Source organism: Eurosta solidaginis, chromosome 3, assembly GCF_040869045.1.
Source record: "Eurosta solidaginis isolate ZX-2024a chromosome 3, ASM4086904v1, whole genome shotgun sequence".
NCBI lineage: Eukaryota > Metazoa > Arthropoda > Insecta > Diptera > Tephritidae > Eurosta > Eurosta solidaginis.
Genome location: NC_090321.1, coordinates 90,725,524 through 90,828,513, shown reverse-complemented (window position 1 = coordinate 90,828,513; position 102,990 = coordinate 90,725,524). Strand labels below are relative to the sequence as shown.

General features: G+C 38.3%; 1 protein-coding gene across 1 annotated transcript; it reads left to right on the top strand.

Moving 5' to 3' along the window:
- The first annotated feature begins 16,676 nt into the window (after positions 1 to 16,676).
- Positions 16,677 to 69,586, top strand: LOC137245929 (lipase 3). The gene is given in 7 exon segments (XM_067777111.1): positions 16,677 to 16,864; positions 16,866 to 17,056; positions 17,059 to 17,349; positions 31,866 to 32,023; positions 44,822 to 44,906; positions 69,175 to 69,320; positions 69,391 to 69,586. Coding segments are annotated over 7 exon segments (1,212 nt in total). The 3' UTR covers positions 69,544 to 69,586.
- Positions 69,587 to 102,990: the final 33,404 nt, after the last annotated feature.

The window sequence follows — 102,990 nt, the reverse complement described above, 5'->3', positions numbered from 1 at the left end:
AGATTTAATGTTATTAAGTCTGATAAGTTGCCTTGAAAACCAAGGGGGCTTATTCGAACATAGGGTATAGCGAGTAGGAATGCAGGTATAAAAGAAGCCATCAAGCGTACTGTAAAATATAGAGATAGACGAATCGACATCAGTGCAAGCATAGAGATCCGACCAATCATGGGAAGCCAACAGATCATTGAGCATAATGAAATTCGTTTTGTAGAAGCATCTAGATCAGGGACGAGACTGTACTTGAATCCTACGGAGTAGGCTGATATCAAGTGATATCTCTAGCGTAGGGTGAAGAGGGTCTTCTGGAAGGGATAAAGGTGGGATTTGCGTAAGGGCAGTACCCACCGAGCCATCCACAAATACTAAATCCAGCATTTTATTTCCACTATTTGGAACATTGTTAATATGTAAAAGAGATGAGTCTAACAAGCAATTGAGAAACTCATGTTGAGCAGTGGGAGTTAAAAAGTTTGAATCACTTATATTAACCCAACTAACTGTTGGCAAGTTAAAGTTACCAACAACAACAAGTCGATCGTTATCTCCCAACTGCGAATGCAAATCGCAGATGGCCGAGCTATGACTAGCATAAACATCCATATCCGAACGAGGTGGTATATAACAGCAAACAATTACGCTATAGCTACCGAATGAAAGCCTAACTGCTATGAATTCGATATGAGAGATATTGTCCAGCGAAATCAACTCAGATGATAGGTTAGATTCAACAGCAATAAGGACACCTCCCGCTCTAGAGATACGATCACGCCGACAAACAGCATATTTATTTGAAAAAACCTCAGAATTGTAATTATCAGGCTTTAGCCAGGTCTCCGTAAAGGCTACAACTTGTGCAGAAAAGTTGAAAGAATTAAGGAAGAATGGAACAAGTTTTTATCGTAAACCACGAACATTTTGGTAATTAATGAGAAGACGGGACAGATCAGCAGTTACCTTTGTGTTATTATTACTGTGTTCGTCATACCGTTTTTTGGCTATATAAAACAGGTTCGGCCCTCGCCTTTCTTGTGAACAAGTGAACCACAGTATGCTTAGGCCAAAAAGAGGAATCAAGTACCTTATCGAAATATTCATCTGAAAGGGATATTTTAAATGAGGAGATGTCTCTCTCATATTTAAAGTTAAATTTATACACAATGATGTTACTAGTGGGTGCAACACCAAGTTTAGAGCAAACGTAATGAGCAATATCATTTTCGGTAAGCGAGGCGTGTAATCGGGACACAAATACAGCCCTACGAGGTTGCACGTCAGTCACCTGCAAAGGAGTAGCGGATAGCGCCCCAGAGAGCTGGGAAGGTGCGGCCGTTATAGAACAGTTGACAGAAAACGCATTGCTTGACCTAGCGTTGGTTATCGAGCCAGTCAAAGAAGTACTATTTTTTTCAGGTACACTTGTATCTCTAGCAACAACCCCAGTATCGGTAACTGTTATTGTTGGAGCTAAAGATACCGGTGGAGGTGTTTGTATTGCAAATTGTAGAAATTGAAGTTTCGAAAATCGAAAAAATTTGGACAAGGCATTAACAAAGACTGTTGATGTAATTAAACTGGGAGAGTGAACTAATTTTACAATGCAAAATAGAAATAATTTAAAATATGGGCATGGTACCCTCATATTTAGTAGAAACATATATAAAATTTTGCAAGTCTAAATCAGAAGCTCCTACATTCTACAGAACTATGGTTCTTAATTTTATATATAGATGTGAGGAAAATACGTAAACAACCACACGCACTTTTTTAAGTTGCTTTAAAACATGCATAGCTAGATAAGTAAGAAAATTAAAAAAAATTAAATGGCTCCGGCCATGGTGGAATGACCAGGTGAAGTAAGCTGAAAAAGACAGATGATGTATGCTATCTGAAACGGTACGGGTGTATTTTCGACGGTCAAAAGAGGGTAAGAATTGTTCCCGCTTTGTAAAAATAGGAGTAGAATAATAAAAAGCTTTCTACTGAAGCCATTACAGAAACTGCTTTTTGCAGCATAACAGTGCTACCTAACGCCAATGCAAACGGGGATACTAAGGGCCAGTGACCAGTGTGAATTTACATAACTGTCAGCATTGAATAAAAATAAAAAAATTTAATATGGCCACTTAAACTGTAAAGCGCAGTAAAATTCAATGGATACGGTCAAAGTAAACTGACCTAACATGAAACTTTCAGTGAAAAACAAACCGGACATAATAGGGATAGATGTTATCCATATATAGTACATATTTACATAGGTTATTTAGTTGGAGTTTGCTGACTTTTGAGTCACTTAAATGGGTTTTGGATTCGACTACTGGGGCCACAATGATGAAAAGTTTTAAGACCCACCTGGAATTAATCGTAATACTCTCAAATGTGTTCCCATCCCCAAAAACCGTACAAAGTTTCAGCTGCTTTGTTGACTTGTCGTTGGAAGTCGGAAGTAAAACATATGCCCTCCTAACATGTTATACAAACTTGATCAAAAGATACCCGAAAAACTCCTGGCAGTTGATATCATGATGTATTATTTATGTAACCAGCTAATATTTACCAAGTATATCTGGTGATAGACGGGCTCCGTGGCAGTCCTTCTAGTACCAGAAGATGCTGATCAGAAGCGAGCCGAATACAAATATTGCAAATGGCAAATCTTAATTGTTACATTTCTCTAAATCTTAGGCAATGCAGTTACTGTTGTTATAATTTTGGTGTTATTGTTGTAGGAATGACAAAAACATTCCTCGAAAGTTTTCGTTAGTGCTGCACAGGGGAAAGTCCTTGATTGGATGTATTGTGAGCGCAAATGAGTTTTTTTTACAAAGGCCTTTTTTTTTTGCGAAGAAATTAAACATACATTATAATGGAAAGGTCAATAATATCGTAGTAGTTCGGCATGGCCTTACTTATGGAAGCCAACACCATATGTTGACTCTTCCTTATTAAATCCAATAAGAGTCCTTCGATATCCACCTAATAATTTATGTGAAAAAAGAAGGTACTAAAGAAAGCATATTTTACTCCTGAAAAAATGCAAAAAAACAACACTTTTTCGGGGACAACATTGGCCAAAATTTTGCAGATAGCCAAATGACAAAACAAAGAAGAATTTAGAGCAAGACAATTGACGGCTTACTTCACCTGGTTATTCCACCATGATTGCGTCCGTTCCTTTTAGTAAAGCTCTTCACAAAACCTTAAATACTGTATTTGAAAAAAGCGACCAACTTTAACAAGATATTTTAAGGAAAAACTTGCATAAAAGTAGTATATTTTAGCTTTCATATCATTTATTGTTCGAGACATTGCTCATTAAATGTATAATTTTACACGTAAACATATGAGAGTACACAGCTGGTTATATTTCTAATCAACCATACGAACGTTAGTTAGTCCCGTCGTGTATGAATACTTTTTTTCAAACACGACCGCAGCTTTCTGTTACTGCGTACAAACTTATATTTTGCTGGGCGACAACTCAACTCAATTTAAAAAGTTTCGCTTCTCTTCATTACGTCCATTTCTCTCCTCAATATATCCTCAAAATCAAAATACTTTACTTTCATTCTTAGGTTAAATGACTGTTTGCTTTGCTGACAATGAAGAATTATAAAAACCAGCAGAGAAGCTTTTCAAACACCGAACGCTTTCCTTTCACTTAACCGTTTCATAATAGAGATGACCGCATATGCGGAAGCAAAATGAAAGATGAGTAAACAAATGAGAATGAAAATTATATGAAGCATTTTGATAGGCAAATATCCTGCGGGATTGTTTGTTTAAAAATTCATTAAACTTGTTTGAACTAGATAAAAAGTTTCGCTGATTTTTCAGAATTTTGTTGTCAAGGGTGTTGGGTAATTTTTTCATACAACTCATGAACAAAATTAAATTTTAAATGGCTAAATTTCCTATAGTGAAATTACCTGATTTTTATTATTGGTTCGGTTTAGCTTTTGGAAACGTTAATTGTTGGTCAGAGAAAATTCATCGTAATTTTTGAAAATAGTTGGTATAAACAGTACTAGAAAATTCAGAGAAAATTCATCGTAATTTTTGAAAATAGTTGTTATAAACAGTACTCGAAAATAGTTGTTGTTACATTATTGCATTATTGCCACAAATTCTGAATCTAAATATAACAAATAATGCATTTCTAAAATTAATGGGAAAACTTGAATTGTATATAACATAATCTTACCCATGAAGGTCTTTGTTGAAATTTATTCTACGTGATCCTGAAATGGTACTGCACCATTGTTATTGAAATAATTTTTCAGATGCTCCCGCAGCTCATAAGCACTGGTTGGACCTCTACGTCTGAAGGTTTGTACGTTGCGCAATGGACCTCCACAATTAGCTAGTTCGTTTCGCCATTTTCCATTAGTGAAATTCTGTGCGCAATACCACCGTTGCGTATCGTGCATCATTATAAAGTTGTGTAGGAACAAACATGCTAGAACAATTTTTTCGGCGTTTTCCGGGTAAAAATCCATGGTTGTTTTGAGCACTCTCCACCTTGCAGTCAAAATTCCAAATGCGTTTTCAATTGCACGCCGAGCTCGCGACAATCTGTAATTAAAAATTCGTTGCTCTCTGGTGGTGTTTGAACCTTGATATGGCTTCATTAGATTGTTTTTTAAAGGGAAAGCACAATCTCCAACAAAATAATGGGGAAAAGGCTGCGATGTTGAGGGTAGAGGAACGTCAGGAGGCAGTGGCAATCGGCTCTCTAAAAGATCTTCGCCAAACTTTGTTGCATGAAATATACCTCCATCGCTTTGGCTGCCATAGGCTCCTACACTTACAGCTGTAAATGTATATTTTGCGTCACATGCCGCTAGCAACACGATGCTGAAAAACTTTTTGTAGTGAAAAACATTGATTCCGATCTTGCAGGGCATTTTATTGCAACATGTTGTCCATCTATAGCACCTACACAATTCGGCATATCCCACATCTGCGCGAAATCAGTTGTAATCAGCCCTATTCTGCATTTCGACTTGGATTGGAATTTTTTCGATTTGGCGATTTTGGTATTCTGTGTTCCAATCTCTTTCGATCCAACTTCGAATCGTTCGATTTTGTGTATTCTGCATTTCGATCGTAGTTCCGTTTTTCTAAGTTGAAAATTGGTTGGCGGAAAAATATTTTCTTTTTATTTTTTTATTAATTTATAACAGAATTTTAGCAAAAATATAAGTAAAACTTGTTGAGAAACGTAAAAGGTTTGATTATGAATTTTTTTTATATGTTTCCAGGTCAAAAACAACATGTCGATGTCGAAGTCCTTGGACGTATTTGCCCCGCAAAAGTATTTAACACATACTTGAAAGCATCCTTATTGAGTCGAAAGTTTTTTTGAACCTAAATAAGAAAATAAGTCATTAAACTTTACCACTTTTAAGTTAAATATCTTACAATTCACTCCTCTCAAATGGATTACACAAATCTCGCAATATTTGCCTTTCCATTCTCGCTTGGCCATTTTCGTATGCGTTGCTTTCCAACTCCACAAATAATGCCGAGGCTATTGCTTCCATTATAATAGACAGCTATAATTTGTCTGTTTGTTGGGTCCAGTTATATGCCAAAGCATGCTGCCGGAGTAGAGGAAGTTGAAGCGAAAACGTAAACAATCCTTGCGGAAAGAATAAATAAATCTTCATAAAGTATTTTAGGCCACTGCAATGAAATTAGCATCCATAAAATTCAGAAAATGTCAACTATATTCGTGCAGGAATCCGTTTTAACAAAACTTGGTGGCCACGGCAGGGAATTGGACAAAAGAACAACAAAGACACATTTACAATTATGAAAGCTCTTCACTCAAAAAAATATAACTCGGCGGCAATATATTCTATTCCTTTTCTTTGTACAAAATGGCTTGGATAATAAAATATTAACGTTTTTCAGTGTTTTTTACAAATTTTCTTTAATTTATTTTGTTCCATTGTTCACACATTCCGTACTAACAGCTGATTTCGAAAAATCATTTGCTCTTCCTCTTCTCGTTACGATTCCGTCGTAATGCAGAATACCGAACTTCGATTTAAGCGGAGCGTAGAACGGGAACGTAATCGAAATGCAGAATAGGGGTGAATGTCTTTATATTGGTGTTGCGTAGGTTCACTCAAATATATTGGTGACAGCGTTTGCCATATTGCTTCGCATGTTTCCAACACAATTTATCTCACTGTGATCCTACCAATTTTGTGGCTCCAAGCTAATTTCTTGAGAGGAATGCCATGTGCTAAGTACCTAAAAATAAAATTAATATAACATACATATGTGGTAAAGAGTAAATAAATAGGCTAAGAGTCTAGTTGAGGGGTCTACTGCTAATACGCTACCAAAAATATCGAGAGAGGTGTCAAATGGCGCGTCTCGACATCAGTATTAATAATCCAAAGGCGGAAAATAAAAATTTTAACGCGTTCAAAAGATATTAACGAAAAACCGAAAAAAGACCCGCGGGTACTTGCGAAACCGGGGGTCGGATCCATAGTATTTTTGCGCAGAACACCTTTCTGCATTGGCGGCCTTCGGCCGCGCTTATAAAAAATAACCCTGGGCTACGCCATGCCAAGTCCGGGTGTGTGGTATAACCGGAGCTACCGCCACGGTGATGCACAATTTTTTTGTTGGTACAAACACAACAACAGCCACATGGAAATCGCCAAGTTCAACCGAAAATATCTCCGGACAGTGACAAAATTTGTCTTTTCCGCCTTCGGATTAATGTTGTCGAGGTCATTCTGGTGTGCGCAAAAAATTGGTCTTCATCCATTTTCTTTATTTTAAGGAAGGATTTTCGGTGATAACCGCTTTCATTACGGCTGTTATTGATGGGATTATATCGCCACCGCCTTTTGTGCACTATTTTCCTTCTTTGAGCGTACAAACCCATAATTGAAAGGAATAAAGAGTATATTTATTCCTCACTGGATATTTTTGATTACGCGCCTTGATTTTATGTAAACTATAATAAAAAGTACATACACAAACTTTATAAATGATATACATATATAAGTAACTCACATTCGCCAACAATATAGAGGGAATAAACAATATTTAAAATTTCGCACCACAATTACTAATTTCCTCAAAATGTATTGTTTACAATTTTTTGCAGTCAGTCAGCTGTTTACGGTTACCGCACCAATAATCGATCACAATGTATCGTATAGGGTTACGTTAAGCGCCAAATACATGACGCGAACATTTCCGCGAACATTCCGCAATCTTGTTCGCAGCTTTGGCCATACACCATACGAACTTTTGGCCGAACATTAGTTCTCTTTCAGACAGCGATGAATACGGACAACAATTGTGCTGCAGCAATATTGCTCGCTGTGGCAATTAAGCGTAAAAAAAAGAGAGAAGATCGCAAAAAAAGAATTTGGTGCAAAGAATGGTTTAAAAAACGAGCAGTTCTTGGACAAAGTGAGCTTATTAAAGAACTGGAATTCACGTCACAAAATGATTTTAAAAATTACGTTCGTATGAGCAAGGCAACATGTGACCAACTTTTACAAAAAAATTTGCAACTCATAACGAAACGGGATACAATAATGAGATACTACTTATTTTTTTTATAACTGAATCCTTTGTGGCATCTGGATCTACTTCTTTTAATTTTTCGATTAAAGTCGCATAATCATTATTCTTTTTAATTCTATTACAATAATCTTTGCTTTTTACTTGCCACAATGATGGCAAAGATTTATACATTTCAATAAATTCACTCAGAAATTTTTTATTGTCCATTTTACTTTTCCGCGCACGTCTGTTCCGTTCAGAAATTACTACGATTATGAGCTATTTCGCCATACACGCACGAACAGTTCGCGCAAATGTTCGCCAAAAATTAAAATATTGTCACGGATATTAGCATCCCTAAGCTATACCATCACTAAGGCGATGCTAAGCGATGTTCACGTCAATAATCAAATCATGTATACACATATATAAGGCAGCCGAGAGATGTCACACACAGATGCATTTACTTATACGCCTATGTGCGAGAGACTGTAAACTACAAACTCACATACATCTGAGAGACGCTGAAAAGTAGAAAATTGTAAACAAGTAGAAACTATATGAGAACTATAAACACTCGAAATAGTTGGTAAGTTCTGGAAATAGAAGAGCCTAGATGTATGCAGCGTAAACTATAAAAGCGGCACAAGCGTGTAAGATGTAATTCAGTTTGAGTTGAGCAATCAATCAGTTATTGATTAAGCACGCGATCTGGCGGCCAATAGTAGAGTTTAATTTGAGTTATCAATCAGTTTGGTTATTAAGCCAGCGAGTAGCAAAGTATAAGTGTTATTGTGAAGTACTTCAATAAAGGCCATTTTTCCATTATTCAATATTGGAGTTATTTATTCAACAGTTTAGCGATACGAACTTAGCAGAGGATTGCAAATAAGAGGATTTGCAAGCAAATTCGTTACAATTGGTGTCAGAAGAGGAATTGTTGAATAAATTCCAGAGGACAACAAGGACATGGCAAAGTTCAGTGAATTGAAGATCCAGCAACTAAAGAAGGAGTTGGAGAGTCGTGGATTGAATACAAGCGGCGTTAAACTTGAACTCCAGGCACGGCTACGAGAGGCAATGGAAGGAGAAGGAATTGATGTGGAAGAGTATGACTTTCATCTTGATGGCGAGGAAATAACAAAAATCGAAGAAACACCGCAGACAATGGCGAACACAGACTTGAACATGATTTTGGCTGCAATATCTGCTCAAACATCGACGGTGGCTTCTCAACTGGAATCGCAAAGGACAGATATAACATCTCAACTGGCATCTCAACTAGAAGAACAGAAAACGTATATGTCATTTCAACTAGAAGAACAGAAGACGTATATGGTATCCCAGATGGAAGCACAAGAAACGCGTATATCCGAAATGTCATCGCAAATGTCATCTCAGCTGGAATCGCAGGAGAACCGTATAACAGCGAAGATTGAAGCACAAGAGGCACGGATATCCGAAATGTCGGCTCAAATTTCAGCACAGATATCATCGCAGATCTCTGCTCAACTGGAAGAGCAAGAAGGACGTATTTCCTCGAAGTTGGAGGCGCAAGATACAAAAATTTTACAGTTTGAAGAAAAAATCGAGGCCGAGGTGGATGCTTTGAGAGGACGTATCGAGCAGTTGCAACTGAATCGCCCAGCAGTTTCAATTAGTAATTCAAAGGTAAAAACACCATCCTTTGACGGTTCTGTTCCTTTCCAGGTATTTAAGCTCCAATTTGAGAAGACGTCGACAGCGAACAACTGGAATGATGAAGATAAAGTTGCAGCACTCTTCGTAGCATTGAAAGGACCAGCTGCCGAAATCTTACAGACTATTCCAGAGTACGAACGGAACAGTTATGACGCATTGATGGCTGCTGTAGAACGGCGATACGGAAGCGAACACAGGAAACAGATATTTCAAATAGAATTGCAAAACCGCTACCAAAAAGCTAACGAGACTTTGCAGGAGTTTGCTTCGGACATTGAAAGATTGGCTCATCTTGCAAATGCGGATGCACCCGTGGAATACACGGAAAGAGTGAAGATTCAGAGCTTTATAAATGGCATAAGGAACGTCGAAACGAAGCGAGCCACATACGCGAACCCAAAGCCAACATTCGCACAAACGGTGTCACAAGCTCTGATTCAGGAAACGGCGTCGCTTCTGTGTAAGCCAGTTTTCAAAGCACGCCGTGTGGAAGTAGAAAGGCCAGAGTGGGTAGACGCAATATTGGAGGCACTGAAAGGATCGCAAAAGCGAAGTGAAAAAGTTATCAAATGCTTCAAATGCGGGAAGTCCGGTCACATAGCACGTCATTGCGATCTTGGTCTTAATAGTGCCAACAATGTGGGTGGCCGTAAACGCAAAGCTGGAGGAGATGAGCAAGAGCGAGTAAGAGGTAGAGAGCTAGATCCAGCTATTGAATGCCCTGTGATATCTGTGTCGCAAATTGGAAGGAAATCAAGCAGTCTTACCGTCAGAGGGAATGTGGATGGCAAAGAACGAGTACTGACTGTAGATACGGGCGCATCTCATTCCTTGATCCGATCTGACTTGGTCAACAGGAGAGTAAAACCGTTACCTGGAGCAAAGTTGCGTACGGTCACTGGCGAGTATAACCAAGTTCAGGGAGAAGTGATATGTGAAGTATTGATTGGGAAGGTCATGGTTCTACACAAATTTGTTGTGGCGGAGATTGGTGATGAAGTTATATTGGGAGTGGATTTCTTGGTTGACCATGACATCAAGATCGATATGCAGAGAAGGGTGATGTGTTATGAGAACCAAGATGTGCCACTTAACTTTAGTTTGGAAAAAGGGTTCAGCAGTAATCGAGTACTGGTGGAGAAGACTCGACGAAGGCCACGAAATTCAAAGGTAAAGGTTGATGGAACAAATGGGCCAAACAAATCAAAACCGAAGGTACCTGTGAGAGAAACACTGGCATTGAAAAGCCCTAACGGACGTACTGAAACGAAGAAAGAATGCAAGGGTGGTTTCAAGCCAAGGCACACTACTGTTGTGAAGCGTCGGAACGATACTGATTATGCAAAGGAAATCCGTCCAGCGCAAGCTCTGCGAAGTAGTTCTTCATTGGTCAAGCAACAGAGTGCGAGGGAACGATCCAGGATAATGAGTAGTAAGATGAAACACAGGTACGACAAGGAAAATAATTCGAAAGGTTTCTTGGCGGGAGATTTGGTACTGTTATACAACCCTCACCGGCGGAAAGGTGTTCCATCCAAATTTCGGTGCAGTTGGGAAGGCCCGTACAAGGTTGTGAAGAAGATCAGTGATACCATCTACCGCATACAAAGCATTGAGAAACCACGGAGTAGAAGAGTGGTACATTTGGCGATGCTAGCAGCGTTTAGATCGAGAGATTTGTCTGATCGGGACGATCAGACTTAGGTGGAGGGCAGTGTCACGGATATTAGCATCCCTAAGCTATACCATCACTAAGGCGATGCTAAGCGATGTTCACGTCAATAATCAAATCATGTATACACATATATAAGGCAGCCGAGAGATGTCACACACAGATACATTTACTTATACGCCTATGTGTGTGCGAGAGACTGTAAACTACAAACTCACATACATCTGAGAGACGCTGAAAAGTAGAAAATTGTAAACAAGTAGAAACTATATGAGAACTATAAACCCTCGAAATAGTTGGTAAGTTCTGGAAATAGAAGAGCCTAGATGTATGCAGCGTAAACTATAAAAGCGGCACAAGCGAGTAAAATGTAATTCAGTTTGAGTTGAGCAATCAATCAGTTATTGATTAAGCACGCGATCTGGCGGCCAATAGTAGAGTTTAATTTGAGTTATCAATCAGTTTGGTTATTAAGCCAGCGAGTAGCAAAGTATAAGTGGTATTGTGAAGTACTTCAATAAAGGCCATTTTTCCATTATTCAATATTGGAGTTATTTATTCAACAGTTTAGCGATACGAACTTAGCAGAGGATTGCAAATAAGAGGATTTGCAAGCAAATTCGTTACAATATTTTGATTTTTGGCGAACATTTGCGCGAACTGGCAAACACCACCATACACGACAGAAAAGGTCGCAGAAACATGACATAACGGGAATGTTCGCGGAAATGTTCGTGTCGTTTATTTGGCGCTTTAGGGATACGACTACAGCGATACGACAAACGGCACCAATGACTCCAGCTTAAATGGTAAAGCTTTAATAGAGTTACTCCTACCCCAGAAAATTTTCAACATTTATAGTGCATACAAAGAACATTTCAACTCACCATATTCACTCATATTAACAGAGTATATGTGGAACTTAGGAATTGAGAGTTTCACAGAGTTGCACTGCCACACCGCCATTTTATTCAAGGTAAAAGTGTAACACTTATGCGTTGCGAGCAGGCAACACTTTTCACAAAAGAAAGAAATACCCCGTAAAGGCGTTGCCTGTTTTTTAGAATAGAACAACAACCCTTGCGCGGCGTACAAAAAGCGTAACACTTTAGCCAGAAAAGAAAAATGACGCTTGCCACTAAATGATACTTCGGACTGAGTCGGCAGTAAACTTCTCTCTCAGCAAACGAAAATCATGCTCTAGAAATCACTTATAGTATCCGTCCTGCTATATGGTACATAAGCCTCGACCACAACATCGGATGCGGCTCCTGTGGCAGTGCTCGGGAGAAAATTTCTTTGAAAGATTTACGGACTTCTACGCGTTGGCGACGGCGATTACTTATGAAGGAATGTGGTTTTCTACATTCTTACTGAAACTGGCATATTGAACTTAACTTGTTTGTAACTTTCCCACATATGCTTTTTATACTCAGTTGAGCAGAGCTCACAGAGTATATTAAGTTTGATTGGATAACGGTTGGTTGTACATATATAAAGGAATCGAGATAGATATAGACTTCCATATATCAAAATAATCAGGATCGAAAAAAAAATTTGATTGAGCCATGTCCGTCCGTCCGTTAACACGATAACTTGAGTAAATTTTGAGGTATCTTGATGAAATTTGGTATGTAGGTTCCTGAGCACTCATCTCAGATCGCTATTTAAAATGAACGATATCGGACTATAACCACGCCCACTTTTTCGATATCGAAAATTTCGAAAAACAGAAAAAGTGCGATAATTCATTACAAAAGACCGATAAAGCGACGAAACTTGGTAGATGAGTTGAACTTATGACGCAAAATAGAAAATTAGTCAAATTTTGGACAACGGGCGTGGCACCGCCCACTTTTAAAAGAAGGTAATTTAAAACTTTTGCAAGCTGTAATTTGGCAGTCGTTGAAGATATCATGATGGAATTTGGCAGGAACGTTACTCTTATTACTATATGTACGCTTAATAAAAATTAGCAAAATCGGAGAAGGACCACGCCCACTTTTAAAAAAAAATTTTTTTTAAAGTAAAATTTTAACAAAAAATTTAATATCTTTACAGTATATAAGTAAATTATGTCAAGATTCAACTCCAGTAATGATATGGTGCAACAAAATACAAAAATAAAAGAAAATTTAAAAATGGGCGTGGCTCCGCCCTTTTTCATTTAATTTGTCTAGGATACTTTTAACGCCATAAGTCGAACAAAAATTAACCAATCCTTTTCAAATTTGGTAGGGGCATAGATTTTATGGCGTTAACTGTTTTCTGTGAAAATGGGCGAAATCGGTTGATGTCACGCCCAGTTTTTATACACAGTCGTCCGTCTGTCCTTCCGCATGGCCGTTAACACGATAACTTGAGCAAAAATCGATATATCTTTACTAAACTCAGTTCACGTACTTATGTGAACTCACTTTATCTTGGTATGAAAAATGAACGAAATCCGACTATGACCACGCATACTTTTTCGATATCGAAAGTTACGAAAAATGAAAAAAATGCCATAATTCTATACCAAATACGAAAAAAGGGATGGAATATGGTAAGGTAATTGGATTTGTTTTATTGACGCGAAATATAACTTTAGAAAAAACTTTATAAAATGGTTGTGACACCTACCATATTAAGTAGAAGAAAATGAAAAAGTTCTGCAGGGCGAAATAAAAAACCCTTAAAATCTTTGCAGGTATTACATATATAAATAAATTAGCGGTATCCAACAGATGATGTTCTGGGTCACCCTGGTCCACATTTTGGTCGATATCTGGAAAACGCCTTCACATATACAACTACCACCACTCCCTTTTAAAACTCTCATTAATACCTTTAATTTGATACCCATATCGTACAAACTTATTCTAGAGTTACCCCTGGTCCATACCCATATCGTACAAACGCATTCTAGAGTCAACCCTGATCCACCTTTATGGCTATATCCCTAAATGGCGTCCACCTATAGAACTATGGCCCACTCCCTCATAAAATACTCTTTAATGCCTTTCATTTGATACACATGTCATACAAACACATTCCAGGGTTTCCCTCGGTTCATTTTCCTACATGGTTATTTTCCCTTATGTTGTCACCATAGCTCTCAACTGAGTATGTAATGTTCGGTTACACCCGAACTTAACCTTCCTTACTTGTTGTTATTGAAAACAAGTATTTTGGACTAATTTGAGTGTTTCGTTATGCAAGAAAAAGATCAAATTTGAGTTCTTTATACGCGAATTTGCAGCCTTTGTAAATGACAAATCTTCGAAAAAAATGCAGATACTTACATTATTGTTATGCGAACGAAAGATGATGATCGGGCTGAGAAAGTGTTTTTATCGGAACCCGCATATGGAAGCAGAGAAAGAGAGCGGCGGCCACTCCACTGGAAGAATCAGGTGGAAACGATAAATTCGCTTGGTATGACCAATTGGTGCCAGTTAATCCAACGAAGGAGCGACTGACGCGCCTTGTAGGACGGCCATAACCGTTTTAATGCGCCTATGCGAATAAGAATCACCTATTTGAGCAACTTTTATTAATTTTGAGCACTCGTGTGAAAAAACAAAACCAGTCAATGTAGCGGAAGTAAATAAAATAAAATAAGTTTATGCGTGTAGCTACTCGACGGCAGTGTGAATTTAGATTGAGTTGTTTTTGTTCAATGAATAAGCAATTAATATATTATCTTGGCCTTTATTGCGATATCGGTTTCAACAATGAACTCGACTTTTATGGAATTCAATTAAATAATATCTTCTTAGGTGTGATACACTTTTTAAAAGTTAAATAGTGTCAGTTGGTCAGCAAGCTTGTTAAGAAAAGGTGCTGGAACGTATGAAAAAAATAAGTTCATAAATTACTGATAACAACAAACCAAACTTATTATTGCGATGAAAAATATTGTTGACAAAATCCAAATCTAGTGAAATAGTAAAATAGTTTAATAATATTATTTATTACTCGAATCGTGTTCATCTCCAGCTCATCTCTCTTAGCAGTGTTGATAGAAAAAAAATCACTCATACGCCTCGTCTATACACCAACTTAACCCTTTCGACCCTCCAGGGACACTATTGTCCCACAAAAAGTTTGTAAGTTCCTAAATCTCTAATAAGTTATTTAAATTGGCGCAAAAAAGTCCCAAACATTAGTTTATGGGGTAATTTATATTTTACCATTATAAACATGCACGTTATTATGCGATTTTTTTATTTTTCTCATTAATTTGTCGACAGTTCTCAAAGAAACTCGTGCTAATTGTGTTCTTGTGCTTAAAATAATTGTTCAAAATCGTTAATTCGTTACTGTTTTATAATCGGAACCGGCATTTTATTGCGGGAAGTTATAAAATATATATTTATGTTGTTTATTTTCAAAGATTTTGGATATTTATTTACTTTGGGACGCTTATGTCCCTGCAGTATTTTTTGATGGGACATTAGTGTCCCAGTAGGCAGTTTTCGACCCTATATATGTTTAATGTTAATTTCTTTTAGGAACTTTAAATGGTAACAAAACTAAGTGAAAATGAAATCGTAACTATTCTGGAAGACAACCAGAACGATTTTAATAGTACATTTTAGTAGTAATCAGGTACTGATTTTAGTAGTGGAAGCGATAGCCTTTACGATCCCTTAGAAGGTAATAGTGACATTGAATTTTATTCAGGTGACTCAGAACAAGGCTACTCGGATGAGGATGTTAACCGTAATTATCAACATGAGACAGCAGTTGTACCTAATGTCACTAGTCCCGAATTTATTATTTTGAGCTCTCCTAGTGCCTCTTTCCTACCAAGAAAATTGGTCACCAATACCCGTAATTGCAAACTCGCAGATAGCTTGTCATGCCTCGCAACACCATCTAATATATATCGTAAAATCTTTCCAAAAAGTTTGTCACAATATATTGCACAGTGCACAAATGAAAGGATAGATATAATGCGTAAATCAAAGGCTAAGCGGCAAAGAATACCTTGTACAGATGCTGGTGAAGTTGATATAGTGATTGGATGCGTTTTTGAAATCGCATTTATATTGATCGCAGGTCAACCAAATGATGGAAGAAAGTTGTTTATCGCGTTGTAATGATTGGTGCTGAGAAAGCGTGGGTTATTCACTCGGAGGTGCATCCACAAAAACTTCCTTTATAGACTTTATAGTACAACTTGCTGAGTCCTTTATTGCAAATGGTAGAAAGGCCACCGCCCGCAAAGATCTCGTCGGCAGGGAAGGCGATCAAACAGCTTGAGGAATAAGAAAACGTTGGCGAACATTTGCCGATCTAAGGAACTACGAGACGTCGATGTGCCTCATGTGCCCAGAGGAAATTTGAGAAAAGTACGAAAACTATTTGCAAAACTTTTAATTTGGTTTTTTGTAAAAACTGTTTCGCTTCTGCTCATTCATAAATTATTTTCTGCTCTTTGCATATAATTTTGAAATGCTATGTATGAACTTATGTACAAAATGAAATATTTTACCTTTTTATACTAAATTTAATAAAAAACTACATAAATAGTACTTTTATTGTTTAAAAAAATGTTATGCATACATGCGTAATAAATACGTATGGGACATATATGTCCCATTATAAAACCCTAATGGGACTCATAAGCCCCGCCCTTAAATATCATTGTAGACAAAAAATAGGATGATCATCATGCTACCACATATTTAGTGACCTATTTCAACTTTAAATATTCAAAAATTATGTTCCCATATACACTCTACAAAAGTAGGATCGAAAGGGTTAAACGATGACAATGCATTCGAGTGCACACATCATGCCACATCCATCATGGCCACTTAAACCTCTGTTAACAGTCACATTAATCAATTGTGTTTGGGGTTTTACACCAATTGTGTCCAAAGATTTGGTTTGTCAGATTATTTCCACAAATAGATATTATTGTGAACGTCATATTGTGCGCACAGCCGATGGCTACGGCTCGCATAACACCTCGCAACAATACACAAGGCAGCTATAAGCGTAGACCTTTCATTCTAATGCATGGTCTTATAGGGTCTGCTTCAGATTTTGTATTGCCTGCAAGAGAGCGTTCTCTTGCTTGTATTCTGCATGAACAGGGCTATGATATTTGGCTGCCGAATGCTCGTGGTACAACATATTCAAAAAAAATCTATACATGGATTCGTCTTGGATAAACTTTTGGAACTTTACTTGGCACGAGATTGGTTATTATGATTTACCTGGTATTGTGGATTATGTTCTCGCAACAACTGGCCATCGCAAAGTTCAGTTTGTGGCACATTCTCAAGGTTCAACCACATTATTCGTACTACTTTCGGAAAGGCCGGAATACAATGAAAAAATCGATTCAGCATCTCTACTGGCACCGGTCGCGTTTTTGCATAATATCCGAAGTCCGTTGCTTAGGATAATGGCAGCACAAATTGACAAAATTGAGGTGAGTTCTGTTGAAAGTAAAAATATGTGTTGGTGACATTTCCTGCACTTTTTTTAGGGTCGTTCCAGGAATCTCACTGGATTATTTAGGAAATATCTCAGGTTTGTTATTCTTCCTTTTTTGGGTATATTTTCATGGCGAAGGCTGAGAAAGCCTCTTATTACTGGTCAAAGGACCTCACACCGATCGGTTTTTCGTCCTTCGAACTCAAAACCATTTAAAGGATAATTATCAACTTCCTCACTATCATTATTGATAGTAACCTCAACCCTGGCTATTAAAATGCGTACATCAAAGAAATTTAGTAAAACTGCGCTTCACAGCCTTGTTTCCATAACTGAAGCATTCTTGGTCGAAAAGCATTATTTGCTCGTGGTCTTCCTAGATATTGACGAGGCGTTCAATAATATAAGCACATACGCCGTTAACAACGCCCCAAAGAATCTGTGTGTTAATAGGCCCCTAGTAAGACTGGTTGTTCAACTTCTCATGGGAAGGAAAATACTTGCAACGTTCCGGAAGTCTGATATACCACGCTATGCCAGAAGGGGCACACCTCTGAGTAGTGTTCTTTTTCCGATTTTAAGAAACCTAACGGACTATTTTTGGATTTTTTTTAAGAACGCATCGCGACTATTTGGGGACAATTTCGACATGGTTGTCGAGATTATTTCAAGATTATTATGTTCGGAATAGTTGAAGAATATCTCCCAATTTGGTTATTTTTTTTTTTTTTTTTTGTGTTTTTGTTTATTAAAAAAGTAAAGTCTTTGAATTTATAAATTATTATTATATATGTAATTAATCGTTAAGAAAAATAAGATCTTAGGAGGGTAAATGGGGCAACATATTAGCAAGTGATATCAGAAACTGAGGAGACGAAAGAAAAATTCAGAGCAGCACAGAGATATGAGCAGTAAAACCATAACTTAATCTGGAAAACCCAATTTCAAAGGTTTCAAACTGTCGGAGGTTTCTGCATGGGACGTTAAATTGCACTTTACTCAGAAGCGATGAGCAGCCAACATTAGAGTTTGGAGAATAAATATTAAAAACTTTTCCTGAACTCGCTCAAGCCGATTAGAAACGGCCTCCATATTACAGCTGCATACTTTAGGTTGGGAAAAGCACAATATATTGATTTTAAGTTGTATGGGTTAGTGAATGCAGAAGAATTTGGACAATTGAACGCCAGCATTTCCATAAGCTTCCTTGACTTTATCTACAGCCTGCAAGATGCACACAGCAATACTATAGGAAGTACGGAGGGTATTTACTGCTTTTGAATAAATTACATGAAAACATTTATCATTGTTGAACGAAAGACGATTTAAGAAACACCAGTTTTCAACATTATGGAGGCCCGATTACTGCCATGCAGAGCTACGGTACTTTTAACAACAGCCAAAAATTTTAGATCATCAGAAAGTAGTAAATAATCTGCAAACGAGAAATGTCATTTATGAAAATAATGAAAACTAGAGGTCTTAGAATGCTACTTCGCAGCACTCCTGAGCATTGTTTACTATATAGTTTGGCAACTTAAATTGAGGTTATGTTGCGAATAGAGTGGAAGGCAGTAAAATAAGGCAGTGGAATGGGGTGGAATGAAGAACAACAGGAAGAGCAGAGTTCCATTGCATCAATATACCTTCAATCCTTGTATCAATATTGAAGATTAATGTTGAAAAAATAACTAAATACCTGAATATAATCAAATATTTTCTCTTAATTACTGCAAATAATAATAAATAAGGTATACTAATTTCTCCGAAACTATCACAGTTTATGTCTGTTTAAAAATTTAACTTGAATTTCTTTAAAGATTTTCGTAATATGGCCATTAGTGATGTTTATGTGTGTGTGGTAATTTTGGGCGATCAGCTGTTAGCTGCACTACTTGGTAAGGTTTACAATGTTCCTGAGGATGAAAAGAAGGCCCAGGATCTGGACAAGTAAGATTTGATCTACTCCAAAAATTAAGAGTACAAACCTATAGCAGCCAGATTCAGCAAACGACACCTTGTCGAATGCCTTCGAGAAGTCTGTAAGAATTTTGTCTATTTGAAGCCTATTTTGAAGAGCGGTAATACAGTGTCCTTTGTAAATGTTTGAAACGAACCCGTGCTGGTTAATGGAAACTATGCTTTTTATCTCAAATACATTTTAACATAGACAATTATTTAGAAAAGGTTGGACACCGACAATAGGTTTAAAGTCACACGATAGTTAATTGGGGACTGAACAGTCAGTTTCCAGTTATCCACAAAAACATCAGTTACCAGGGAACTATTAGAAATGGATGCAAGAGATTCGGCAAATGATAAACAGTTTTGTATCAAAAGGACAGAGCTATTTATGACGTCCGTAACCGATACACGATACATCCTTAATTTAAACTAGAATTCCCCATGGAAGGGAAACTGGCAATAAAGTGGGAGTCAGTTTCTAAATTAAATTAAATTAAAAGAAATCAGCAAATTAATTAGCAGAATCTGGTAGTTGCGACGCACACTCTCACAGGCTGTTCAATTTTCTAAATAGCTAAGATCAGCTGGAAGGATTTTAGCACAAGAGCAGCTTCGATTAATTGGAATCGACCATTTTGCCCCTAGCTAAAGGGAACTTCAATAGTACATTGAAAACAAAACAAGATTTTCGCTCTCACTCTTAAAATTTTAGCAAAATAATAATAAGCTATAATGCGAGCACGTAAAAAAGCACATCCGAACAGTATACTTTGTTTTTTTTTTCGGATTGCTCTCGACACCTTTTTGTTATTATTTCGGAAATATATCGTGTTCACTTTGGTATTGTATTTGGAATCATTTCTAGACTATCCAGATAGCATTCCGAACGACTGTTTTAAGGATCATGTCGTGATAATTTCAGGATCCTTTCGAGACTATCTTCAGAGCTATCACGGATACTTTACGATTATTTAGTGGCTACTTTGTGTTTGTTTCGTAACTCTTCCGTGATAATTTCTCGATTGTTTTTGTAAGCTTCGGGACTGTTTTGGCATTGTTTTCCATTAAACTTCGGAATTGTTTTATAGGTCATATCTGCTCAATTTCGGGGATATTTCTGAACTGTGTTTGGAATTATTACAGTAATATTCGGATTATGTGTCCTATGTATATATGTGTCATGTGTACATATATGCGAGGCTAGATACTACTTGTTTTTGAAAAAGGGGCAAGTTAAAGTGAAATTTTTCTCTTACAATTTACTGCTCGATCTTTTCGGTAAAATTACATTTTTGGTTTGAGAAGGAGAGTGGTAAGGAGAGAGGGTGAAGAGTGAGCAGGAGAAAGGAGGTACAGAAAGATTGAGTTGAAGGTGGGGATGGAAGGCGTCAAACCGAGAGCAGAAAAGGTCGGTAGAAAGCACGGGAAATGGAGAGCGATTAGATGTGGGTAAAAAGAGAGAGAAGAGAAAGGTGGATTCGGTATGGAAACAATTTTGATCATAAGTTTTTATCTTTGAAAATTTTTATTCAAATTCACATACGCTATATCGATAATCCCTAAAAGTTTAGATGTAAAACACTTATCATATTTTAGACTGACATTTCAACTAAGTTTCAAATTTAAGCTGAATAAAATGGGAGGCTTCATACAAAAATGCTTGAGAAATTTCTTAAACCGATGAGTGTTTTAAAACACCCTAAAAGTTTATTCATTCATTTATCTTCAGGTTTCTACTCACGTAATTCATGGTTAACATTCATAGCGATACAAGTACACAGACCGTTATTCACAGATATATCGCTTTAAATATTGGATTACAAAACAAAGAACAAACCAGACATAAATTTAACTAAAAATTTGCTTCCACTTTCACTCGAACATAAATATGGGTTATTAAACTACGATTTCCGCCGGTTTTCACTTCGTTACTACAACGTAATATTTCTTAAAGGAGCGGTCCAAGTGAAACGCCATTAAATATAGAATTGAACTTTATGCTCCCCTCACGTTAGGTTAGCTTGGATCTTTATATATAGTATGCATTTATTCTCTAAAGCCTGGAGGGCGATAAAGCTCATAGCCGCCCTGCAACGAGGAATATGCACGCAGTCTTGCAAGGGAAGTATGCCGATGAAAACATGTTCACGCAGTAGACAGGCTTCCCTAAATCCAGCTCATTGTGAACAATCTTTGATATAATTATTAGTGGGTGCATCTTTCAGCGTAAGCCCGCTGAGGGCACAATATTGAGTCAAGAAGAGCAAGATGCTACGTTGCATATGAATTCAATACCACCGTCATTTTAATGCAGTTGCAAAGAGAATTGGAACTTTCAAATAGTCATCAAAGTCCTCTAACGGGAGTTAAAGGAAACTTGCTGTTTCAAGAGGATTGAACCATAGAGATGTTGTTATTAGATGGTTGATGCCATGTGGGGATACACAGGACATCACTACGCATGTCGGCTTTGACTCTGTACTCGCACAGTAAGCTAGGTAATATTACACTGCTTCCGCTCCGGCCCGATTTGCTGGATCACCTTTCATATGAGTCCGGTAGAGCACACTCACGTTCCAGTTATTGTACAAGTGAGATCAAATCTTGCGTAAGTGTGGTTGCAACCACTCCACCAACTCTGCTCCTTCACTGCGGATAACCCGTTATTTTGCCCTGGATTTATGATATCCTCCCCTACTGCCTGTGTAACGTTCAAAAAACTTTGAAGAATAAAAATATGTTCCTAAGATTGACTAAACGTTTTCGTGAAAATGATTGCGTACAAACTTGGTTTCAATTTTACACCAGAGAAGCCTACACGAGGAACTCAAAAAATATAAAAGTTGTTCTGTCCGATAGAATATTGTTGTGAACATTGTGGATAAAAGAAGTGTGATATCTTACCGGTTAACTGCCTGACAGAATGTTCAATATGGCTACTTTTTAGCGTTTTGGCAGCGTTTTGACAGCGTGTTCAATATGGCGGCGCATAGGGTCGGCTATTTTCAACGGGTGATAGAAAGAGATACAGAATGAGAAAGCGATAGTCAATTTAAAATCAGGTGATCCATTCTATATGTAATTTTGACGTCTATGTAGAAGCAAAGAGGATAAATACAATAAGAGCCGTCACTCGTTATTTTTTTGGCATTTACTCGATGTATACTGAGAGGTAGTCGCTACTTTTTTTTTGGGCGAGATGGTTATAAATGTCTTCTATACATTTTCGTGGGGTATTTGTGTTTATTTATCGACTGTATTTAATTAATTTATTTAATTCTCTTTCCAAAAATCACAGTTGCACAAGGGGCCTACACGGCATGGATAAATGCGAGCCAATTAAAAATGTTCCTCTCAGAAAACATTCGGCATCAATTTTTTCAATTTCCAGCGAGGTACTCGCCACAAAATAACGAGTGACGGCTCTTATTGTATTTATCCTCTTTGGTAGAAGTTATCACACTTGTCTTATCAACAATGGTTGTGAATTTGGGACTTGCAGTTATTTTGACAATTTAAATGTTTCATTTTTACATTTTCAACAGTCAGTTTTAACTTTCTATTTTGTAAACTTTTTTGGTTTTATCCGATTTTAGACTAATATTTCAACTAAGTTTTAAATTTTAACCGAATAAAGTGGGAGGCTTCATACAAAAATGCTTGAACAATTTCTTAAGACGATAAATGTTTTAAAACTTGCGGCGGAAGCGGGAGTTTAATTGAGAGTGGGAGCTGGAGTCGGAGTGAAAGTGAGAGTGGGAGTCATAGTGAGTGTGGGAGTGGGAGAGGTAGTGATAGTGTGAGTAGGAGTATGAGTGGGAGGGAGAGTTAGAAACGGAGTGGGAGTGGAAGGAATATAAATGTAATAAGATAAAAAAATGGAGGATAAAGTAGACGAGTAGGCGAAGAAGGGAAGCGAGGCTCCCTTTTTTAATGTAGGCCAACCAATTTTCGGGCAGGACAAATTCTGCCGAGTACACTAGCACTAGCAACACTACGGACTTATTCAGTCTATGTGAGGTCCTCATGGACCGGCCAGTTCAACATTAGCATAGATAAAACGTTTCTGAACCTGAATAGTAAATTTCAGAATTTTTGTTGTAATTTTCTAAGCTTGTAGTGCATTAAAATGAAGCCTTAAAAAATTTTAGTATAAGTTCGAAACTTTTAAGGCAAACATGGGGATAACTCTGATTATGTTATCCCCATTTCCAAACAGCTTTTCGTATCAGAAAGCACTAAATTATGAGAACAATTTTTGAAATGTAAGCATTTATACGAAAAATTGAATAGTAAAAAAAATGAGATAACAAAAAAATTATCTCCAGTGCCATCTAGCGAAGAGAACGCTATGTTGATAAATCTCAGAAACAAATTCCGGTTATCAAGAAACCTTTTTAGAGCATTGTTAAAATTTAGGTTTAAAGTTTCGAGAACTTACTTAATTGGCGCTTAACCGTTTAAACGGTTATGGCCGTACAACAAGGCGCGCCAGTCGCTTCTTCGCTATGCCAACTGGCGCAAATTGGTGACATCAAGGGGTTTAACTCGTTTTCCACCTGGTCCTTCTAGCAGAGTTGGGGCCGCCCTTTTCCTCTGTTTCCATAGGCGGGTTCCGATAGAAACACTTTCTTAGCCGGAACGTCATCTTTCATTCGCATAACATAGCCTAGCCAGCTGAGCCGCTGCGTTTTAATTCGCTGGACTATGTTGATGTCTGCGTAGAGCTCGTAAAGCTTATCATTAAATCTTCTTCGGTACTCGCCAATGCGAAGAGATCTATAAATCTTTCCAAGAACTTCTCTCGAACACTCTCAGAGCCGCTTCATCTGATGTTGTCATGGTCCATGCTTCTGCACCATATAGCAGGGCGGGTACGATAAGTGACTTGGAGAGCATGATTTTATTTTGCCGATACAGGACTTTAGTTTTCAAATGCCTACCTAGTTCAAAGTAGCATTTATTGGCAATAGTGATTCTTCGCTAGATTTCAGAGTTGATGTTTTTGTTAGTGTTAATGCTGGTTCCCAAATAAACGAAGTCGCTTACTATTTCGAAATTATGGCTGCCTACAGTAGCGTGGTTGCCAAGACGCATATGCGCTGACTCTTTGCTCGATGACAGAAGGTACTTCGTTTTATCCCCATTCACCGACAAACCCATCTTTACCGCTTCTTTTTCCAGTTTAGGGTAAGCAAAACTTACGACGCGGTTGTGCAGGCCGATGGTATTTTGACGAATATTAGCATCACTAAGCTGTTAGTAAATAACACAACTCAACAAATTTTGATCAACTTTAGTCTCCAAGAATAAAATAGGCCTTTCCTAAAGTGAAATTTTCTCCTGATTCCCAATATGACTTCCATTTTCCTGTGGCAGATCCAGTTTCCGAGATATCGGCGAAAATATGGAAATTCCCATTTTTGCAGAACACTACTTCATATAGGTACGGCAAAAATTTGTATTTTTCATTTTTTCGTTTTCAATTATACATTATACTGATTCCCATAAAAATTTCTTGCCTTCGCCTCCCTTAAGTGTCTTCAGTAGTTTGGCCACTATGCCAAAAAACGTTCAAAAAATGTTGAAAAAAAACGAAATTTTTTACAAAATTTCAGATTTAACCACTTTAAAATCAGAAAAATTCTATTGACGAAAAAAAAGTTAGCCCTTCCATGTTGTAGGTAAATTAATTACGAAAATTTTAAGCATACCAGTACAACAATCAGACGTGCCGTTGAGACTATACCCCCTTTAACTTGCAAGCGTCTATCCTACAATTTTTTATAGACACAATTTTTATTCAAACTACGTTTTTATTTTTTATAACGTTTTATTATAGACATATGTTTGCACGTTAAACTGTATTCAATTGAGTAATATGAGTATAAATCAGCAATTTAGTAAAAAGCAACAACGACAACAACATTAAATACATACATATCTACATCTAAAAAAAGTCAAATTGAGCGATTTACCGTGGCGGTCAATAGTGAGGGACGTGGGTACTTTTAACAACCCGTTTATCATTTTCTGGGTTTGTCTCCCGTATTATTGTCCAGCAATAATCTCCCATCATTTCTTCATTCCAAAAACCTTCGTAACGCTTTTCAAAAATCATGAGGTCTTGGTGAAACCTTTCACCCTGTTCATAACTTTCAGCACCTAGGTTTGCGGGAAAATTATCCAAATGTGAATGCAAAAAATGCATTTTGAGGGACATGTTGCATTTCATAGCACTGTAGTTTTTCAACAAGGCTTTCACCATATCTCTATAGTGGGGATCTTTGTTGTTGCCAATAAATCCACTAGCGACTTGCTTAAAGCTGTCCCAAGCCGCTGCTTCTACTGATGATAAATGATTCGCAAAATTTTCGTCTTTCAGCAACTTTCTAATTTGCGGACCAACAAATATACCTTCTTTTAATTTGGCTTGAGTTATTTTAGGGAAAAATTTCGTTAGGTACTGGAAGGATGGCGCGTCCTTATTTAAAGCCTTTACAAAATTTTTCATTAATCCTAATTTGATGTGAAGTGCTGGCAAAATAACTCGTTCGGGATTTACTGAAGTCGGGTTTGCGATATTGAAGGCACCTGGTTCGTACTCAGCTCTTGGTGGCCAGTTTTCCTGAATATAATGGGTTTCTCTAGCACGGCTGTCCCAAAGACAGAGAAAACAGCAATATTTAGTGAAACCTCCTTGAAGTCCGAGAATTATAGCTACTATTCATTTTAAATTGTACCAACGAAGCTGATTACCTTTAAGTCCGCACAAATTTTCCAATTAAATTGTTTATATTGAATGAGCTCAAGTAAATTGGATATGCTTAGTATTATCAGAATGTGCCTCTCGTATTGACGGTAACGAATTTCCTTTATGGAGTAATGCTGCTTTTAAACTATGCTTTGAACTGTCTATAAACAAGCGCCAATCATCCACTTTATTTTCTAATTTTAGTGCTTCAAACATCATTGCAGTAGCAAATATTTTCACTTTTAGTAAAAACTTGGAAGTACTTGTCGAAGGGCCCAGGCGGCCCCATTGCTGCAAACGAGATCCTAGAATTTCGCTATCAAATTTCGATAATTGCAAATCTCTGGCCAAGTCATTAAGTTCAGCTTGTGAGACTCGATGTGGGACCTCTCCTTCTTGTCCACTGTCTGAATTATATGCTTCGGAGTCACTTTCGCTTGAGGCTTCAAAACTTATAGGCGGCCTAGGTATGGGTAAGGTATGGTCATGTAGTTTTGGTTTTTTAGCTTATGCCACATTTGGATAACTTATTAATTTCCTCTTTTTTCTCGTTTTACCTTTAAGTTCTATCACGCAAAAATAGCACTGGTCATGGTTAAAGGGTTCAGTCCACATCATTGGAAAACCAAACTTCATGTTATGATCTTTATCCGATACCCATCTCATTAAAGTTAATCTACAGGAGGCGCAAATAAAGGGAGGTGTCCAAGATTTATCGAAGTTTTTTTACACGGTAACCGAAATAATGAAAGTATGCATCTTTGACAGAATTAGTTATTTTCCGAGCTGAGTTTCTGAAAATATAATGTCCGCAAATAAAGCAAACATCATCCGGATTATTTTTACATTTAAAATCTCTTGCAACAAGCCATTTCGTAAACACATCTACCGATATAGTATGTATAAATTTGCACTACAATTTGCAAAACAAAATTTGCAACAAACAGTAGTGACAATTAAATACTTGATGTCTTTTTAAATTTATTAGACCCTAAGGTAGTGTGACCAAATGAAATGTCTCGCCAATTTTATCAAAGTAATACTAAAATTTTAGAATAGACGCTTGCAAGTTAACGGGGCTATAGTCTCAACGGCACGTCCGATTGTTGTACTGGTATGCTTAAAATTTTCGTAGTTAAATTACCTACAACATAGGAGGGCTAACTTTTTTCCTCCATAGAATTTTTCCGATTTTAAAGTGGTTAAATCTGAAATTTTGTAAAAAATTTCTTTTTTTTTCTCAAGATTTTGTCAACGTTTTTTGGCATAATGGCCAAACTACTGAAGATACTGATAGGAGGTGAAGGTAAGAAATGTTTATGGGAATTAGTATAATGTATAATTCAACAGTTTAAAACGAAAAAATGAAAACTACAAATTTTTGTCCTATGAAGTAGTGTTCTGCAAAAATGGGAATTTTCGTATTTTCGCCGATATCTCGGAAACTAGATCTGCCATTCGGAATTAGGAGAAAATTTTACTTTAGGAAAGGCCTATTTTATTTTTGGAGATTTTTTTGTCGAGTAGTGTAATCACGCAACAAAAAAATGAAGCAGCCACTCTTATGTACATGTACACATTAAAGCTAGCAACATTTCTGTAGAAGGCGACGAAGAGATATCTCACACACACAAATATGTAGTCATCAGCCGAAGTAGTTACTCACACATACACACGCACATGGCTATGGGGGAGGCGTGGACTTCAGATATACATTTATATAGTTGGTAACTAACCAAGCCACACAACAACTGAAATGGATGAACGAGGAAACCGAGAGTATAAAAGCAGCGCAAGCTGAGTAATAACTATTCAGTAGTCAGTTTTGATATAAAGGCGCTCAACAGTTTAGCGATTCGACCATTAGCAGAAGGTTTCAAATATTCGGAATTTCCCAAAATTCGTTACAGGTTCGATACCATCAGCATTTGCACGCTTTTGTAGAATATTGTTCCTGCAACGAGCATAATTTTCTCCAGCATCAAATTAAGAAATCGCACGATAGAGGGTCACCCTGTCTGAAAACTCGTTTAGTTTCGAACGGCTCGGAGAGGTCCTTCACAATTCTGACTGATCTGATGCTGTTGCTCAACGTCATTTTGCACAACCGTATAATTTATGCGGGGAAACCAAATTCAGACATGGCGGCATATACATACACAGGTAGCTCCTTTTCGTGCTGTCGAAGGCGGCTTTAAAATCGATGAAGAAGTGATGTGTGTCGATTCTTTTTTCGCGAGTTTTTTCAAGATTTGGCGCATTGTGAAAATCTGGTCGATGGTAGATTTACCAGGTCTAGCCGCACTAATAATGTCCAATCAGCCGATTCATGGTGGGCTTCAATCTTTCGCACAATACACTTGAGAGGACCTTATATGCGATATTAAGAAGGACACTTAGATTCGAATCGTCGGGAGAAGTTAATTTTTTCAAATAATGTGTGCAAGGACTCAGTCAAGGATACCTAACTACCTCAACTAAACCTGAAAATACGATTGCCTACAACGTCAAAAGCCACTTAAACGACCGCTTACATTGCAATCACTAAATTCTGTCCTGCTCTGTTCTGTTCATATCAAACCGTATTTGAATTAAATGAAGCAATTCGCAGAGTTTAGACAGCAAAATCGGAGAACCCAAAAATCCCAATTCGTGTGGAAACGTAAATGACAAGGCTTAAAATAACAATTTACTGTAGTTTCATAATTGTTTGCAAATATGTTTGACTTAATTTAAGAAGACCACTCTAATTTAAGAAGGACTCTACTACTCCTTTGCGTCGAACAATGAAACTTTAGTGACGCTGAATTTGGTATTAAGCTCATGAATTCCTAATTAATTGGAAACCTTATTATTACAAATAAAAAGTGGTTTTATATTTATGTTTAGATTTTTAACATATAAATTTTTCAACTGCAACTTTCTGAATTTAAACTGAATAAGTAAGGAAGGCTAAGTTCGGGTGTAACCGAACATTACATACTCAGTTGAGAGCTGTGGAGACAAAGTAAGGGAAATCACCATGTTGTAAAAGGAACCTAGGGTAACCCTGGAATGTGTTTGTATGACATGTGTATCAAATGGAAGGTATTAAAGAGTATTTTAAGAGGAAGTGGGCCATTTAGGGATATCGCCATAAAGGTGGACCAGGCCTGACTCGAGAATTTGTTTGTACGATATGGGTATCAAATGAAATGTGTTAATGATAATTTTAAAAGGGAGTGGGCCTAAGTTCTATAGGTGGACGCCTTTTCGCGATATCGCCATAAACGTGGACCAGGGGTGACTCTAGAATGCGTTTGTACAATATGGGTATCAAATGAAAGGTGCTAATGAGTATTTTAAAAGGGTGTGGGCCTTAGTTCTATAGGTGGACGCCTTTTCGAGATATCGCCATAAAGGTGGACCAGGGGTGACACTAGAATTTGTTTGTACGATATGGGTATCAAACGAAAGGTGTTAATGAGTATTTTAAAAGGGCGTGGGTCTTAGTTCTATAGGTCAACGCCTTTTCGAGATATCTCCATAAAGGTAGACCAGGGGTGACTCTAGAATTTGTTTCTACGATATGGGTATCAAATGAAAGGTGTTAATGAGTATTTTAAAAGGGCGTGGGCCTTAGTTCTATAGGTGGACCCCTTTTCGAGATATAGACATAAAGGTGGACCAGGGGTGACTCTAGAATTTGTTTATACGATATGGGTATCAAATGAAAGGTGTTAATGAGTATTTTTAAAAGGGAGTGGGCCTTAGTTCTATAGGTGGATGCCTTTTCGAGATATCGCCATAAAGGTGGACCAGGGGTGATTCTAGAATTTTTTTGTACGATATGGGTATCAAATGAAAGGTGTTAATGAGTATTTTAAAAAGGCGTGGGCCTTAGTTCTATAGGTGGACGCCTTTTAGAGATATCGACATGAAAGTGGACCTGGGGTGTCTCTAGAATTTGTTTGTACGATATGGGTATCAAATGAAAGGTGTTAATGAGTATTTTAAAAAGGAGTGGGCCTTAGTTCTATATGTGGACGCCTTTTCGAGATATCTACCAAAATGTGGACCAGGGTGATCCAGAACATCATCTGTCGGGTACCGCTAATTTATTTATATATGTAATACCACGTACAGTATTCCTTCCAAGATTCCAAGGGCTTTTGATTTCGCCCTGCAAAACTTTTTCATTTTCTTCTACTTAATATGGTAGGTGTCACACCCATTTTACCAAGTTTTTTTCTAAAGTTATATTTTGCGTCAATAGACCAATACAATTACCATGTTTCATTCCTTTTTTCGTATTTGGTATATAATTATGGCATTTTTTTCAATTTTCGTAATTTTCGATATCGAAAAAGTGGGCGTGGTCATAGTCCGATTTCGGCCATTTTTTACACCAATACAAAGTGAGTTCAGATAAGTACGTGAACTGAGTTTAGTAAAGATATATCGATTTTTGCTCAAGTTATCGTGTTAACGGCCGAGCGGAAGGACAGACGGTCGACTGTGTATAAAAACTGGGCGTGGCTTCAACCGATTTGGCCCTTTTTCACAGAAAACAGTTATCGTCCTAGGAGCTAAGCCTCTACCAAATTTCACAAGGATTGGTTAGTTTTTGTTCGACTTATGGCATTAAAAGCGTCCTAGACAAATTAAATGAAAAAGGGCGGGGCCACGCCCATTTTGAAATTTTCTTTTATTTTTGTATTTTGTTGCACCATATAATTACTGGATTTGAATGTTGGCATAATTTACTTATATGCTGTAAAGATATTAACTTTTCTTTTAAAATTTGAATTTAAAAAAAAAAAATTTAAAAAGTGGGCGTGGTCGTTCTCCGATTTTGCTAATTTTTATTAAGCAGACATAAAATAATAAGAGTAACGTTCCTGCCAAATTTCATCATGATATCTTCAACGACTGCCAAATTACAGCTTGCAAAACTTCTAAATTACCTTCATTTAAAAGTGGGCGGTGCCACGCCCATTGTCCAAGATTTTACTAGTTTTCTATTCTGCGTCATAAGCTCAACTCACCTACCAAGTTTCATCGCTTAATGCGTATTTGGTAATGAATTATCGCACTTTTTCGATTTTTCGAAATTTTCGATATGGAAAAGTGGGCGTGGTTATTGTCCGATATCGTTCATTTTAAATAGCGATCTGAGGTGAGTGCCCAGGAACCTACACACATACCAAATTTCATCAAGATACCTCAAAATTTACTCAAGTTATCGTGCTAACGGACAGACGGACGGACGGACGGACATGGCTCAATCGAATTTTTTTTCGATACTGGTGATTTTGATATATGGAAGTCTATATCTATCTCGATTCCTTTATACCTGTACAACCAACCGTTATGCAATCAAAGTTAATATACTCTGTGAGCTCTGCTCAACTGAGTATAAAAAGTGTAGAATTGTACCAGTGATTTGAAAGGGAATACATCTTTCGGTTTATATAATCTTATTCATGTTCACATGCACACATTCAGCATGTTTATGTATAGGTGAATATTGCGTGAATATTGAATTTCTTTTTATACGTCTGTACAATTTCCGGTCTGTCGCCCCAACATCCGTACAACTTCTACACCCGCTGAATTGCACTCACCAATTCATATGGAAATCTCAATTTGGACATTAAAACTTCTGTTGGATGTAAAAATTAACTCATATGAAACAATTACACAAAAATACTTACAATTACTTTTATGCTATCGGTGGTTACCATTGCCACAATCAAATAACCACGAATGCCTTCGACTATGAAACAAACTGAACAATTGTGCCCCCACTTACACTTCTAAATCATTTGAGATTATACGAACTTTTTCCATAGACCGCGCTAAATCAACTGGGCGGACATTTGGTTTGCGGACAAGGTGTGCCCACACAAAATCTCTGTTTGCTGCTCACCTTTCTTACGGTGGGTTTTAGTGACTACGAAATGGATCGCGTGAGTATGAATTCAAACTTTATCCTAATTTTACAGATATTTTATTTTGGAATTAAAACAAAAATTGCACACAATGCTGCAGAAGATTCATATTACACACACCTACAAACATATTGTAACGATTTTACTTGCAAATCCTCTTATTTGCAATCCTCTGCTAAGTTCGAATCACTAAACTGTTGAATAAATAACTCCAATATTGAATAATGGAAAAATGGCCTTTATTAAAGTACTTCACAATAACACTTATACTTTGCTACTCGCTGGCTTAATAACCAAACTGATTGATAACTCAAATTAAACTCTACTATTGGCCACCAGATCGCGTGCTTTATCAATAACTGATGGATAGCTCAACTCAAACTGAATTCTTCTTACTCGCCTGCCCCGCTTTTATAGTTTACGCTGCATACTTCTAGGCTCTTCGATTTCCAGAACTTACTAGCATTGTCCATGAGCTCTCAAACTTCTCAGCTATATGCATGTGTTTGCGCATTGACTCTCCGCTGCTCGTATTCGTACATGGTACATATGTGTAGACGCAATTATTTATTCGTTTATGGAGATACATAAAGATTGAATTATTGATGTGAATGTTTGTAGTTTACAGTCTCTCGCGCGCACATCTTTCGGCTGCCTTATATATGTGTATACATGATTTGATTATTGACGTAAATACTGCTTATCGTGGCCTTGGCATCGCCTTAGTGATGGTATAACTTAGTGATGTTAATATCCGTGACAATATGTACATATCCACACTTACAAAATTGGAATATAAAAACGATATGTTAAAAGTTTTTATTGCCCACTTTGAAAATAAGAGTATTTGAGTTTTGATCTCTTACGCGCAAGTTTATTAGATTTGCATTATTATGGGTTAAACTTTGAATGTTTGGCAATAAATGGTTAAATTTATTTTAGATCGACGAAGGATAAAACAATTGACTCGAATTTTCTTCGCCATCCTAAGCCTAGTGGATAGGAATTTTGATTTTAAAGCAGTTGCATCAATTCTTCAATAACGAGGACATAGTCGCGTAGTACACGATTAACAGTTTGAACCTAAATCTGAAACTTTTTTGTACTACTAAAAACGATAGCACAAAACATGGTTTCTATTTTAAACCAGAAAAGTCTACACAGTCGGGCACTCTTGCTACTGAGCTATCGCAAAACTTATCATAACACTTCATATGTTCTATGAAAAATTTGTTTAAAAAATTAATCTATGACTCGCAGCACTTTTTATGAATGAAAATTTAGATTTTTAGATTTTCAGCAATAAGTTTAAACCTATTGGTTTTGTTTTAAACCATTAAATTTATATTTTTTAACTTTTTGAGCGTTTTGGTTTTGCTTTTAATTTAAAACAGGAAGTGTTTACAAATTTCCATAGTTAGGAGTAGTGCACTAAATTTTGATTGCATTACACTTTCATTAGCTTGCACTATAGGAAAAATTTTAATACATATTTTTTTTTTAGCTTTCTGACAGTGCTGCCTTTCTCGACTACGACAAAAAAAATTTGTTGCAGTCATTTTATTTTTTCACTACCACTCAGCTTAGTGAAAAACGAAAAATATCATTATTGGAAATTTTCTATGCGCCACACAAATGAGTTAATAAATATTTGTGCACTCAGCTGAAGTTGAAAATATTTCCACTACCAGCTTTAAGTTTTAGTGAAAAATGTTTCAGCTTCACTGCTGTGTGAGGCTCATATAATTTGCATTACCACTCAACTTTGGTGGTGCATTAATGCGATACTCCCAACTCTGCAAATTTGTATTTAAAGATTTCCTAAACTTTTTGATTTTGTTTAAGAAAAATTTTCATATTTTAGACATAGCTTTAAATTTACCTAAGAATTTAAGTTTAAGTTCAAATTGAAAGGTTTATTACAAAAATAGTTTGAAAAATTGCTTAAGCCGATGAATGGTTTAAAATTAAGGTTCAGAGGTAGTGTTCCCTTTTGGCCTCATTGAACTTTGAGATGAGTTTTCCATCGAGAAAGTACCGTGTGGGAGTTTGCAAGGTCCCATCCTCCAGCTGTCTGTCATACTTAGCCAGTATTTGCGAACTTTTGTTGTTCCATGAATATTGACGACACCAGAAAAGGTTGTGACCACGGTTGCAACACCATGTCTTCATTTGGGACCAAAAGTCATAAAAAAGGACCAAATCTCAGAAAAAGGAACAAATTTTAGGTTAATTTGATTGTGATACAAGCAATGCGGCAATTCACAAAAGTGTCGTAGGCGTTGCTAAATATAAAATTTGAGGATGTTTCCATGGTTTTCTATGCAACATTTTAATAAACATAGTGAATACGAGACTTAATTCAAGCTGCACAAACAAAAACAAAGTGTACTTTTAGGTAGTATATTTTCAAATTTCAAGGATAGGTCTATGCCTTCACTAACTATACGTTTTGAACATAGTTTTGCTGACAAAGCTCTTAGTTCCAGCATTATGTTGTCAATTGCAGAGAAATAAAATGTATAGCGCAGTTAGGGCTTAGTAAGAAACGGCTCAAAAATTTTGCGTTTTGGTGTAGCCGAACTATGTAGCAAACTCAGTAAAGCTGGAGTCATTGGTGCTTTATCGGTAACCGTATCGGTAACCTTATAACAGCTGATTCGACCAACCTTATGGGAATCAATGCAATCGATTATTGGTGCCGCTAAGGTCGTAGCCGTATCGTAGCCAACCAATTGGTTTTTGGTTTACCGTCGTAACGATAAACAGCTGATTACGTTAGGGATACGACTACAGCGATACGACAAACAGCACCAATGACTCCCGCTTAAATCATAAATGAAATCAAGCAATTCTTCGAAGCAGTTTTGTTAACGCTATATTTATGCTTATTTTTTCCCTTTGAACGTTGAAATTTCATACCAGAGCCTATATTCAATATGTGTGTTTTTTGAAAAACTCACATTTCGTATGCCAAGTACTTAGTTTTCAAGTATTATGCGTGCCTTAACACCACAATGCTGGAATTTCTTGAACTCATTGAGCTACTTTGAACTATGTGAGCAAGTTTTAAATATCGACGTGCAATTTCTACATAGGATTTCTTTGTAAAAAATTTTGAAAGTGTGACTTTTTGTTCCTTCACGAAATCTCATAATCTCTCGGTACGCTTGAACATAAATTAAGTGAGTGGCAAGTAAACCAAACGTTAAACTAATTAGTTTGATTATTTTACTTAGTTTTAATGCAAATTTTAACTCGACGGCCATCGTAACGGCTCCCGCCAAATTTCTTAGAGGCACACCTACGTTTGAAAAAAATTTTCTTAGCTCAACTAGTAAAAAAAATCTATCACGAAAAGAATTTTTTCTGATAATGCCATGTAATGTGTTTGCCCTTAGATCCATAATTTTTTTTAGTAATGCCTCGCCTAAAATATCTCCTAGGTGAAATGTCATTGTTATGTTATATTTTATTGACTGAGCAATTTTTGTGGTAAGAATTCTATGGAAGTAAATTGAAAATTATATGTGGGTTAATGAAAGTGTGCCAAATGTTCTGGGCAGATTTGTGAATTTTAACGTCAGTAAAAAAGAAAGAAAAGTACCAAAATCGTGGCTACTGCCTAAAAAGGACCAAAATTGAAAAAAGGGGCCAGCGGACCAAATGGGCTTGGAAGGGACCATTTTTGGTCCAAATGGACCAAAGTGCCAACCGTGGTTGTGACCGCACTACATTTTACTAAAATGATAACGGTGCATTCTGCACTTAAGGCCGCGGTACAATGACATTTTTCATATAGATGCGTTTAACACAAGCTTATGCATTCCAATAACATCGTCACAATCAACCAAGATGTTGCGTTTGTAAATATGAAGGAACTTCAGACTTGGCAATTGAAGTTTATTACGCCTTGCCCATTCACATACAAAATTTCGCGAAGCACTGTTATAAACATTCTCCCTATATAACAAAAATACTTGCGAACATATTTTGTGTGGTATTCGATTGTTATATTGCAGTTTATAATTGTGAAAAATGTTAGAAAATTTACCAACCAGTGTGAAAAATAATTTCACTTCCAAAGTGTGCCAACACCCTTAGCCAAAGCAAATGTCATATTCTTCTTCTTATGATTTGCTTGGAACAAAATTGGGGAGTTGGCTACTTTTTAATATCAGATGGCGCCAGTGTCGCTCATTCTACCATTCTCCATAAAAATACGTGCAATCTACTCATAATGCATAAGCTTGTGTTACACTCATCTATATGAAAAACTGCTTATATTTCGAAGCTATTACAGCAGCTAAGATACAAATCTACTACTAATTAGAATTATATTAGTATCTGTGAGATCATCGAATAAATATAGCCAGTGGCTTCGGTAGGAACAGAACAGGAAGTTTGTAAAGCAGTATAAGGAAAAAATGCATCAGAAGCACAGCCACAGGACACGGATAGTAAAGATATCTCCTTCAACAAAATACTTCTTTGATTTTTAGTGGCAAAAGCACACTTTGAGGATTTGTGAGAATCACTACAGGTGTGACTTTATCAGCTACTGAAAAACTGGGCGTTAGAAGCACAATGTCAAAGAATAAAGTAAGAGCATTGCATGGGAAATCGTAAGGTTTTCGAATTGGTCGCCTTATTAATTTTCAGTGCCAATATATTTCAAATATACCACGACTCAACGTTCCAAGGAAGAAGAATTTAAAATTAGTATCAGCATGAGAAAAAAAGTTTAAAAAAAACTTTGGTATAGAAAAAATATTTAAAAGTTCCCAAGCAACAGGTCCTCATGGACCGGCCAGTTCAACCTACCTACCTCCCAAGCAACAATTTCTATTATTCCTGCATATTGTAACGATTTTTATGAATACTGATTATTTTACACCTTCTTCTATCGTTCTAATCGCCGAACTGTTGAATAACCCTGCAAAAATTGTTGGATCATGTGGTCCACTTATGTCATACTGGAATGGTAAGTACCCATTCTACTCCACTGTAATGCAGCAATGGACTAACTCATGTTTCGACACGAACATATTGTAAGCCGATCATTGCTCCTTTTTAACGATTACCCTGCAAAAATCGTTGGATCATGTGGTCCACTAGAGTACTTACCATTATACTCCACTGTAATGCAGCGATGGACCAGCTCATGTTTCTACACGAACATGTTGTAAGCCGATCATTGCTCGTTTTTAACGATTGTAATCACTACACGATGTTTATTGGACTGTGGGTACTCCATGGATTACTCTGATGTAATGCGGAGCTGGAGTATATGGTCCGGTCCTAGGACATTGCAATGTTAATTGGACCATATTTTTTCTATGAAGTGTGGTTAATTTTGGAGTACTCGGTTGGTCCATAGCGAGTACTCCATACATGCATGCATGGAGTACTCGCGATTTTTGCAGGGTATCATCACTACACGATGTTTATTGGAATGTGGGTACTCCATGGATTACTCTGATGTAATGCGGAGCTGGAGTATATGGTCCAGTCCTAGGACATCGCAATGTTAATTGGACCATATTTTTTTTATGAATTGTGGTTAATTTTGGAGCACTCGGTTGGTCCATAGCGAGTACTCCATACATGCAAGCATGGAGTACTCGCGATTTTGCAGGGACTCCAGTGGACCACATGATCCAACGATTTTTTCAGGGTAGTAGCTACCGAAAAAATTGTTTTTTATTTTCATACTTCTAGTAGCCTCATTTCCTGCTAGCTAAATATTTATTGAAAATAATTTCAGAAAAGAAAGAACGAAATTTTGAAACTCTGTATCATCGCAACACGTACAATATTCGGTCCCTTTTTATACCTGCTGTACTTGTACACAGGGTATTATAACTTCGTTTGGATAACTGTTGGTTGCACAAATATAAAGGAATCGAGATAGATAAAGACTTCCATATATCAAAATCATCAGTATCGAAAAAAATTTGATTAAGCCATGCCCTTTCGTCCGTCCGTCCGTTAACCCCATAACTTGAACAAATATTGATATATATCTTCACTTAATTCGGTGTACGGGCTTATCTGGACCCAGAATAGGTTGGTATTGAAAATGAAAATTAGGTAATTCAATACCCCAAAGCTAATGAAATTTGGTAGGTGGATTGGTTTTATGACGCAACGGCGATATTTATATCGTTTCAAATCGTCTTAAAATTAATAATACCCGACATTCTTACACCGAGTAAAAGAGCAACGGAAATAGTAGGGAAAACTCAAGTGGAAAGGGAAACGGATATGAGAACAAAAAATTCACGTTCACACCTTTGAATATAAACAGAGAATTTAAACACAATGAGAAGGCAGAGAATTTAAACACAATGAGAAGGCGTTTTTGCTAGATTCCAACTTTTTTGCATGTGAACACGTCTTGCACTTCACCACACACAATCCAATTTCAATGTTCACCAGTTAACAGCAGAAAATTCTCTGTCAACAGTTTCAGCTGGTGTATAAATTCTCTGGATTTTCTCTTAATATGATTTCTTTGTGGGAATATAGGTATTTAGTAGGATTAATTAAATTTAAATTTTATTACTTGTAGCAATATATTTGCTTGTTTTATGATTTAATATGAATTTGAACTTAATTAATATAATAATAGCAATATATTTGCTTGTTTTATGTTGATGCAAATTGCAGACATTTTGCTTATTTCTTTACAAACAAAAACCTATTCATATACCCAAAATATGCCCTTTCATAAAATGTATGTACATAAATTAATCATACATTTATGAATTATCCCATCCCTTCTTGTTAATAAATTAAAATGTTAGGAAAATGTATGCAAATTGAAATATGCATGCAAATAGTGTTAACAATACTTACATTTTTAACCTAATAATTGAAGTGTATCCTAGTGCCCTAGAAATGTGCCGCAGAATAACTTACTTACTTAATTGGCGCCTAACCATTTTAACGGTTATGACCGTCCAACAAGGCGCGCCATAGGCGGGTTCCGATGGGCATAACATGGCCCCGCCAGCGTAGCCGCTGCGTTTTAATTCGCTAGACTACATATGTTGATTTCTGCGTAAAGCTCCTAAAGCTCATCATTAAATCTTCTTCGATACTCGCCATCGCCAATGCTTACAGGTCCGTAAATCTTTCGAAGAACTTTTCTCTCGAACACTCCCAGAGCCGCGTCATCTGATGTTGTCATGGTCCATGCTTCAGCCGCAGAATTAAACTATCTAAAATGACAAAGCTTTTAGTTGCGTTTTCCCAAAAAACTAAATTTTTTTGTTACATTTCCTTACAATGAGACTGCGATGTTATGCATTGACAAATTTTTTTTAGATATAGTGTTATATGCGAGAGGCTTATTGGTAGCATGAACAAAGCCAAAAAATTAATTAATGAAACTAGTAAGCGATATTCAACATAAAATTGTTTTAGAAAATCTTGCCAACATGAAAAATTTTGAAAAAGTTTTTTCAATTAGGAAAAAGTTTTTCTCAGCGGGGTCGTCCCTCGGCAGTGGCTTGGCAAACACTCCGAGTGTATTTCGTGGAGAAAATTTCCGTCCCGTCAATTTGTAGTTGGAAATTAAATAAAATAATTAAAAAACAAGTAAGGAAGGTTAAGTTCGGGTGTAACCGAACATTACATACTCAGTTGAGAGCTATGGTGGCAACATAAGGGAAAATAACCATGTAGGAAAATGAACCGAGGGTAACCCTGGAATGTGTTTGTATGAAATGTGTATTAAATGAAAGGTGTTAATGAGTATTTTAAAAGGGAGTGATCCTTATTTCAATAGGTGGACGGGTGGGCCAGGGGTGACTCTAGAATTTTTTTGTACGATATGGGTATCAGCTGAAAGGTGTTAATGAGTATTTTAAAAAGGAGTGGGCCTTAGTTCTATGTGTGGACGCCTTTTCGAGATATCGCCATAAACGTGGACCAGGGGTAAGTTTAGAATGTGTTTGTATGATATGGGTATCAAATTAAAGGTATTAATGAGGGTTTTAAAAGGGAGTGGCCTTCAGTTGTATATGTGAAGGCGTTTTCGAGATATCGACCAAAATGTGGACCAGGGTGATCCAGAACTTCAACTGTCGGGTACCCCTAATTTATTTATATATGTAATACCACGAACAGTATTCCTTCCAAGATTCCAAGGGCTTTTGATTTCGCCCTGCAAAACTTTTTCATTTTCTTCTACTTAATATGGTAGGTGTCACACCCATTTTACCAAGTCTTTTTCTAAAGTTATATTTTGCGTCCATATTGGCGGCCACCGTGGTCTGATGGTAGCGTGCTCCGCCTACCACACCGTATGCCCTGGGTTCGAACCCCGGGCAAAGCAACATCAAAATTTTAGAAATAAGGTTTTTAAATTAGAAGACAATTTTTCTAAGCGGGGTCGCCCCTCGGCAGTGTTTGGCAAGCGCTCCGGGTGTATTTCTGCCATGGAAAGCTCTCAGTGAAAACTCATCTGCCTTGCAGATGCCGTTCGGAGTCGGCATAAAACATGTAGGTCCCGCGAGCACGACGCAACTTGGAAGAGAAGCTCGGCCTTAGATCTCTTCGGAGGTTATCGCGCCTTACATTTATTTTTTTTTTTTATATTTTGCGTCAATAGACCAATACAATTCCATGTTTCCTCCCTTTTTTCGTATTTGGTATATAATTATAGCACTTTTTTCAATTTTCGTGATTTTCGATATCGAAAAAGTGGGCGTGGTCATAGTCGGATTTTAGCCATTTTTTACACCAATACAAAGTGAGTTCAGATAAGTACGTGAACTGACTTTAGTAAAGATATATCGATTTTTGCCCAAGTTATCGTGTTAAAGGCCGAGCGGAAGGACAGACGGTCGACTGTGTATAAAAACTGGGCGCGGCTTCAACCGATTTCGCCCTTTTTCACAGAAAACAGTTATCGTCCTAGAATCTTAGCCTCTACCAAATTTCACAAGGATTGGTAAATTTTTGTTCGACTTATGGCATTAAAAGTATCCTAGACAAATTAAATGAAAAAGGCGTAGTCACGCCCATTTTGAAATTTTCTTTTATTTTTGTATTTTGTTACACCATATCATTACTGGAGTTGAATGTTGGCATAATTTACTTATATACTCTAAAGATATTAACTTTTCTTTTAAAATTCGAATTTAAAATTTTTTTTTTTTTAAAGTGGGCGTGGTCGTTCTTCGATTTTGCTAATTTTTATTAAGCACACATAAAGTAATAAGAGTAACGTTCCTGCCAAATTTCATCATGATATCTTCAACGATTGCCAAATAACAGCTTGCAAAACTTCTAAATTACCTTCTTTTAAAAGTGGGCGGTGCCACGCCCATTGTCCAAAATTTTACCATTTTTCTATTCTGCGTCATAAGTTCAACTAACTTACCAAGTTTCATCGCTTAATCCGTATTTGGTAATGAATTATCGCACTTTTTCGATTTTTCGAAATTTTCGATATCGAAAAAGTGGGCGTGGTTATTGTCCCATATCGTTCATTTTAAATAGCGATCTGAGATGAGTGCCCAGGAACCTACGTACCAAATTTCATCAAGATACCTCAAAATTTACTCAAGTTATCGTGTTAACGGACAGACGGACGGACATGGCTCAATCGAATTTTTTTTCGATACTGATGATTTTAATATATGGAAGTCTATATCTATTTCGATTCCTTCATACCTGTACAACCAACCGTTATCCAATCAAAGTTAATATACTCTGTGAGCTCTGCTCAACTGAGTATAAAAAAATTTTAGTTAAACGGTTATTTGAAAACAATACTTACATGAAGTAATGATAATACTAAAAGCTATAAAATAATTAGGTAGGTCCTAGGTACTAGTCATCACACTCCTCATCAATCTAGGGTGTTGATCAGACAATTAAATAAAAGCGTTGGGCGCGTGAAATTTCTAAAAATGTGAGGCGTAGCATAACCTGATTAGGGTTCAGTTGGTCTTATATATGAAGAAGATGTAGAAATTTTACGCGTCCAAGTTTATTTTATTTTCAAGTTTTTAGTCTTTATTTTATTGCTTATTATTTCTCATTCTATTTAGTTCATTTAGTGAGTCATTATTACAAGGACTCTTTCCTGACAATTTGTTAAAATCTAGGTCGTCAATACATAATCCTTCCAATGATTTTACTCGACTCTGCGCCACGTATGCTTGTCCCTCCTCGAACTCCAAAATATTTTGATGTCACTTCTACGGGACTGTATGTAATATTTGTTCCAAATATTAGTAGAATGTGTTCCAAATATGAACCAAATCAGACAACAAATACGATTTTTTTTTTAAATCTCGATCCTTGCGCCACCTAGTGGCGATTTTTTTCATAGGTCTCTTTCTATTCTTGTATGTATTATGTTTCCTTCCAAATATGATCCAAATGGGACCACAAATATGATTTTTTTTAATATCTCAAACCTTGCGCCACTTATCGGCGATTTTTTTCATAGGTCGCTTTCTATTCATGTATGTGTTATGTGTTCCAAATATGAACCGAGTCGAACCACAAATACGATTTTTTGAAATATTTTGATCCATGAGCCACCTATCGGAGTTTTTTTCTTATTATTGCATTGTCATCGGGTTCTGAACTATATTCCAAGCTTATCGGGAAGTTAGTTAAATTTCAATTACAAAATTCGTGCCAGCCAGCCAGCCAGCCTGTCAAGTCAAGCTAAATAAAACCGTTTAAAAATAGGAGCTCGGTCTAAATATCTTCGGAGTTAAATCGTGCCTTTTTTAACCTTGATACAAATCAAGTCTTTTGTATTGTTCTTGGCTTTCTAGGTTTGTCAAAAAATAACCCATGCGCAATTCTTCACTGACAGCATTTGCACTGACTATCAACAGAAACGATATAATAGAGAGACATTGTATAGACGAAAAATAGTGTGAGGCAAGCTTCACAAAATTCTAGTAGGTCACATTCACCACTTACCACAGCAGAATTTGTTAAACTACCACTGTCTGTATTTGTTATTTAATAATTATTTGTACACTTTTTATTCAGCTAATGTGTTCAGAATTTTAACTTTTACTCACTAAAACTACAATCAGTGTATTTCTGTGCTTAAATTATGTTAAAAATTGTGTTAAAGTTTTTGGTGTGGTGAAAGTGACCTACTAGAATTTTGTTACGCTCCGCTGCTTTCCACCGAAGTTCGCGCATGCAATATCTTTATATTCCAAAATTTTTGCTATCAACACGAAGATCGCTTACTAACTTCACGGCTGACCTCACTGACTCAACGTACTTCATTTCTATATAAAACTTCAATAAGTGCTGTATGTTGAATTTTGGCAGACTTTACAGATCGCGTCCGGACACATATTTTGTTTACATTTCACTCCTACTATCATTCCGTACGAAAAAAGTACAAAAACTGTCAGTAAATGTGAACAATGTCTTAAGACACGAGCTATGAATTCGAGTCATCTAATCGTTACATGTAAACAATCAGCTTTTCATACGTATGCTATGAAAACTTCAACCAAAAGATATGAAATAGTAATACTATTAGGAGGTAAGAGCGGAACAAAATACTCCGATTGGAATAAAGTCTGAACACTGCGTCACCAATGAAACATGTTGTCAAAGCGTGACGTCACGCCGTGAAAATTTATTTCCCAGCCAACTATGATTTTTTGCTTTCTCATTTTTTAATGCGGGATCTGTTCATTGGTTCATAGGAGAAACTTAAATAATTTAAACATACTGGCTGATATTATAGCCTGCCAAACATCTCTTCAGAGAGGCCTGCGGTGTTAGAAACTTGACGACTCGAGTTGGCATCTCACTATGGGAGAATATAATTTCTAATTTAAAAATACAAAGATATATGAAGAGATCTTTGGCAGGGTCGAAATAGCTATAATATCAACCAGTAGGTTTATTTCCTATCAGTTTTTCCATCATATAATTTAATAATAGAAATTATTATATGAACACGCCTCAAACTCATTAAATTCACTGCGTACAAAAACAAGTGTGATATCTTCGGCGTCAACTGCCTGATAGGATGTTCAAGAAGGCTACTCTCAAGCGTTTTGACAGGATTTTCAATATGGAGGCGAAAAGGGGTGCTCTATCTTCAGCGGGTGTTAGAAAGTGATGCAGGATGTGACCACGATAGTAACTTTAAAAATCGGGTAATACAATCTTATTGTTATTTTGATGTCTATGCTGAAATTTACGAATCATATATTTTCAGTAAATTGTAAAATTTCAACGTTTTCATTTAACTGAGTTTTTCGTTCTACTGTAAAATTTCGTTGACGGCAAAAAAGACCCAATGGTGGATATTTCTGCAGCTCAAGCTGAAATTATTTGTTTGAAAATCTGTTATTTTCAGGTTTGATTATTATTTTCCAGGGAAAAAACGTAAGTGTACCTTTATTCCAAGACGAGTGAGGAATCGCCAGTTTTGGTAACTTTAATAAGTTTTTCAATGAGAAGTATATCATCAATGTCGAATAGTTGGTAGTCGCGTGATTTTAAGAGAACCATTTTTGGGTCGAAACTTCAAAAAGTTGGAAGGCCTCTGCTTTATATGTGACACATCTTACGGGTGTATTTAAATACGATAAACTATTTCAAAAATCACATAAGCCAATAAAAGACCTTGTGAATTGCCTAAATGAATGTAAATGTTTTATAAGAAAAATGCGTTCTTAAGTTAGGTGCAGCTTTTTTAATATGCAGCTCTTTGGAATTATATCAAAAGGGGCAACTAACTTAAGAACCTTACAAAGGATTGCAAAATATCGTTAAATTAACATAATTTTTTATCGACAGGCTCTTTTTCCTCGCATTTTTGAGATGACTCCTGCTGGAATATCACGAAATCAATTAAAACATTTCGGCCAACTTATAAACTCAGGTAATATCCAATTTGTAGGGAAAATCAAGAGGAGCACGACGCAAATTGGAAGAGAAGCTCGGCCTTAGATCTCCTCGGAGGTTATCGCGCCTTACATTTATTTATTTTTTTTTTTTTTAATATCCAAATACAAACGTACGTTTTGTCAACTTTATATGGACTGCTGTTATGTGGGCTGCCGCTGCGAATACGCCCTATCTTAGAAAACTTTGAAAAACGTCGGGTAGCAAAAAATGCAACCAAAGGTTGAGTATAGTTTTTAATAAATTAAGTTTTTACGTTCTACTAAAAATTTTGTTGAATCGAAACGCGGTAAGTCCTTGACTGCCTTGCTTGACTGACGCTTTGCCCGCTGTTTAACTTTTCGTGGCAGAAGTACAGTGACGTACGAAGGCCTACCTGGAAGACAATGCCAGTTTAATAAAATTATAAATTGAAACAATCTTTCATACATTTAAATTAACATTTTTATAAAAAAGGGAAATATAGTCCAGGGACTAAAAGAAAGACAACGAGGAATGGTCCCGTAGTAGTGAAGAGTCCCTTGGAGCGCTCCTCGACGCACATTTTCCATCGGAAGAGGATGCAGAAGAGCAAGTAGACAACAATTACACTTACACTGGAAAGTGCCGGACTTGCTGACTAATACCAATATCGAATGGCCGGTGAAGACTTTTTTCTGTGTTTTTAAATTAGCCGGGCCTAGAAGGTGCTACAAGTTTCGCGTAGAGCGATCGTGGAATGCCTTAAAACAGTACTCGATGGGTGCATAAGGCTGAATCATATACCTCTTGAAGAACTTCCTAAGTCGTTTTCCTACCAAAGGCGGGAAAGGTCAGCCATATGTATCTTAATGACTGTTGGGAACTGATTGAACTTATTTGTGACATTCGATTTTGGTAGCCCGAACAATGGAATAAATGTATACGATGTATTTTACTAAGTTGTTTAATAAATTAATTACTTGTTACAATTATAATTTGATTATATTTCGTTTAGATAATGTGATTTATGGCGATGATGGTAGTTTTATGATGGAACCTTTGATCGGTGATGATGTTGTTGTAATTTGATTGCCCTTTTGGTTTCAAATGTTGTCGATTTATTGTAATTTATTATGCAATCTTTAATTGTTGAATGCTTGAAATATTGTTCACATTTTGTCTCAGAGTATTGTCGCAAAATATTGTCGTTTTACACTTGTATTTTACGTGCACTCGCATCTGCTCTCAAATCGCTAGTAAAAAACGCGCGCTGATGACCAGTCGTACTTTTGAAAATAGGAAATTTATGATGTATGTATATGAGTGATGTTGCCCAAGGCGGAACGGCATAGGGTGATCAACACCCCGCCCCCGGGTATCCCCCTGGGATTCACCATTGACCATTAGTCTGGCAAGACGCGATGCTGGTCGTCGTAAAACTCCGTTGCTAGTTCGTACTTCTGCGACTCGTACTTGGCCATCGTTGGCTGGGAAGACCTTCGTAATGCGGCCTCGTTGCCATTGCCTACGGGGCAACAATGGATCACATATGATTACCAGATCATCAACTTGTAGCGGAGTCGCCTTCTCTTGCCACTTAGGACGGCATACCAACTGCGACAAATACTCTACCACCCACCGTTTCCATAAACGATCCTAAATATCTGTGCTATTCTCCACTGCTTTCGGAGGCATATCTTTTCGTCCACCGGATGTGGTGTTTGGGTCGAATTCACACAGGCGAGCAAGAAGTGGTTTGGTGTGAGTGGCTCGTCGTTGTCATGTGCTACGGGCAAATCGGTTAGTGGGCGCGAATTTATTATATTTTCCGCCTCTATTAATACACTTTGCAACGTATCCACCCTAGGTGCAACCTCCCTTAGCGTTTTACTCAAAAGCGATTTGACTACTCTTATTAGCCGCTCCCAGCAGCTGCCCGAACTTGGATTCGATGGGCAATTAAACACCTACTCGTTATTGTATTTACTCGCTTCGGATCGTATGCTATCGGTGTCGAGCAGCTGTTCTGCTGCCTTTAACTCCTTCTGTGCACCTATAAAATTGGTTCCGTTATCACTTCTGATCCTCACTGGCACACCACGGCGGTTTATAAAATTGCGTATACATAGAATGCATCACTGGACAAGTTCTCCGCTAATTCAATGTGGACAGCCCGGACTGTGAGGCACGTGAAAATAACACCCCATCGCTTCTCTCTCCGCCTTCCAATTGCCACATTGAAAGGACCAAATAAATGCATCACTCGGCAAGTTCTCCGCTAATTCAATGTGGGCAGCCTGGACTGTGAGGCACGTGAAAATAACACCCCATCGCTTCTCTCTCCGCCTTCCAATTGCCACATTGAATGGACCAAATAAATCGACGCCTGGGCGTACGAACGGTGTCACACGGTCGGCCGGTAGCTGACCCATTAATGGTGGTTGTGGTTTGGCATTGTCAAGCATACATGTAATGCACTTTCTTTGTACCGCCTTGAGAAGTGCCTTCAAATTTGGGACCCAATACTTCTGTCTCACTGTGCTGATGGTTATGGTGAAATTCTGATGGTAATTTCGTTCGTGAATATGTTTGACAATTAAGAACGAAACGGCGTGCTTTGGTGGTAACAGTATCGGTCGTCTAGCTTGCATTGGTAAATGTGTGGCCTCATCTATGAGAGTAGGTACTATTGGACTGAACAAATAAAATAATTTCATTCTTAAATTCTTCTGGTAGGCTAGTTTCTGTCTCTAATCTCATGATAGGCCAATGTGTCTCGCCGTGTTTCAGGAAGTCTGAACCTTTTATCCAATGATTGTTTACCTCAAATTTTGGTGGGCATGATGGGCGTGTGCCAGCATCTGCAGGATTTTGAGCCGTCGGTACCCAACGCCACTGATTTTGCGAAGTGGATGTAAGGATTTCGGCTATTCGGTGACCCACGAAAGCTTTATACCTCATATGCGATTAGTGAAGCCATTGCAGAACCGTTTGTGAATCGGGCCAGAGAATCGTACGGACAATGTTGACCTCTAAATAATCGCTTATCACTTTGAACAACCGCGTACCCAGAACTGCCGCCTGCAGTTCTAACCTTGGAATTGACATAAGTTTTGTTGGAGCTGTACGTGTTTTGTCCATTATGAAGCTAACGTCAGTATCAAATTCGTGTAATACCCCCATGTAACCAACCGCCGCAAAGGCTGTCTGACTGGCATCTACGAACATGTGCACCTCGAACTTACCCACACTTGCCACGTGCGGTGAGTAACATCGAGCAATCTTGAATTGTTTTATGTTAGGGAACCCCTGCCACCATATAAACCATTTCTTCCCCAATTCAACTGGTAGAACCTCGTCCCATCCGATTTCTCGCTTCCACGTTTCCTGCATTAGAATTTAGTGAATATTAAGACATTAGCTAACATACCATAGGGGTAAAACACCGCTATCACAATTCGTAGTAGCTCGCGTTTTGTTGGCGCACACCTTCCCTCCACGACTTATTGAGGGACCCGATGGAACTTAGTATGGAATTCGAAGCTGCCTTCACCTGTATTCCAGTACAGGCCAAGTACCTTGTCTGTTGTTGCATTGTGTTCCATATTGACTGTTTTCTGGTCGAGTGACGAATTCTGATTTAGTTTGTTTTGTTCTTCGCTACTGTTCGATGTAAAGTTCGCAGCTCAAACCCTGCTTGTCGGTTGATATTGACTATTTGTTGACAGAACCTTATTGCTTGGTCTACATTTTCGAAACTGGCTACTAAGTCATCGACATAATGTTTTTTGCGTATTATTGCCACATCATTCGGATATTTTGCTCGGAAATCATCTGCGTTTTTGTTCTTTATATATTCGGCTATGCACGGCAAACAAACAGCGCCGAGGATTAAAGATGTCGTGGCATATTCTTGTATTGAACGGCTCGGATCACCATCACACCATAAGAAGCGTTGGGCATGTTGGTCAACAAGGCGCACTTTAATTTACGAAAACATTTCGCGAATATCAGCTGATACTCCAATTTGCCCCTGACGAAATTGTAATAAAATTCGTATCAGTGACTGTGCTTGTTCTGGGCCTCTTAAAAGTGCTGAATTCAGTGAAACGTTGCCTATGCTGGCGGCGGCATCAAAAACGATTCGCATTTTTTCAGGTTTATACGGATTGATTACCGCAAAGTGGGGCAAATACCAGATATGTGGATATGGTGCGTTGATTTCGGATTCGCTTAGTTTCCTGGCGTATTCTTTATTTAAGTACTTATTTATTTCTTGCTTATACCGCATGCCAAACTCGACGTCGTCTCTCATTTTTCGCTCTACTGCCATCAAACGCTTTTCGGCCATCGGACGGCTGTTAGGTAATTTTGGTAGACACAATTTCCACAGGAGGCCAACTTCATACTGTTCATTGAGTCGCTTAACTGTTTTCTCCAATATCTGGTGTGATTGCTTCTCCTCGTCTGCCTCTAATTGTGTTACTGACGGATTTGTACCAAAAGTGTCTGCTGTTAGGTACTCACTTACCAGGTCATGGAGTTGTCGATATTCCTTCAGATGCAGGAGACGAGGATTAGAAGCAGACTGCACGTTTGTCGGACCATATGCTACCCAACCTAGCGGAGTTTTTGCAGCCAACGGACTATCATTTCCGATGTAAGCATGCTTAAGGCCAATTAGCATTGCTGGCTTTGCAAAATTATAACTTGAGATTGGTAAAGCTTTCATATGCACAAAATTCTCTCTATTGAACGATTGCTCAGGCAAATTCAAATTCTTCACCGTGTATACATCTTTCACCGCAAATTTGTGTTTATTTGTACAGTTCTCAATCTCGATATTTATTTTGCATGCCTGTTCGGTTACAGGTCACCTTTTGCGCCAATCATGTCTGCAATTTCCGCTTCCATGATTGATATCGACGAACCTTGGTCAAACATTGCAACTATTTCCCATTTGCCATGGGGACCATAAACATTAATTGGCAACATCTTAAATAATAATTGTTCGGTGTGTTGCTTTACACGGCAATTTAACACTGGCTGTACATTAGCATTTTCTGGCGTGCCTTGATGTGCTGTGTTGGTAGCTATATCCTTATTGTGGAGTAATGGGTGATGGTACCGTCGGCATCCGTTGACTTCACACTTTTGTTTTGAACGGCATTTGGATGTGCCATGACCCTGGCGCAAGCATGAGAAGCAAAGCTGTTGAGATTTTACTAATTCCCATCGACTGTTAACGTCCATTTCTTCAAAAGATCCGCACTGTGACATTGTAGGTTTACCATTGCATTTATAGCACGAACTATTTTCTTTAGCTTGGTCAGTATGCATTAAACGGCATGGATTATTCGGTTGCGTTTGCTGTCTACTATTTGTGTTTATTGTCGGCATTAAGCTAATTACTCTAGCCAGTTCGCTGAGCCACTCCGAAAAATGTTCAATTGTCGGAAAAGGCCGTATCGTCGCTGCGTGTTTCGCCCGAATTGTCTGGCTAGTGGCAATTTAGAAACCATTTGCTCAAGTAAAGTTATGTTCGCTAAATGTTGTTGGCACTTTGCTGACTTCAAAAATGCAACAACGCTTCGCACCTTACATGAAACCGTATACTTTTCTCGATTTTGTTGTCTAATATTGGTGGCATGTCGGGCCGACCGAACCTAAACTCAAGTTCACTTAAAACGTTCGGCACATCATTCGGGTAAATCAACATGGACGCCACTGCCTATTTTGCCGGTCCGGTTAAGCACTTTTGCAGTCGCATTAAATTTTGGCGATGACTATAAAGGAATGTCTCTGTGGTGTCTTTGAAATTGGCGAAGAATAATGGCCACTCGTTAATATTTCCGCTAAACATTGGTAAGTCATATAATTTTATGCGAGAGTCAGTATCAGCCACAACTACCACTTGACTGTCGTTTTGAGCTGGCTGCCCATTCTCTATGTTGGCGGCTTGTGACTGCATACCTTCTCGCAATCTGATTATGTCCCTTTGGCTTTCAGCGGTGCTCTGTCTAAGCTTCTCAACCGACGTTCGTAAAGCATTTAACGTGGCAACAATTGTACTTACATTATCACCGCCTGTACCTTCCATATTCGGCTGTTCGTTGTTGTTCGCAGTTCCGCTATTTCTGCCTTCTACCTTTCGATTACGTAGCGAATAACTATTGCTTTCTGACATGCACTCGCGTGAATTATCTGTAGTTATTAACGGCTTGCAATTTCCCGTTAGACGGAGCGCCCAAATTTATATCAAGCTGTACTTTGGCGAGGTGCGCAAACTACAAAATTAATGCTTACCCTCTTTAAACGCGGCACAAGATTTGTAAAATATCTATTTGCAAAGCGTGCGAACATATAAACTTTCCTTAGACGGAGCGCACAAAAGTGTAAAAACTGTTGAGAACTGATTGAAATTATTTGTGACTTGCGATTTTGGTAGCCCGAACAATGGAATAAATGTATACGATGTCTTTTAATAAAATATTTAATAAATTAATTACTTGTTACAATTATAATTTGATTGACTTTCGTTTTGATAACGTGATTTATGGCGATGATGCTAGTTTTTGATGGAACCTTTGATCGGTGATGATGTTGTTGTAATTTGATTGTCCTTTTGGTTTCAAATATTGTCGATTTATTGTAATTTATGCAATCTTTAATTGTTGAATGTTTGAAATGTTGTTCACATATTGTTTCAAAGTATTGTCGCAAAATATTGTCGTTTTACACTTGTATTTTACGTGCACTCGCGTCTGCTCTCAAATCGCTAGTAAAAAATGCGCGCTGATGACCAGTCGTAGTTTTGACAATTGGAAGTTTATGATGTATGTATATGAGTGCTGTTACCCAAGGCGGAATGGCACAGGGTGATCAACAATGACTACAGACCCATTAGCTTAACAACATTATGCTTAAAACCTTTTATAGGCTGATAGATGTGTACATAAAGTTCAAATGGATGAAAAACTGTTTTCCAAAACACAACATGCGTACACCAAAGGCAAGTCGGTACATAGAACCGGCTACCTTGGGAAGCGCTCAGGCGGTTCGATGTGGCACCCGTCAAACGTACGCAGACGACGTTGCAGTTATTCTAAGTGGAAAGTACCTTCCAACAATGAGCTCTTTGATGGATCGAGCGCTTTGGAATATACATACCTGGGTATCTGCGCAGCTAGCATCGGCATATACATACATACACTGACGTCTGCAGATAAGCTGAGCACGGGTGAGAACACCAAAAATTGTCAAATCACCTTCTTCTTGCTACGCTTTCGCTGATAATTTCCCTCTCTATTTTGTGTTTTTTGCTTTTTCTCTATCATTAACACAGCGCAAGATATTAGCACCGGCAAATATTTATTTATTGATATTAGCGAATGATAGAAGAATCAAAGCGAAAGGCACACAAAGAAAGAGTGGAAGAATTGAGATAAAGTAATTACGTAGCAGTGCTGCCACCACGGTAGAATACGTTTTTATATTTATTAACGCACAAAACTGCTATGCAAAGTTATAAGTATCAGTTTTACTATTCTAGTTAGTTTAGTAATATAACATTGTTGCATAATTTTGCCATATATTGAAAAGATATACCAGGCATGCTTAACCAACGAACCGATATCATTTCGTTACGATAATTAACGTTAATAAACGAAACAAAGTCATTTCGTTTCGTTTATTAACGTTAAAAACGTCAAATTAACGAAATGACTATTAATTGACTATTAATTTCAAACTATGCTGGCAAAGCTGATTGATGGCGGAGTCATTAAAGGTGAAAGCATTAGCCAAGCTGATTGCAACTTTTCTCATGAATTTTGACAGTACGAACATTTCTCAGAGTATTTTTGACATTACCACCAACGAATTACACAAACAAATTACATGGAGTTTGTGTGTGTATGTGCGCTCGTTGTTACCACCTTACGGCTTCACCATGGCTATAGCATTGAAAGCACAATTCAAACATAAAGTATCACGTTTTTGTTAACGTTTTTAACGTTAACGAAAGCTTTTCGTTTCGGTTAAAAACGAAATAAATTTATCTTGATAATTTCTTTATCGATAATATTTCGAAGTGTTTCAACGGAAACGGTGGACATTTTTTGATAAACGATTAGCTTAACGTTAAGGTGCATCCCTGAGATATACATTAATAATGCCAGCAGAGTGCAAAGATTGTACTGCAAAGCTGCTTCAAGTAGATGAGATGATAGATTGGTCTGGTGGGTGTGGCTATTGCTTCTACTTTAAGTGCAGTAACATCAAAAGAAACGAAATCAGAATAATAACCGATAATATTAGTTTGGTTCTGTAACCAATGTGCGTTATCAGATACAAATACAAAATTTGTGGAAATTAAACATTTGATTACCAGGTGTGAAGAAGGAAAAATGAAATCAAGTGATATTAAGCAAATAGTTGAGCAGATATTTAGTAATAAATGCCCTCAAATAAAAAGTATTATCACGGACTTCAACTCCCTCTTGGAACACAATATTGAAGTAAAAATGAATGCAATGAAAAATGAAATCCTAAGGGAGTTGTCGAATGAACTTAAGAAGAACAATGAGTTGTTAGACAACTTACGTGTAACAAATGAGCAGCCAATTTCCAAACAATCTTATGCTCAGGTCGTCGCCGCAAATGAGAATAAAATTGTTATGAAGCTAAGGAAGCTCTCAAAAAAGTTGTTGAGCCTACTGATGGCCTAGTAAAAAATGTTAAAGAAATAAATAGTGGAGCCAAAATAGTAGAATGTAGAAATAAAGATGCTTGTGAGAAAATTCAATCAAAAGTAAGGGAAGCGATTGGAAATGATTATGATACAGAGAGGACTAAAAATAAGAATGAAATAAAAAAACAGGACGTGTGGCACTCGGAGACTGCCGCGGTAAAGCTTTTGAATATTATCAACTTATGCAATTATAATATTTATGCAAAATTTTGTTTTCTTTGATATTAATTCAAGTTTTGTCTTTGATATTAATTCAAGTTAACCTTTTTAAGCGTGGTGACCGATAAGAAAACAAATTTTTTACTTTTATTGAATAAATGAGAAGTTAATATTTAACATTAACTTTAACTATCTTCTGATTATTTTCGGCTTTAGATTTATAAATTTTAAATATTTAACGAGCTCGAGGCCATATACATATATATTCAGATTAAAACCCGGATAGATTTTATATATATGTATATATTTTAAATTTTATTTAGTCGACATTTAGACCTTAATCTGAGGTCATTCTCAAGACTGTAAAAAACAAACATGAAACATTAAAATCATAAATAATATAAAAATCTATTTATAAACTTACACTCTTGGGTGTAGCTTGTCGACTAATTTTACAATATTAAACATAAGTACAAGAAGCCAATAGAAACGAAAAGGTAAACATCCAAAAAATATACAGTAATGGTAAACAAATTTTTACACAAACAGCAATATATTAAACTAACTAAATAATAGGCGAAACTCTCATAGTGCTCTCCTCTTGCTCCTGTTGATGAGTTGGTGGTATGCCGACGCGCATTTTTCCGTATCTGCTTTGTAGTTCATTCGTTTCTCTCTCGGTTCGTTAATAATAAACAACATCTCAAGTGTGTATCTTTTGTTGTAATGCTTCTCCTGTTGCATTATTGCTACGTTCTCAAAATCTGGAGCATTGTTTACTATATAGTTTGGCAACTTAAACAGAGGTTATGTTGCGAATAGAGTGGAAGGCAGTGGACTAGGCAGTCGAATGTCATAAAATGAAGGAATGGTGTTCGGAGTTTTTTCAAAATTAAAAAAAAAAAATTGATAAAAGCTTTAATAAAAATAAAACTACTGTTTTAATAACAAGAAAAACGCCTTATATATTCTATGTACATAAATTTGTAAAGATTATCTCACTTTAAAATTTGAGTTAAATAATCTAAAGTTTTGTTTTGAAACTGAGTCGAGAACTGTTCGTGTGAATGTGCGAATTTTCACCGATCAGCTGTTAGTTGCGCTACTTGGTAAAATTTACAATGATCTGGAGTGTGCCCGGTTTGTCTGCAATGCTGACTTAAAGCTGTTTTATTTTCATTAGGGTGGTCGCGATTTTTTAAATTTGATTTATGCGCGGAAATCCTTGTTTTTAGTCTGGACTTAGTTGTACCAACAATACCTTAGGGCATACGTAGGACCCGTCATTTTTGCAAGGAATCCGGTATATAACGTCCGATTTGTCATATTTTTTATTTTGTTTTTTGTATTACTGAATATTTTCTGGACGGTATTATTATAAGTAAATGCTATTTTAAATCTCTCACGGTCATACATTTTGGAATATTTCATTCTATTTGATAGCCCCGGAACATGCGTGGATGTCTTATATATTTTATTAGTTTTAACATTAAAGGTTTGATTGGTGTTAGCTTTTGTAAAATAGTCGTGAATATAGCCTCTTATTAGACCTAAAGGAAAATCGTTGGCTTTCAGATTTTCGTAATGATTTCTATATTTTTGCCATGGTATATCGTATCACTGATTGATAAAACTCTCTTGATAAAGTTTTTCGCTGTGTTTAACTTTAACTTTATTTTTAATTTTAACTTTAACTTTAACATTCACTTTTACTTTAACTGTAACTTTAACTGTAGCTTTAACTTTAAATTTGACTTTAACTTTAACCTTAACTTTAACTTTAACTTTAACTTTGACTTTAACTTTAACTTTAACTTTAACTTTAACCTTAACTTTAACTTTCACTTTAACTTTAACTTTCACTTTAACTTTAACTATATTTTTAACTTTAACTTTCGCTTTAACTTTAACATTCACTTTAACTTTAACTTTAATTTTAACTTTAACTTTAACTTTATGTTTAACTTTAACTTTAACCTTAACTTAACTTTAACTTTAACCTTAACTTTAACTTTAACTTTGACTTTAACCTTAACCTTAACTTTAACTTTAACATTCACTTTAACTTTAACTTTATTTTTAACTTTAACTTTAACTTTCGCTTTCGCTTTAACTTTAACTTCAAATTTAACTTTCACTTTAACTTTATTTTTAACTTTAACTTTCGCTTTAACTTTAACATTCACTTTAACTTTAACTTTATGATCCGGGATGGGCGTGAGCTTAGCACCTGCTAACAAGCCAACCTAATATAAACGCACGCAAGTCATTTTCTGTCAAAAATGTCTCATGCACATACAACTTGTATGAGAGCAACTCAAATTGAATTTGCTGCGTGAAAACCTAACTCGATTTCCAATTTTTGTTCTGCGTGACATTTAGATTTGACGTTCGCACACATGCTTTACATTGTCGCAACGCATGCTTATTTGGGTTAGGGCAAAAAACGCCGGTGGTTTGCGTGCGCTAAAAAAACGCAGTGTGGTTTTATTGGGTTGGATTGTAAGCGACCATATATGTATACGATAAGCGATAGCACAATGGCTACTTCGTGAAAATCAACGACAGCTGTTTTAGTTTGATTTCGATGGTCGTACGGTGAGGAAGTGTCGCACGCGCGCTTAAAACAGAGTACCAAAGAGTGCGTGTGACACGTGTTCACCGTTCAAGCATTGAAATCAAACTAAATAAATAATTGATTTTGCTTTCGTGCTTGCTACGGGTTCGTGTTTACTCCCGCATTTTCAATTTGGTAACCGTGTAAATGTAGTGGTGCCCACCGCTCTTTATGATAGAGATCCAATTTTATGTATTTGGCCTGTTGCTAACACCGAACCTTTACGAACCTTTTCGAGCCTTTTCGGATCTTTTTTGACAAATATCCGTTATGGTTTTTTTTTTTGATTTAGTCGCCAAGCCCGCGATAAAATCTATGCAATAGCTTAAAAATATTAAATTAGTTGGGATCACAGACAAAATTAGCAATGAACGTTTGTTAGAATGTTTAGTTAAGCAGAACCAAAAATTTTTGAATATAAAGATGTTGCATGCGCGAACTTCAGTGGAAAGCAGCGGAGCGTAACAAAATTCTAGTAGGTCACTTTCACCACACCAAAAACTTTAACACAATTTGTAACATAATTTAAGCACAGAAATACACTGATTGGAGTTTTAGTGAGTAAAAGTTAAAATTCTGAACACATTAGCTGAATAAAAACTGTACAAATAATTATTAAATAACAACAAGTAAGGAAGGCTAAGTTCGGGTGTAACCGAACATTACATACTCAGTTGAGAGCTATGGAGACAAAATAAGGAAAATCATGGATGTCTTATATATTTTATTAAAAAAAAAAAAAATAAATGTAAGGCGCGATAACCTCCGAAGAGATCTAAGGCCGAGCTTCTCTTCCAATTTTGCGTCGTGCTCCTCTTGATTTTCCCTACAAATTGGCCGGACGGGACCTACATGTTTTATGCCGACTCCGAACGGCATCTGCAAAGCAGATGAGTTTTCACTGAGAGCTTTTCATGGCAGAAATACACCCGGAGTGCTTGCCAAACACTGCCGAGGGGCGACCCCGCTTAGAAAAATTTTCTTCTAATTGAAAAATCTTATTTCTAAAATTTTGATGTTGCTTTGCCCGGGAGTTGAACCCAGGGCATACGGTGTGATAGGCGGAGCACGCTACCATCACACCACGGTGGCCGCCATATATTTTATTAGTTTTATCATTAAAGGTTTGATTGGTGTTAGCTTTTGTAAAATAGTCGAGAATATAGCCTCTTATTAGACCTAAAGGAAAATCGTTGGCTTTCAGATTTTCGTAATGATTTCTATATTTTTGTCATGGTATATCGTATCACTGATTGATAAAACTCTCTTGATACAGTTTTTCGCTGTGTTTAACTTTAACTTTATTTTTAATTTTAACTTTAACTTTAACATTCACTTTAACTTTAACTTTAACTGTAACTTTAACTGTAACATTAACTTTAAATTTGACTTTAACTTTAACCTTAACTTCAACTTTAACTTTGACTTTAACTTTAACCTTAACTTTAACTTTCACTTTCACTTTAACTTTAACTTTATTTTTAACTTTAACTTTCGCTTTAACTTTAACATTGACTTTAACTTTAACTTTAATTTTAACTTTAACTTTATGTTTAACTTTAACTTTAACTTTAACCTTAACTTTAACTTTAACCTTAACTTTAACTTTAACTTTAACTTTAACTTTAACCTTGACTTTAACTTTAACTTTAACTTTGACTTTAACTTTAACTTTAACCTTAACTTTAACTTTCACTTTAACTTTAACTTTATTTTTAACTTTAACTTTAACTTTCGCTTTAACTTTAACTTCAACTTTAACTTTATTTTTAACTTTAACTTTCGCTTTAACTTTAAAATTCACTTTAACTTTATGATCCGGGGTGGGCGTGAGCTTAGCACCTGCTAACAAGCCAACCTAATATAAACGCACGCAAGTCATTTCCTGTCAAAAATGTCTCATGCACACACAACTTGTATGAGAGCAACTCAAATTGAATTTGCTGCGTGAAAAGCTAACTCGTTTTCCAATTTTTGTTCTGCGTGACATTTAGATTTGACGTTCGCACACATGCTTTACATTGTCGCAACGCATGCTTATTTGGGTTAGGGCAAAAAACGCCGGTTGTTTGCGTGCGCTAAAAAAACGCAGTGTGGTTTTTTGGGTTGGATTGTAAGCGACCATATATGTATACGATAAGCGATAGCACAATGGCTACTTCGTGAAAATCAACGACAGCTGTTTTAGTTTGATTTCGATGGTCGTACGGTGAGGAAGTGTCGCACGCGCGCTTAAAACAGAGTACCAAAGAGTGCGTGTGATACGTGTTCACCGTTCAAGCATTGAAATCAAACTAAATAAATAATTGATTTTGCTACGAAAGGTGTTACTGAGCATTTTAAGAGGGAGTGGGCATTAGGTCCATAGGTGGACGCCTTTTCGAGATATCGCCATTAGGGTGGGCCAGTGGTGACTCTAGAATGTGTTTGTACGAAATGGGTATCAAATGAAAGGTGGTAATGAGTATTTTAAAAGGGAGTAATTCTTAGTTCTATAGGTGAACGCCTTTTCGAGATATCGTCATAAAGGTGGACCAAGGGTGACTCTAGAATGTTTGTACGATATGGGTATCAAACAAAACGTGTTACTGAGCATTTTAAGAGGGAGTGGGCATTAGGTCTATAGGTGGACGCCTTTTCGAGATATCGCCATTAGGGTGGGCCAGGGTGACTCTAGAATGTGTTTGTACGATATGGGTATCAAATGAAAGGTGGTAATGAGTATTTTAAAAGGGAGTAATCCTTAGTTCTATAGGTGGACGCCTTTTCGAGATATCGCCATAAAGGTGGACCAAGGGTGACTCTAGAATGCTTGTACGATATGGGTATCAAACGAAAGGTGTTACTGAGCATTTTAAGAGGGAGTGGGCATTAGGTCTATAGGAGGACGCCTTTTCGAGATATCGCCATTAGGGTGGGCCAGGGGTGACTCTAGAATGTTTGTACGATATGGGTATCAAACGAAAGGTGTTACTGAGCATTTTAAGAGGGAGTGGGCATTAGGTCTATAGGTGGACGCCTTTTCGAGATATCGCCATTAGGGTTGGCCAGGGGTGACTCTAGAATGTTTGTACGATATGGGTATCAAACGAAAGGTGTTACTGAGCATTTTAAGAGGGAGTAGGCATTAGGTCTATAGGTGGACGTCTTTTCGAGATATCGCCATTAGGGTGGGCCAGGGGTGACTCTAGAATGTTTGTACGATATGGGTATCAAACGAAAGGTGTTACTGAGCATTTTAAGAGGGAGTGGGCATTAGGTCTATAGGTGGACGCCTTTTCCAGATATCGCCATTAGGGTGGGCCAGGGGTGACTCTAGAATGTTTGTACGATATGGGTATCAAACGAAAGGTGTTACTGAGCATTTTAAGAGGGAGTGGGCATTAGGTCTATAGGTGGACGCCTTTTCGAGATATCGCCATTAGGGTGGGCCAGGGGTGACTCTAGAATGTTTGTACGATATGGGTATCAAACGAAAGGTGTTACTGAGCATTTTAAGAGGCAGTAGGCATTAGGTCTATAGGTGGACGCCTTTTCGAGATATCGTCATTAGGGTGGGCCAGGGTGACTCTAGAATGTGTTTGTACGATATGGGTATCAAAAGAAAGGTGTTACTGAGCATTTTAAGAGGGAGTGGGCATTAGGTCTATAGGTGGACGCCTTTTCGAGATATCGCCATTAGGGTGGGCCAGGGGTGACTCTAGAATGTTTGTACGATATGGGTATCAAACGAAAGGTGTTACTGAGCATTTTAAGAGGGAATGGGCATTAGGTCTATAGGTGGACGCCTTTTCGAGATATCGCCATTAGGGTTGGCCAGGGGTGACTCTAGAATGTTTGTACGATATGGGTATCAAACGAAAGGTGTTACTGAGCATTTTAAGAGGGAGTGGGCATTAGGTCTATAGGTGGACGCCTTTTCGAGATATCGCCATTAGGGCGGGCCAGGGGTGACTCTAGAATGTTTGTACGATATGGGTATCAAACGAAAGGTGTTACTGAGCATTTTAAGAGGGAGTGGGCATTAGGTATATAGGTGGACGCCTTTTCGAGATATCGCCATTAGGGTTGGCCAGGGGTGACTCTAGAATGTTTGTACGATATGGGTATCAAACGAAAGGTGTTACTGAGCATCTTAAGAGGGAGTGGGCATTAGGTCTATAGGTGGACGCCTTTTCGAGATATCGCCATTAGGGTGGGCCAGGGGTGACTCTAGAATGTTTGTACGATATGGGTATCAAACGAAAGGTGTTACTGAGCATTTTAAGAGGGAGTGGGCATTAGGTCTATAGGTGGACGCCTTTTCGAGATATCGCCATTAGGGTTGGCTAGGGGTGATTCTAGAATATTTGTACGATATGGGTATCAAACGAAAGGTGTTACTGAGCATTTTAAGAGGGAGTAGGCATTAGGTCTATAGGTGGACGCCTTTTCGAGATATCGTCATTAGGGTGGGCCAGGGTGACTCTAGAATGTGTTTGTACGATATGGGTATCAAACGAAAGGTGTTGCTGAGCATTTTAAGAGGGAGTGGGCATTAGGTCTATAGGTGGACGCCTTTTCGAGATATCGCCATTAGGGTGGGCCAGGGGTGACTCTAGAATGTTTGTACGATATGGGTATCAAACGAAATGTGTTACTGAGCATTTTAAGAGGGAGTGGGCATTAGGTCTATAGGTGGACGCCTTTTCGAGATATCGCCATTAGGGTTGGCCAGGGGTGACTCTAGAATGTTTGTACGATATGGGTATCAAACGAAAGGTGTTACCGAGCATTTTAAGAGGGAGTGGGCATTAGGTCTATAGGTGGACGCCTTTTCGAGATATCGCCATTAGGGTGGGCCAGGGGTGACTCTAGAATGTTTGTACGATATGGGTATCAAACGAAAGGTGTTACTGAGCATTTTAAGAGGGAGTGGGAGTTAGGTCTATAGGTGGACGCCTTTTCGAGATATCGCCATTAGGGTTGGCCAGGGGTGACTCTAGAATGTTTGTACGATATGGGTATCAAACGAAAGGTGTTACTGAGCATTTTAAGAGGGAGTGGGCATTAGGTCTATAGGTGGACGCCTTTTCGAGATATCGCCATTAGGGTGGGCCAGGGGTGACTCTAGAATGTTTGTACGATATGGGTATCAAACGAAAGGTGTTACTGAGCATTTTAAGAGGGAGTGGGCATTAGGTCTATAGGTGGACGCCTTTTCGAGATATCGCCATTAGGGTGGGCCAGGGGCGACTCTAGAATGTTTGTACGATATGGGTATCAAACGAAAGGTGTTACTGAGCATTTTAAGAGGGAGTGGGCATTAGGTCTATAGGTGGACGCCTTTTCGAGATATCGCCATTAGGGTTGGCCAGGGGTGACTCTAGAATGTTTGTACGATATGGGTATCAAACGAAAGGTGTTACTGAGCATTTTAAGAGGGAGTAGGCATTAGGTCTATAGGTGGACGCCTTTTCGAGATATCGTCATTAGGGTGGGCCAGGGTGACTCTAGAATGTGTTTGTACGATATGGGTATCAAACGAAAGGTGTTACTGAGCATTTTAAGAGGGAGTGGGCATTAGGTCTATAGGTGGACGCCTTTTCGAGATATCGCCATTAGGGTGGGCCAGGGGTGACTCTAGAATGTTTGTACGATATGGGTATCAAACGAAAGGTGTTACTGAGCATTTTAAGAGGGAGTGGGCATTAGGTCTATAGGTGGACGCCTTTTCGAGATATCGCCATTAGGGTGGGCCAGGGGTGACTCTAGAATGTTTGTACGATATGGGTATCAAACGAAAGGTGTTACTGAGCATTTTAAGAGGGAGTAGGCATTAGGTCTATAGGTGGACGCCTTTTCGAGATATCGACATTAGGGTGGGCCAGGGGTGACTCTAGAATGTGTTTGTACGATATGGATATCAAATGAAAGGTATTAATAAGGGTTTTAAAAGCGAGTGGCCCTTAGATGTATATGTGAAGGCCTTCTCGCGATATCGACCAAAATGTGGACCAGGTGATCCAGAAAATCATCTGTCGGGTACTGCTAATTTATTTATATATGCAATACCACTAACAGTATTCCTGCCAAGATTCCAAAGGCTGTTGATTTCGCCTTGTAGAACTTTTTCATTTTCTTCTACTTAATATGGTAGGTGTCACACCCATTTTACAAAGTTTTTTCCAAAGTTATATTTTGCGTCAATAAACCAATCCAGTTACCATGTTTCATCCCTTTTTTCGTATTTGGTATAGAATTATGACATTTTTTTCATTTTTCGTAATTTTCGATATCGATAAAGTGGGCGTGGTTATGGTCGGATTTCGGCCATTTTTTATACCAAGATAAAGTGAGTTCAGGTAAGTACGTTGGCTAAGTTTAGTAAAGATATATCGGTTTTTGCTCAAGTTATTGTGTTAACGGTCGAGCGGAAGGACAGACGGCGCTTAGGAACTCTGAATTCTTCAATGTTCGTCTTTTCAAAGCTCTTTATGCAATCAATGCTCCAATTACTAGAACCTTGATTGAGTTTAATAGAATTTTAAATTATTTGGAAATAGATTTTTCTTGCTCAAAAGAGCGCTTTTTAAATACAATAAACCCTTTTTATAAGTAAGCCATTTATTTATACTAGTAATTTGCCTACTGTTACCACATATTTCTACTTAGCCTGTAAGGTTTTGTATTCTAATTGGCTTAATAAATAAATACTAAATACTAAATAAAAAAATCCTACAAACTGCCAGATCACTGTAGCGTTTTTCAGGCGGAAGTAGTAGCCTTGGTTAAAGCAGTAGAAACACGGGAGAAAATAACTTAAACTGCAGCCGCGATAATTTGTACATTCGAAGCCAAGCAGCAATTAAGGCTATAGTCTCTCATAGCACAACATCTAAAAGTGTGTTAGAGTGTGAGCAATCTCTGGAAATAATCGAGATAGGGAGAAAAAACGGATGAGCTAGCCAAACAGGGCGCATCGCTCGAAGCTTGTAACGTAGACATTCCAATCGAATTCGGCGAGATTAAAAGAAGGCGCGGGTTATTGAACCAGAAGGAAAGGCGTGGAACAAAGCACGGGGCTGCAAAGTGTCGAAGATCATGAAGGACGGGACTGTAGGCTTATGATGAGTATTCTGAGTAAGCACTGCCTTCTAGCGCCACATGCCAGTGATAGCAGATGTGGAAGTACGAGTTAGAGAAGGAAACGAACGAGGACGGCGTGTGCTCGTGCCCTGCGCTCGCGAGGCTAGGACTCCAGCTGAGTGAATTTGTACATCGAGTAGTTTCTGATGCATAAGTTCCAATATAGATTTCTGATTGGGGGCCCATTCAACGTATAAGTTCCGATATATAATTTTGTTCATTTCATCACTTTACATGGCGCAAATTAAAGTGTTTTACTAATGTTTCATGGTGCTTTATGCAGCATATGAACCTGGAGAATTTTGCATGTTAGGCAAGCATGCTAACCCCTACAATATAGCAACCGTCTATAATAAGATATAACAAAAAGAATACGAAGCCACAAAATGAAGTTTGAAGGGTGACTTCATTTCTTAAGTCACAGTCAAAGAACTTCAATATATCCTGCATTCGCTTTACGAAAAATTAAGTGAATAATTATTCACAAAAGAATGCATACGTTTACATCATTAAAATGCCAATAATCCAGCTTGTTCTAAAACAGAAATTTATATATAGTTCAGAACTACAGAAAAGAGAATGCAGCGGGACGGTTTCCACCGCCTAGGACATGGCTATGTTAAATTCGCCAGTTGAAAGCATGTAAACAGGAGCGGATTTACATAGGGGCAACATGGGCAGCTGCCCAGGACGCCGTTTCAATAGGGGCGCCAAAACTAAGACAAGGAAACAATTTTTTTTACTTATCAAAAAAAAATTTTTTTTGAATATTACAACAAGAATGAAAGATTTTTTCAATTTTTTACAGAGAAAAAATTAATCAAAGTACATCTCAAAACATTGGTACAGTTCTTAACCTTCACCCCAGTGGGACTTACATATCGCTCATTTGCTGCATTTGCACTTTTCAAAATACACAACTTTTCAGGAAGGGCAATTTTGAGATTCAACCGCCATATGGTGCGCAAGTAAATGCAACATTTGGTTTGTATCTGAAGAGCTTAGTTTTCAACAAATCATAAAGAATTTTTTACTCAACATGAAGTATGATGTAACTAACTATTCTGCAGCATTAACTCAAAAATCACGTTTTTTTATTTATGCCGGTCTTGCAGCAAATGAGCGATATGTAAACACTAAGTTTTAGCAGCTTATGTGCAGTAAATGACGTGAAAAGCCCGGCCCACATTCAAAACGACGACTGCGAGCGACAACGGCGAAAAACTGAAGCTTGACGATATTTGCCGCCAAGCACCGACGACTGATTATAATAAAAGCGACAACGACAGTTCTGCGTTAGCTCAAACAACAACAAAAAATTTAGAAAAAAGTATTGCATATGTTAAAAAAATGTATAACTAATAAATTTCAACACATATTTAAGGCTATTTGCATTTATTTTGATTTTTATTCACAGAAAGAAAAAAGGACGCCACGACCGTTGCCTGTCAAAATAGAAATAGATCTAATCTAGCGACAGCGGCATTCATGATTGATTGCCGCTTTGTCGTGTCGTGCCCAAAAAATTCCTCCCCATAAGAACATGTGTAAAAATAACTTGACAGATGCCGCACCGTCGTTGTCGTCTTGAATCTGTTTTCCCTAAAAGATTCAAATTTAATTGAAATTTCAAATTTAAAAATCAAGTAGGCAGTGAAGTATTTTTTCGGGGAAATGCGCGAGCTCACTTTTTCAAAGGAAACTAAGATCTGAATATTTTCTCTTTCTGGTTAATTTGAAAGTTCGCGCCTCTATACAATAAGCTGCGTACATTTTATGTCATCTTAAAAGTCGTTCCGAGTTAAAAACATCAAAAAAGTGTCAGTGAATTAATGTTTTTGTGAAAAATAGAGCAATGAGTGCAAATATGAAATGGTTAAGCGGCACAGCAAACAAAAAACGTGCAGCCGAGAAAGTGCAGAAAGGCAAAGATTTACTGTCGAAAATCCCTAAACTTTATTGTTTTTTTTTCAAACTCTTCGAAAAGAAAATGACTCCGTTGTTGATCATAACCAAAAAGGTAAAAATGCATAAGTCAATTGATCGACAGCTAGGTTAGCCCAGGTAGATTCTGGGCCAGAAAGCCAGATTTCGCTACCTAGGAGGCACCCTACTGTCAAAAATTGTGAGTTTAGTTTCAGTACGAAATATTTTCACTATAAAATTGTTTTTCAGATTGGAATGATGAACTGCAATTTAATGATATTGCGAAATCTGTGTCACCTAATAATGAGGGTTTAAGATCAGATCATTTTGAAGGTTAGAATATGGGAAAAATGTGGTACCTATATAAGAGTTTTAATTATTTGTTTTATACATTATAGGTCAAAGTCTCGAAAGTGGAGAAGTCACATCAAATCCTCCTACATGTGACATACCTATTCAGGAAAATAAAGATTTGAATTCCCCACAAGACCCTAGTGGACTGGATCAATTGATTTTGAGCGATGATCCCGCCAAATGGACAATTAATGATGCAATTCGTGATCATATAGCAATACATGGATGCAAACAGAATTCTGAAGCTGAGTTCAGTCTATGCAAACGAATTTATCTTGATGGAAGCGTAAGATACCTATAAAAATCTCTTTCATAGAAATCTTCAAAATGGAGAGACAAGTCTTCGCACTTGGCTTATTTATTCTGCTAGCAAAGGAAGTGTGTTTTGTGTACCATGTCTTTTGTTCGATCCTGCTTCTTATTTCAACTGCTAAATGGGATTCAATGATTTGAAACATTCGACTCAACGGGTAAAAGAGCATGAAAATTCTCCAAGCCACAAAAACAACGTATTGAAGCTGAAAAAAAGTCACCAGGAATCAAGAATTGATAAAACGCTCGTAATTCAATTGAATGAAGAGATAGATTACTGGAGGAAAGTTTTAAACCGAGTTGTTTCTGTAACGAAAGCTTTACCATCCCGTGGACTTCCATTCAGGGGCAGTGACGAAAAACTGGGATCTCCAAATAATGGGAATTATTTGATGTTTCTGGAAGTTGTTCTTGGCTGAACACATAAAAAAATTTGGCAACAAAGGAAGTGGCAGCACAAGTTATTTATCCAAAACGATTTGTGAGGAGTTCATAAGTTTGATGGCGAAAAAAGTGATATCTACCATTTCAGAGGAGATAAAAGTAGCAAAATATTTTTCTATCGTAGTAGAGTCGACCCCTGATATATCCCACGTTGACCAGCTATCGTTCGTTTTTAGATATGTCCAGCAAAATAGTGTCCCCATTAAACGATTTCTAAAATTCATGGAGAACACGGTGCACAAGGCGATAGAATTAGCTGATGCTATTTTAAAAACTCTGACTGACCTCGGACTAGACATTGCTGAATGTCGCGGTCAATCATACGATAACGCGAAAAACATGTCTGGAGTTTATAATGGTCTTCAAGCTCGGATAAAAGCATCAAAGCCTGCAGCTGAATACGTACCTTGCGTTGCTCATTCGCTGAATTTAGTGGGTATACATGCAGTGGAGAATTTTCCGGAAGCAGGGGCATTTTTTTTTACAATTCACAGCTTGTACAACTTTTTTACTGCATCAACGAAACGTTGGGAGCATCTGCAATCAGCTACCTCAAAACCCATCGCTTTGAAATCATTATCTACAACTAGATGGTCAGCTCGCAGTTAAAATTCTGAATGTTAATTATGTCAAAATTATTGAAGTTTTGATAGCGATTGAAGAAGATTTGACAGAAAAAGCAATTTGTCGGCAAGAAGCGAAGGGCATTCGAATTCAACTGGAGAAGCTTGAAACTTCATTTCTGACTATTTTGTGGCACTTACTGCTTGCAATATTTAATGCAGTGAGTCAAAAATTACAAGCTGTTGAATGCAGTATTGCCGAAATCATTGAACAATAAAAGGGACTGCAAAAGATTGTCTCTGACTGTCGGGATGAATTTGATGAATACGAGAAACGAGCCCTGGAGTTATCAGAAGTACCATTCCAGTAAGATACGAAAACGGAAACGTAAATTGAGAAAAAATGAATCGGTTCGTGGAAAAGTGACACTGTGCGGAAGAGAAAATTTCAGAGTAAATATCTTCAATGTTATTCTAGATAATTTGACTGTGGAATTAGAAGAGAGACTCAAGGCATACGATAAAATCAACAAAAAATTTATGATTATCCTCAAGGCGAGCGAATTGTCTTCTAACGAAGAAATCAGAATGGAATCGAAGCCTCTGATATCTACGTTCTCGTCTGATTTGGAACCGACAACTGATGACGAATTCGTCCATTTTTTTGCTTATTGCAAAGAAAATAATATTAAGACGAAATCTCCACTGAATGTTATGAAGCTTATTCGGTCCGATAATTTGAACACAATTTTTCCGAACGTTGACATCGCATATCGCATGTTTGCTACCATGGCAGTGACTAATTGCAGCGCCGAAAGGTCTTTTTCTTGTTTGAAAAGGATAACAAATTACCTTCGCTCCAAAATGACTGAAGATCGACTCAACAGTTTAGCACTGCTTTGTTTTGAATCTGATATTCTTCTCTCTTTGATTTTTGAACATTTGATTACAGATTTTGCCTCCCAAAATGTAAGACGCAAGTGTTTTTGAATAATCTTTTCCATATGTCTGTGTTATTAGTTTTCTGACAATCTATAAGTTTCTTGAAACTAAAAATATTTTGTGATACGCTTCATTATATAAATAAAAATGAAATAAATATTCTTTCTAAGAAAACTTGAATCAAATTTTTTCAATCCGTAAAATATATCAGTAATGAAATGTCACCACACGAAGGCAAGTACGGTTTTTTTTTGGAAATATTGGGGCGCGGCTTGATTTGTTTGCCCAGGGCGCTTCTAGAGGTAAATCCGGCCCTGTAAGTAAAGGAGATAAAGGGCAAGGTTAGGTTGAACTGGCCGGTCAATAAAGACATCACATATACTGAATGTGTCCATAGTGTTACCAGAACTTGTTTGACGACCAAACGGAGAAACCCAATCAGGTGCCAGAACATATGTTATACAATAACTCCGTCCCTTGGCAATACTAGCAGTTCTCTAGGACCCAGCTTAATTGCTGCCTCAAGATCTGGCAAGTCTGCCGCCCCTAATAGCTGGAGCCTGAACCTGGCGAGCGCAAGACATGATCACAGAACGTGCTCAAACGTTTCTTCCTGCAGCTCACACTTCCTACACTTGCCCTTACTGACGAGGCCTAACATATAAGCATGTGACGCCAGAAAGCAGTGTCCAGTCAGTATGTCCATCGTGAGCCTTAAGTCTTCTATCTTCAGAGATTAGCCACTCTCGTTAGTCGAAAATCGTAAGGTTGCACATGATCTTAGAAATTTTGCAGCCCGCACTTTTGTCCACACCTTTCCTGCTTGATACATCATGGCCACTCCTGTCTCCTTTTGATTTCTCCCAAACGGATTAGGACGTCTATCGTTGACTCAGTGAGTGTTGCACCCTCCTTTGCCAACTTATCGGCCTTTTCGTTACCTTCTATCCCTTTATGACCGGGAACCCAGTAAAGATGTATGGTCAGGAAGTTTTTCCAATGCTCCTTTGCATTCCAGAACAGATTTTTCCTATAGAGTCCTAGCTCTAACCACACTTTTCCTCTTCTCTCCATCTTTTTTTTCCAGGTAAATTTCAAAAATTTGATTACGAATCGAAGAGTGAAAACTTTCGGCATTATAAGCGAAAAACACCCCCGGAGTATAATTTGCTAAATGTTCGAGTTCCAATGCAATTATTTTTTGGTACACGTGATTTACTTTTAACTAAGGAGGTACGTAGTAGTTTCCATTATTGACTTTAATTCCTATTTTAATATATATATATTTTTTTTTATTTCTCAGGATGTCACGCTCCTCACCCAAAAACTGAATAACACCAAATATACTCTATATGCACTCGACGGTTTAAATCACATCGACTTACTATATTCCACAGCAGCACCACGACTCATTTATAAACAAATTATTAGCTATGTCAAGCATTTGTATAACTAAAAGTCTTTTCGAATATAAGATAAGGATAAACTTATAAGTCAGAGGCCAGTCACTAATATCTTAATGGGATTGTGATTTACAAATATATCCGATCCTTTTCAGCTATCCGTTAATTTGGCTGAATATTTGCCTGAATATTTGCCAAAAGTATTTAATTTAAATTTTTTCATTTTTATTATTTTATGTATTTTTTTGTATATCAAGTTTAAAGTTTTGGTTAAGAATGAAGTTTCTTAGCTTTATCTCGTTGCAGTCTTATTTCATTATAAGTTGACCAGGGAGTCTTTAGGACATAGTATATGATTTCGGGCCAGGTACCTCAAACATATGGGTTCTTAAAAATACCATTTTCTAGAAATATACCGAGCTTTAAATATTTATCGAATTCTATTTCCTCACCCTTTGCCAGTTTTTTTTTAACTTTAAATAGCTTTAGACTCTTCATAGCACTGCAAATACTTAAATCAGTTCTTGAAGAGGAGAGGAAGAAGACGGGTCCAATTTATTTATTTTATTTTTTTTTTTTGTACTTAAATTTATTCATTTAATTTATAGTTAAATTTGTTTCTTAATTAATAGCTTAATGTATTAAAACATTTTTAAGTTTTCTTTCTCTTTAGCTTTTTATCGTCCCAATAAATATTTAGAATCTGCGTTTCAAGACACCGATCCTTTTTCTATTGCAGTCGCAATTTCGAGATATCGCCATAAAGGTGGACCAAGGGTGACTCTAGAATGTTTGTACGATATGGGTATCAAACAAAAGGTGTTACTGAGCATTTTAAGAGGGAGTGGGCATTAGGTCTATAGGTGGACGCCTTTTCGAGATATCGCCATTAGGGTGGGCCAGGTGTGACTCTAGAATGTTTGTACGATATGGGTATCAAACGAAAGGTGTTACTGAGCATTTTAAGAGGGAGTGGGCATGAGGTCTATAGGTGGACGCCTTTTCGAGATATCGTCATTAGGGTGGGCCAGGGTGACTCTAGAATGTGTTTGTACGATATGGGTATCAAACGAAAGGTGTTACTGAGCATTTAAGAGGGAGTGGGCATTAGGTCTATAGGTGGACGCCTTTTCGAGATATCGCCATTAGGGTGGGCCAGGTGTGACTCTAGAATGTTTGTACGATATGGGTATCAAACGAAAGGTGTTACTGAGCATTTTAAGAGGGAGTGGGCATTAGGTCTATAGGTGGACGCCTTTTCGAGATATCGCCATTAGGGTGGGCCAGGGGTGACTCTAGAATGTGTTTGTACGAAATGGGTATCAAATGAAAGGTGGTAATGAGTATTTTAAAAGGGAGTAATTCTTAGTTCTATAGGTGAACGCCTTTTCGAGATATCGTCATAAAGGTGGACCAAGGGTGACTCTAGAATGTTTGTACGATATGGGTATCAAACAAAAGGTGTTACTGAGCATTTTAAGAGGGAGTGGGCATTAGGTCTATAGGTGGACGCCTTTTCGAGATATCGCCATTAGGGTGGGCCAGGGTGACTCTAGAATGTGTTTGTACGATATGGGTATCAAACGAAAGGTGTTACTGAGCATTTTAAGAGGGAGTGGGCATGAGGTCTATAGGTGGACGCCTTTTCGAGATATCGTCATTAGGGTGGGCCAGGGTGACTCTAGAATGTGTTTGTACGATATGGGTATCAAACGAAAGGTGTTACTGAGCATTTTAAGAGGGAGTGGGCATTAGGTCTATAGGTGGACGCCTTTTCGAGATATCGCCATTAGGGTGGGCCAGGGGTGACTCTAGAATGTGTTTGTACGAAATGGGTATCAAATGAAAGGTGGTAATGAGTATTTTAAAAGGGAGTAATTCTTAGTTCTATAGGTGAACGCCTTTTCGAGATATCGTCATAAAGGTGGACCAAGGGTGACTCTAGAATGTTTGTACGATATGGGTATCAAACAAAAGGTGTTACTGAGCATTTTAAGAGGGAGTGGGCATTAGGTCTATAGGTGGACGCCTTTTCGAGATATCGCCATTAGGGTGGGCCAGGGTGACTCTAGAATGTGTTTGTACGATATGGGTATCAAATGAAAGGTGGTAATGAGTATTTTAAAAGGGAGTAATCCTTAGTTCTATAGGTGGACGCCTCTTCGAGATATCGCCATAAAGGTGGACCAAGGGTGACTCTAGAATGCTTGTACGATATGGGTATCAAACGAAAGGTGTTACTGAGCATTTTAAGAGGGAGTGGGCATTAGGTCTATAGGTGGACGCCTTTTCGAGATATCGCCATTAGGGTGGGCCAGGGGTGGCTCTAGAATGTTTGTACGATATGGGTATCAAACGAAAGGTGTTACTGAGCATTTTAAGAGGGAGTGGGCATTAGGTCTATAGGTGGACGCCTTTTCGAGATATCGCCATTAGGGTTGGCCAGGGGTGACTCTAGAATGTTTGTACGATATGGGTATCAAACGAAAGGTGTTACTGAGCATTAAGAGGGAGTAGGCATTAGGTCTATAGGTGGACGGACGCCTTTTCGAGATATCGCCATTAGGGTGGGCCAGGGGTGACTCTAGAATGTTTGTACGATATGGGTATCAAACGAAAGGTGTTACTGAGCATTTTAAGAGGGAGTGGGCATTAGGTCTATAGGTGGACGCCTTTTCGAGATATCGCCATTAGGGTGGGCCAGGGGTGACTCTAGAATGTTTGTACGATATGGGTATCAAACGAAAGGTGTTACTGAGCATTTTAAGAGGGAGTAGGCATTAGGTCTATAGGTGGACGCCTTTTCGAGATATCGTCATTAGGGTGGGCCAGGGTGACTCTAGAATGTGTTTGTACGATATGGGTATCAAACGAAAGGTGTTACTGAGCATTTTAAGAGGGAGTGGTCATTAGATCTATAGGTGGACGTCGTTTCGAGATATCGCCATTAGGGTGGGCCAGGGGTGACTCTAGAATGTTTGTACGATATGGGTATCAAACGAAATGTGTTACTGAGCATTTTAAGAGGGAGTGGGCATTAGGTCTATAGGTGGACGCCTTTTCGAGATATCGCCATTAGGGTTGGCCAGGGGTGACTCTAGAATGTTTGTACGATATGGGTATCAAACGAAAGGTGTTACCGAGCATTTTAAGAGGGAGTGGGCATTAGGTCTATAGGTGGACGCCTTTTCGAGATATCGCGATTAGGGTGGGCCAGGGGTGACTCTAGAATGTTTGTACGATATGGGTATCAAACGAAAGGTGTTACTGAGCATTTTAAGAGGGAGTGGGCATTAGGTCTATAGGTGGACGCCTTTTCGAGATATCGCCATTAGGGTGGGCCAGGGGCGACTCTAGAATGTTTGTACGATATGGGTATCAAACGAAAGGTGTTACTGAGCATTTTAAGAGATATCGCCATTAGGGTTGGCCAGGGGTGACTCTAGAATGTTTGTACGATATGGGTATCAAACGAAAGGTGTTACTGAGCATTTTAAGAGGGAGTAGGCATTAGGTCTATATGTAGGTGGACGCCTTTTCGAGATATCGTCATTAGGGTGGGCCAGGGTGACTCTAGAATGTGTTTGTACGATATGGGTATCAAACGAAAGGTGTTACTGAGCATTTTAAGAGGGAGTGGGCATTAGGTCTATAGGTGGACGCCATTTCGAGATATCGCCATTAGGGTGGGCCAGGGGTGACTCTAGAATGTTTGTACGATATGGGTATCAAACGAAAGGTGTTACTGAGCATTTTAAGAGGGAGTGGGCATTAGGTCTATAGGTGGACGCCTTTTCGAGATATCGCCATTAGGGTGGGCCAGGGGTGACTCTAGAATGTTTGTACGATATGGGTATCAAACGAAAGGTGTTACTGAGCATTTTAAGAGGGAGTAGGCATTAGGTCTATAGGTGGACGCCTTTTCGAGATATCGACATTAGGGTGGGCCAGGGGTGACTCTAGAATGTGTTTGTACGATATGGATATCAAATGAAAGGTATTAATAAGGGTTTTAAAAGCGAGTGGCCCTTAGATGTATATGTGAAGGCCTTCTCGCGATATCGACCAAAATGTGGACCAGGTGATCCAGAAAATCATCTGTCGGGTACTGCTAATTTATTTATATATGCAATACCACTAACAGTATTCCTGCCAAGATTCCAAAGGCTGTTGATTTCGCCTTGTAGAACTTTTTCATTTTCTTCTACTTAATATGGTAGGTGTCACACCCATTTTACAAAGTTTTTTCCAAAGTTATATTTTGCGTCAATAAACCAATCCAGTTACCATGTTTCATCCCTTTTTTCGTATTTGGTATAGAATTATGACATTTTTTTCATTTTTCGTAATTTTCGATATCGATAAAGTGGGCGTGGTTATGGTCGGATTTCGGCCATGAGTTCAGGTAAGTACGTGGGCTAAGTTTAGTAAAGATATATCGGTTTTTGCTCAAGTTATTGTGTTAACGGTCGAGCGGAAGGACAGACGGCGCTTAGGAACTCTGAATTCTTCAATGTTCGTCTTTTCAAAGCTCTTTATGCAATCAATGCTCCAATTACTAGAACCTTGATTGAGTTTAATAGAATTTTAAATTATTTGGAAATAGATTTTTCTTGCTCAAAAGAGCGCTTTTTAAATACAATAAACCCTTTTTATAAGTAAGCCATTTATTTATACTAGTAATTTGCCTACTGTTACCACATATTTCTACTTAGCCTGTAAGGTTTTGTATTCTAATTGGCTTAATAAATAAATACTAAATACTAAATAAAAAAATCCTACAAACTGCCTGATCACTGTAGCGTTTTTCAGGCGGAAGTAGTAGCCTTGGTTAAAGCAGTAGAAACACGGGAGAAAATAGCTTAAACTGCAGCCGCGATAATTTGTACATTCGAAGCCAAGCAGCAATTAAGGCTATAGTCTCTCATAGCACAACATCTAAAAGTGTGTTAGAGTGTGAGCAATCACTGGAAATAATCGAGATAGGGAGAAAAAACGGATGAGCTAGCCAAACAGGGCGCATCGCTCGAAGCTTGTAACGTAGACATTCCAATCGAATTCGGCGAGATTAAAAGAAGGCGCGGGTTATTGAACCAGAAGGAAAGGCGTGGAACAAAGCACGGGGCTGCAAAGTGTCGAAGATCATGAAGGACGGGACTGTAGGCTTATGATGAGTATTCTGAGTGAGCACTGCCTTCTAGCGCCACATGCCAGTGATAGCAGATGTGGAAGTACGAGTTAGAGAAGGAAACGAACGAGGACGGCGTGTGCTCGTGCCCTGCGCTCGCGAGGCTAGGACTCCAGCTGAATTGAGTTTGTACATCGAGTAGTTTCTGATGCATAAGTTCCAATATAGATTTCTGATTGGGGGCACATTCAACGTATAAGTTCCGATATATAATTTTGTTCATTTCATCACTTTACATGGCGCAAATTAAAGTGTTTTACTAATGTTTCATGGTACTTTATGCAGCATATGAACCTGGAGAATTTGGCATGTTAGGCAAGCATGCTAACCCCTACAATATAGCAACCGTCTATAATAAGATATAACAAAAAGAATACGAAGCCACAAAATGAAGTTTGAAGGGTGACTTCATTTCTTAAGTCACAGTCAAAGAACTTCAATATATCCTGCATTCGCTTTACGAAAAATTAAGTGAATAATTATTCACAAAAGAATGCATACGTTTACATCATTAAAATGCCAATAATCCAGCTTGTTCTAAAACAGAAATTTATACATAGTTCAGAACTACAGAAAAGAGAATGCAGCGGGACGGTTTCCACCGCCTAGGACATGGCTATGTTAAATTCGCCAGTTGAAAGCATGTAAACAGGAGCGGATTTACATAGGGGCAACATGGGCAGCTGCCCAGGACGCCGTTTCAATAGGGGCGCCAAAACTAAGACAAGGAAAACATTTTTTTTACTTATCAAAAAAAAATTTTTTTTGAATATTACAACAAGAATGAAAGATTTTTTCAATTTTTTACAGAGAAAAAATGAATCAAAGTACATCTCAAAACATTGGTACAGTTCTTAACCTTCACCCCAGTGGGACTTACATATCGCTCATTTGCTGCATTTGCACTTTTCAAAATACACAACTTTTCAGGAAGGGCAATTTTGAGATTCAACCGCCATATGGTGCGCAAGTAAATGCAACATTTGGTTTGTATCTGAAGAGCTTAGTTTTCAACAAATCATAAAGAATTTTTTACTCAACATGAAGTATGATGTAACTAACTATTCTGCAGCATTAACTCAAAAATCACGTTTTTTTATTTATGCCGGTCTTGCAGCAAATGAGCGATATGTAAACACTAAGTTTTAGCAGCTTATGTGCAGTAAATGACGTGAAAAGCCCGTCCCACATTCAAAACGACGACTGCGAGCGACAACGGCGAAAAACTGAAGCTTGACGATATTTGCCGCCAAGCACCGACGACTGATTATAATAAAAGCGACAACGACAGTTCTGCGTTAGCTCAAACAACAACAAAAAATTTAGAAAAAAGTATTGCATATGTTAAAAAAATGTATAACTAATAAATTTCAACACATATTTAAGGCTATTTGCATTTATTTTGATTTTTATTCACAGAAAGAAAAAAGGACGCCACGACCGTTGCCTGTCAAAATAGAAATAGATCTAATCTAGCGACAGCGGCATTCATGATTGGTTGCCGCTTTGTCGTGTCGTGCCCAAAAAATTCCTCCCCATAAGAACATGTGTAAAAATAACTTGACAGATGCCGCACCGTCGTTGTCGTCTTGAATCTGTTTTCCCTAAAAAATTCAAATTTAATTGAAATTTCAAATTTAAAAATCAAGTAGGCAGTGAAGTATTTTTTCGGGGAAATGCGCGAGCTCACTTTTTCAAAGGAAACTAAGATCTGAATATTTTCTCTTTCTGGTTAATTTGAAAGTTCGCGCCTCTATACAATAAGCTGCGTACATTTTATGTAATCTTAAAAGTCGTTCCGAGTTAAAAACATCAAAAAAGTGTCAGTGAATTAATGTTTTTGTGAAAAATAGAGCAATGAGTGCAAATATGAAATGGTTAAGCGGCGCAGCAAACAAAAAACGTGCAGCCGAGAAAGTGCAGAAAGGCAAAGATTTACTGTCGAAAATCCCTAAACTTTATTGTTTTTTTTTCAAACTCTTCGAAAAGAAAATGACTCCGTTGTTGATCATAACCAAAAAGGTAAAAATGCATAAGTCAATTGATCGACAGCTAGGTTAGCCCAGGTAGATTCTGGGCCAGAAAGCCAGATTTCGCTACCTAGGAGGCACCCTACTGTCAAAAATTGTGAGTTTAGTTTCAGTACGAAATATTTTCACTATAAAATTGTTTTTCAGATTGGAATGATGAACTGCAATTTAATGATATTGCGAAATCTGTGCCACCTAATAATGAGGATTTAAGATCAGATCATTTTGAAGGTTAGAATATGGGAAAAATGTGGTACCTATATAAGAGTTTTAATTATTTGTTTTATACATTATAGGTCAAAGTCTCGAAAGTGGAGAAGTCACATCAAATCCTCCTACATGTGACATACCTATTCAGGAAAATAAAGATTTGAATTCCCCACAAGACCCTAGTGGACTGGATCAATTGATTTTGAGCGATGATCCCGCCAAATGAACAATTAATGATGCAATTTGTGATCATATAGCAATACATGGATGCAAACAGAATTCTGAAGCTGAGTTCAGTCTATGCAAACGAATTTATCTTGATGGAAGCGTAAGATACCTATAAAAATCTCTTTCATAGAAATCTTCAAAATGGAGAGACAAGTCTTCGCACTTGGCTTATTTATTCTGCTAGCAAAGGAAGTGTGTTTTGTGTACCATGTCTTTTGTTCGATCCTGCTTCTTATTTCAACTGCAAAATGGGATTCAATGATTTGAAACATTCGACTCAACGGGTAAAAGAGCATGAAAATTCTCCAAGCCACAAAAACAACGTATTGAAGCTGAAAAAAAGTCACCAGGAATCAAGAATTGATAAAACGCTCGTAATTCAATTGAATGAAGAGATAGATTACTGGAGGAAAGTTTTAAACCGAGTTGTTTCTGTAACGAAAGCTTTAGCATCCCGTGGACTTCCATTCAGGGGCAGTGACGAAAAACTGGGATCTCCAAATAATGGGAATTATTTGATGTTTCTGGAAGTTGTTCTTGGCTGAACACATAAAAAAATTTGGCAACAAAGGAAGTGGCAGCACAAGTTATTTATCCAAAACGATTTGTGAGGAGTTCATAAGTTTGATGGCGAAAAAAGTGATATCTACCATTTCAGAGGAGATAAAAGTAGCAAAATATTTTTCTATCGTAGTAGAGTCGACCCCTGATATATCCCACGTTGACCAGCTATCGTTCGTTTTTAGATATGTCCAGCAAAATAGTGTCCCCATTAAACGATTTCTAAAATTCATGGAGAACACGGTGCACAAGGCGATAGAATTAGCTGATGCTATTTTAAAAACTCTGACTGACCTCGGACTAGACATTGCTGAATGTCGCGGTCAATCATACGATAACGCGAAAAACATGTCTGGAGTTTATAATGGTCTTCAAGCTCGGATAAAAGCATCAAAGCCTGCAGCTGAATACGTACCTTGCGTTGCTCATTCGCTGAATTTAGTGGGTATACATGCAGTGGAGAATTTTCCGGAAGCAGGGGCATTTTTTTTTACAATTCACAGCTTGTACAACTTTTTTACTGCATCAACGAAACGTTGGGAGCATCTGCAATCAGCTACCTCAAAACCCATCGCTTTGAAATCATTATCTACAACTAGATGGTCAGCTCGCAGTTAAAATTCTGAATGTTAATTATGTCAAAATTATTGAAGTTTTGATAGCGATTGAAGAAGATTTGACAGAAAAAGCAATTTGTCGGCAAGAAGCGAAGGGCATTCGAATTCAACTGGAGAAGCTTGAAACTTCATTTCTGACTATTTTGTGGCACTTACTGCTTGCAATATTTAATGCAGTGAGTCAAAAATTACAAGCTGTTGAATGCAGTATTGCCGAAATCATTGAACAATAAAAGGGACTGCAAAAGATTGTCTCTGACTGTCGGGATGAATTTGATGAATACGAGAAACGAGCCCTGGAGTTATCAGAAGTACCATTCCAGTAAGATACGAAAACGGAAACGTAAATTGAGAAAAAATGAATCGGTTCGTGGAAAAGTGACACTGTGCGGAAGAGAAAATTTCAGAGTAAATATCTTCAATGTTATTCTAGATAATTTGTCTGTGGAATTAGAAGAGAGACTCAAGGCATACGATAAAATCAACAAAAAATTTATGATTATCCTCAAGGCGAGCGAATTGTCTTCTAACGAAGAAATCAGAATGGAATCGAAGCCTCTGATATCTACGTTCTCGTCTGATTTGGAACCGACAACTGATGACGAATTCGTCCATTTTTTTGCTTATTGCAAAGAAAATAATATTAAGACGAAATCTCCACTGAATGTTATGAAGCTTATTCGGTCCGATAATTTGAACACAATTTTTCCGAACGTTGACATCGCATATCGCATGTTTGCTACCATGGCAGTGACTAATTGCAGCGCCGAAAGGTCTTTTTCTTGTTTGAAAAGGATAACAAATTACCTTCGCTCCAAAATGACTGAAGATCGACTCAACAGTTTAGCACTGCTTTGTTTTGAATCTGATATTCTTCTCTCTTTGATTTTTGAACATTTGATTACAGATTTTGCCTCACAAAATGTAAGACGCAAGTGTTTTTGAATAATCTTTTCCATATGTCTGTGTTATTAGTTTTCTGACAATCTATAAGTTTCTTGAAACTAAAAATATTTTGTGATACGCTTCATTATATAAATAAAAATGAAATAAATATTCTTTCTAAGAAAACTTGAATCAAATTTTTTCAATCCGTAAAATATATCAGTAATGAAATGTCACCACACGAAGGCAAGTACGGTTTTTTTTTGGAAATATTGGGGCGCGGCTTGATTTGTTTGCCCAGGGCGCTTCTAGAGGTAAATCCGGCCCTGCAAGTAAAGGAGATAAAGGGCAAGGTTAGGTTGAACTGGCCGGTCAATAAAGACATCACATATACTGAATGTGTCCATAGTGTTACCAGAACTTGTTTGACGACCAAACGGAGAAACCCAATCAGGTGACAGAACATATGTTATACAATAACTCCGTCCCTTGGCAATACTAGCAGTTCTCTAGGACCCAGCTTAATTGCTGCCTCAAGATCTGGCAAGTCTGCCGCCCCTAATAGCTGGAGCCTGAACCTGGCGAGCGCAAGACATGATCACAGAACGTGCTCAAACGTTTCTTCCTGCAGCTCACACTTCCTACACTTGCCCTTACTGACGAGGCCTAACATATAAGCATGTGACGCCAGAAAGCAGTGTCCAGTCAGTATGTCCATCGTGAGCCTTAAGTCTTCTATCTTCAGAGATTAGCCACTCTCGTTAGTCGAAAATCGTAAGGTTGCACATGATCTTAGAAATTTTGCAGCCCGCACTTTTGTCCACACCTTTCCTGCTTGATACATCATGGCCACTCCTGTCTCCTTTTGATTTCTCCCAAACGGATTAGGACGTCTATCGTCGACTCAGTGAGTGTTGCACCCTCCTTTGCCAACTTATCGGCCTTTTCGTTACCTTCTATCCCTTTATGACCGGGAACCCAGTAAAGATGTATGGTCCGGAAGTTTTTCCAATGCTCCTTTGCATTCCAGAACAGATTTTTCCTATAGAGTCCTAGCTCTAACCACACTTTTCCTCTTCTCTCCATCTTTTTTTTTCAGGTAAATTTCAAAAATTTGATTACGAATCGAAGAGTGAAAACTTTCGGCATTATAAGCGAAAAACACCCCCGGAGTATAATTTGCTAAATGTTCGAGTTCCAATGCAATTATTTTTTGGTACACGTGATTTACTTTTAACTAAGGAGGTACGTAGTAGTTTCCATTATTGACTTTAATTCCTATTTTAATATATATTGTTACGAATATTAGCAAAACTAAGGAGTGCTGACAGCTCTAAGCCGATCTAAGCAGTGACGTGAATGCACATCAATAATTCAATCATTATGTATCTACAAAAACGAATAAATAATTGCGTCTACACATATGTACACATATGTACACATTCCGACGAGCAACATTTACATACAAGGCAGCAAGAGATGAGATGTCACACACCGATGAATTTACTTATACGCTTATGTGTGTGCGGGAGACTGTAAACTGCAAACACATGCATATACCTTATCTGAGTTGTCACAAGAGAGAGCAATAATTTGTGCACGTAGTTGTGGCTGGCGATTTTGTAGCCGAAACAACTAGTAACTTCTGGAAATCGAAGAGCCTAGAAATATGCAGCGTAAACTATAAAAGCAGTGCAGGCGAGTAAGAAGTAATTCAGTTTGATTTGAATTGTCAAGCAGTTACGAGTAAGACGATATCTAGCGAGCAATAGCACTATTATTTTGAAAGTCAGTTTCCTTTAAGATATCAGTTTGGTTATTAAGCTATTCGTTGCACAGTTTGAGGGTTATTGTGAAGTACTTAATAAAGGCCATTTTCCCATCATTCAATATTGGAGTTATTTATTCAACAGTTTAGTGATTCGAACTTAGCAGAGGATTGCAAATAAGAGGATTTCCAGTAAATTCGTTACAATTGGTGTCAGAAGAGGAATTGTTGAATAAATTCCGGAGGACAACAAGGACATGGCAAAGTTAAGTGAATTGAAGATCCCGCAACTGAAGAAGGAGTTGGAGAGCCGTGGATTGAATACAAGCGGCGTTAAACTCGAACTTCAGGCACGGCTACGAGAAGCAATGGAAGCAGAAGGAATTGATGTGGAAGAGCATGTCTTTCATCTTGATGGCGAGGAGACAACAAAAATTGAAGAGAAGAACGAAACACCGCAGACGGTTACCAGTACAGATTTGAACATGATTTTAGCTGCAATATCTGCTCAAACATCGACAGTGTCATCTCAACTGGCAGAACAAAAGACATATATGGCATCACAACTAGAATCGCAGGAGAACCGTATAACATCCAAGATGGAAGAACAGAAGACATATATGGCATCACAACTAGAATCGCAGGAGACACTTTTAACATCCAAGATGGAAGCACAAGAGGCACGTATAACAGAAATATCATCACAAATATCCACAAATATGTCATCACAGCTGGAAGAACAAAAGACATATATGGCAACCCAACTGAAAGAACAAGAGGCACGCATAACAGTACAACTAGAAGCACAAGAGGCGCGTATATCATCAAAACTCGAAGCGCGCATGGACGAAAAAATAATGCAGTTTGAAGAAAAATTCGAGGCAGAGGTGGATGCGTTGAGAGGTCGTATACAGGAATTGCAACTTAATCGGCCGGCTGCTTCAGCGAGTAATACAAAGGTAAAAACTCCATCTTTTGACGGTTCTGTTCCTTTTCAGGTCTTTAAGCTACAGTTTGAGAAGACCGCAGCAGTGAACCAATGGAATGCTGAAGATAAAGTTGCTGCACTGTTCGTGGCATTGAAGGGGCCAGCAGCCGAAATCCTACAGACGATTCCCGAAGGAGAGCGGAACAACTATGAAGCATTGATGGCCGCTGTCGAGAGACGTTACGGAAGCGAGCATAGGAAACAGATATTCCAAATTGAGTTGCAAAACCGTCACCAAAGAGCGAATGAGACTTTGCAGGAGTTTGCCTCGGATGTTGAAAGGTTGGCTCATCTCGCAAATGCGGACGCACCCGTGGAATACACCGAGAGGGTAAAAATCCAGAGTTTTATAAATGGCATACGGGACGTGGAAACGAAGCGAGCTACATACGCAAACCCAAAGCTCACATTTGCTGAAACGGTATCACATGCATTGACTCAGGAAACTGCCTCCCTATTAAGTAAACCAGCATATAAAGCACGCCGTGTGGAAGTAGAAAGGCCAGAGTGGGTAGAAACAATTTTGGAAGCACTGAAGGGATCTCAACAGAAGAATGCCGGAGTTATTAAATGTTTCAAGTGCGGCAACCCAGGTCACATTGCACGTCATTGCGATCTTGGTCCTAATAGTTGCAACAATGTGGGTGGCCATAAACGCAAAGCTGGAGGAGATGAGCAAGAGCGAGTAAGAGGTAGAGAGCTAGACCGGGCTATTGAATGTCCTGTGATATCTGTGTCGCAAATTGGAGGGAAATCAAGCAGTCTTACCGTCAGAGGGAATGTGGATGGCAAGGAGCGTGTACTGACTGTAGATACGGGCGCATCTCATTCCTTGATCCGATCTGATTTGGTTAACAGGAAAGTAAAGCGGTTACCTGGAGCAAGGTTGCGTACGGTCACTGGCGAGTATAATCAAGTCCAGGGAGAAGTAATATGTGAAGTCTTAATTGGGAAGGTCATGGTTTTACACAAATTCGTTGTGGCGGAGATTGTCGATGAAGTTATATTGGGAGTGGATTTCTTGGTTGACCATGACATCAAGATCGATATGCGGAGAAGGGCGATGCATTATAAGAACCAGGATGTGCCAATTAACTTCAGTTTGGAAAAAGGTTTCAGCAGTAATAGAGTACTGGTGGAGAAAAGTCGACAAAGGCCACGAAAGTCAAAGGTAAAGGTTGATGAAACGAATGGGCCAAATAAATCAAAATCAAAAGTACCTGCGAGAGAAACACTGGCATTGACAAAACCTAAAAGACGTAGGAAAATGAAGCAACGAATTTTCGAGAAGGAATGCGAGGGTAGTTTCAATCCAGAGCGCACTACTGTGGGGAAACGTGGGAACGATACTGATTATGCAAAGCAAATCCGTCCAGCGCAAGCTCTACAAAGTAGTTCTTCATTGGCCAAGCAACAGAGTGCGAGAGAACGATCCAGAATAATGAGTAGTAAGATGGAACAGAGGTACGACAGGGAAAATAATTCGGAAGGTTTCCGGAATGGAGATTTGGTACTGTTAAACAACCCTCACCGGCGGAAAGGTGTCCCAGCCCAATTTCGGTGCAGTTGGGAAGGCCCGTACAAGATTGTGAAGAAGCTCAGTGATACCATCTACCGCATACAAAGCATTGAGAAACCACGGAGTAGAAGAGTGGTACATTTGGCGATGCTAGCAGCGTTTAGATCGAGAGATTTGTCTGATCGGGACGATCAGACTTAGGTGGAGGGCAGTGTTACGAATATTAGCAAAACTAAGGAGTGCTGACAGCTCTAAGCCGATCTAAGCAGTGACGTGAATGCACATCAATAATTCAATCATTATGTATCTACAAAAACGAATAAATAATTGCGTCTACACATATGTACACATATGTACACATTCCGACGAGCAACATTTACATACAAGGCAGCAAGAGATGAGATGTCACACACCGATGAATTTACTTATACGCTTATGTGTGTGCGGGAGACTGTAAACTGCAAACACATGCATATACCTTATCTGAGTTGTCACAAGAGAGAGCAATAATTTGTGCACGTAGTTGTGGCTGGCGATTTTGTAGCCGAAACAACTAGTAACTTCTGGAAATCGAAGAGCCTAGAAATATGCAGCGTAAACTATAAAAGCAGTGCAGGCGAGTAAGAAGTAATTCAGTTTGATTTGAATTGTCAAGCAGTTACGAGTAAGACGATATCTAGCGAGCAATAGCACTATTATTTTGAAAGTCAGTTTCCTTTAAGATATCAGTTTGGTTATTAAGCTATTCGTTGCACAGTTTGAGGGTTATTGTGAAGTACTTAATAAAGGCCATTTTCCCATCATTCAATATTGGAGTTATTTATTCAACAGTTTAGTGATTCGAACTTAGCAGAGGATTGCAAATAAGAGGATTTCCAGTAAATTCGTTACAATATATATTTTTTTTTATTTCTCAGGATGTCACGCTCCTCACCCAAAAACTGAATAACACCAAATATACTCTATATGCACTCGACGGTTTAAATCACATCGACTTACTATATTCCACAGCAGCACCACGACTCATTTATAAACAAATTATTAGCTATGTCAAGCATTTGTATAACTAAAAGTCTTTTCGAATATAAGATAAGGATAAACTTATAAGTCAGAGGCCAGTCACTAATATCTTAATGGGATTGTGATTTACAAATATATCCGATCCTTTTCAGCTATCCGTTAATTTGGCTGAATATTTGCCTGAATATTTGCCAAAAGTATTTAATTTAAATTTTTTCATTTTTATTATTTTATGTATTTTTTTGTATATCAAGTTTAAAGTTTTGGTTAAGAATGAAGTTTCTTAGCTTTATCTCGTTGCAGTCTTATTTCATTATAAGTTGACCAGGGAGTCTTTAGGACATAGTATATGATTTCGGGCCAGGTACCTCAAACATATGGGTTCTTAAAAATACCATTTTCTAGAAATATACCGAGCTTTAAATATTTATCGAATTCTATTTCCTCACCCTTGGCCAGTTTTTTTTAACTTTAAATAGCTTTAGACTCTTCATAGCACTGCAAATACTTAAATCAGTTCTTGAAGAGGAGAGGAAGAAGACGGGTCCAATTAATTAATTTTTTTTTTTTTTTTGTACTTAAATTTATTCATTTAATTTATAGTTAAATTTGTTTCTTAATTAATAGCTTAATGTATTGTAACGAATTTGCTGCAACTCCTCTTATTTGCAACCCTCTGCTAAGTTCGTATCGCTAAACTGTTGAATAAATAACTCCAGTATGTAATAAGTACAAGTACTTCACAATAACACTTGTACTTTGCAACGAATAGCTTACTTAATAACCAAACTGATTGACAGCTCAAATGAAACTCTACTATTCAAAATAATACTGCTATAGCTCGCTAGATAGCGCTTAATCCAAATCTCAAATCAAACTGAATTACTTCTTACTCGCCTGCCCCGCTTTTATAGTTTACGCTGCATACTTCTAGGCTCTTCGATTTCCAGAAGTTACTAGTTAGTTTCGGCTACAAAATCGCCAGCCACAACTACGTGCACAAATTATTGCTCTCTCTTGTGACAACTCAGATAATATATATGCATGTGTTTGTGCATTGCCGCTCCGCTGCTCTTATACGTACATATGTGTAGACGCAATTATTTATTCGTTTATGTAGATACATAATGATTGAATTATTGATGTGAATGTTTGTAGTTTACAGTCTCTCGCGCATACATAGGCGTATAAGTAAATGCATCTGTGTGTGACATCTTTCGGCTGCCTTATATATGTGTATACTTGATTTGATTATTAACGTAAATACTGCTTGGCATGGCCTTAGCATCGCCTCAGTGATGGGATAACTTAGCGATGCCAACATCCGTGACACTGCCCTCCACCTAAGTCTGATCGTCCCGATCAGACAAATTTCTCGATCTAAACGTTGCCAGCCTTTCCAAATGGACCACTTTCATTTTGGTTCGTGGTTTACCGATGGTTTGTATGCGGTACACTACATCGTTGATCCGTTTTACAACCTTGTATGGGCCTTCCCAATTACATTGCAATTTCGTGGACAAACCTTTTTTTCGTTGCGGGTTGTATAACAGCACCAAATCTCCTTCCTGAAAACCTTCTGAATTAATTGCTTTATCATATCTGGCTTTCATCTGATCACTCATAATCTTTGTTCGTTGCCTTATCAGATCATGTATTTCTCTTAGCTCTTCTTCCAAATCACTAGTGGATTTCCTGACATTTCTCTCCGCATTGGCATCTATCCCAAACTTCAAATCAGCTGGCAGTCTAAGGTCATTGCCAAAAATTACTTTTGCAGGGGTTTGGCCCGTTGTCTCATGCACTGCTGATCGGTAAGCCATCAAGAATAATGGTATGCGGGTATCCCATTCTTTATGGTACTTGTCCACTACTTTCCTTAAGTGCTCCTCCAATGTTCTATTGAATCGTTCTACCATACCATCGGATTGAGGATGCAATGCAGTTGTCCGTGTTTTTCGAATGCCCAATGACTTAAACATTTCCTGGAACACAGCTGATTCGAAATTCCTGCCTTGGTCAGAATGTAACTCCATTGGTACACCATACCTTGCAACCCAATTGTTTATAAACACTTCTGCTACCGTTTCCGCTTCTTGATTTGGGATTGGGTATACCTCTGGCCATTTGCTGAAATAATCCATAACTACCAGTACATATTTGTTTCCGCCGTTGCTAGTAGTAAATGGACCGGCGACATCCATAGCGATCCTTTCAAATGGCGCACCTGAGTTATATTGCTTCATCTGGCCATGACTTCGTGTTCTGGGCCCTTTCGCTCTGCTGCAAACCTCGCAGTTCGCAATCCACTCAGTGACCGACTGACGGCAACCAACCCAATAGAATCTGCAGAATATGCAGCTCGCTGAGCACATCAGGAATCCTCTTTCTCGGAACAACTATCAGTTTATTCTTGTGTTTACCATCCTCACTCTCCCATACTCGATGAAGGCAACCGGATATCAATTCTAAACTGTTCCACTGTGCCCAATATGACTTCGCAATGGGACTCTCTGCTGATATCTCTTCTCTGTTTGGTCTTTCATTTCGTTCGAGCCCTTGCATAACACGTGACAGATCTGCATCTTCTAGCTGGCACTTTCTTAGCTGTTCCTTGTCCCATTCATCTGTACATGTTATAGTCATTAGCCGGACATCTATAATGTCTTCTTTAGCCTCGGCTTTTGAACAGTGCTTGCATTCCAAACTACATGGTCTTCGTGACATTGCATCGGCATTTCCATGGGTACTACCTTTTCGATGCTCAATGGAAAAGTCATGGCTTTGTAGCCGCTCGATCCACCGTGCCAATTGTCCTTCCGGATTACGGAACTGCAGTAGCCATTTTAAAGCCGCGTGATCTGTCCTGACACGGAATTGCTGGCCGTAGAGGTATTTGTGAAAATGTTTAACGCACTCTACCAATGCCAACAGCTCTCTCCGCGTAACGCAGTAGTTCCTCTCTGGTTTTCCAATCGAGCGGCTGTAATATGCAACTACCTTCTCCTGTCCATCGACCAGTTGTGATAAAACGCCTCCTATAGCATATCCACTCGCATCTGTATCTAGAATAAATGTTGCTCCTGGAATCGGATATGCTAACATTGGGGCAGTGCACAAACGCTCCTTCAATGTTTGGAAAGCCACTTCTTGCTCCTTCTTCCATTCAAAAGCTTTATTTTTTCTTGTAAGCTCATGGAGGCTATGGGCTACGCTGGAAAAATTTTGTACAAATCGGCGGTAATATGTGCACAGCTCAAGGAAACTTCTTAATTCATGTAGGTTCTGTGGTCTTGGCCAATCCTTTACAGCCTCTATCTTTTGGTTCGCAGTGCAGATGCCCTCTGTCGTTACCTTGTGACCCAAATAATTTACTTCCTTTTTAAACAGCGAACACTTTTTGGGACTTAACTTCAGACCAGCGCCAGCTATTCTTTGGAAAACTTCCTCCAAGTTCTTAAGATGTTCATCGAAATTCTTGCCCAATACGATGATGTCGTCCAGGTACACCAAGCATGTTTTCCAATGTAGTCCTTTCAATACCTGATCCATGAGTCTCTCGAAAGTAGCTGGTGCATTACATAGTCCAAAGGGCATTACTGTAAATTGCCAAAGACCATCTCCGACGCTGAAGGCTGTTTTCTCTTTGCTTCCTCCTTTACCTCTACTTGCCAGTAGCCGCTTTTCAAGTCCAGTGTGGAAAACCATGTCGTACCAGAGAGCGAGTCCAGAGTGACGTCAATTCTTGGCAATGGGTAGCTATCCTTTTTCGTAACGTCATTCAACTTCCGGTAGTCCACGCAAAACCAAATTTTTTTATCCTTCTTCTTTACAAGTACTACCGGTGAGCTCCAGGGACTAGCTGGTGGTTCGATGACGCCGCTGTCGCTCATTTCTTGTATAATTTGACTCACAACTTCCCGCTTCGCCAGTGGAACACTACGTGGAGCTTGACGGATCGGCCTCGCATCTCCAGTGTCAATTTGATGTTTCACAACGTTGGTGCGGCCTGGTTTAGAACCATCCTGGTCAAATATGTTCGCGTACTTTAGGAGCAGTTGTTTTGCCTTACTCTGATATGCTTCCTCTAGCCCCTGCGTCCATGCCGTGATGTCATTTGAAATATTAGTATTACTAGCTGAAACGTGTTCCTGGAGCTGTTCACAATTAATAACTACTTCAGCCTCTTGGCATCTTCCCAAAATAGCTCCTTTAGTCAGTTTGAGTGGTGAATTGAACTCATTGAGTACTCTTACCGGAATACGTCCATCTTGTTTTGTCATAGCCAGGGTTTTTTCTACAAGTATGTTCAGTGCTGATTTGTTTGCTGCTTCGACAACCCACAATTTGTTTGTCCCACAATCTCCATCAACCTTTGCCCAGATGACTGCTTCGGATTTTGGTGGTATTCGCTGACTCTCTTCCACCAGCACTCGTTTACTGCTGTAGCCTTTCTCGTAGCCGAAATTAAGTGGTACATCCATGTTCTTATATCGCATCGTCTTGCTTTGCATGTCGATATTGATGCCCTGGTCGATTAAGAAGTCCACTCCAATTATGATTTCATCAACAATCTCTGCCACTATAAAATTGTGTACTACCGTGACGTTCCCAATTGCGACTTCACATGATACTTCTCCTAGAATCGTGCTGTCTTCTCCAGTGGCTGTACGCAATCTTGCTCCATGCAATGGTCTTATCTTCTTGTTGACTAAATCCGCTCGAATAATGGAATGAGATGCACCCGTATCTACAGTCAGTAAACGTTCCTTTCCATCCACATGTCCTCCGACAGTAAGATTGTTTGACCTTCTTCCAATTTGTGAGATAGAGATTATGGGGCATTCAATTGAGGGAGCCAGCTGTCGCCCCTTGCGGCTGACTCGCTTTAGTTTAACGATTGAGTGTACTTGGAGATTTGCTCATCTCCTTCAGCTCTGCGTTTACGGCCACCCACATTGTTGGAGCTATTGGAACCGGTGCTGCAATGTCGTGCAATATGACCTGGGTTGCACTTGAAACATTTAATCACTCCGGCATTTTTCTGTTGTGATCCCTTCAGTGCTTCCAAAATTGTGTCTACCCAATCTGGTCTTTCCACTTCCACACGATGAGCTTTGTATGCTGGTTTACTCAATAGTGAGGCCGTTTCCTGAGTCAATGCATGTGATACCGTTTCAGCAAATGTCAGTTTTGGGTTTGCGTATGTAGCTCGTTTCGTTTCCACGTCTCGTATGCCATTTATAAAACTCTGGATTTTTACCCTCTCGGTGTATTCCACGGGTGCGTCCCCATTTGCGAGATGAGCCAACCTTTCAACATCTGAAGCAAACTCTTGCAATGTCTCATTTGCTTTTTGGTAGCGGTTTTGCAACTCAATTTGGAATATCTGTTTTCTATGCTCGCTTCCATAACGTCTCTCGACAGCGGCCATCAATGCTTCATAGTTGTTCCGCTCTCTTTCGGGAATCGTCTGTAGGATTTCGGCTGCTGGCCCTTTCAATGCCACAAACAGAGCTGCAACTTTATCTTCAGCATTCCAGTTATTCGCTGCCGACGTCTTCTCAAATTGGAGCTTAAATACCTGGAATGGAACAGAACCATCAAACGTTGGGGATTTTACCTTCAGAGTAGACGTTGAAGTGATTGGACGGTTCAATTGTAACTCCTGAATCCGATCTTTCAAAGCATCCATCTCGGCCTCCACTTTATTTTGTCGTTCACTAACAGCCTCCAGCTGCGATGAGAATTTTGTTTCCTGTGCCTCCAGCTTTGTTGAGGTACGCTCTTCTTGTGCTTCGAGCTGTAATGTTATGCGTGCCTCTTGTTCTTTTAATTGTTCTGCAATTTGTGACGCCATGTGTGTTTTCTGTTCTTCCATCTTCGATGTTATTCGTGTATCTTGGGATTCCATCTGTGATGACATATACGTTTTCTGTTCTTCTAGTTGAGATGACATATACGTTTTCTGTTCTTCTAGTTGAGATGACATTGTCGATGTTTGAGCAGATATTGTAGCCAAAATCATGTTCAAGTCTGTGCTCGTAACTGTCTGCGTAACTGTCTCTTTCATTTTTGTTGTTTCCTCGCCATCAAGATGAAAGTCATACTCTTCCACGTCAATTCCTTCTACTTCCATTGCCTCTCGTAGCCGTGCCTGAAGTTCAAGTTTAACGCCGCTTGTATTCAATCCACGGCTCTCCAACTCCCTTTTCAGTTGCTGGATCTTCAATTCACTGAACTTTGCCATGTCCTTGTTGTCCTCTGGAATTTATTCAACAATTCCTCTTCTGACACCAATTGTAACGAATTTGCTGCAAATCCTCTTATTTGCAACCCTCTGCTAAGTTCGTATCGCTAAACTGTTGAATAAATAACTCCAGTATGTAATAAGTACAAGTACTTCACAATAACACTTGTACTTTGTAACGAATAGCTTACTTAATAACCAAACTGATTGACAGCTCAAATGAAACTCTACTATTCAAAATGATACTGCTATAGCTCGCTAGATAGCGCTTAATCCAAATCTCAAATCAAACTGAATTACTTCTTACTCGCCTGCCCCGCTTTTATAGTTTACGCTGCATACTTCTAGGCTCTTCGATTTCCAGAAGTTACTAGTTAGTTTCGGCTACAAAATCGCCAGCCACAACTACGTGCACAAATTATTGCTCTCTCTTGTGACAACTCAGATAAGATATATGCATGTGTTTGTGCATTGCCGCTCCGCTGCTCGTATACGTACATATGTGTAGACGCAATTATTTATTCGTTTATGTAGATACATAATGATTGAATTATTGATGTGAATGTTTGTAGTTTACAGTCTCTCGCGCATACATAGGCGTATAAGTAAATGCATCTGTGTGTGACATCTTTCGGCTGCCTTATATATGTGTATACTTGATTTGATTATTAACGTAAATACTGCTTGGCATGGCCTTAGCATCGCCTCAGTGATGGGATAACTTAGCGATGCCAACATCCGTGACACTGCCCTCCACCTAAGTCTGATCGTCCCGATCAGACAAATTTCTCGATCTAAACGTTGCCAGCCTTTCCAAATGGACCACTTTCATTTTGGTTCGTGGTTTACCGATGGTTTGTATGCGGTACACTACATCGTTGATCCGTTTTACAACCTTGTATGGGCCTTCCCAATTACATTGCAATTTCGTGGACAAACCTTTTTTTCGTTGCGGGTTGTATAACAGCACCAAATCTCCTTCCTGAAAACCTTCTGAATTAATTGCTTTATCATATCTGGCTTTCATCTGGTCACTCATAATCTTTGTTCGTTGCCTTATCAGATCATGTATTTCTCTTAGCTCTTCTTCCAAATCACTAGTGGATTTCCTGACATTTCTCTCCGCGTTGGCATCTATCCCAAACTTCAAATCAGCTGGCAGTCTAAGGTCATTGCCAAAAATTACTTTTGCAGGGGTTTGGCCCGTTGTCTCATGCACTGCTGATCGGTAAGCCATCAAGAATAATGGTATGCGGGTATCCCATTCTTTATGGTACTTGTCCACTACTTTCCTTAAGTGCTCCTCCAATGTTCTATTGAATCGTTCTACCATACCATCGGATTGAGGATGCAATGCAGTTGTCCGTGTTTTTCGAATGCCCAATGACTTAAACATTTCCTGGAACACAGCTGATTCGAAATTCCTGCCTTGGTCAGAATGTAACTCCATTGGTACACCATACCTTGCAACCCAATTGTTTATAAACACTTCTGCTACCGTTTCCGCTTCTTGATTTGGGATTGGGTATACCTCTGGCCATTTGCTGAAATAATCCATAACTACCAGTACATATTTGTTTCCGCCGTTGCTAGTAGTAAATGGACCGGCGACATCCATAGCGATCCTTTCAAATGGCGCACCTGAGTTATATTGCTTCATCTGGCCATGACTTCGTGTTCTGGGCCCTTTCGCTCTGCTGCAAACCTCGCAGTTCGCAATCCACTCAGTGACCGACTGACGGCAACCAACCCAATAGAATCTGCAGAATATGCAGCTCGCTGAGCACATCAGGAATCCTCTTTCTCGGAACAACTATCAGTTTATTCTTGTATTTACCATCCTCACTCTCCCATACTCGATGAAGGCAACCGGATATCAATTCTAAACTGTTCCACTGTGCCCAATATGACTTCGCAATGGGACTCTCTGCTGATATCTCTTCTCTGTTTGGTCTTTCATTTCGTTCGAGCCCTTGCATAACACGTGACAGATCTGCATCTTCTAGCTGGCACTTTCTTAGCTGTTCCTTGTCCCATTCATCTGTACATGTTATAGTCATTAGCCGGACATCTATAATGTCTTCTTTAGCCTCGGCTTTTGAACAGTGCTTGCATTCCAAACTACATGGTCTTCGTGACATTGCATCGGCATTTCCATGGGTAATACCTTTTCGATGCTCAATGGAAAAGTCATGGCTTTGTAGCCGCTCGATCCACCGTGCCAATTGTCCTTCCGGATTACGGAACTGCAGTAGCCATTTTAAAGCCGCGTGATCTGTCCTGACACGGAATCGCTGGCCGTAGAGGTATTTGTGAAAATGTTTAACGCACTCTACCAATGCCAACAGCTCTCTCCGCGTTAGTGATGGACGATATGGCTATTTTGAGCTATCAGTGAAAATAGATATGGCTATTTTTGAATCACGGCTATTTTGTATAGCTATAGCGATCGCTTTATTTTAACAAGCGCTTCTATGCAGAAGATATGATGGGCGATACAGCGATTTTGAGCTATCAGTGAATATAGATATGGCTATTTTTTACAGCTATGGCGATCGCTTTCATTTATCTTTGATAAGCGAAACTGCAATTATTTGTATACTTGGATATTAAAAATGAATGTTTAAGTTTGTTTACCGGAGTAGATTGAATGTTATACATTAATTTAATTTAGTATACAGAATATAGAAGACAAAATATGTACCTTTTTATTGTAAACTGATGTAATGTGAAATTCTAATTTTCTGTGATGTTTTAATATATATTATTAACTGGCTTACGATAATATGTTCAGTCTCGTATTACACTGAATGAGATGAAACTAGTTGAAGGGATTCAAGGGGTTGTGTAGCGCAACATATAGCTTCTCCAACCCAATTGTCAACCTCACCTTCGAGCGGCGAATCCCGTTTCACTAACAGACGAGGCTCTGGCGACCCCAAGCTCCTCATGGAACTTGGGGGTGGGGAGGGAGGGTTGGCCTGAAGGTTCAATGTGGCCATATAAATCGTTCCCGAGATGGTCGGGCCAGCACCTTAATGGTGCTGTGTTACCGGAGCGTATCGGATCTGTATCCGACAAAGGACCATCACATCGATAACACTCCCCAAAGCCTTCGGGGAGTAACGTAATCGCTACAACAACAACAACAACAACAACAAACTAGTTGAAATAGATGTCTATGCATCTTTGTTTTATAAATTTTGCTAATTGAAAATGCTTGGATTTTTAAATGTAAGATGATCCACCCGAAATAAATCTGTATATGTAACACCATAAAAACATGATTTATTTACTATATTATACTACACCGATGTATTCAGAAATACTCCGTATGAATTTATTCTGAAAGTTGTATTTGGCTGCATAATATTTGTGTAGTAAAGTGAATCAATTTTTAATGAAAAATACAGAGGAAAAATATAGCAAATTCTTCAAACTATTATAAAAATATTCTTTAGCAGAAAATTAGCCACCCACTTCAGTGCCCTAGAAATTAGCCAGAGAATTCAACCATATGACAAAGCTTGAATTGCATTCTCCCAAAAAACTTAAGTTTTGAGTTAATCTGTTTACAATAAGACGAGTGATATATGTTTCTATAATTCTTTTATTTTTCCATCAAAAACACAAGTTTTATACAACTGTTAACGGCTACAGCCTAGAAGTATTAACTTATGAATAACACATGCATTAGTTTCATGTCCGAATCAGTTTTAGCAAGCGTAAAATATGCTATTGTTTTGTTGCTTCGGCCAATGTCCCATCTTATTTCTATACCCTCCTGTGTTTGCGATTTTATTTAATTTTTATCGTATTCTGTTTCTAGCCGCACAAGTGGACCAAAAGCTTTCTCGTATTGATAACCATCTTCATAACGCAATCGCACTTGTGATGGTTCAGTATCTATACCTGGCTTCTCTAAATCCTGAAATGTTGCATCAATATTTTTCTTCCATAATTCCTCTAATTTGTTTATTTGTGCTGCTGATATTTGTCGTGTACGCCACTGCTCTTGCTCTGTAGGCACCTTAACCAACTACGGCAAAAACGAACGATCAGTTATAAGTGGCTTCCATTTTTCTTGATCCCAATTCATATTTTTCAAAGAGTTTTGCGCTGCACATGTTTGACTAAAATTTAAATTTATTCGTTTAAATACACCTTTTAATATTTACTCCATTTTCAGCTTAGCGGCATAACAACACTACAATAGATTCAGCCTGTGCTGGAAATGAATCCTAATACAAATACATTACGTACGCCACACGAGTAACATTTTTAGTACTGTTTCTCCAAGTGGACCTTCAGAATGTAGGGTGACTTCCCTATGTTTAGCCCTCACCGAAAGTTTAACAATTTGGGATTCCACGCCCATTGCAAAACCATTTTTTGCAATTATTGCACATCACTTCGTCGTCGAAATTGTTGTTGCACAAGTTTGCTTTATTCCCTTCGCCGTCTTCACAATTTCTCTGCACAAAAACACACTTTTTTCGCCCTTATTTTTTCGTTGTGCAGTTCTTAAGACAACTATCCCCATTTTTCGATAATAGCTGGCAAACTTTTGTAAAAGTATATTTTTTCCAATTTTCGAGAAAATTATTCCTTTTTGTATCCAATAAACTTTTTTACTCAGTCGGAAAGTAAAGAACACAGATGAGTAGTGATGAACGATATTTAACTATCGATGATTGCATCCCCGCTATCACTATTAGTATTAGAATTTCATGGCGAAGGAAAATCGCCAATCGCTATTGGCGATATTCTGACAAAGGTGATTTTCATTCAAAAGAATCGAATGAAGGAAAATTGCCAATCACTGATATATTTGGATTGCAATAGCTATAGCTATTAGCGATTTGTCAATATCGGCGATGCAATCACCAATAGCGAAATATCGTTCCATCACTACTCCGCGTAACGCAGTAGTTCCTCTCTGGTTTTCCAATCGAACGGCTGTAATATGCAACTACCTTCTCCTGTCCATCGACCAGTTGTGATAAAACGCCTCCTATAGCATATCCACTCGCATCTGTATCTAGAATAAATGTTGCTCCTGGAATCGGATATGCTAACATTGGCGCAGTGCACAAACGCTCCTTCAATGTTTGGAAAGCCACTTCTTGCTCCTTCTTCCATTCAAAAGCTTTATTTTTTCTTGTAAGCTCATGGAGGCTATGGGCTACGCTGGAAAAATTTTGTACAAATCGGCGGTAATATGTGCACAGCTCAAGGAAACTTCTTAATTCATGTAGGTTCTGTGGTCTTGGCCAATCCTTTACAGCCTCTATCTTTTGGTTCGCAGTGCAGATGCCCTCTGTCGTTACCTTGTGACCCAAATAATTTACTTCCTTTTTAAACAGCGAACACTTTTTGGGACTTAACTTCAGACCAGCGCCAGCTATTCTTTGGAAAACTTCCTCCAAGTTCTTAAGATATTCATCGAAATTCTTGCCCAATACGATGATGTCGTCCAGGTACACCAAGCATGTTTTCCAATGTAGTCCTTTCAATACCTGATCCATGAGTCTCTCGAAAGTAGCTGGTGCATTACATAGTCCAAAGGGCATTACTGTAAATTGCCAAAGACCATCTCCGACGCTGAAGGCTGTTTTCTCTTTGCTTCCTCCTTTACCTCTACTTGCCAGTAGCCGCTTTTCAAGTCCAGTGTGGAAAACCATGTCGTACCAGAGAGCGAGTCCAGAGTGACGTCAATTCTTGGCAATGGGTAGCTATCCTTTTTCGTAACGTCATTCAACTTCCGGTAGTCCACGCAAAACCAAATTTTTCCATCCTTCTTCTTTACAAGTACTACCGGTGAGCTCCAGGGACTAGCTGGTGGTTCGATGACGCCGCTGTCGCTCATTTCTTGTATAATTTGACTCACAACTTCCCGCTTCGCCAGTGGAACACTACGTGGAGCTTGACGGATCGGCCTCGCATCTCCAGTGTCAATTTGATGTTTCACAACGTTGGTGCGGCCTGGTTTAGAACCATCCTGGTCAAATATGTTCGCGTACTTTAGGAGCAGTTGTTTTGCCTTACTCTGATATGCTTCCTCTAGCCCCTGCGTCCATGCCGTGATGTCATTTGAAATATTAGTATTACTAGCTGAAACGTGTTCCTGGAGCTGTTCACAATTAATAACTACTTCAGCCTCTTGGCATCTTCCCAAAATAGCTCCTTTAGTCAGTTTGAGTGGTGAATTGAACTCATTGAGTACTCTTACCGGAATACGTCCATCTTGTTTTGTCATAGCCAGGGTTTTTCCTACAAGTATGTTCAGTGCTGATTTGTTTGCTGCTTCGACAACTCACAATTTGTTTGTCCCACAATCTCCATCAACCTTTGCCCAGATGACTGCTTCGGATTTTGGTGGTATTCGCTGACTCTCTTCCACCAGCACTCGTTTACTGCTGTAGCCTTTCTCGTAGCCGAAATTAAGACGTACATCCATGTTCTTATATCGCATCGTCTTGCTTTGCATGTCGATATTGATGCCCTGGTCGATTAAGAAGTCCACTCCAATTATGATTTCATCAACAATCTCTGCCACTATAAAATTGTGTACTACCGTGACGTTCCCAATTGCGACTTCACATGATACTTCTCCTAGAATCGTGCTGTCTTCTCCAGTGGCTGTACGCAATCTTGCTCCATGCAATGGTCTTATCTTCTTGTTGACTAAATCCGCTCGAATAATGGAATGAGATGCACCCGTATCTACAGTCAGTAAACGTTCCTTTCCATCCACATGTCCTCCGACAGTAAGATTGTTTGACCTTCTTCCAATTTGTGAGATAGAGATTATGGGGCATTCAATTGAGGGAGCCAGCTGTCGCCCCTTGCGGCTGACTCGCTTTAGTTTAACGATTGAGTGTACTTGGAGATTTGCTCATCTCCTTCAGCTCTGCGTTTACGGCCACCCACATTGTTGGAGCTATTGGAACCGGTGCTGCAATGTCGTGCAATATGACCTGGGTTGCACTTGAAACATTTAATCACTCCGGCATTTTTCTGTTGTGATCCCTTCAGTGCTTCCAAAATTGTGTCTACCCAATCTGGTCTTTCCACTTCCACACGATGAGCTTTGTATGCTGGTTTACTCAATAGTGAGGCCGTTTCCTGAGTCAATGCATGTGATACCGTTTCAGCAAATGTCAGTTTTGGGTTTGCGTATGTAGCTCGTTTCGTTTCCACGTCTCGTATGCCATTTATAAAACTCTGGATTTTTACCCTCTCGGTGTATTCCACGGGTGCGTCCGCATTTGCGAGATGAGCCAACCTTTCAACATCTGAAGCAAACTCTTGCAATGTCTCATTTGCTTTTTGGTAGCGGTTTTGCAACTCAATTTGGAATATCTGTTTTCTATGCTCGCTTCCATAACGTCTCTCGACAGCGGCCATCAATGCTTCATAGTTGTTCCGCTCTCTTTCGGGAATCGTCTGTAGGATTTCGGCTGCTGGCCCTTTCAATACCACAAACAGAGCTGCAACTTTATCTTCAGCATTCCAGTTATTCGCTGCCGACGTCTTCTCAAATTGGAGCTTAAATACCTGGAATGGAACAGAACCATCAAACGTTGGGGATTTTACCTTCAGAGTAGACGTTGAAGTGATTGGACGGTTCAATTGTAACTCCTGAATCCGATCTTTCAAAGCATCCATCTCGGCCTCCACTTTATTTTGTCGTTCACTAACAGCCTCCAGCTGCGATGAGAATTTTGTTTCCTGTGCCTCCAGCTTTGTTGAGGTACGCTCTTCTTGTGCTTCGAGCTGTAATGTTATGCGTGCCTCTTATTCTTTTAATTGTTCTGCAATTTGTGACGCCATGTGTGTTTTCTGTTCTTCCATCTTCGATGTTATTCGTGTCTCTTGGGATTCCATCTGTGATGACATATACGTTTTCTGTTCTTCTAGTTGAGATGACATATACGTTTTCTGTTCTTCTAGTTGAGATGACATTGTCGATGTTTGAGCAGATATTGCAGCCAAAATCATGTTCAAGTCTGTGCTCGTAACTGTCTGCGTAACTGTCTCTTTCATTTTTGTTGTTTCCTCGCCATCAAGATGAAAGTCATACTCTTCCACGTCAATTCCTTCTACTTCCATTGCCTCTCGTAGCCGTGCCTGAAGTTCAAGTTTAACGCCGCTTGTATTCAATCCACGGCTCTCCAACTCCCTTTTCAGTTGCTGGATCTTCAATTCACTGAACTTTGCCATGTCCTTGTTGTCCTCTGGAATTTATTCAACAATTCCTCTTCTGACACCAATTGTAATGAATTTGCTGCAAATCCTCTTATTTGCAACCCTCTGCTAAGTTCGTATCGCTAAACTGTTGAATAAATAACTCCAGTATGTAATAAGTACAAGTACTTCACAATAACACTTGTACTTTGCAACGAATAGCTTACTTAATAACCAAACTGATTGACAGCTCAAATGAAACTCTACTATTCAAAATAATACTGCTATAGCTCGCTAGATAGCGCTTAATCCAAATCTCAAATCAAACTGAATTACTTCTTACTCGCCTGCCCCGCTTTTATAGTTTACGCTGCATACTTCTAGGCTCTTCGATTTCCAGAAGTTACTAGTTAGTTTCGGCTACAAAATCGCCAGCCACAACTACGTGCACAAATTATTGCTCTCTCTTGTGACAACTCAGATAAGATATATGCATGTGTTTGTGCATTGCCGCTCCGCTGCTCGTATACGTACATATGTGTAGACGCAATTATTTATTCGTTTATGTAGATACATAATGATTGAATTATTGATGTGAATGTTTGTAGTTTACAGTCTCTCGCGCATACATAGGCGTATAAGTAAATGCATCTGTGTGTGACATCTTTCGGCTGCCTTATATATGTGTATACTTGATTTGATTATTAACGTAAATACTGCTTGGCATGGCCTTAGCATCGCCTCAGTGATGGGATAACTTAGCGATGCCAACATCCGTGACAGTATTAAAACATTTTTAAGTTTTCTTTCTCTTTAGCTTTTTATCGTCCCAATAAATATTTAGAATCTGCGTTTCAAGACACCGATCCTTTTTCTATTGCAGTCACTTACATTCATATTCACCACTATATAACGCTAAAAATTTAACAATTCATTCAGTATTACAGTCAATCACTGAACAGGAATTCCGGTATACACGAGAGAAAGTGTCTCGCTGTGTCCCGTTGCATCATACATAAATCGCCCCTTGAGTCACATTAGAGCTCGAGTTGAGAACTAAAATACTTCTCAAATCTAAATTTTTGTTTCTCAACCATTGTTCAACTTAGGTTCCAAATGAAAAGCTTTTTCTCAAGCTGAGGAAAACATAGTTCTTTACTTGTACCCAATTTTCATTCCGTAGTTGGTCTCAAAGGTAAGATTGCAATCAGTGTTCCCAGAATTTTCTCAGAAAAAAGGCTAGATGGACAAAAGAAAAGCTAAAAGAGCGAAACAAAAATGCTTTAGGCTAAGAAAAAAGCTAAAAGTTTAACGCAACTTTTCAAGCGTTTTGTTCATTTTATTCATAAAAAACAGTACATACATATAAAGATTTCATACAACTAGTAAAAAAATAAAATAAATTTGTTTTCCAATTTCATGCAATCTGTGTTTTATAAAAATTGTTTTAAGTCAAGCATTTGATTACTCTTCTACTGTTACTACTCGTAATACAAAATATCTGTAAAATTGGCGCGCACAATCTCGCAAAAAAAATCTGCTTTGCGCAGGTTTCAAAAAGTTCTGGAGCTCCTGAAAAGGAGAAAAAAGTTTTGCAAAATTACGGCCAATATTCATATTTTTCCAAAAGTCAAACATTTAAAAAAATTTTAAAATTAAAGAATTGTTAGATTTGATTAAGCTGGTCAATACTTTTTGTATATGTACGTAATAGAAATAGGCTGCAAATGACCAAAAAATTTGCTTTAGTGCAAGTCAAAGGACTCCACTATTCAAGCACTATTCAAGTTTCGCTAATCTTCTTAGCTTCTTCAGGGGCATACTGCATTTATTAAATAATAGTATAATACACCACAAACCAGGGCCGTAGAGAGAAAATCCGGGCCCGGGACTAAATAATTTACGGGCCCCCTATAAAAAATCCACAAATACATTTGATTAACTTGAATTAATGACGTCTCATTCATGAATCATTATTGATGGATTACATTAAAACAAATGTTTGCCACATCAACTAAATGATTTTTGGACTAAGAGCTGACAATAAAATTAACACAGAATATTTACTATTTATACTATTTCATTGTAACGCAGAAATAAAATTCTCTTTTAACAGCCACATATTGTTTCAAATAATCATTTCTAGTTATTTGGTAACATTTTAATACATTTCTGATAAATTTAATGATAATAAATTTTAATTATTCAATAAAGAAAGTTCGGATATTGCTTTTTTCCCTGCACAATGTTTATAATAATATCAAAATTTAACTGTCTTGCCAAAACGGATTCAACAAAAAGCGTGGCAAGTCCTGAAACTCGCTCTTGAGATGAACACGATCTATGGAAGTTTTTGATTCTTGAAATGACGCTGAAGAATCGTTCTGCACTAGCTACAGTGAAAGGTATAGTGCAAAAGATACCTAAAGCAACACAAATGTTGGGGAAAATCATATATAGATTTTGAACATATGTAGATGGCATTTAGCAATTCCAATGGTGACAGACCTTTATCAAAATTTGCTTCGTAAATGTGTTTCAAGTGAATTATTTCGCATTCTAAGCTTTGAGAAATGTCCGACTTGTATTTTTCGACAAATTTTCTTGCGCTCGCCCGAACCGTAGTTTCATCCATGTCTTCAAATTGCCAAAAAAAGGCAAACGTCTCGTTCAAATTTCTCATAGCTGCAAATCGTTCAGTAATGCCAGTGATTACCGAATCAACGATCACCAGGAATGTATTGTTTTTAAAATCAGACTCTGAGTCATCCGTAATCATCTCATTTAAATTATCTTCAGGACGTCTTTTGGGTTTTCTCTTTGAATGTCCGAAAACTTTGGCGAGATGTTCAATTGTATAGCAACTGTTTTGCATTCGTTTAAAATTGTTTCCCATTGGTTCGTGATCAACTTCAAATCAGCTAATAAGGCATTTAGATGTCGAACCTCAACATCTATGGTGGCGTCTTTAGCTTGGAGGACCACGTTTCTTTCATTAATGGTAGTCAGTATTTTGAAACAAATTGAGGACAGCAAGATACATTCGAACTTGCTGATGTACTTGGGAATGCCGGTAACATCGCCATATGCTTGCGCAGTAAAATTTGGCTTTTGGAAACGTTATCCAATCAAAGTTAATATACTCTGTGAGCTCTGCTCAACTGAGTATAAAAATTATTCATCATTTTAAATTTTCTGATTGATGAATAAGAAGTTATTTTTTGTTCAAGCATTTCTTGAATAATGAATAACATTTTATCGTTATTCAAAATATTCTGAGTGATGATAATCGGTCTTATTAGTCATTATTTTTATTCAGTTATTCAAAAATAAAAAAATAAACCCTCGAGATGCCCTGAAAATATACCCATATGTGTAATCAGTTCGCGTGTAGTTCTGAAGCTTCTGAGGGTAATATTGATATGATTTTGGGGGTCATTTCAAGGACTCCCTCGGGGTCCTGTTGTTGTTGTAGCAGTGCTTCGCCCCACCTAATAGGTGCGACCGATCACAAATTGTCATCAATATCCTCTAACGGGAGTCGAAGGAAACTTGCTGTTTCAACAGGGGTGGACCATAATGAAAGGGGTGTTAGAGGCGTTGTGCTTGATTCTGGATAGGTAAGAGTTTAACCTGTTACAGTATCCAGATCGAAGTTGAGCTAGAGTGACTCGCGTTTCCCTGGGGAGTATGCGTTTTCCTTCCGCAAGTTTTGGGTACTGTTCTTTGAGTACTGGATTTACCGGGCAATTCCTGGCATAAAGGTCCGACGCCTTTTTGATGACCTGCTTGTGTATTTTTGCTTCATACGGCTGAGTTCTCAGGTGCCGTATTTGCTCATAATGCTTACGGAGATGACTCCTTAAGCCCCTAGGCGGTGTCGGCTCATCAATCAAATGTCTGTTGGGATGCCCAGGTTTCTGGGTATTCAACAGGAACTGTTTGGTTAGCATCTCATTTCTCTCCCTGATAGGGTGTATTCTCGCCTCATTATGTAGATGGTGTTCTGGGGACATAAGAAGACAGCCCGTGGCGGTTCTGAGACC